The sequence below is a fragment of the Xenopus laevis genome, chromosome 1L, assembly GCF_017654675.1.
Source record: "Xenopus laevis strain J_2021 chromosome 1L, Xenopus_laevis_v10.1, whole genome shotgun sequence".
Classification (NCBI taxonomy): domain Eukaryota; kingdom Metazoa; phylum Chordata; class Amphibia; order Anura; family Pipidae; genus Xenopus; species Xenopus laevis.
In genome coordinates, this window is record NC_054371.1 from 20,266,418 (window position 1) to 20,370,011 (window position 103,594).

The window sequence follows — 103,594 nt, forward strand, 5'->3', positions numbered from 1 at the left end:
ATCCCTTTCTACATCATACTGAATGTTCATTTAAAGGTGAACAACCCCTTTAAAGAGATAATGCCACCAGAAATGTTACCTTTTTTACAAATACCATAAAGTTGACTTTACATGCTTCTTATTATTTTGCCCTAAAGTATTTGCCCAATGCTTTTACATTACCTGTCTGATGGCCCATGTCCCTGTATGAGGGGGCTGCCATATTTGTGCAAATTTGTGGCTAGGGTTGCCACCTGGCAGGTGTTTTACAGGCCTGGCCAGTTAAAATGATGGTTGAAACCAATGTTATTAATAGGGAGAAGAGATAAATATATAGGAAGGTCAGTGATCCCAATGTTATTAATAGGGAATAAAGATAAATATATAGGAAAGCCGGGTTTTGCAGAAAAGGTGGCAACCCTACTGGCAACAAGGAAACAAATGAGAATGTTTTTATTCCCTGGCACAAGTTAGAGCAGCAATAGACTAAAATAAATGGCGTTTCTGGTTAAACATTAGGCATACCTCCCAACATTTTGGAAGTAAAAAGAGGGACAAAAAATAATTTTCCGCACGTAGCGCAGCAATTTTTTGACCACACCCCTTTCTGTGGCCACACCCCCTAATTACCATGTTTGTTTTACAAAATTTGGCAGGTTATGAAAGTTTGAAAATATTTCTCCTTATCTAAACTGTGTTTTTGTGTCTCAAAATTGTTACAAATTATCTTATTTGCACCTGTGGCTGTTCTGGGCTCTCTGCTAAAAGCCAATTAAGTGAGAAACTTTGTTTCTTTTTCTGGCTGTTCAGTGCAGAGAAAAGAGGGACTTTCTAGTACAAATGAGGGACTGCGAGTTGAGCTGTCAAAAGAGGGACTGTCCCTCCGAAAAAGGGACAGTTGGGAGGTATGTATTAGGGAGGGGTAGAGACTCTGATGGTCAGGGTGGTATGACTGACACACAACAAGAAAAAGAAATATGATTCTATTAAAACTGGTTTAAAGTTTTATTCCTCAAGCCTATAGGTTAGATAGAAGTGTATCAGGGACAAGCTGTAGCGAGCAGAGACCCCCTTGCACCACATGTCTATTGCAAGTTACTACTCTAGCTCCTACTGCTGGTCTCCCAGCAACCACACGCCACCTCTTTCCCCCACACAGCGGATACGTACCGCGTCACGGAGCTTTTATAGGTTCAGAGTGACGTCACATTCTCGCGCGATGAGATTTCGGTGCCTGTATCAGCTGTCCGCCGGAAGCCGAGGTGCTGGACCTGTAAACTACTACCCGGGACTGCTGACTGCCATATGAAAAGCGGAAGTGTCGGGCGGTAGGCTTGAGAGTTTATTTAACTCCGGTCCTCGCAGCAGGTGACTGGCAGCATAGCGTGCTTTACGTTACAGCTCAGTTACATTATTAGGATCCTATATATAAAACTGTGCGCTGTATGGCTCGCTGGTCCACCGGAGCTTACACTCTAATCAGTATGAGGAGATACAGGCTCCTGTTTGTGCCACAGATTCCCTATGGGAGTAATGCCCTCCTGGAAGCGTTGGGGCACCACCGACTGATTAGAACACAGACATTTATAAACACTGGGCACATTTACTACTGGGCAGCAACCCATGGCAACCAATCATCTTATTTCAGCCATTTGCAGGTCATCTGATTGGTTGCTATGGGTTACTGCCCAGTAGTAAATTTGCCCAGTGTTTATAAATAACCTCCTGAGTATATATTTACTGAGCAATATTCCCTGTTCTCATATACAGCTGCAGAGGGGAGTGGGGTGTGTTACACACATGTTGGTGCATCTGGCGCAGGATATTACTGCCCACACTGGGCCCACCCTTGTAGCAGCCCAAAGCTTGGTGACACTTTTATGTTTATGAGATGATTATTATTATAATAAATGAGGCCCACCCTGTGCTGCAACCCCTCTCCCCCCATCATGTACTTTTGTCACGTGCCTTGTTTTCTCTTTTTGCTGCCACGATCTGGGTCGGGGGCAGCACCCAGGGTTTCAGGTGGAGCTGGTCTCGGTTGGTGGGGCCCACCCTGGTGCTCAGTGATGTCATTTCTGTCATGTGACTTACTGAACTGTATATTTTTGGGGGGGTCTTTGTTTTTTTAGACAAACAGGGCAAACATGGAAACTGAAGCTTCTCCATGTTTTGTCGTTGCGAGGCAGATAATTAGATACCAGTGTACAGATAATGAACTCTTGTTAACTAAACCGGCACAACAAAGGGGGTTATTTGCTGGTAATCTAATTATCTACGTTCCAAGGACCAAATATGGAGTAGATTTTGTTCACCTTGTTTGCCCTGCTTAGCTCAAGAAATAACAAAAAAGACAGATTTTTTATGATTAGGCAAAATATATGTTTTTAGCACAATCTCTATTCATTGCATTTTAAATAAGGAAGTGTACTGCCCTTTTAAATGCTAAATTTGTCATAAAATGCTAACTTTTACCTAATCATTTCCATTTAGACGGGGCATCATCCAATAGAGATGGATCAGAAACTGTCAGAATTAGTAGAAACTCTTACAACCTCTGGAGAACCACAGCTTAATCCGCAACAACTCAAAGAGCTGAAAAGAATCTGCAGGTATGAAATGTCTTATTCTGATATAGAATAGACTGCACATAGATATTCAGAGTCACCAGGGACCAGTCTCCACCTTCACAAAATGTATCTTTTATAATAGCTTGTTATCTCATATTTAAGCGGTGGTTCACCTTTAACTAGGGATGCACTGAATCCAGGATTCGGTTCGGGATTCGGCCTTTTACAGCAGGATTCGACCGAATCGTTTTGCCCGGCTGAACCGTATCCGAATCCTACTTTGCAAATGCAATTTAGGGGCGGGAGGGAAATCACATGACTTTTTGTCACAAAACAAGGAAGTAAAAAATGTTTTCCCCTTCCCACCCCTAATTTGCATTTGGATTTGTTTAGGTATTCGGCCGAATCTTTCGCGAAGGATTCGGGGGTTCGGCCGAATCCAAAATTGTGTATTCGACGTTTAAAAGTTATAGAATTCTAATTCTAAACAACTTTTCAATTGGCCTTCATTATTTTTTTTTATAGTATTTGAATTATTATGACTCTTTGCAGCTTTCAAAAAGGAGTCACTGACCCCATCTAAATAACAAATGCTCTGTAAGGCTGCAAATGTATTATTATTGCTTCTTTTTATTACTCATCTGTTTATTCAGGCCTCTCCTATTTATATTACAGCATGGTTGCTAGTGTATTTTGGACCTTAACAACCAGATTGCAAACTGGAGTGCACTTAAATAAAAAGCTAAATAACCGAAAAACCACAAATAATAAAAAAAATGAAAACCAATTGCAAATTGTATGACTATCACTCTACGTCATACTAAATTTAATTTAAAAGTGAACAACCCCTTTATCTATGAACTTTCCATGCTGTGCCTGCCATAGGCCTTACAGGTTAATACACTGCTTAATACATTGCTCAATAAGTGGAACACTTAAACACCCAGGTTCTCCTGAAAAATAATGGTATCGTTTTCCTAGGTAAATTACCGCTCCCCGGGAGATAGCACAACATTTTCAAAAAACCTACCTGCCCTTATCACACTGCTCTGCCTGTCACTTAGGGCTGCCACCTCACCCCTTTAAACCAAAACACATATGGAATCAACAGCCTGCATGCGTAATTAGCAATTCATTTAGATGCATGATACATGGCTGCACATAAATCTGTTCAGTATGCAGCATGCATCTAAATGAATTGCTAATTAGTCATGCAGGCTGTGTATTTCATATGTGTTTGGTTTTAAAGGGGTGAGGTTGCAACCCTACTGTCACTGCAAGTTTCTAAGCAAGTCAGTGCTGGTTTTGTCGCAATTTTGTACATAACTAACATTATGCTTAATGCCAAAGATATTAAAAGATAAAAATATAGAAAAGCCGGTATTTATTCCCAGAAAAGGTTGCATCCCTTTGGCACTCCATTCAGTTATAGCCTAGGCAGAAAGAGAGTGCAAGAATTGGGAGAACAAGGTTGCGCCTTCCTTTTCTGCAGTATTTGTCTGCATGGCTGTGTGATTGTTTGTTGCAAGGCAGGGTTTTTATATGCTGCATCTGTTAACCTCTGCCATTACAATTGAGTAATCAACTAATGACCATTCAAATAATGTGACTGGTTACAGTTTACAAGCAACCAATGAATTACTAGTAGGAGGGCAGTATCAACATCCAATAGGAAACAAGTAAGGGCAAAGCCTGGTCATGATGATGTCATCATATAGGAAGATCTTGGTTTGTCAGGTTCAAAATAGGCCACACATTTTCCCATGACAGTATCCCTTTAAGATTATTTGCCCGATTTAGCCATTTTCTCGTGAGGCCAAATTAGACAGGTCTGATTGTTGGCTCAGTGGGCCTGAGTGGGCGAGAACTGCATCAACACTCCAATGGGATCCTTGTCTGATTGGATCTCAGACCTGCTTGAAAGATATCCGCATTATTTTCAGGCGACTCCCATACGTGGGCCAATAATCTGCTGACTTGGTCTAGCGTTGGCATATTTTATTGACAGGCATAATCTATCAAATTTAAATAATCTGGTTTACACAGTTAAAAAAACATTAAAAATAAATCAAACTTTTGTGAAGGCTAACATTAAGCTTTCTGAATGTTAAAATTTTGGGAAAGTTTATTACAGAACAGGTATTGCTCTTTAATTTTTTCCCATTTTTTTCCCCCAAGGTCTTCGGATGAACATATTAACCACGTGTACCACCTGCTGATGACCCAGCTAAATGAGGAGCACGCCGAGATCCGCCTGTCTGCGCTTCAGATAGTCAGCGAGCTCTTCACCCGCTCGCATCTGTTCCGAACGTTGCTGATCTCAAACTTTCAGGAATTTTTAGAGCTCACCATCGAAACTGACCATGAGCAGCCGCTTCCTCCTCCAAAAGAGGTGGCTCAGAAAATGAAGATTTTGGCAATAAGAACCGTACAGGAATGGCATGAGAAATTTGGGGACGCTTACAAGAAACTCGCCTTGGGCTACAATTTTCTAAAGCAGAACAAAAAGGTGATTTGTTGCAGTTTTTGCTTTTAAATTAAACGTATGCGTTAGTATTGGCTGATCTCCATGTTTACTGGCAGACTTTAATCAAATTTGAAGCAAAAGAATGAGGGTGCTCCTGAATATAAATATGAATTGCTCACCAAGTAAATCAGGTGCACCAGCCCCAAAGGCCCAGCATCAGGTAGCGGCAAACCAGTATATGTAAAAAAGAACAGGGATAACCGGTGCCAAAAAATAAAGTAAAAAAACAGTATTTATTAGTTGAAGTTAAAAATTGCACATCTCCTTAGACCCTACGCGTTTTGTACCCTAGGGACAGTTAATCATGGGCTGAGATTCCATCCACAGGAAATGAGCTTTTAAGAAAATCACAAACAATCAAAAACATTTAAAGAGAAAAAAATGAAAGAAGTTCTTAAAGGGGTTGTTCTCCTTTGGATTAACCTTAGGTATGATGTAGAGAGAGATATTCTGAGATAATTTGCAATTGATCTTCATTTTTTAGTATTTGTGGTTTTTGAGTTATTCAGCTTTTTATTCAGCAGCTCTCCAGTTTGCAATGTCAGCAGTTTTGTTGCTAGGTTCTAAATTCCCCTAGCAACCATGCATTGCTTTGAATAAGACACTGGTATGTGAATAGGAGAGGGGTTGAATAGAAAGCTGAGTAATAAAAAGTAACAATAGCAATAATTGTTTTGCTCTTATAGGTCGGGTCAGAAAATCTGGAAAGAGTCAGAAGAAAAAGGCAAAAAATTAAAAAACTATACAAATTAAATAATGAAAACCAATTCAAAAGTTACCGCTTTACAACATACTAAAAGTTAATTTGAAGCTGAACCACCCTTTTAAAGAGACACTGGGGCTCATTTATCAACACTGGGCAAATTTGCCGGTGTTGATAAATGACCCCCACTGTCTTATACATGTCTTAAAGGAACCCAGTCGATATATAAAACAAGTGTAATAGGAATATACTGGGAAAAAAATAAAAACATTTTTTAAAAACAATAAGCAAAGCACAAACATGACTGATTATAGTGAGAATATGCACAAAATATACAGATAGAATTTTAAACATAATTGATCAATAATAACATCAAACATGAAAGTCTGAGTTCATGCCCATGATTTTCAAGTTGAAAATCCCAAAAAAAACCCTAGTTTGGAAAGGATTCTAGACAGATCACCTCCTCTGTTACCAAGACTAACTCTTTCAATGCCCTGTATACTAAAATAACCAAGATCAGTCCAGACTTTAATAAAACCACTGTGATATACATATTAGATTACACCCATGCAAAATATCAAGTGTTGTCACTAATGAAACGATTTTCTTTTGCATTTTTTAAAAGATTGACTTTCAGGATGTGAGATCTCGAACCCTGGCAGAGAGAATGAGGGAAGAGGAGAAACAGAAACGTCTAGAAAATATTTATAAAGAGAAAGTCAAGAGGGCGACATCAGAAATGGAAGGTAATATAAAACAGGGCTCTTATTGTTAAAGCAGAAATACTAACTTTGTAAAAGCTTCTTTTTACATCAAGGGGGATATTGGCTTAAAGGAGAACTAAAGCCTAACTAAAGAAGTGGCTAGAAATGTTGTACATTATGTTTTTGGCTTCTGTACCAGCCCAAGGCAACCACAGCCCTTTAGCAGTAAAGATCTGTGTCTCCAAAGATGCCCCAGTAGCTCCCCATCTTCTTTTCTGCTGATTCACTGCACATGCTCTGTGCTGCTGTCACTTACTGAGCTTAGGGACCCACTCACAATATACAGTACACATAGAATAGAAATGTCACAATATAAGGCTGATTAGTAATTAATACAGATAATTACTACATGGCAGAACAGAAACCAGTGCAATTAGCATCAGAATTTAATAATCAGCAAACCTGTAGCATCAGCTTATATTACAGGGGAAGCTCATTTTCTGCTGGATAATTAGTGACGACCCCTAAGCTTAGCTTCTCAACAGCCAATCAGAGCCCACTGAGCATGTGAGTGTCACAGACACTTTCCAAGATGGTGACCCCCTGTGACAAGTTTGAAGTCCTGGATCATTGCTGCTATTGACAAGCTGAAACTTTAGCCTTGTGCAATAAATTCTGTATATAAAATATGGCATTTTCAGCCACATTCATTTTTAGGGTTTACTTCTCCTTTAAAGGGGAAGTTCACGTTTAAACTAACTTTTATTGTGCTATAGAGTGTCCTCCTAGCCCTTTACAGTTTTCAGATGGGGGTCACTGACCCCGGCAGCCAAAAAACCAGCACTCTGAGGTTAAAATGTTATTGTTATTGTTAATTTTTATAATTCTTCTTTCTATTCAGGCCTCTCCTATTCATATTCCCGTATCTCATTCAATCCACTTCTATTCTATTTAGCTTTTTGTTCAGAAGCTCTCCAGTTTGGAAATTTAGCAGCTGTTTGGTTGCTAGGACCAAATTTACCCTAGCAACAAGATAGCTGAATTTCCAAAGTGGAGAGCTGCTGAACAAAAAGCTAAATAATTTAAACAAAAAAAAAATAAAAGTACAATTTAAAGGGGGAAACAAACATTCTGTACTAGCCTACAATGGCATGGTGTTAAGCTGTGCTACCTTTCAGTGCTGGGCCTCCTAGGTTCGATTCCAGCCAGAACACAATATATTCTCCCCGTCCTTAGTGGGTTATCGCTGTGTAGTCCAGTTTTTTCTCAAAACTTACAGGCTGCTAATAAAATTGAACATAGTGTGTTAATGTGATGTGGACCTTAGATTGTAAGCTCCACTAGGGCAGGGACGGATGAGAATGATGGATATCTATGTAAAGCCTTGTTGAATATGTTGGTGCAGGTCTAGAAGGAAATGCAGTACAGACCAGAGTACTGTGGGTGCATAATGACAAAAACACAGGTCACAAGTGGAGGTGGGAGTTGAGCATGAAGCAAATGGTTAATGGGCAAATATTTTCTCATTAACAGTATTTTGTGTGGATGTACCTTAAAAGGAAAGTAGTGTTCCTGCTTATACCATTCCCCTTCTATAATGCCACCTTTCTGTAACTACAGTTACATTCTGTTTATAGGTCAACCTTAGTGATGAGCGAATTTTAATCACAGTCATGGATTTGCGGCGAAATTCCACAGTTCGACCTGCACATTTTTTCGCGAAACTGCAGCAAAAATTCGCTGTGGAAAAACGCCCATAAGAAAAAACGTCCATTGACTTTAATGCATTAGGACAAAAAAGTCGCCATAAGAAAAACACCCATTGGCTTTAATGCATTAGGACAAAAATGTCGCCATAAGAAAAAACTCCCATTGACTTCAATGCATTTCTCGATTTTTTTGGCAACATTCGCTCATCACTAGTCATCCTGTTTGTGATTAATTCAGCCTCTGTTTTCAGCAGTTGGTGTAAATAAGGGTGCAGTGTAGGAGCTATTCTGATCGACCTCATAAAACACTAACTTTTCTTATTGTTATTAACAGACATGTTGGAAGAGATCCAGTCCAGTCTGACAGAGATGGAGAACTGCTTTAAGCTTTTGCTTCCAGATCCCAAGGAGTTTTCAGTGTTCACAGAGATGGACTTTGCCTCAGACATGAGGACTAAACCCTCTAGCCAATCACCTGTTAATGATAAATCCAGCAGCCAATCACCTGCTCATTCTATGTCCACCAGCCAAATGCCTCTTGATAATGATGATGAGCAGCCATGTTGTAGCAAGAACCTGCCACCACTCTTGTCCTCCTGTAGTAGTTCAGCCAGTGGATCTGAGAGAAATTTTGGGGAAGACACAAAGGAATCAGATAAAAGTGCAAGGAAATCGGACACAGATGACTCTGATGGAGATTATGAAGAAGGCAGGGAGTCTTTTCTCCGACACCATGGCCTTGGGTCTCATGCATATTCCCTTAGTCTTGAAATATCCACAGGTAACTGTTCATCGCTTATCTAAACCTTTATGTTTTTGTAGTGTTCTCCGTAAAATGCAATATTATATATATATATATATATAATACACAAAAGCCATGAATTTCCTGTAAATTATATCCTTATAAACGGTGAGTTATGATGTCATCAGTTATAAACGTTGAGTTCTGATGTCATTTCTGTCACGACTCACTGAAACTTGTGTATTATAATAAATAAAGTACCCCCAGTTGCAAAATATAAGGATATTAGAAGTTACCTCGGAGTTCCATGACCTGTCACACACACACGACCTGTTATCCAAAAAGCTCGGAACCTGGGGGTTTTCAGATAACCAATCTTTCTGTAATTTGGATCTTCATACCTTCAGTCAACTAAAAAATCATGTAAACATTAAATAAACTAGTGATACACTGATTCCAGGATTCGGTTCAGGATTCGGCCTTTTACAGCAGGATTTAGATTCAGCCGAATCCTTCTGCCCGGCCGAACCGAATCGGAATCCTAATTTGCATATGGTGGCGAGGGAAATCACGTGACTTTGGTCACAAAACAAGGAAGTAAAAAATGTTTACCCCTTCCCACCCATAATTTGCATAGGCAAATTCGGATTTGGCTCAGTATTCGACCAAATCTTATGCAAAGGATTCGGGGGTTCCGCCGAATCCAAAAGAGTGGATTTGATGCATCCTTAAATAAAGCCAATAGGCTGGTTTTGCTTCCAATAAGGATTAATTATATATTCGTTGGGATCAAGTACAAGCTACTGTTTTATTATTACACAGAAAAAGGAAATCATTTTTAATAATTTGGATTATTTGGATAAAATGGAGTCTGTGAGAGACGGCCTTTCCCTAATTTGGAGCTTTCTGGAAAACCGGTAGATCTTACAGTTTATGCTCAGATACTAATAGGAGGGTGTTAAATAGAGGCATTTCATATTTGTGGGGTGGGGTGGGGTGGATTAGAATGAAGTTGATACTGTGCTAGTGCTTCAAGATGTGAGAGTCTACATTACTTACTCTAAAGTTACAGAGTTTGAGGTGACATCAATTCTATATTTTTGGGTTAAAGGTTCTTCTATAGGAATCATGCATTTCATAGGTGCCCTGGCATACACAAGGTTAGAGGAAAGAAAGTGTGAGGAATAGAGTAGACATTCCTAAACATATAAAGGCTTCCATATAACCATGCAAGTGCAGAACACTAAAATGCATACCCATAAAGCTATTAATCAAGGTATCACCAGAATGGGGGACCTGATGTCCATCCCCATGCCCTGGCTACACCATTAAACGTGGAAGAGAACGGGGGAATGTGGGGAGAGCAGTGACATGTAGGAAGTGCTGAATGGAAAGTAAAATAATTGCCTAGGCATAGAGGAGGGGCAGACAAAATTTGATTGACAGCTGAGATGTTTAAATGAGTTTACAACAGCTATGAATGCTTTAATAAAAAATAGAAATTGGATTTCATGTTTAATTTGAAAAGGACTTTTATTATACAGATTTTTGTGTCTGGGTGACAGGTCCACTTTAATGGGAAGCCACAGTAGATATTTTAACATTAGAAGAGTTTTTGGTTACAAGTTATTATTCGGACACATACTAAATTTGGAAAATGCTGTTAATGTCTGGAAAACGTTAATAAAGACATTAATCAGAATATAAATATAAATTCAAAGGCTAGGGTAGTTGGCTATGCAAATGTTTAAAAAAAATGTGTGCTCTTCTTAAGATAATATCCAACTAATTAATGTCTTTTAGATCTGAAGGTAAATGAAAATGAGAATAACAGAGATGTATTAAATAACCTAATGGATGCACATAAACTGCTGAAAAATAAGTACTGGCCGGCTGTGCAGTCTTGGATACAGGTATGTCCCTGGGTTCCTACTTTTTTAACTATGTTTAGCCAATGATTCAACCAGCAGTAGTTTTGCCATGAGGAAAGGCGAGACCCTTGCTTCAGGTAGGCACTATATCGCAAGTGGCAAATAGCTGCTCGTTGTTTTATAAACGGGAAATTCTGCCCTATTAGGCTGGAACTTCACTGTGCGTGTCTTTCCGATCCGACGCGATGAGAGGAAACGCAGGCGTCACGTCAGATGCGCCGAATCTTTATGTAAGTAATACAAATATCTCATCTGCAAACTGAATCCGACACGACTGTTGGATAAAGACACAACGTTCACATCTGAAAGCCGTGTCATGTCAGATGCAATTAGTTTGTAGATGCAACATTTGTATTACTTGCATTAGATTCGACGCATCCGACGCAGTATCAGACTGGGACACCAGGTGCCCACCCAAAAACCTTAGACCAGGGGCCCATCAAAAAACCTAAGCCCAGGGGCCAACTCTCAGTACTATTATTCTTCCTCTCCTCACTCAACCTCTATTCTCCTAGTCTCTTTTCTTTACATACTATAATCTATTATTCCATCTATTTAGCCTCTTTTTCTCATAGAAAAAGGGAATGGCTATGAAATAGACCAAAAGTTTAGCAGCATGAGGGCCCACTGACACCTGGGCCCACCGGGACTTTTCCTGGTATCCCAGTGGGTCAGTCCGACACTGATCCGACGTGACATGCTACTCTTTTATCCCCTCTTTGCTATGGCAATAATAAGAATCTGTGTGTCTGTATAAAGAAGCTGCGTCTGTTACTGAGGGAGGAGTAACTTGTGCCTGTCTCTGTTACATGGTGTGTCAGCAGTTCTATGTAGGATATATCTGTGGCCCTACCTGTGTTACTTACATCACTGTGCTTTATTATTGCCACGCAGCTTCTCACCAAGGCCGGGGCCAATGGCGACAGCCTTAAATGTGCAATAGATCTGAAAAAGGAAATCGAATCTGCCATGAAAAAGTACAAGGAGATGAACGTTGAGTGCAACAGCAGAGAGCGCAAAGTGGTAAGTGGCCCCCCTCTGAGACTTGGCTAAATAAGCCACTCGTCTCTGTAGAGATAAGTCTAAACTCAGAATTAACTCCTTCTCTGACAATTCTGTTTTCTCATTCCAAAGTATGGAATAAATACATTGCCTAGCAACGCGTGAGAAGAGGAAAACATTTTTTATTTCCTTGTTTTGTGACAAAAAGCCACACGATTTCCCTCCCGGACCCTAATTTGCATATTCTTGGATACGGGTATGCAAATTAGGGGCGGGGAGGGGAAACTTGTCACAAACAAGGAAATAAAAAATGTTTTCCCCTTCTCATCCATAATTTGCATATGCAAATTAGGATTCCGTTCTGCCGGGCAGAAGGATTCGGCCGAATCCTGGATTCGGCCGAATCCTGGATTCTGTGCATCCCTACTCCTAACTAATGGCCCTTTCCAGGTCTTTCTACAGCAGAGAATGGTTGTTAAAAACATATGATGGGTGTATTCTCTGCTGTTGGATATTTGTTTGAAAGGGAAGTCTATGAAAGCAGCTGAATTGTCTTTTTTTTTTCTGCCAGAAAACACATTAGAATAAGCCCCGTGGCCATAGGGTTTACTCTGAGAAATATAAATAATACCATGTGTGTATTTTATTTTGAAAACTGTCCGTGCTCTTTGATTTTATTAGCTTTTTTTTTGTATATGAAATGATTTGCTGTAATGGTGTAAATAATTGAAACACATGGGAGAGTCCTCATGATTTGATTAAGATTAAGAATTTGGTGTAAGCACCATAGGACAGTGGATCCTTTATCTGAAAGGCTCTGTTTTTCCCATTGGTAACACCAGGGAATTAGAAGGATTAAAGGGGTTGCTCACATTTAAATTAACTGTTAGTATGATGTAGAGAGTGATATTTTGAGACAATTTGCATTTGGTTTTCATTTTTTATTATTAGTGTTTTTTTATTTATTTAGCTTTTTATTCTGCAGCTCTCCAGTTTCGCAATTGCAGCAATCTGGTTGCTAGGGTGCAAATTACCCTAGCAACCACGCATTGATTTGAAAAAGAGACTGGAATATTTATAGGAGAGGCCTGAATAGAAAGATGAGTAATAAAAAGTAGCAATAACAGTAAATTTGTACACTATTCAGGATTGGATTACTGTATGCCTCAAAAACCACAGATTATTGAGGGGAAATATAAAAACAGAAAGAAATATAGTGTAGTCATTTTTAAAAATGTTAGTTACACCCTCAGTGCTCTCTTTATATTTCAATTTACGTGTATCAACTTAAAAGTGTTTTTCATTGGTGAGAAAATATCAAATGCACATATGGAAATATGTTTAGTGAAAAAATAAAAAATAAAGATGAAAAAAAATAAGAAATAAAATAAGAAATAAAATTCTAACTTAGTAAAACCCACACTTTAAATCACAGTGAATTCTACAGTGCCGCAGATGGCATATAGTTGTAGTAAAGTGGAAATTAAACTTTTAGGCGCACAATAATCCTGGTGGTATATTATACTCGCAAGACATGAGAGTTAATGCAGACATTGAATATAATAAGCGGTCCACTCCGCTTGCGATCTTCTTTTATCCTTAAGACGTTCTCTGTAAAACCGCATGTAAAATCAATGTAAAAGCCTCCGTATATTGCTGCCGGTTCCTCAACGTCCTTTACAATCCACTGCGCATGTTCGCAGCGCGCTTCTGCAAATCTCAAAACACGGTTAACGCGTTTCGCCTACTGTCTTCTTCCTAGCTCGATCCAATCCTGAATAGTGTCTTTTATACGGGCAGAGGAGAGCCCTAGTGATTGCTAGACTGGGAATACAATAGTCTGGAGATTCAAACCTGTAATTTGCATTTGTTTTTTAGATGGGGTCAGTGACCCCCATTTCAAAGGTGGAATCAGAAGAAAAAAGCAAACAATTAAAAAACCACAATGAAGACAAATTGAAAAGTTGCCAGAACTGGCCATTCTATAATATACAAAAAATAAATCACCCTTATAACATAAAATCTGATTTTACAGTGGTTCTATAAACTGTCGTGGTAATTTTGTTTTTTGGCCACTAGAGGGAGTGCACAGCACATGCAGCTTCTGCACTGATCGCAGGTTATATCCTAACAGACAGACTTTCTCCAGTTGTGATGCTGTGACCTCTAAATGTGAGACAAGTGCAACAGCAAATTTGTGTTTATCTTGTATGGAAAAAGAATATTATTATACAGGTATGGGACCTGGTATCCAGAATGCTCAGGGCCTGGGCTTTCTGTAAATTGAATCATTGTACTTTATCTACTAAAAATTCCAACATTAAATAAACCCAGTAGGATTGTTTTGGCTCCAATAAGGATTCATAAATAAAATTATATCTTAGTCGGGATCAAGCACAAGCTACTGTTTTATTATTACAGAGAAAAAGGAAATCATTTTTAAACATTTTATATGTTTGTTTAGATTGGAGTCTATGGGAGACGGCCTTCCTGTAATTTGGGGCTTTTCTGGATAACGTGTTAATGGATAACAGATTCCATACCTTAAATCCATTTACAACGATTAAAGAGGTTGTTCACCTTTAAAATCACTTTTAGTATGATGTAGAGAGTGATATTCTGAGACAGTTTGCAATTGGTTTTTGTTTTTTATTATTTGTGGTTTTTGAGTTATTTTGCGTTTTAGTCAGCAGCTCTCCAGTTTGCAGTTTCAGCAATATGGTTGCTAGGGTCCAAATTAACCTAGCAACATGCACTGATTTGAATAAGAGAATGGAATATGAATAGACGTGGGCCCAAATAGAAAGATGAGAAATAAAAAGTAGCAACAGCAATACATTTGTAGCCTTACACAGCTTTTGTTTTGTAGATGGGGGTCAGTGACCTTCCAGTCGGAAAGAGTCACAGAATAAGAAGGCAAATCATTCAAAAACTATAAAAAAATAAAGACCAATTGAAAAGTTGCTTAGAATTGGTCATTCGATAACGACTAAAAAAAAACTGTTAGCGTGTCAAGATACCGCTATAACATAGATGCCCAGACTGCAAAACCTCCCCCCGGTCCACATACGAATGAAGTTTTCCCACACATTTACACAGGTGCACCCTAATTTATTATAATTGAACCCCTAATTTAATATAATTTCAGATAAATAACAGATACGGCCTCAGCAGCAAAGCTTTTTTGTTATATTGCTAAAGCCGTTCCAAGCACAACATTTATTGCTCTGTAAATAATAACATTTAATCGCTTACAAATTATTTTCTCACCCGGCAATTAAAACATTTTGGCGTAGAGTTTACAACGCTGCATTTGAAATCCTTCTTCCCTGCAAACAAGAGGGAAAGAATAGAGATGGTAGATCCAGCAGCTGCAGGGGTCCCCAAATATATATACATATATGTACTGTATATGTAACAGCTGCCCCAAGATGTAGGGAGTCCTAGAAAGATATCGCTGTAAGGCCCAGTAACCACTAGCTATGCAACTCCCTGCAAATGTCACATGTTAGAGTCCTACAGGGGGTCAGTTCCCAGTGGGTACCTGTGGGTTGCCTGCAAAAAAGTGGGTAACCTGCGGGTTGTGGGTAGAACTTTCGGGGTGCGGGTATAGATGCGGATCCGCAGTTCTGAGGGTCTTCTCAATAGCGAGTTTTACTACTTTATGTATGTTTTAAAATCGTTTTATTCTGACCACGCCTACTTCTAATGATGTCACTTCCGATTTACAATGACAACACCTCCTGTTTCTTGATGGTCAGCGGGTCAAGCCAGGTAGCGGGTCGAATCGGGTAAGAATGCGGGGTGCGGGTCCGGTTCGGGTTTTAAAAATTGGTTCTGCACAGTACTCTATCACGTCTCCTGCGTGCAGCCATCTTTTATGGTTTGTCTGTACGTAGCTCCACCCAGTTTATTGTATTTGGTGAAACTTTGGGTAATGTGTATTCCATACCTTCCAGTGACGATTTCCATATCACAAAAGGGGTGTGGCTTGCTGGAAAATAAGTGGTGTTGGAATAGATTGTGGACAAGCCTAGGGTTGTACTGGAGGCAGGCCCCAGATTGGCAATCTGTGAGTTCTGGCAAATGCCAGAAGGGTTGTTGTAAGGTGCCATAGATGGGCTGGTGGGGGACTGGTTATGCCTCTATGTACTTGAAATAGGGATGCACCTAATCCACTATTTTAGATTCAGCCGAACCCCCGAATCCTTTGCGAAAGATTCTGTCACGTTCGGCACCCTATATCCAGAACCCAAGCTAAGCTCCCTGGTCTCGGCTCTCACTTCTGCCTTTAACCGCCGCCTTTCACCTCGGGAGGAGCCCTCGGCTAATCAGATGGCGCCAGGTTTTAATTGAGAGAGGAGCTAAGCTTAACGGTTCTGGACGAGCAAACGGGCACGATCGTCTCACCAGGATACTGGAATGGAAGAATACCACAGGAGGGCAGGCCAGACAACACCGCGTGGAATAGGCAGGTCGGGTCAGCACAAGCAGATAGAATGGTCAGACAGGCCGGAATCAGGATTGGAGAGCGTAGAATAGTCGGTGGACAGGCAAAAGGTCAGAATTGGAGAGTTTGGAGTTAAACAGGCAGGCTATGGTCAGGGTTGAAGATATCAGAGAAGTCAATACTGAATCCTAATTTGTATATGCAAATTAGGGGTGAGAAGGGGAAAACATTTTTTGCCTCCTTGTTTTGTGATAAAAAGTCACGCAATTTCCCTCCCCACCCCTAATTTGCATATGCAAATTAGGATGTGGGTCGGCTGTGCAGAAGGATTCGTCCAAATCCTGCTGAAAAAGGCCGAACCGAATCCTGGATTCCGTGCACCGCTAACTTGAAATGCCAGGGCCTATTTTAAATCCCAATAGCACACTGACTGAAGTGAAAAAAAAATTGAATTCATTGATTATTTAGCCCATGTACTAGGGCCGTTATTTTATTATTACATGGGCTAAATAACAAATTCACTTATTTTTCACTTCAGTCAGTGTGTTATTGGTTCTTCTCTACATTGAATGTAAGACTTATGGGCAGGTGAGGGTCATCCATATGGTTGTATACCAAAAGGGTTGAGCACTCCAAAAGCCCTACCATACAAACCAAAGTTGTTTTAAAAATAAATGAATTAGAGCTAACTTCTCAACACTGAACATTTATTTTTTCTGTATTTTCATCTTTTGTCATCTCTCGCCCTTTAACTGGGTACTTGCCCAGTGCATTTATGCATGTGAGTATGAGCTGCCATATTGCACGGCACAGCTAAAAGCTCTTTGTAGAAAGCTATACTGTAGTCTGTCCATATTGTCTGACATGCAATATAATATACAGGGGTCATTTATGACTGCAAGTGCACTGGCAGGGCCATTGTTGCCTGAAAAAATCCAATTCAATGAAGATATAAGTGTTGGCATGCACTTCAGAATAGTTGCGTTCCACCCTCTCACCTTCTGTTCTGAATTTCACCCAATTGCACCTATTAAGCTACAAGGCATTCCCCTATACACACCCTTCTAATTGATGGGGCCTATTTTCTCTTTAAAGGGATACTGTCATGGGAAAAAAAAAAAATTTTCTTTTCAAAACGCATCAGCTCCAGCAGAATTTTTTACTGAAATCCATTTTTTAAAAGAGCAAACAGATTTTTTATATTTAATTTTGAAATCTGACATGGGGCTAGACACATCGTCAGTTTCCCAGCTGCCCCCAGTCATGTGACTTGTGCTCTGATAAACTTCACTCACTCTTTACTGCTGTACTGGAAGTTGGACTGATATCACCCCCTCCCTTTCCACCCCAGCAGCCAAACAAAAAAACAATGGGAAGGTAACAAGATAGCAGCTCCCTAACACAAGATAACAGCTACCTGGCAGATCTAAGAACAACACGAAATAGTAAAATCCAGGTCCCACTGAGACACATTCAGTTACATTGAGTAGGAGAAACAACAGCCTGCCAGAAAGCAGTTCCATCCTAAAGTGCTGGCTCTTTCTGAAAGCACATGACCAGGCAAAATGACCTGATATGCACCTACACACCAATATTACAACTAAAATACACTTGCTGGTTCAGGAATGACATTTTATATTGTAGAGTGAATTATTTGCAGTGTAAACAGTGTCATTTAGAAATAAAAACGACATCATAAAAATCATGACAGAATCCCTTTAAGACTGCGGCAAACATCCTGCGAGGATTCTCCTTTAAGAAGGCGCCCACAGGCCGTGGCTGATGCACATGAGATATTGGCATGGCAGAATAATTTGTAAGGCCTTCCCGTGGAGGGGATTAGCATATAAATAGCAGATGCAATGGTGACCATCACAGCTGAGTACATTTAATTTTTACTTTATAAGACGGAATGGGTTTTTAAATGCACAGCCATCAAGCCGGCTGAAAGACAAATGAAGTTTAGAGTTCACGTGCCTGCCCCACCGCCTTCCACTGCCTTTCCTTATTTATTTGCAGCAAAGCAGAGGGAGCGGGATGGACATAAAGATGTTTTGTTGTTGTGGATAGAGCTGGAGATAGCGGAGGAAATTAATTGGGAAGTGTATTTAATAGTAGGAGTTTGCAGCAGCAGCAGCAGCTCCACTTTATCTCATCTAGTTCCGCCGACCGTTCCTGCAAGAATAATTAGTTCAAATCACTTTCTCCAGCGCAGTCAGCTGATGAGATTCTATGTTTTTATGCTTTTTTATGGCCCTGTTTAATTGCCAGTCCCCCAGTCGTTTTTTTAATTTCGCTTAACAAAGTGCACGATCAGTGTCCAAAATGGTTAAATTTATAATTTTTCTAAGCTTGTTTATATGGCGGCTCCACCGCGCTCGTCGCATGAGCCTCACCACCGCACTCCGCCGGGGCTTCTAATTACCATTCTTATATTGGGGATAATCACGCCAATAATAACACTTATTTACTGTGTCAGTGATATTAGCGGCTTGGGGCAATAAAATACGCAAATGCCTTTTCTCCTTTATTGTCTCGTAATATTTACAGTTTTTTTTTTATTTCTCTGTCCAGCTTAAATTTTTTGAGCGTCCGTTTACAGCCTTTAATGTGCAACTTTATTACTGGCTGCGTCTATAGCCGTATGTATAGGATCAATATCATTTGGATCCAAAGGGGAACTATGGCCAAAATTAAAATTTAATATAAGCTTCATCATACTGAAATAAGAAACTTTCTAAATACAGGTATGGGACCTGTAATCTAGAATGCTCGGGACCTGGGGTTTTCCAGATAACGGATCTTTCCCTAATTTGGATCTTCATATCTTAAGTCTACTAAAAAATTATGTAAATATTAAATAAAGCCAATAGGCTGGTTTTGCTTCCAATAAGGATTAATTATTAAGACATGGTAAAAGATTGTTGTAATGCAAAATCTTTAAAATGTTAATACAAGTACGGGACCTGTTATCCAAAATGCTTGGGACCTGGAGTTTTCCAGATATTTCTGTAGTTTGGATCTTCATACCTTAAGTCTACTAAAGAATTATGTAAATATTAAATAAACCCAATAGGCTGTTTTTTGTTTCCAATAAGGATTAAATATATCTTAGTTGGGATCAAGTACAAGTTACTGTTTTATTATTACAGAGAAAAAGGAAATTATTTTTAAAGACATGGATTATTTAAAGGAATTGTTCAGTGTAAAAATAAAAACTGGGTAAATAGTAGGGATGCACCGAATCCAGGATTTTTTCAGCAGGATTCGGATTCGGCCTAATCCTTCTGCCCAGCCGAACCAAATCCGAATCCTAATTTGCATATGCAAATTAGGGGCAGGGAGGGAAATCTCGTGACTACTTGTCACAAAACAAGGAAGTAACAAAATGTTTTCCCATTCCCACCCCTAATTAGCATATGCAAATTAGGTTTCAGATTCGGTTCAGTATTCAGCCGAATCTTTCGCGAAGGATTCGGGTGTTCGGCCGAATCCAAAATAGTGTATTCGGTGCATACCTAGTAAATAGATAGGCTATGCAAAATAAAAAATGTTTCTAATATAGTTAGTTGGCCAAAAATGTAATGTATAAAGGCTGGAGTGACTGGATGTCTAACATAATAGCCAGAACACTACTTCCTGCTTTTCAGCTCTCTTGGTTTACGCTGACTGGTTACCCTGGTTACCAGGCAGTAACCAATCAGAGACTTGAGGGGGGGCCACATGGGTCATATCTGTTGCTTTTGAATCTGAGCTGAATGCTGAGGATCAATTGCAAACTCACTGAACAGTTATGTTCCATGTGGCCCCCCTTCAAGTTGCTGACTAACTCAGAGTTAGAGAGCTGAAAAGCAGGAAGTAGTGTTACATTACTAACTATATTAGAATTTTTTTTTATTTTGCACAGCCTATCTATTTACCCAGTTTTTATTTTCACACTGAACTGTTCCTTTAATTATAATAAAGTCTATAAGAGACAGCCTTTCTGTAATTCGGAACTTTCTGTATAGCGGGTTTCCGGGTAATGGATTCCATACCTGTGCAATCAATTAAATATTCTGTAGTGTTTCTAAAATAATCAAGTTTATGTTCACTATCCCTCCCGCATCTGTTTCTCTTCATTCTGTCTTCATGCAGCAGTTGGGGGTCAGATATTCATTGAAATACTCACAAGACAAGGAAGTAAAAAAAAGTTTTCACCGTCCCACCCCTAATTTGCATATGCAAATTAGAATTCGGATCAGTATTTGGCCAAATCTTTCGCAAAGGGTTCGGTAATTCGGCCGAATCCAAAACAGTGGATTCGGTGCATCCCTAATTTTTAATTGATTATACCTAGAACGTTTCTTATTTCATTATGATGAAGCTTATATTACATTTTCGTTTTCTCAATAGTTTCCCCTTAAAGTCGGCTAAAAATCACTGAAACATTAAATAAACTCAATAGGATTGTTTTGCCACCAATATGGATTGATGCAGCTTAGTTACCATCAAGTCCAATCTACTGTTTTATTATTAAAGGAAATCATTTTTAACAATGATTTGCTTAAAAAGGACTTTATGGGAGATGGGGATAAGGGATCCCTTACCTTGCTTTTTCCATGGTTTATTACTTACTGGGACACCCACCCTTAGGCAGAGAAAACTTTTTTTTTTTTAATTTGAATATAAATAAGAATATATGAATGGATTTAAAACTGATTATTTTCTTTCTTTTCCAAGCACACGTGTTTTTTTTTTTTTCTTCGCAAGCGAAACACGAGTGTGAAGCAGTTTGTAAGTAAGTGTCTAGACACTCTGTCGCTCAGCATTCTTGTTAGTAAATTCCCTTTCTCATGGAAGTGCTGCTTGTTAGCAAGTGAATGGGTGCAGAACGCTCCCTGTCTGGCTCAGCCATTCTATGATAATCTCACGTTTACGCCGATGCCCATCATGGATTCTGCGTGTGCTTATTTATCATCCTGCCATGTAGCGACTCAGTCGAAAAGGAATGTTCTGGGCAAGCCCACAACAGGCACAAGATGTAGTGGGGTTGAACGCTTGTTCGGAAAAAGTTTTGTCTTTTAATTTAAGCTGACAGCGGTGGGGGCCTGAGTAAGTAAAAGAATTTGTCTGAACCCAAAATTTCTAAAAACCACCAAGCGATCGCCCTGTGTAACAGTCGGCAGATGTGAGAGCTGTTTGGGCAAAGCAATGCACCAATGTACTTTTCATAATGAAGAATTATGAATGAAGAATGATGAAGATTTTATAATGAAAGAAGGGAGAATAAAGTCGGGCATACTCTTGTTGGGTGAGGAGATCAAACTATTGATCTTTACCTGGGATTAGAGTCCTGCAGCGTGTCGGATACCCGGTTACCCGCAAAAGCCTGCGGTACACTGCGGGTTGCAGCTAGAAGTTTCAGGAGCGGTTATAGAGGCGGGTCAGCGGTTCTCCAGGTTTGCGGGTCTTTTTTTCTGATCACCCTTACTTCTACTGATGTCAATTCCGGTTTACAATCACAGCACTTCCTGTTTTACTCCTTATTTTCTGATCACGCCTACTTCTAATGATGTAATTTCCGGTTTACAATGACAACACTTCCTGTTTCTTGATGGTCAGTGGGTTGCGGATGGGGTTAAGGATAAGGTACTTGCGGTTCGGGTAGCAGGTTCAAGTGGGTAAGTATGCGGGTTGCTGGTCCGGTTGCGGGTCACGGGTCGGGCTCAGGTTTAACAAATTAGTTCTGCATAGGACTCTACCTGGGATCTTAATAAAGGCTCTAAAGAGATCCATCAGGAGAGGATTGAATCATTGCACCATTGTAGTCCTTGCCTGATGGGAAATTCTTACCTGCCTAATAGATATTTATAAGGCAGGCAAGTCAAGCAAGCAGCTTTTATTGGCATCTGAATTGCCGTCTCCTGAACCCACAAATGTAGACTTTGCAGAATTCGGTCTATGGTAGATAAAGTAGAGTTAGATATCTGCACAACTGGACAGTTAAGCTGGCCATAGATGTTGAGATTTTTAAAAGATCAGATCCTGATCGTGAGACCACAATTTTCTTAGAACGATCGTTCGAATCCCACTAACCGCACGATAATTTCGAAGGATTGGTCGAGCTTCCCTAAAATCGGTCGTTCGTCAAGAAGAATCATCGCGTCTATGGGGAGCTTAAGCAGGACGTGCTGCAGAAAGACTAGGGATGCACTAAATCCACTGTTTTAGGATTCGGTTGAATACCGAACTGAACCCTAATTTGCATATGCAAATTAGAGATGGGAAGGGAAAAAGAGAGCCGCATTCACCGTTTTTGCCATTTCTGCAGTGATCTTACTGGCTTGTCCGGTGTTAATGGAGTGATCATTAGCCATGCATTCTATTGTGGAATGGCCATTTCTGCAGTGATCTTACTGGCTTGTCTGGTGTTTATGCCTTATATCCATTTTATGTAGTGATTATACTGATACGTCTGGGGTTAATATGCTCTTAGGGCTGCGGCTACAAAGTGGGCATGGTCAAAACATTCATTTTGGCCAGGCACAAGGATTCGGCCTAATCCTGGATTCAGTGCATCCCTAAAAAGACACTGCATCTCAACATTGGACATGGGCACATTTTAATACTCCATCTGTGTAATAGAAATTGTACGATTTAAATGTATAATTATTTCCTCTAGCATTACCTTCACAAACCTGTACAAATATGCAGCTTGATGTTTTCTTCTTGTACAAGCCCCACACATTGTTCTATTACAGGTATAGGACCTGTTATCCAGAATACTCGGGGCCTGGGGTATTCCAGATAATGGATCTCTACATAATTTGGATCTTCATACCTTAAGTCTACTAAAAAACCATGTAAATATTAAATAAACCCAATAGGCTGGTTTTGCTTCCAATAAGGATTAATTATATCTTAGTTGGGATCAAGTACAAGCTACTGTTTTATTATTACACAGAAAAGGGAAATCATTTTAAAAAACAATTGGATTATTGGGATAAAATGGAGTCTATGGGAGATGTCCTTTCCATAATTCGGAGCTTTCTGGATAAAGGGTTTCCGGGTAATGGATCCTATACTTGTACCATCACCTTGTCATAGCCCTCTGAGTGGATCAGGGAAATTAGGAGTGTCACCTGTTCTAATAAAGGTCATGGCTACTTCCAAGTGGTTATTAATGGGAAACCCCATACAGAGAAATAGGAGCAGTAGGGCCAGCCCATACCTCCCAACAGTCCTGCTTTTCATGGGACAGTCTCAATTTTCAAAGCACAGGGGTTCCAGATTGTAGTTTGAATTTCCTACATTGCCCAGCTCGTCTTTAGTTTTTCTTGGTCAACTCTCTGCTCCCTGCAACTCGTGGGGGAAAAAAAAAACCAAGACAGAGGTTTGTCCACTGTGGAATGACCATTTCTGCAGTGATCTCACTGGCTTGTCTGGTGTTAATGGAGTGCTTCTAGGCCATGCATTCTATTGTGGAATGGCCATTTCTGCAGTGATCTTACTGGCTTGTCTTGTTTTAATATGCCTTATATACATTTTATGTAGTGATTATACTGACACATCTGGGGTTAATATGCTCTTAGTGGTGTGACTACAAAGTGAGCATGGTCAAAACATTTTTGTGCCTGAGCACAGAGAGAAATGCCGGCATAGTGTAGTCTTCTGTACAATGTATCATCCCGCAGCAATAAACCCTTACATTTGCTTATAGCCTATTCGGAGATTTGCCATAAAACTATGCCGACATAACAACAATGTTATTGAATCCTAAGCCTCTGTTAGAGTAACTAAGCCCTGTGTATTGATACAATCTGGTTGTACGGTATAAATCTATTGTGGTACTGGCACACGCAGCAGTTCTGGGGCATTTCATCTCCCCGCTAATTAGTTGGTTTATAGTCCCTACAGTCGGGGGCACATTTGCATCTGATTGGGGGGATTTGGGGCAACAAAACACCCTGAATCACAGCATGTACCCCCAGTTCTGTGCCTCAGAGGTCAGCTCCAAGGTGCACGGCTTGTGTTTGTGGATTTGCATTCCCTCCTTGAAGCATTAAAGGTACGTAGACTAATCATAATGTTTTTTATGAAAATGACCCCCATATTCAAAGCCTGGCACTATATGTTATGCATTGTAGCTCCCAACTCACATCTACCTTTTTAGGAAATTAAAACCCATAAATTCAGTTTAGTGTTTGATATGCACCGCTGTCGCCCGCAGCCATAACGCCCCCTAAAACCTTGGGTTGCTTTTCACCTTTCATAAATTCCCGGGGAGATTTTTCTTATACAAAAAATAATTTTCAGCTCCGCGGCTCATTGTTATTCAAACTTGATTGATGGTCGTCATTTACCCGGCGAGGAAGTTAAGTGCCGCTGTCATTTCCAAGACTATAATTGGGACGTTTCACAGGTCAGCGATAGTGGCAGGGTTTCCCTTTTGATTAGTGTTAGACTGATAACAAAAATTACAGTTTCCCGTGATTGATGGGCCCCATAGTGTCTAAATGCAGCGGTCATGCATTGTACCTAAACAAAATGAATTTGCATCTGATTATCAGCCTCAGCGTTGATCTTCTGCTTCTTCCTATTAAAGGAGACAAAGATATGAGAGAACCCAACCTTTCAGTCAATCGCTATAAACGTACGTATGTGTCCGCGTTTATTTTCCGTCAAATATCTAAAATAAGACATGTTGTATACATTGTACAACTACACAAACTGCCTGATAATATTCCCTTTACTTGCAAGGGCTACAGTTGTAGAAAGGCAAGATGCCGTCACATTCGGATGAGTGTGGCACGATAGTTATCAGTACTAGTGATGTGCGGGTCGGCCCCAAACCCGCGGGAAGGGCAGGGTTGGGCCGGCTCCTGCACTTAATCTTTGGGTCATGGGAGGGTCCAGGAAGAGCTCTTCTACTGTTCTCCCCATCCACGACCTAGGACTGCCGTCTTCCAGCCCCTAAATTTAGAGACTAGCACTGCCCCCACCCCTTTCATGACGTCAATATGGGGTGGGCACAAGCTATAAATAGAGGGGAAACCGCGGGCCCAGTGTGGATTGGGAGAGGGCGGGTTATGGGTGGGTCGGGAATTTCTTGACCGGCACATCACTAATCAGTACCACTTTGTTCTTAAATGACTGCTAAAGGACTGCAGATTGTTGGAGCCTGAGGTGTGGCACATGGGTAACCCAGGCACAGGTTATAAGGTCTTTGCATTCAGCGAGTCTTAGCGTGGCCGTTGCGGAGCTCTCCCAAACACGTATCCCCCTGTGATTGCTGCTCTCGCAAGATCCGGTCCCTTCTCTACCTCTGAGTAAGTGCCAAGATCACAGGCACGAAACGCGTTAAGTTTGCACCCCACTGCTGTAACTTGAATATGTGTGCTTGAATAAAAGCCGATTTTGATATTACAACATCTCCTTTGCCTGGATCAGCGCTCAGATGCAGGGTAAATGCTTTACAGGTTATAAGGTGTTGGAGAGTCCACCGCTCAGTGGTGGGATAAACCATCACCCTTGGCAGCCCATCCTCTTGCTCCCCCCGGCATGCGCCGATGACTGGTGTGGGGGAAGAGGTTCGCGTTGAAGGGACAGGGACCCAGACTAGGGCTAGGTACAGAGTCGGACTGGGGGCACACTGGGCCTGCAGCCTTAGGGGTCCCCACACCATCCCCCGGGCCACCTAGCCACAACCCCCTCCAGAACTCCCATTAGCCCCTGCACGCCTGCGTGGTTTTCTACGCATTGAGAACTGGGATCAGGGAGGAAGGTAAGTGGCAGTACAGGGAGTGGGTGTGGGCTGGCGAGCCCACCGGGTTTTATCCTGATGTCCCGCTGGCCCAGTCCAACCCTGGCTAGGCAACAGATATGTGCGCGGCACCACTCCATGGCTGCACCCTAGATAAATGCTTCCTCTGCCAACCCCTACTTCTGGCCCTGGCTATGGCGGTAATTCCAAAAATACCCAAAATCTCCCTATTTGACACACAAATCTTTGAAAGGTGTACATTATAAGATATGATGTATTTCTGTAAAATAAAATATGCTCCAAATCAAGGATTCAGTTTGGTACTCAACCAGGATTCTGCCTTTTTCAGTACGATTCGGATTTGGCCGAATCCTTACATTCATGTGACTTTTCGTCACACAAACAAGGAAGTAAAAAATGTTTTAACCGCCAAATTAGAATTCGGCCTAATCTTTCACAAAGTATTCGAGGGTTTAGTCGAATCCCAAAATAGTGTGCAGTAGAACCTCAATTTTACATCACCCTATTTTAAGTTTTCCCGCATTTTACATTATTTAGTGGTCCCACCTATATATTATGCATAATACATGTCCATGATTTTACATTTTCCTGGATTTTACACCATTTTTGTCTGGTCCACTGAAAAATGGAAAATGGGGGTTCTACTGTATTTAGTGCAGCCCTGTTACCTGGTTTCCTGACCTGTAGACTCTCGTGCCTTTATATGGCCATGGAGCTCCTGGTTGTCTTTCAATGTCCTTAATAATCTTCGACAAAGAATTTAGCAAAATCCTGAGTTTGGAACCCTAATTTTAATATGTTAATATTAGCAAAAATGAATCACGGAAAACGGACTGTCTTGTGTTCTAAAGTCACACAAGTTTAGGATTCAGAACCATTTCTGCCAAGCACTTGGATTCGGATGATATGAGATTTGTTGCATCCCTATATTTTACAATGAGCAATGCTTATTGATGTCATCAGTTTAAATCTCAGCTTAGTGACATCACCTGTGTCACATGATTTTGTGTATTAGATCTATTGTATTGTCTGTTTAATAATGTTCCGAAAATCAAATATACCAAAGTCCCAGACCAAGTTCAGTAACGTGTAGGTTCTCTCCAACGCAAAATAAAGTGTTACCGATCGTACCTCAAAAGGAAATGGGGAAACGAAAATATATATATATAGTGCAGCGTTCTTTTTGAACAGATTCACACTTCAGTGCACATGCATACGCACATTATCAGTGCTGCAATATCCACCCAAAATCTAATGTGCAAGTGAATACATTTCAAACATACTTTTACTATAAGTACAATGTGTTCCTAAAAAAGAAATAAAAAAGGAAATACCCACACACCAACTGGCAGTGTGTCTGGTGGTTGAATATACTCACAAACGTTTATATCATATTTTGCTTGTAAATTATGTTGTTGTTCCCAAGATTCCTCCTTTCGACAATAAAGAATAGCATGTGCGGAAGCGTTTTACGATTCTTTAATAGTAAAAAATATTAAACGCACAATGTTCCCTTTATAAAACGAGTTTTAAAACCAAAACCTCTTTTTGAAGTGTGGCTGAGATGTCCGCTGCGTTCCTCAGTCCTTACTGCGCATGTCTGTGTTGCTTTCATCACCGCTGACGCGTTTTGCCGAATAGGCTTCTTCTTTGAGTGATTTGATGGTGTAAAAGTATATTTGAATTTTATTCACTTGCACATTAGATTTTGGGTGGATCTTACAGCACTGATAATGTGTGGATGCATTTGCACTGAAGTGTGAATCTGTTCAAAAAGAACGCTACACTAGATAGATAGATAGATAGATAGATATATTGTTTCCCCATTTCCTTTTGAGGTACGATCGGTAACACTTTTTGGAACTTTAATAATGTTACGTTGTTAGAAGCAATTTTACACTTCCTTGGCCTACAAATGAGTCCATGGCCTGTGGCCTTTATTTCATCATGGAACATCTAACCGACCCAGGAACCTTTATTTTAGAAAAGGGCAGAGGTACCCAAACACGGGGACCAGCCTGAATGGCAGTTTGAAGAAATGATGAGACAAATTGTTATTTGCTGTTTTGGATACTGTAGTGTGTTTATAGAGGGAAGAGATGTCTCTGATAAAATTGACCATAGCAATGACTGTAAAAAATGGCATAATATCTTTGTATTTACAGTTGGGAAGTTTGTTTTATGTGTGTCTGTTGTGTGCAGATGACAGCTAGTGATGATGATGATGATGAAGATGAGTTTGAAGAGGTGCCTGAGAAGGAAGGTTACGAGCCTCACATTCCAGACCACCTTCGGGAAGAGTACGGTGAGTTTGCCCAGCTGTGAAAAGCTTTATCCCTGCATGTTACTGCGGCAGTAAAGTAAATAAACAGCCATTATGAAGTAATAAAGTGATCAGTGGTGTGGGTAATCTCTCTGACTGCTGCGAGGAAGTCATTACAGAGATAGGGAAGCAGCGATTGGCCCTAGATAAACAAATACTTTGTAGGAGAAGAAGAGACGCCTGCTGCCGGCTTATTTCATTCAGTCGTGTAGCCTCGTAGTTTAGAGCCTGCCGCTGTTATGTCGACTACAAAGGAATATTTATAAAAGGGTATTTATTTTCCCCCCGGATGAAAAATATACAGCTTTAAATGCCTTTTGTATTAAATGGGTTTTTGGTGCGCTGTGATCACAGTAAATCTGTTTAATTAAATCCAGTTCTACGGTGAGATGACACCCACACAATTACTTTCTATAGGAGGTCTCGGGGGATATACAAAAGAATAAAACATTATTACGAGGCACCCTACGATAACTGGGAAAAGGAGAAAGCGAGGGGGAAAGAGCGGCACTTTTATAAAAGGAAATAGCATAATATAAGGTAGCCAGAAGGTGATATCTGCATATAGCCGCCCTGCATTATTATTTCATGGAATTGTAACTGGAAAGAATATTTATTTGTACCTCTTGTTGAAGGGTTGCTTGGTTTTAAATTGGTTAATGTTCTTTGTTTGAACTAATCTACTGTATTTGCACACTTGGGCCACGTGTCAGTGTTTAGTGTTCAGGAACCAGAACAAAAGACGTTTTTGTTCATTCAGCCAAAATGCCCTGTGATAAAAGCTGATTGGCTGACTATAGTTGCCCACCTTTGTGTTCATGTTGGCAAGTTCCCTTGAAATTCATTTTGCAAGGTGAGAGAACAGAGAACTGGCAATTGCTTAAAACTTTTTTTTTTGTGTTTAATTGTCCTCAGGATTTCTGTGTCCACCTTACAGGCTGAGCTATATAGGACCAACTTAAAGTCTGAGCTATGTAGGACCACCTTACAGACTGAGCTATGTAGGACCATCTTACAGACTGAGCTATATAGGACCATCTTACAGACTGAGCTATGTAGGACCACCTTATAGGCTGATTTATATAGGACATCCTTACAGACTGAACTATGTGGACCACCTTACAGACTGAGCTATGTAGGACCACCTTATAGGCTGATTTATATAGGACCACCTTACAGACTGAGCTTTGTAGGACTTTTTTTTGTGTTTAATTGTCCTCAGGATTTCTGTGTCCACCTGACAGGCTGAGCTATATAGGACCAACTTACAGTCTGAGCTATGTAGGACCACCTTACAGACTGAGCTATGTAGGACCATCTTACAGACTGAGCTATATTGGACCATCTTACAGACTGAGCTATATAGGACCAACTTACAGACTGAGCTATATAGGACCACTTTATAGGCTGATTTATATAGGACATCCTTACAGACTGAGCTATGTAGGAGCACCTTACAGACTGAGCTATGTAGGACCACCTTATAGGCTGATTTATATAGGACCACCTTACAGACTGAGCTTTGTAGGACTTTCTGCTAAGCTCTATAGAGATTGTAGATCTTCCTAGGTCAAGCTGTATAGGGTGTCTTATCTATGCATGCCCATGTGCCGATGATATAGTTTGGTCCCGTATTTGGTGTGTGTATGTTGGCTGGACAATCCCGGCTGAAATCTTTGTACCGTGAATATTGGTTGACTCAGGGGTTTGAAAATTTGATCGGCCAGTGCATGGTGCATCGGTGGATGAGTAAGTTAAGAGGAGCCACAGCTCTTGTTTAGTTTTTACCGTTATGATGATTTGGTGATTGGGCTGCCTGGTTCCTCAAAGTAACTAATAGCATGTGCCTAGCAGTCATTCCTACCTGAGGTGAGATCATTGGCTGATCACTGTTCTGCCGCTTGTAACATACTTTCTCAGTCACTTACTTCCAAGTTTCTTTTCTCATAGAAAAAAAAAAACAAATTTACATGGATTCAGGCCTGGATTTGGCAATCTGTCTGTTCTGGCAAATGCCAGAGGGGCTGCTTTAAGATGCCATAGAAAGTCATTATTTAGTGGGCTGGTGGGGGACTGTTTGGACCTCTGTGTACCTGAAATGCCAGGGCCCATTTTGACTCCAAGTCCAGACCTGCATGGATTCCTTGTAAATGGTGGAGTAGGGTGAAAAGTGTGGGTTTGGGGGATATTTATTTCTAAATTACACTGTTTTCACTGCAAATAATTCACTCTACAATATAAAATTTCATTCCTGAACAAGTGTATTTTTTTAGTTGTAATATTGGTGTGTAGGTGCATCTCAAGTCAATTTGCCTGGTCATGTGATTTTAGAAAGAACCAGCACTTTAGGATGGAACTGCTTTCTGGCAGGCTGTTGTTTCTCCTACTCGATGTAACTGAATGTGTCTCAGTGGGACATGGATTTTACTATTGAGTGCTGTTCTTAGATCTACCAGGCAGCTGTTATCTTGTGTTAGGGAGCTGCTATCTAGTTACTTTCCCATTGTTCTGTTGTTAGGCTGCTGGGGGGAAGGGTAGGGGGTGATATCACTCCAGTACACCAGTAAAGAGTGATTTAAATTTATCAGAGCACAGGTCACATGACTGGGGGCAGCTGGGAAAACTGACAATATGTCGAGCCCCATGTCAGATTTCAACATTAAATATAAAAAAATCTGTTTGCTCTTTTGAGAAACGGATTTCAATGCAGAATTCTGCTGGAGCAGCACTATTAGTTGATGTGTTTTGAAGAAAAAAAAAAATCCCATGACAGTATCCCTTACGATATCCCTATGATATTGTTGAAATGTCTAGATGACAGGAATTTAAACTGTATGCTTTCAGGGCCCCCCTTGTGGGACATTTGATCAGATCCTTTTATCTCATAGCAAATATTGACTCATATGTAAAAATATAGTTGCAGCAATCACTACCAAGGATGAGCATTCACCTTCATATTCATCTTTGTCAACCTTTAGACTCCCCTTTACTTTGGGCAAGAGTTAGGGAAGCAAATTCCCAGGCGCCCCTTTCAGTCTTACATAGCCCATATTTCATTGTCTTGTTCTTATTGCATCACCTTCCCCACCACTCGTGTGCACGGCTCTTGGAGAACTCCTCAAGCTGCGGATGTTTGACTTGCACTCTAGAGATTAAATCAGACGAGTGGATTAAACACATCGCAAGATAAAGTACAGTATGAAAGGTTGTGATCTATAGAAATGGAAATATGAAACTGTAGGCACAGCACTTCCCTCTGTTACAGATAGTGTTTGAGTGACAAACCTGAACAGACGTTATCTTTATAATGGACCTTTGACTGCTTAATTCTACATTAGATCCACATAACATCGGCTGCAATAGAAATGACTTGCTTATTTAGTATGACCAGGTATGAAGGGCTACTTAAATTCTTTAATGCAGCTGTGCCTGCTCCAAATGATGTTAATCTTTTTTAAAAATAGTTATCGTAATCAAAAGCTGCCCATTCACATACTGTTTTTATGATTCCGATGAGTATCCACGTACAACAAATACTGGTTGGTTCATCTGTTGATGCATTATGTTGGCCAGTGCATTGGCAGATGGTGGAGATGCAGGTCTCTTAAACCTCCATCTGAATGGGCCGTTGGCCTAAGAAAAGAGAACAAATTAAAGGTGGCCATACTTGTATCCATCCATTAGTCACATGCAATAGTCAGTTGGATACCGTACAACAAGGGTCCCCAATCGCCTGGCCGCAGCCAGTCTTCAACTGGGCCGCCGAGCCTAGGGGACAATTAACGTGGTGCACCCGAATTGAATTGGACGCCATGACTCCTCCCGAAACCCATCCCCCTGACTCCCTCCCCTGGACCACTGATCCCCCGGCCAAAAAAGGTTGGGGACCCCTGCCGTACAAGAACGGCGAATGTGTGACTACGTCTGCATTAGTGATGGGAGAGCCGGCCCAAAACCCATGGGACCTGTGGGTTGACGGGTTCGGCCCAGCTGCTGCATCAAGCCTCCAGGGCGGGTTCCGGGTTGAGCAGTCCCTCCGCTCTCCCCGCCCCTGACTTAACACTTCTGTGTCCATTTATAGTCGTGCTCTTGCCCCAGACCTTTCGTGACATCAGTGCGGGGTGGGCCCTATAACTGTAATGATCTACTGTAGTTATTTAAAGATGTTCGCAGGAGCTTGCCATCTTGGATCTTGTTATGCCATATTTTGAGTGTCAATGACACTGCACATGCTTGGTGTTCTCTGAGCTGCTAGTGAGAAGCCAAGTTTAGGAGTCAAGAAAACTTTGTTAGGGACTAACAATGCTATAGTGATGTGAACAGTGAGTTTCAGATGGGATCTGTGAGCACTGCGGTTGGAATATGCTGTTATAATACATAAGAGCCATGCATATCCTGTAAATGATATCCTTAAAGGGATACTGTCATGGGAAAAAACAATATTTTCAAAATGAATTGGTTAATAGTGCTGTTCCAGCAGAATTTTGAGCTGAAATCCATTTCTCAAAAGAGCAAACAGTTTTTTTATATTCAGTTTTGAAATCTGACATGGGGCTAGACATTTTGTCAATTTCCCAGCTGCCCCAAGTCATGTGACTTGTGCTCTGATAAACTTCAATCACTCTTTACTGCTGTACTGCAAGTTGGAGTGATATCACCCCCTCCCTTTACCCCCCCCAGCACCCAAACAAAAGAACAATGGGAAGGTAACCAGATAACAGCTCCCTAACACAAGATAACAGCTGCCTGGTAGATCTAAGAACAACACTCAATAGTAAAAACCCATGTCCCACTGAGACACATTCAGTTACATTGAGAAGGAAGAACAGCAGCCTGCCAGAAAGCATTTCTCTCCTAAAGTGAAGGCACAAGTCACATGACTGGGGGCAGCTGGGAAATTAACAATATGTCTAGCCCCATGTCAGATTTCAAAATTGAATATAGAAAAATCTGTTTGCTCTTTTGAGAAATGGATTTCAGTGCAGAATTCTGCTGGAATAGCACTATTAACTGATGTGTTTTGAAAAAACATGTTTTCCCGATGACAGGATCCCTTTAAAAAACGCAGCCTAGTGATGTCATTGGTTATAATCGGAGCTTAGTGATGTTGTTTATGTCACATGACTCACTGAAATGTGTGTATTATAATAAATAAAGTAGCCCCTGCTGCAAAATATGAAGATACTAGAAGTCACCTCTGAGTTCCATGACCTGTATAAAAACACTTGGCTGGACTCCTTGTTAAATAATATCCTTATATTTTACAAGCTGGGGTCCTTTATTCACTATATAAATACAGCTAAATCTCAGCCATAGTAAGGACAGGACTTCTGCTCCCCATACAAATGCAATATTGACTAAAGTAAATCTCTTTTCCAATCATTATTAAGCAGAAGATATTTTCCAAGCTCCAATATAAACATTTTTCATTTTAGCGATTCTAGCGAGCCTTTAAACTATCCATTGCACTTTCCTCTTTTTAGTATTTAATGCTGGGTATAAGCAGTACCATTTGATAAACCTCCCGTTACCATTAATTGAAAAGTGAACTAAAATCCAGCGTTAATCAGCGAGAGCGGAGAGGTGCGCACATTCGTTTTTGTACAATACAGGGCCTGAGAAGTGATTATTTTAGCCATGTAATTAGAGGGGTATAAAACATGATTAAAACAAACAAGTAATTGGATTTTGAAGAAGCGAAGTTACGGAGGCACTGATTAAGGATGTTGTTTACACAGCCCCAGCGACTAATAGACTCATAAATTCATCACTTGAAAGTATTTTACTGAACCCCCCACATATCTTCGACCATCGTCTGAGCACCACTGGGCATTGGAATTATTATATTCTGTACAAGCAAGGGCTGCCTTCATCCTTGAACCACGTTTTATTCAACTGAAAATGTGAATGTTCTCAGCTACGGATTCCATATTTGTAACTGCATTTCTCATGGATGAGAGGCAGAGAAGCATCTCAGAACACACAGTACTTACCTGTGGAAGGTCTCATCTTGGCTGAGGTATTCTCTACCAAAATAAAGACCTTTTGTATGAAAAACAGAAATGTGTCAGTGCATTATACTCTTCTAAACATAGAAGGATTGTGCTTAAAAATGTAGTGTTTCAGGCTGATTTTTTAAATATTTCTGTAAAAACCCTACTAGTCCCGCCCATCAGTTCCAGTTGTTGCTGCCTCCTTTCCCAGGCTGCGCAGGGAAGCCGGCGGCACTCAGCACACTACACTGTAGAATAGAAACCAATAAGCAGCTAGGCTGACTGATAGGGAACTGAAGCCTGTATTTGCTTGTGTGATTGCAGGGCTGTGATTGGCTGTCCCCCTCCTACTGTACTTTTTGCAGAACCGTTAGGACACACCCACCCTTCATTTGAAAAACTGACAGGGACAGTAGCAGATCTATAGGGAGCTCCAATAAAGGGGCTCTTTTTAAAGCAAATATCAATTTTTAGTCTAATGTGAGATCAGCACCATATATGATTCATAACTGCCTACAAGTCTGTTTTTTTTTTTTAGTTATCTTATATGTCTCCTTTAAGGCTACAGTTGAATTAGGGCATGGTCTGTCTAAATCATAGGAATATCAGCAGGCAAGATCCAGTTGCCAACTGTTTGGCCCATGTATTGGCCTCATGATGTGTCTTTATAGACCCTCCATTGAGATCTTATCTTTGGCCCAGGGGGCCATATGATCAGATCAACCTGTGGGTGGCCCAACCTTGCCAGACGACTGTATCTATTCAGGCATGACCAGCCTAAAGTTATTACCCCCCCCCCCGCGCATTTGAGCACAACTATACAGAAGCACCATTGCCTCATTGTGTAAATCTGCCACATGTAAAAACACAATTAATGCCGAACCGATGAGAACTCATAACAAAGTTAAGAAATAATTACTCCAAAATAGTTTTACAATATGTCATTTGGGGGGTTATTTATCTAAGGTTGAATTTTAGAGTTTTTTTATACCTCGAATGGTTTCTAATTTAAGAAAAAACACAATTCTGCGAGTTCGAGTTGAGAAACCCGTAAACTCGTATTGATCAAATTGTCGATTGGAATCGATAGAATTGATCGAATTTTTGGGAAAAAAAACTCAAACATCATGCAGGCGATTAACAACTTCAAATTGTTCAAAGGACCTCTGCCATTGACTCCTACATGACCTCGACAGGTTTTAGATGGTGTATTTTCGCTATTTCCCGTGTCAGGTTATAATAAATCTCGAAAAATGTCTGGGTTTTTTTTTTTCTTTTCAAAAACCAGTAAATAACCTTGAAAAATTAGAATTTTCATGGAAAACACAACTCAAACCTTAATAAATAACCCCCTTGATGTAAAGAGGATACATTTGGTAACTTTGAAATGCAGAGAAGTTAAGGTGGCCATAGACAAAACAATTACGATCTTTTTTGGAAAAGATGTTTCCAAGAAAGATCGTTCATTTCAATACACACGTGTAGAGCTGAATCGTCAGATATACAGATAGAAACAATAGAATTCTACCTCTATCTGACGATTCAGCACTAACAATGGCCGATGTTTGGGTGCCTTTAAAGGCACCCAATCAAAATTTTCTGTCCAGCCCGATCGACCGATATCCAAGTCTTCTGCCGATATTGGTCGGCTCTTTTCCCACCATACACGCACCGAATATATCACGAAATTTTGTTTTGTACAATATTATAGGTGCGTCTATGCCCACCTTTAGAGTGATAGCTAGCTGGACTTTTTGAAGGGAAATTTAAGAATGAGAGTATCATTCTCAAGTCTGAATTAGTAGCATGCTTCAGACTAATTAGAAGAGTGTAGTATTAGACACCATTCTCTACATAAAGAGTAAATCTGTTACGGCTGCCTAATGGACTGCTTGGATGCTGCACATAGGCACCTCCAGATTCCAGAAGAGATGTGTTTTTCATTCCGGAGCAGGAAACCTGCAAACCTAGATTAAGCATCTGATCTGTAAAAACTAATTAGAGCAAATAGACTTGAGGTGTAATATTCCTTTTTTGCCTCTCCGTGTCACGGTATAATGGTGGAGAAGACATATTTAGAATTTAGCGTAAGCTTACACAGCTGGTAAGAATAAGCCCGCTCCATAGTCTCCTTTTATCTCCTTTCACTTCATTTTCACGGAGGAGCTTTTATCTCCCATTTTAATCCCACCATTTCTGTCAGGACATAATCTCTTTCTCAAATTTACATTTTAATTACCAGGCCAGCTGTTGTGGCTAAAATCAATAATGTCAGCATTCAGTGGCCTATCTTCCCCGGCCGAGAGCCCTGCCTCTCTATTTCCCTGCATCGATTGATTCCCTCAACGCTCTCCGTTTTATTGCTTCCAGCAAATAGGTGCCATTTGGTCATTTAAGGCATTAAAGACAAGAAATCCCTTTGACCGTGTTATGATTAACGTTGAACATTAAAAATAATCTCTTTATAGAATTTACTCATTACTTGGTATCCTTCCTCAGGACCCAAACGCACCCCTAGCACGCCCAAGTAATGATGGAAATACTAGCACAAAGAAGTCTAGGGATTTTTTGTTGTTCTTTCTCTTATTTTTGTGTGTGGTGCAAGCTTTCTGTCCCACAGTGGGGTGATCTTCACGAAACAAGTAGTGACGCATAGCAACCAATCATAGTTTTACTTGCATCAAGCCAATAGCACGTCATGTTTCGGCATCGGTGAATGTCAGTGGAGAAACGCTATTTAGATCGAAACCACTTGTCAGCACTTATGGCAGACAATGATAGGCAAAAAAATTAGAATTTTCAGACTCAAAACCTTCAACAGGCAGAAAAAATTGGATTCTGTTCATCTAAATGGCACAGCAAGGAATCGGGTGTTTCTTCATTGGCTGAGAAATGATAAGCTCCCCAATGGCATCTGTCTAAACACGGTTAAAGTAGTAAAATAACTCCCATTCACAAATTTTGATATTAAATTATTATTAAAGGGGTGGTTCACTTTTAAGTTAACTTTTGTTTAACGTAAAGGACCAATTCAATTGGTCTTCATTATTTTTTTTTAGTTTTTGAATTATTTGCCTTTTTCCGTCTGACTCTTTCCAGCTTTGAAATGAGGGTCACTGACCCATCTATAAATCAAATGGTCTGTAAAGCTACTGATGTATTGTTATTGGTACTTTTTATAATCTACATCATACTAAAAGTTAAACAACCCCTTTATATAAAATAACAAAAGCCTCACTTCAGTTTGTCAGATATTCTTCAGATTAGTGATCCGGCATTATGAATGCAATTTTGCTCATTACAAACGTCAAATTTAGAAAAGTGGATTTAAATAGGTGGAAAAACATTTTGGCATAGGCTGGCATAAAAATTAAGCTGGTGTTTAGATGTTAATTGAAGTTTTTTTTAAAGTTTTTTGGTATAAACAAAGAATTTACATTCGTTTTCTTTAAAGGGATACTGTCATGGGAAAAATGTTTTTTTTTTTTTTCAAAATGAATCAGTTAATAGTGCTGCTCCAGCAGAATTCTGCACTGAAATCCATTTCTCAAAAGAGTAAACAGATTTTTTTATATTCAATTTTGAAATCTGACATGGGGCTAGACATATTGTCAATTTCCCAGCTGCCCCAAGTCATGTGACTTGTGCTCTGATAAACTTCAATCACTCTTTACTGCTGTACTGCAAGTTGGAGTGATATCTACCCCTCCCTTTTCTCCCCCAGCAGCCAAACAAAAGAACAATGGGAAAGTAACCAGATAACAGCTCCCTAACACAAGATAACAACTGCCTGGTAGATCTAAGAACAACACTCAATAGTAAAAACCCATGTCTCACTAAGACACATTCAGTTACATTGAGAAGGAAAAACAGCAGCCTGCCAGAAAGCATTTCTCTCCTAAAGTGCAGGCACAAGTCACATGACCAGGGGCAGCTGGGAAATTGACAATATGTCTAGCCCCATGTCAGATTTGAAAATTGAATATAAAAAAAATCTGTTTGCTCTTTTGAGAAATGGATTTCAGTGCAGAATTCTGCTGGATCAGCACTATTAACGGATTCATTTTGAAAAAAAAAATTTCCCATGACAGTATCCCTTTAATGATGATACTGGTGAGGTCAAGGTGTAATCATCCACAGAGCAGTGGCAGTGGCAGGGTTGCCATCTTTTCTAGAAAAAATATATTTGTATTTTTTTTTCCATATTAATAATATTGGCATCAAGCAATATTTTTGCCAGTGGGGTGGAAACCCTAGTGGCAATGGATTTCAAAGGTTTTTGGAAAGATTTACAAAGGAGCTAAGTCTCAATCTTGCACGGGGCCTCCAAAGTCTTTTTCATTGGCTCTAACGTCATGTGAAATGAGCCTTTTCTGACCTTCTTCTAACAGAGCATCAACTAAAAATACTTGTTCATGTTCTTGGGAATACAGGGATATGGGAGATAGCTCATAGTACAAGTTGATCCAGGGACTGGTCCCATTGCATCTTGGAGTCAGGAAGGAATTTTTCCCCCTCTGAGGCAAATTGGAGAGACTTCAGATGGGTTTTTTTTTTTTTGCCTTCCTCTGGATCAAGTAGCAGTTAGGCAGATTAAAATGGAGTTAAAAGGTTGAACTTGATGGACTTTTGTCTTTTTTTCAACCTAACTTACTATACTAGTGATGGGTTTATCTGCTGTAAGTAGCCACCATGAAGTAAAGTCTCTTCTCTTTATTAACAGGACTAGAGCCGTCGACTTCTAAACGGCCCATGAAGAAAACAGAAGTAAAAAAACCTCAAGTTCCTCCACTCAGGAAGAGGAATGACAACGAGTTGGACCCCACTTGTGCCACTGCCACACTCAAAACCATAAAAGAAAAAACTGCAAAAGCCTTACCTGAAAGCTCCAGGTACAGTTTGAGTTTCGTATTGTTTCTTCTTTAGAGCACAAATTAACATTTTGCCTCAAAAAGAATTCAATATAATATTTGCTGCTTTTTATACGTCTGTTTGGTCTTCCAAACAAAAACATTATTTTGTGTCTTAAAGGAGGAGGAAATTCTTCTTGCATTTGCCTAAAACCCCGGACCGGTGCTCCTATCAGCAGAAAACTGCACCGGCCCGAAGTTATATCAGTGAGCACCATGGAGCGATCTTCTTCAGACTTCTTCTTCTTTCTTCAAATTTCCCGGGGCAGACGCATGCCTAGTTGAACCAAATAGGCGACTTTTTAGCTAAAGTTCGGCTTTTCACTCTACTGTTCATGCGCAGCCGTGCGAAGAAAGAGGAAGCCGGAAGAAGACTGCTCCGTGTTCTCACTGGAATAACCCAGTTTTCTGCTGATAGGAGCACCGGCCTGGGGTTTCAGGTAAGTAAATGCAATCACTTGGGGATGCCTAATTTTTGTCACCCCCAAGTGCAAGAAGACTTTCCTTCTCCTTTAAAATACAGTTCTAAATGTGTTTATTGAAAGCAATCGCCTATAGACTCATTCTCTTCCCTTTTCTGCAGGGATTCGGGAGAGCCCAACAGTAAGTGCCCCAAACAGGAGACAGACTTATCCCAAGCACCTGCCGTACCTTTTGGCTTGGATCTGCATTACTGGGGCGAGGAACAGCCCACAGCTGGCAAAATACTTAAGTGAGTAAAATGTTTTTCTTGCTAATAAGAGGGATTAGAGACATGAGCAGCATAACCGTTCCCAGCTCTTGCATCAGTGGAAAGCTGGGAAGTGTTACCCTCTATGAACTTTGCACTTAGTTCAGCTGAGAACATGTCTGACTCAGGCAAGGGGACTGGATTTGGGGTCCAGATGTCTAGATTTTATAGTTCCCCTTTAATAGTGGCAAGGAAAAGACAAGGTCACATCAATAATCACCGCTGCTATTAATTCTTATGAACTCTTGGTGGACAAAGATTATTTTGAGTCCTGGGAGGGACTTGAGAAATGTTATCCTGCTGCCACAAATGCAGATATTCAAGGATGAATGTCTTGTGCACAGTTAAGCTCTCATAATTAATTTCATGGACATTCCAGGCTTATTTCCATTTAAAACAAGACTCTTGCAGTGCTCTTACATTGAAACCATGGATCAGCCCCAGCTGTAATGGTATTAAATAGTATTAGTATTAAACAGTAAATGAAATGTAAATAATAGTATCCCTGTGCAGCCGCTCAGTATGAATGGATCTAGGTAGTGATTGGGTGGCCCACAGCAATATCCACTTATGCAAAGTCTTTTATTTGTCATTCCTTTCTCATGATCTGAACCTGTCGCAGACTTAACCCCGCAATGGTATGAAATCTTTTCAGCCGTTATGTGTAAATCGTTTCCTCAACACCATTCATATCCTTTCCAAGTGTGTTTGTATTCTCCAATCCTATAAAATGCTATTAATGCACACGGAGAGGCCAGTTAGCTAATTATAGGGCTTATCAAATCATTTGTTCACCAGAACTTATTTAGGGCTGCAAATGTCAAAGCCTGGGAATTCTTGAGCAGGTGAGGTATTTGTGACTATGGCTTCCAGTAATCAGAGAGCAAATTATCACTGGTAGGTTGTTATTATCATTATTATTAATAACATGTATTTATAAAGCGCCAGCAGCACTGTATAATAAATGCATTTATATATTGCACTAGGGATGCACCAAATCCACTATTTGGGATTCGGCCGAATCCTTCATGAAAGATTCAGCCGAATACTGAACCGAACCCGAATCCTATTTTGCATATGCAAATTAGAGGCAGGAAATGAAAAAGAATGTTTTACTTCCTTGTTTTAAAACGAAAAGTGACGTGATTTCCCTTCCCACACCTAATTTACATATTAGGATTCAGTTCGGCCAGACGCAAGGATTCGGCCGAATCTGAATCCTACTGGAAAAGGCCGAATCCTGGATCCTGATGCATCCCTAAATTGAACATACAGAATTACAAGAGGGGAAGAGGGCCCTGTCCAAAAGAGCTTACACTCTAAAAGAAGAGGGGGTTGGGATCAGTGCACAGTAATAGAGATGTGTCGGTAATTGTCATCTTTAACAGATTATTTACAGGAATCTTTAAAGTTTGATAACGAAGAATACTCAAATGTAGGGATGCACCGAATCCACTATTTTGGATTCGGCCGAACCCCCAAATACTTAGAAAGATTTGGCCGAATACCGAACCGAATCCAAATCCTAATTTGCATATGCAAATTAGGGGTGGGAAGGGGAAACGTTTTTTATTTCTTTGTTTAGTGATAAAAGTCACACACTTTCCCTCCCCGCCCCTAATATGCATATGCAAATTAGGATTCGGATTCGGTTCGGCTGGGTAGAAGTATTCGGTCAAATCTGAATCCTGCTGAAAAAGGCCGAATCCTGGATACGGTGCATCCCTACTCAAATGTCTAATTTGTGTTTTTATAATTTGCATCCATGCATCCTAGGGAAAAAAGAGGCTTTTCAGGTTCAACCGAAAACATATAACTATATACACATGGACTCCACATAGGGAAGATTGCCCTAGTGGGACATAGGGGTCCCCAACGTTTTTAACCAATGAGCCACATTCAAATATAAAGAGAGTTGGGGAGCAACACAAGCGTGAAACATATTCCTGGGTGGTGCAAAATAAGGGCTGTGATTGGCTATTGGTAGCCCCTATGTGGAGTAGCAGACTACAGGAGACTCTTATTTTTAGTGTACCTGGTTATTATTCAACTTGAGTTTGCCTTCAAACCAAAAATTAAAAAATAAGCTCCTGCTTTGAGGCCACTGGAAGCAACATCTAAGGGGTTGGTGAGAAACATGTTGCTCATGAGCCACTGGTTGGGGATCACTGTCTAGTGCCTGCACATCGGGCCCCACAGAGCAGCAGTTGTCGCAGGTAAGGTAGGGCAAGATGGCAACAGTAACATAAGTTGGCAACTGCAGCACAAGATAGTGACCATTGCACAATCGTTTTTGGAATAGACAGAAAATTCAAATAGGAAGAGACCCACTACATGTGAAGTAGTAGCCCAAGTGTTTATAATTTAAAAACACTTTATTAGCACATACATTAGCCTAACAGGTTTTGTGCCTGAATATGCACTTATTCATAGGCTTTTTTTTTATAAACATTTGGACTACTGCTTTTTTTTTCTGTCTGTTCCAAAAACCATTGGTAACCCTTCAACTGGGGGTTTTCCCTGTGAAGAGGCCACCTGATAACTTTTTTCTTCTTTATTCTGATCTATGATTTTTGTTCAAAGAACAAGAGCCAAACACCATTGTTTATTTGTTGGCCATTGCGCAACATAACACTTTGTATCCGTGTTGCCCATCCTGCAGCCCAGCAGCTGTTGCTAAAGTCCCAATGCAGCTTGAAATGCCTGATATATGTAATTCCCTCTTTGGATAGGACTCCAGCCCACCTGCATTGCTCACACATTCCTCCCCAGCATCAAAGAAACCCCTATCTCCCTTGGCCTGAGATTATACATTATTTCTAGACTTGTAATGAGATAATCATATTAGAGGAGGTTCCTGCTGGGAACAGAACCCAACAACAGTGGATTCTTATGTAAGCCTGAAACTGCACCTTCATAAAAGCAGAGGAAAATGCCCATACGCCTCTCTTTACATAAAAGCAAAGCCAATGTAAAACGAAGGTATGGTGGGCCTTTAATCTAGCGCCAATGGACAGAAAGCCTCCGTCACTTGCCTGGAAGTTGTCCGAAGTCGAGCGTTTTAATTTACAGCCGAGTTATTCAAGTCACAGGTGAAATCAAAAGCATATTTCATGGCCTGTCTGCCTCTTGCTGTACTGCATTGCTTTTATGCTCTGCCATAAAACAGAGGGCATACCTCTGAACCACACAGCTTATTACTAGAGATATGCCAAACTAACGAAAGATAATTTACTTCCACACAGTCATAGGGCGACCACTTTATGGCTCTGGGAGATGCACAAACTATAAAAGTGTTTCTCCCGCTTTTATGTACTAGTTAAGTGCTCCCAAACGCACGGAAATCAGCAAAATAGCCCTTTTCTCTTACAAAAACCCCGGTCTGCTCGTTTTTTAATTCAGTCCTTTGATTTTCAAGACGCCACTGATATTGTGTATTATGTATGGTGTGTAAGTCACTGACCTGGGCCCCCAGCATCACAAGGGCCCCTTGAGGGGAAAATTAATAATTGATATAAGAAAAACCAGGAATGTCCATCGCGATCCTTCAGCCTTTGCTTTGAGGAAGATGCCGGGAACTCTAGCACAACAAAACCTTACAGGGTATTATATCTGGGATTGTGATTTCTTCTCTTCTGTAAATGATAAGGATATTAGAAGTCACTGAGGGGTTGTTCTGTGACCATATAAAGGCACAAGGCTGCAGGCTGAGTTATACAGGGAACTCTGAGTATCACTCATGTATTTTAAGGGATAATGTACCTCCTACTGTAAATGATAAGGATATTAGAAGTCACCGAGGGGTTGTTCTGTGACCATATAAAGGCACAAGGCTGCAGGCTGAGTTATACAGGGAACTCTGAGTATCACTCATGTATTATAAGGGATAATGTACCCCCTACTGTAAATGATAAGGATATTAGAAGTCACTGAGGGGTTGTTCTGTGACCATATAAAGGCACAAGGCTGCAGGCTGAGTTATACAGGGAACTCTGAGTATCACTCATGTATTATAAGGGATAATGTACCCCCTACTGTAAATGATAAGGATATTAGAAGTCACTGAGGGGTTATGTGACCATATAAAGGCACAAGGCTGCAGGCTGAGTTATACAGGGAACTCTGAGTATCACTCATGTATTATAAGGGATAATGTATCCCCTACTGTAAATGATAAGGATATTAGAAATCACTGAGGGGTTCTGTGACCATATAAAGGCACAAGGCTGCAGGCTGAGTTATACAGGGAACTCTGAGTATCACTCATGTATTATAAGGGATAATGTACCCCCTACTGTAAATGATAAGGATATTAGAAGTCACTGAGGGCTCTGTAACCATATAAAGATACACAGCTGCAGGCTGAGTTATACAGGGAACTCTGGGTATCACTCATGTATTATAAGGGATAATGTACCCCCTACTGTGAATGATAAGGATATTAGAAGTCACTGAGGGGTTGTTCTGTGACCATATAAAGACACAAGGCTACAGGCTGAGTTATACAAGGAACTCTGAGTATCACTCCTGTATTATAAGGGATAATGTACCCCCTACTGTAAATTATAAGGATATTAGAAGTCACTGAGGGGTTCTGTGACCATATAAAGACACAAGGCTGCAGGCAGTGTTATACAGGGAACTCTTGAGTATTACTGGTTTATTATAAGGGATAATGGACCCCCTACTGTAAATGATAAGGATATTAGAAGTCACTGAGGGGTTCTGTGACCATATAAAGACACAAGGCTGCAGGCTGAGTTATACAGGGAACTCTGAGTATCACTCATGTATTATAAGGGATAATGTACCCCCTACTGTAAATGATAAGGATATTAGAAGTCACTGAGGGCTCTGTAACCATATAAAGATACACAACTGCAGGCTGAGTTATACAGGGAACTCTGAGTATTACTGGTTTATTATAAGAGATAATGTGCCCCCTACTGTAAATGATAAGGATATTAGAAGTCACTGAGGGGTTGTTCTGTGACCATATAAAGGCACAAGGCTGCAGGCTGAGTTATACAGGGAACTCTGAGTATCACTCATGTATTATAAGGGATAATGGACCCCCTACTGTAAATAAGGATATTAGAAGTCACCGAGGGGTTGTTCTGTGACCATATAAAGGCACAAGGCTGCAGGCTGAGTTCTATATGTTATTCAGAGCACACTGGGTAGCACTTGTTTTAAAATGTACAGGTCATGGACGACCAAAGGGACTTATAACTTTATTATTTTTACATGAGTATCTTCTAGAACTTACTGCTGCGGTCCTGCTGTTGTTCTGTATGGTATGAGTTTGCTTCATGTCTCTCCAACATATATTGATCAAGGGCTTAACTGTTTTGTTGTGCCTTATACTCCTCTCCAGCACAGTAAGGTTATCTCAGAGAGGACTGTATTGACCCCTCACTTGTGTCGTGTAATTGCTTTCTGGCCAAGAGAAAGTTTTAGCTAAGATTAGGTCAGGTAAGGGCAGGGAAGACTTGATGGAACCATTCTGGGTTTTATCACTACCAAACTGTAGCAAGGGTAGAATTCTGTATCTTAAAAATGATTGCAAAGAAAGTATGTTGGTTTTCCAACCTTCCATCATTTAAGCACAGTAATCAATATTAGCTGTGAGGTTATGATATATAACATGAACATTAAGTGTCTGTGCCGTCTCAACATTTAGGGTCAGGTCTCAGCACCGGTTCTGGGCATCCAGTGAAGTGGACGAAGAGGTGGAAAGCAAGGAATTCGAAGCCATGTTGAAAACTCGTTACATAACAATCGCTGGGAAGTTTGAGCCCGTGAAACACAAGTGCTTTGCCCCAATGCCTAATGGGAGCCTGTGTGAGAGGCAGGACAGATACAAGGTACGTACGTATAATATGGCTGCTTCCATTATGAAAGTCTATAATAAGCCGGCAATTGACCATTTGATCCTTGTTGTTGCCATTACCAACCCAGTGCCCATTCCATGGGAAGATCATTCCACGGGACGCGATTGGAGTGCCTATAAATGCAGAGGATCGAGCCAGAGAAGCCAAGCAGAAGTTTGAGATGCAGGCACAGGAACAAGGTTTGTTACTGTTCATTATGGTACCTTAAAGGGATTCTGTCTTGATTTTTATGATGTAAGTTTTTATTTCTAAATTACACTGTTTACACAATATAAAATTTCATTCCTGAACCAGCAAGTGTATTTTTTAGTTAATATTGGTGTGTAGGTGCCTCTCAGGTCATTTTGCCTGGTCATGTGATTTCAGAAAGAGCCAGCACTTTAGGATGGAACTGCTTTCTGGCAGGCTGTTGTTTTTCCTACTCAATGTAACTGAATGTGTCTCAATGGGACCTGGATTTTACTATTGAGTGCTGTTCTTAGATCTACCAGGCAGCTGTTATCTTGTGTTAGGGAGCTGCTATCTGGTTACCTTCCCATTGTTCTGTTGTTTGGCTGCTGGGGAGGAAAGGGAGGGGGTGATATCACTCCAACTTGCAGTAAAGAGTGACTAAGTTTATCAGAGCAAAAGTCACATGAATGGGGGCAGCAGGGAAACTGACAATATGTCTAGCCCCATGTCAGATTTCGAAATTAAATGTAAAAAAAATCTTTTTATTTTTTTGAGAAATGGATTTCAGTGCAGAATTCTGCTGGAGCAGCACTATTAACTAATGTGTTTTGGGGAAAAAAAAATTTCCCCATCACGGTATCCCTTTAAGTGGTCTTGTCATGTTAATTAATTGGAAAGAACTGAACTGAAGGAAGACTGGGTTTTCTCTTATATTCTATTACTCACACGACTGTTATGAGTAATTACATTTCACATGGAGACTTGCATTCTACCAGTGTCGGACTAGGGTGTCCAGAGCCCACCGGGGTTGCCACCTCAGTCTCAAGCTCCTCTGAGCAACAAAGCCAACACCACCAACCCTCCCACCCCAACACACACACTGGTAACTTTGACTGTTATTGGGGATGGCAATGCCCACAGTTCCCCAGAAGTGGGCCTGAGTCAACTGGGCCCACTGGGTTTTTTCTCTGTGTCCCACTGGCCCATTCTGGTCATGCATGTTGCTACTCCTGTTGGAAATTGGATCTCATATCCTTGGATTTACAGACATACTTAATGTGCCCATATACTGGCAGATATTGTTTTGCAATATGGCCTTTTTGACTGTCAGAACAAAAGCAGTCACCTTTACTAACTGTCATCTGCTGTGAGTAATTCAATTAATTCAAGAAGAAAATCCATTCACTCACAATCATCTGTCTGGGTTATTTATCAAAGGTCAAGTTTAAAATTTACGTAAATTTTACTCTAATAAATTCAAATCTACTCACAACTCGAATGGCAGGTTATTTATGAAAAAACTCGAACATCTAATCTTCGATCAAATAGTCCCAACTCGAAAACTCGAATCGAGTTTTCCTCTGAAAAAAAAAAAACTTGAATGTCAGAAAGGCAATTTACATATTAAAATGGTTCAACGGCCCCCTGCCATTGACTTGTACATGAACTCGGCGGGTTTTCCATGGTTGAGGTGGGATAAATCTCACGTTCAAATTAACATTCAAGTTGGTGCTTTTAAATTTAAATTTGTGAGTTTTGACACACAAAAACTTTTTAAATATTGAATTTGAATTTACTATTTGTACCTTAATAAATCTACCCCTTAGATAAAATCATCTATCATTTGCCAACAATTAAAAGTAATTTTGAAGTTATATCATTTTAGCTGTAGGCCGGCGAGTCTAAGATAAGATTGTAGTTTTCTGCTTCCTTTGTCGAGTTGCTCCTTGACATTAAGTTGCTCCGACCTCCTAATCTGCTCTGTTCAGCATTTCCATTTGCCCATAGTCTAAAGCAAGGCCGGAGCCAGTGTTATGTGCAGGCACCTTGGGGCATTGAATGTTTCAGCCTGTAGTAACTTGTTACTGCTCAGGGATGAGGACAATTCAGGAGAGGCAGGTCCCTGGGCAGCCGCTTGTGAAATAGCATCTTTTTAATAACTGCAGCATTGATTCTCACCTGCCTTCCAACAGTTGGCAATTTTCTTTTCCCGGCCGCTAAACTCTCAGACAATAAAGGAAAAGCTTTAGAGTCTCGGCAGCACCAAAAAGCTTCTCCCGCTCAGATTTCTATTGATTTCTCTCAAAGGCTTTTCAATTGCTCCTTCATTTTACTCCAAGTCACACTGCTCTAATAGATTGTGTGTTTTCATTCTGTGGGCTAAGCCATTGATTCATTTCTTCAGGTTCCTAAACTGTTACGCCTTTTATTATTGCCGAGTAAGCTCTTTATTGGGTGGGCTTTAGCGACTCATCAGTTCTGTACATTGGGATTCCGCCCAGGGATTCTGCCATGCATTGTGTCCATTACTCGCTCGAGTTTAGGAGTCCAGTAGACTTCATGCCCCCATCTTTATATATTTCTACACAGTTCTCTTAAAATATCACATACCATGCTATTTATAACACCAAGATGTAACGACTTGTGTTCTTAGGCAGGGGTCCCCAACCTTTTTTTACCCAAAAGCCACATTCAAATGTAAAAAGAGTTGGGGAGCAACACAAGCATGAAAAAGGTTCCTGTTGGTGCCAAATAAGGGCTGTGGTTGGCTGTTTGGTAGCCCCTATGTGGACTGGAAGCCTACGGGAGGCTCTGTTGGGCAGTACAGCTGGTTTTAATGCAACCAAAACTTGTCTCCAAGTCGGAAATTAAAAAATAAGCAGCTGCTTTGAGGCCACTGGGAGCAACATCCATGGGGTTGGTGAGCAACTTGTTGCTCGCGAGCTACGGGGTTGGGGATACCTGTTCTAAGGTATCTTATAGAAGTTCAGACTATTTTGAATATGAGCACAAAGGCGCATTCTCCACCAAAGACAGAATTGCTCAACTGCCTCCCATGAAAATGAGGGGATCCTCCCTTTCCCATTTAGAGGATGTTTGTTAAACCCAAATAACACATTCTAAAATTTTGTGATGTTTTGAGCCAGTTTTCCATGCCAACTTAAATAGGGGCAGGAGAATGTCTGAAAGTGACTTAGTTTGAGTGCTAACACGTCCGGCTTGTTCTGACATTGGTTAATCAGTTGACCATGTATGTATATGGGCTTACGTTATAGACTACCAGAATAAATAGTTATATAGATATATATATATATTGATTCTTTCAGACTGGAGGGACCCGGAGTTGATGAGAGAGATCGAGCAGGCTACAGGGGTGGATCTTGGCTCATCCAAGTGTCCCGGCAAAGGCAAAGGCGCAAAGAGAAAGTCAAAGAAAAAGTACCCAAACCTGACAGATCTGAAGCAGAAAGCCAACACTTCCCGATCACGACTTGAGAAGAGAGTGTTCAACTCGTAAGATCCTTTATGATTTTTCTGTATCTACGGTCTTGGTGTTAATTGTAACAAAAACTGAAATAATCTGAGGCCAAAAACCATGGATTTATTAATGTGAGAATCTTTACTTACCAAGTGATTTCCAGGCAACGCTTCTCTGGTGTCCATAGAAGGTCTCATTTCTCCATGATGGATTTATTCTGCTAAAAATTTTGCATTTACAGTAAATGTTTGCAGTCTGCTAGCAAGTCATTTTGTTTGTTTTGTTTTAAAGTGGGTCCATGTGATGCTCCATAATCTGATTTTTCTTTGGAAGGTGTTGATACCCATGAAATTAAATAAAATAGCAGCAAAACATTTCACCTCTTCCCAAATATTTATAGAGGGTGTTTTGTGGGCAGCCACACATAGACCCATTTGGCTGACCAAAGGGTTCGGGTAATGTCCAATTTGGTTGTCACAAAAATAAGTGAATCTGTTAGTTTAGCCAATGCTTCCTAGACTGTAGGGACGGCCCACCTGGGAGGACTTGGATCAGCAGTGGAGGCTCGAAGACCAAATAGAGTGAAATTGGTGGAAAATGCTCCCCTAGATACCAGTGTGATCTAGGTAGAAGGTCAATTAAGGTGATATTTGGAGTGAACGCTGTCCTAGATATTTTTTGAACTGAGGCTGCGTGTCTTCTTCACCAATGTTTTTGTATATATGTCATTATGTGAATGAGGTGAACAAAGATTTTTACTCCAAGAGGGCTTGACCTGAAAATAGTTTACAAACACTGGTATAGACAGAAGTAACGAGGAGCTATGAACTCCTAGTGCCCCATTCGCATGTTCAGGAGATGAGATTTTGAGTTTCGACATCCAGTGGGATTTCCAGGGTAGTGTTTCAAAAGTGCCTCATCCCAAGGATCTGTACATTCTCATATGGTTGGGCAAAAAGCCTTAAACCATAATCCCAGTTTTGCTATTTGTAGTTCAGCTGGCTATACAGTGCTCGACCCTTCAAGGTATCCAACCAGATACTTCATGAGGTTTGGCCATATGCTACTGTTGCAGTCATGGTACATCAAGAGATTTCATTTCAATTTGGATAGATCAAGTGTGATTGCAGGATGTTCGTCCAAAATGGACCCCCTAACTGGCATTTATATCCAGCCAAACTGCCCTCCCAAACCTGGGCACGTATGGGCAACTTTTTGCTTATTGTAAGCACCACTAAAGTTTTTGAGACTAGCTCATTGGGTGCAGCAGAGAGGACCTTGGTGAGGGCTATTTGTCTTGTAAGGTCAATGTTAAATATAATGACGGAGCTGGAGTGTGATCATTAACCCAAGCCTTCCATTTGTTTGCTCCTCTTATTAAAACCTTGTTGGACTGCGACTATTTGTATTGCCGTATTTAATTTAATCAACATGTCTCATTTGTTCTGCCTCATCAGGGCAACGTTAGGAGGCGCGTCCGGTAATTAATGATACCGCCCTTTTAAGCATATCCATGACTTGACTTCAGCACAGCCCCGTGCATGTTCGGATTTTTGGCTAACGCTTTTTTTTTTTTTTTCTCTCCCCCCCCCCCTTACAGAGGATCAGTGAAACGCGTGATAAGTGCAATGAACCGAGCGGATAAGAGCCGACATGAGAAGTTTGCAAACCAGTTTAATTATGCATTAAATTAAAAAAGCAAGACAAACATAAAGCATCCCGGCAGCCGCTCCATGGAACACTACTTTTAAGGACCTTTCAAGAAAAATTGTTGTACTATAAGTACATTTTTCCTAATGATAATTTCTTAACTTATTTGCATAATTTGTTATGCTCTGTGTGTGTGTGTCTATCTAGCCTCCATAATGTGCTCAGAGCTGGGCTTGGACAAGAAAGGGCCCTAGTCAGTAAAGAATGTTGGGGCCCTGGATCAGGGAGATCCAGATAAGGGACCACAACTCCAAATGAGCAGATCTTTGCCTAACCAGATGCAACCAATCAGCCCCTGGATCAAATCAGGAGCGACCCATCCAACAAGGACCATATACACATCTCACTGGGGCAATCATTCAACATCATTTCTCCAGCCTCCCTCATCAATATCTGACTGTGCCCCTATGAACTCACCCCAAAACACACAGGAAAGTCATTGGCTCCCGGTGAAACTGACCATAATGTGGGGAATTAGATTGTGAGCTCCAATAGTCCAAGGACTGATGTGAACCAGCAATATTTTGGTGTTTTGTACATAAACCATAAATATAAATTCCATATCTTTGTGTATAAAAAAATATATAATTTTTGTCCCACATGTTGTGACTTCCTCCCACAACTCCCCTTCAGCCAGTTGAGTAACACATTCGTATTATTGATATGCTTGTTTATATAAATGAGTCTAAACTTGGGGAGGCACATTTATCAAAGTTCAAATTCATGTGGGTTCATTTGCATTAGAATCGAATTTGAATAACTCCCTAGTCAAATCTGCCAGTTTTGACTATAAAAAAAACTCGAAATTTTGAATTTTCAATTCAACCCTTGATAAATCTGCCCCTTGGTGTTCTTTGGGTTTATTCATGGACCTTCTGGGTAGAGTCCTGCATGGAACCAATTTCTAAGACCCGCAGCCCACGACCTGAACGCAACCAGCATATTTAGCCACTTTCATACGCGACCCGGACCTGCAACCGCCTTATCCACAACCCGCTGACCACCATCAAACAGGAAGTGATGTCATCAAGAGAGGGCAGGGACAGAAACAAGTTTCGTAAAACTTTAAAAGGAGTAAAATATAGACAATATTACATAAGATAAGACATTTAGATGAGACCTGCAGGTATACCCGAACCTGAAAATCCTCCCCTCATTCCTCAGGGTACCTGATCTTTATGCATGTGCCCGACCTGCTGCAGGACTCTACTTCTGGGTGTTCTGTTCATATTTAGGGTGACATCACTAGTGGCCACATTCTTTTATTCACTTCATTCTTCTCAGGAAAAGTTTTGCCACCAATTGTTTCCATCTCCTCTGTTTTCATATGATGATGTTCCTTCCTCTGGGGTTACGTAGCTTCTGTCATTACTATAAATACACAGATCCCCAACCCCTTGGATGTTGCTCTCAGTGGCCTCACAGCAGGAGCTTATTTTTAAATTCCAGAGTTGGAGGCAAATTTTGGTTGTATAAGAACCAGCTGTACTGCCAAACAGAGTCTCCTATAGGCTGACTGTTCACATAGGGACTACCAATAGCCAATCACAGCCCTTACTTATCACAATTTTTGCATATTTATATTGCTCCCCAATTCTTTTTACCTTTGAATGTTGTTCATGGGTAAAAAAAAGGTTGGGACCCCTGCTATAAAGTTAAAGGCCCAGAAGCCGGATACCTGGGGCCAAATACATACAGTTAGGTACATAAATATTTGGACAGAGACTTTTTTTTCTAATTTTGGTTCTGTACATTACCACAATCATGGATAAACACTAGTGTCCCAGTGCCACTGGCAGCCATGCACACCCAAGTCATCACACTGCCTCCCAAATGTTTTATACAGAACTGTGCTATGCTTTGGATCATCAGCTGTTCCACGCCTTCTCCAGACTTTTTTCTTGCCATCATTCTGGTAGAGGTTGATCTTGGTTTCATCTGTCCAAAGAATGTTCATCCAGAACTTTGCTGGATTTTTTAGATGTTTTTTTTTTATCAAAGTCCAATCCAGCCTTTCTATTCTTGATGCTTATGAGTAACTTGCACCTTGCAGTGCTCCCTCTGTGTTTACTTTCATGCAGTCTTCTCTTTATGGTAGACTTGGATATGGATACTCCTACTCTATGGATACCTCCTGGAGAGTGTTGTTCACTTGTTTGGCTGTTGTGAAGGGGCTTCTCTTCTCACCATGGAAATGATTCTGAGATCATCCACCACTGTTGTCTTCCGTGGACGTCCAGGTCTCTTTGCGTTGCTGAGTTCACCAGTGATTTCTTTCTTTCTCAGGATGTACCAAACCATATATTTTGCCACTAATAATATTGTAGCAATTTCTAAGGAGATGGCTTGTTTCACCTGCATGGAGAGCTCCTTTGACCACATGTTGTCTGTTCCACATACAACCCCCCCCCCCCCCTTAAATCCACTCCAGGGCTTTTCTCTGCTTCATTGATAATGACATAACAAAGGAATTGCCCTCACCTGCCCATGAAATAGCCTTTGAGTCAATGGTCCAATTACTTTTGAGCCCCTGAAATGAAGTGATTGTGTTAAAAAAAGGCTTTAGTTCCTCACATGTTTATGCCATCTTTTTCTTCAACCCACTGAATTAAAGCTGAAAGTCTGCAGTTCAACTGCATCTGAGTTGTTTCATTTAAAATTCATTGTGGTAATTTATAGAACCAAAATTAGAAAAAAAAAGTTGTCTGTCCAAATATTTATGGACCTAACTGTATACGGCCAACTCTTTGCTGTTCCTCCTCAACTCCCCCCCCATGTGCCCTTGCACATGTTAATGGCCTATTTCCTTGTTTCCAATGTTTGTGCAACCTTGTTTATAATATATTATCTCTGTTTTTATCACTGAATTACACTGTGTACATTGCAAATCATTCATTCTTCCATTTAAAATGTTATTCTCGAACCAATAAATGTATTTTTAACAACTCACATGACTGAGGGCACCTGGGAAACTAGCAGCATGTCTAGCCCCATGTCAGATTTCATAAAACATCTGTTTGCTCTTTTGAGAAAGTTCAGCGCAGGATTCTCCTGGAGGAGCGCTATTAACTGATGCGTTTTTCTTTCTTTTTTTTAAAAAAAAAACAAAACAACTTTTCCTGTGACAGAATCCCTTCAATTAAAGCACAAAGCTTTCATCTGAAATATTTGCTGCCTGTATCTGCCATTTTTGTACATTTTAATAACTTTTTAATGTAAAATAAATTTTATGTCAAATTTCTTAGAAAGTTAAACTTGTCTTTTTTTTTTTAATCAGTCATGTTGTCCCTTAATGCTAGGGATGCACCAGGATTCTGTTCGGGATTCGGCCTTTTTCAGCAGGATTCGGATTCAGCCGAATCCCCGTCGAACCAAATCCTGATTTGCATATGTAAATTAGAGGTGGGGTAGAAAGTCACGTGACTTGTCGTAAAACAAGGAAGTTAAAAATGTTTTCCCCTTTCCACCCCTAATTTACATATGCAAATTAGGATTCGGTTCGGCATTCGGACGAATCTTTTGCAAAGGATTCGGGGGTTCGGCCGAATCCAAAAAAGTGGATTCGGTGCATCCCTACTTAATGCACATGACAGGAAGTTGTCACACTGTGATGTCATTGGGACACACAAAGAATAGACCTGTTAGTGCCAAAGTCTCAGGGACAGGGAACCCAACTCCAAAAATTGGAATAAGCTGCTAATATAGACAAGTTTGTTTGGTTTTATATGTTATTCAAGGGGATTCTGGGAGTTGTAGTTGCACAAGACACAATTTGGTCATCCCTGATGTATTAAAATGTTATTTATTTCTATTTCTTCCCCATCTTATTTTATTTGCATGCACTTCCAGTGGCAGTTTAAAGGCATGGTTCACCTTTTAGTATGTTATAGAATGGGCAATTCTAAGCAACTTTTCAATTGGTCTTCATTATTTACTTTTTATATATATATATTTTTTTAACTATTTGCCTTTTTCTTCTCACTCATTCGAGCTTTGATATAGGGCAGGGGTCCCCAACCTTTTTCACTCGTGAGCAACATTCAGATGTAAAAAGAGTTGGGGAGCAACACAAGCATGAAAAATCTTCCTGGGTGGTGCCAATAAGAGATGTGATTGGCTATTGGTAGCCCCTATGTGGACTGGCAGCCTATTGGAGTCTCTGTTTGGCAGTGCATCTGGTTTTTATGCAACCAAATCTTGTCTCCAAGCCTGGAATTCAAAAATAAGCTCCTGCTTTGAGGCCACTGGGAGCAACATCCAAGAGGTTGGAGAGCAACATGTTACTCACAAGCTACTGGTTGGGGATCACTGATATAGGGTTTAGTTAAAAAACCAAATGCTCTGTAAAGCTTCACATTTATTGTTATTGATACTTTTTATTACTCATCTTTCTATTCAGTCCCTCTCCTATTCATATTCCAGTCTCTTATTCAAATCAAGGCATGGTTGCTAGGGGAATTTGGACCCTAGCAACCATATTGATGAAATTGCAAACTGGAGAGCTGCTGAATAAAAAGCTAAATAACTCAAAAGTCACAAATAATAAAAAATGAAAACCAATTGCAAATTGTCTCAGAATATCACTCTCTACATCATACTAGGTTAATTTAAAGGAGAACCAAACCCTTTATATTAAAATCCCCTTCCCTACATAGACCCCCCTCCCCCAGCCTAGGTGTTACCCTGGGTAAATGCCCCTAACTCTTTACTTACCCCCTGGTGCAGATTCAGGGCATCAGAGTTCACGGGCGCCATCTTCTTCTCTTCGGTAATCTTCGGGTCTTCTTCCGGCGCATCGGCAATTTCCGTGACTTTTGTCGCATGCGAAGTTGTTACAAAACCACCAGACTGCTCCAACTGTGCCTGCGCCGATACGGCACTTACTTTGCGATGATTATCGAAGAGAAGAAGATGTCGCCTGTGAACTCCGATGCGCTGAATATGCATGAGGGGTAAGTAAAAGTTAGGGGCAGGGAGGGGTGTCTGTGGGGTAGTGGATTTTAACATAAAGGGGTTGGTTGTCCTATAAAAGTGAACAATCCCTGTAAGAAAGTGAATATTACTGAAGTCTCTCTGTGTCTCTCCATAGCATTGAGAGTATTTGTCGTTATTACAGTTCTGCACAAACCAAGAGCGACATTATCAGAGTCTTTCACATAACCAAGTGGGCCCCTTACCTCTGGCCTCTCCTTCTTTCAGAGCCTCCTCAGCAATTTCACTTGCCAGTTTCCCACAGTCCTGCACCAGCCTCACGTCTCTGCCCTGGCCATTCACTCCCTCTCCAGCCCAGTCTCCCAGTGCTCCTCCCCCCCTTTGCTCACAGGGTACTGCACACACTGGGGTAGTCTTAACATGGCCGGTAGTCTCAGCACTGCCGGTATCTCTCCTCCTCACCTTCCACTGCAGCCTCCATGTGCACCTCCCCCGACCCACACAGGTGTTGCAGGTTCCCAGGTGAGTCAGGTGTGGGTCATATACAGACTGTATTCACTTGTCAAGCCCAGGGCTACCAACCAGCACCTGAGCACCACAGAAATGGTCTCTGCATCTCTCTCATTTCTCATCTCCATGAGGGATCTTTCTGCAGGATTGCTGCTTACAATATGTATCAGATAGGATCTGTGCTAGTGATGTGTGGGTTAACTTGAGACCTGTGGTGACCCGCAGATTGACTACCAGTTGGTTGGGTTGGCAATGAAATTTGGCCAATGATTGTGGGTTAAGGTTGAGTGTAGTTCTGGGGAAGTTCACTGCTCTACTGCTCCCCAAGAGTCTTGGAACCAGAGGTGCACACTTGAGTCCTGCAGCGGGTCGGGTACCCACCAAAACCTGCGGTACCCTGCTGGTTCAGGGTAGAAGTTCCGGGTTCGGGTATAGACGCGGGTCGGCGGGTCTTCTCAATAGTGACTTTTACTCCTTTTCACTTCCGGTTTACGACAGCACTTCCTGATTTTTGATGGTCAGCAGGTCGCGGGTCCGGGTTGCAGATAAGGTACTTGTGGGTCCAATCGGGTAAGAATGCGGATTGCAGGTTGCGGGTGCAGGTCGGATACGGGTTCCAAAAAATGGACCCGCGCAGGACTCTAGAGCACACATAAGTAGGGTAAAGAGCTAGTAGATGCTGGGAGCGGGTTACAGTCGGCTGCTACAGAATGTTCTGTTATACAGATAGCTAAAATCTCAGCTGCCATAAAGCCGGACAGGACTGCTGCTTACAATGGGGATCAGATAGGATCTGTGCAGCCACTGGGACAGAATGTTCTGTTATACAGATAGCTAGAATCTCAGCTGCCATAAAGCAGGACAGGACTGCTGCTTACAATGGGAATCAGATAGGATCTGTGCAGCCACTGGGACAGAATGCTCTGTTATACAGATAGCTAGAATCTCAGCTGCCATAAAGCAGGGCAGGACTGCTGCTTACAATGGGGATAATTTTTTCATAGTAATAATTACAAATCTGCAAATACATTAAGGTTAATAGTTATTTATAAGACAGAGCTTGGCACCAGTATTGGTCTCTCTAATTGTAACGGAGAAAACATATTCCCTTCATTTATTTTCAAAACAGTCAATTTTGGGCATAAATAAGGCTTAAAAGGGCCTTGAATTTAAAACCAAAATAATAAATAGGATGTGCCTGAATATGTTTCATTTATTAAAATAAATCCATTAGGATTCATTGAGAATTAGATTAGGGACATTAAGTGCCCAGATTTTCCCAATTGCTTTGGAACATTTTTCCTGCGATCCCTAATTTGCATAATTACAGGGTAATGTTTGTGCGGCACAGACCATTGGCTTCATTTATTCACTCGGCCATTAGTGAGTTTCACTTCTACCCGACGACTGGAAAATATTTATGTAAACCCAGAAATCAATTTGTATGTGTCACCCCCCGACGGAATATGTGCAGGGACGACATTCACTGGGATCTCTAATCTCACGCTCAGTGCGGGGAGACGTAAAGAAAAAGTGGGTGCTGGGTGCACAGAAAAGAACTGAGGGTCGCCAGGGCTCGGAAGAGAGAAGCATTAGTAGTATCATTTCATTTGTTCACTTGTTCTGACTCTTGAAGCAATGTAGCAGGGGTCAGTTCTCCTCCAGGTGTGTTAATTACCTGGTTTCTTCTAAATGGTTTTACAAGTCAGAACCGCTAGTGCAGAGAATATGAACAGCTAGACAAATACTGTTTTTTTTATAGCAATAACTGTAAAACAACTGCAAATATATTTGTATTCCACCACAGTTTATATTGATCCTTTCCTTTCTCTCCCTGGCTGTTAACAGTTGTGCTGAGCCAGAGAAATACATTTAAATACAAGGCGCCATCTTCTGGTTAGAGGTGGAAGTGCAATGGATTGGTGACCGGGATACTGTAGCAAATGCCAGGGGGCTGCTGTATGCTGACAATTAGTGATGAGCGAATTTATTCGCCAGCCATGGATTTGTGGCGAAATTCCAAATTTCGGCAGGTGCGAAATTTTTCACGAAAAAATGTCCATCAGAAAAAACGCCCATTGACTTTAGGTTGTGACACAAGGGCAGATTCGGGGAGAATTAGTCGCCTGGCGGCTATTCGACTCTTCTTCTGGGTGACAATCTCCCCGGACTGCCTTTGCGTGTCTTCCCGTCCACTATAATGAAAAGTCGCCTGCGCTAAAGCACACGCGGCACTTCGTTTTCCGAAGTCGCTCGATGTTGCCTCACAAGAAAGCATTAGGACAAAAAAGTCGCCAAAATTAAAACTTCCATTGACTTTATTAAGGGAGCTAGCACACGGGCAGATTCAGGGAGATTTAGTCGTCTGCAGGCCCGGATTTGTGGAAAGGCCACCAAGGCCCCGTCCTAGGGCGGCAGGATTTTAGGGGGCGGGGCATGCTGCCCAACTACACCCACATCCAGGGCCATGAGACAAGGTGAGACTTTTGCCTCAGGCGGCAGCGAGCGGCCAGTTACAATGTGCGGCAAAAAGCCGCCTCTTTTAACTTTAAGAGCCGAACTTCCGGGTCTTATCGGGAAATTTTACCGGGAAATTCGGCTCCGCTAGTGCAGACAGCCATTGCACTTGCTGCACTAGCGATACTGCTCCCTTAGACCCGCTCCGACGTTAATTTTTAAGCGCTGAGCGGGAGAGGAGGGGGCGGCATCTGGGCTTCTTCCTCAGGCGGCAGCAGCCTCAAAATCGGCGATGCCCACATCCGTTCAAAAACACTGGGGATGCGCTGGAGATGATTTTTTAAATTCCCCGTGCGCCAATCCCCATTGCTTTGGTCCCGATGATGAAAATTTGCAGGAATAAAGGGGAGGGGACAGGGCGACGAACTGCAGTGGGCCTAGGGGCGCCCACTATGTAAATCCAGCCCTAGTCGCCTGGCGACTAATCGCCTCTTCTGCAGGGCGACAATCTCCCCAAACTGCCTTCCCCCTGCCTTCCGCCTGCTATAATGTGAAAATGCCACTGCCAATGTACTTGCAGCGCTTCGATTTCCGAAGTCGCCTGAAGTTGCCTCATGAGGAAACTTCGGGCGACTTTGAAAAACGAATCGCTCTGAGTGCCATCCTGCCAGTGAGGGGAGATTAGTCACCGCAAAGAAGAGGAGATTTGACGTCGGGCGACTAATCTCCCCGAATCTGCCTGTGTGCCCTGACCCTAATGCATTAGGACAAAAAGTCTCAGTTTTGCAAATTTTTCTGCGAAGCAAAACAGGAGAGATTCACTACTGCCGATTAGGAATGGGCGAATTTGACCCGTTTTCGTTTCGGCAAAAATTCGCCACAGCCAAAATGTCGCGGACGCCTTTTAAAGTCTGTGGGCATCACAAAAAAATTGTCGATCGTCGAAATTTTTTTCATGCACGTTTTTTTTAATGACGCACGACGCCATAGAAGTCGAAAAAATGTGGCCATCCCTACTGCCGATGCTTTATATTAGGCCAGTGGGGGGCTGTTTGAGGCTTTGAGTAGAATAGTTAGAAGTGCCAGGGCCTATTATGGATCTCAGTCGGGAAGATGTCATTTCCCTGCCAGAAATCATAACTTTCTCTCGCTTCAAGTGTCGGCCGCCGCAGTGAGCTTGTCACAAACGCTCAGCCAGAGAAGCAACGAGAGGAAAGAGCTAATGGGATTAGAGAGATATCATTTCATATTGTCATGTGCGGCTCTCAGCTGCCCACCCAATCCCTGACGCTTGTCTCCGGGGGTGCTTAGAAGGGGAGCTGAACCCCCAAAATGTCTAATCTCCCATCAACAGCTGAAGGTGGGGTGTAAGGGCTTCACATGCATTTAAATCTAATCTACTGCAGTTTGGGGTTTACCACCCACTGAATTTTCTCTTTGCTAAAAGCACAATATTGAAATGCCTGATATTGGCACCTCTATGCCCATGTGACTGTAATGGGAACAATCTGACTCTTCTGCTTTATCATGAAAAAAAGGAGCAGAAATGTACCTGAAACTGCTTGAATTATGGGCTCTTCCCTCTTCCAGCAATGACACACAATAGCGCATGACCCTCGATTGCACAAGCAGGAGAAGGTGATTACCATGATAGTCATATGGAAGGGGCTAATCCTAATATTTTGCAGTCTCCTCCTGAGCTGGAAATTCACAGGTGGCACAGCAGTCACTATAGTGTCGTGTATCTGTCCTTTAAGGGCCAATGATAAATGATCACCTCGAAATATTGGATTACATCTAAATGTTGCTACTGGTGGTGGCAATAAAAATACTGTATCACTGGTGTAACAATGTTACTATACCAGGGAGGAAACAATGGCCCCTAGTTACTATAACAGTGAGGTAACAATGGCCCCTAGTTACTATATCAGTGAGGTAACAATGGCCCCTAGTTACTATATCAGTGAGGTAACAATGACCCAAATTACTGTATCAGTAAGGTAACAATGGCCCCTAGTTACTATATCAGTTAGGTAACAATGGCCCCAAATTACTATATCAGTGAGGTAACAATGGCCCCTAGTTACTATATCAGTTAGGTAACAATGGCCCCAAATTACTATATCAGTGAGGTTACAATGACCCCTAGTTACTATATCAGTGAGGTTACAATGGCCCCTAGTTACTATATCAGTGAGGTAAAAATTGCCCCTAGTTACTATATCAGTGATGTAACAATGGGCCCTAGTTACTAAAAATACTGTATCACTGGTGTAACAATGTTACTATACCAGGGAGGAAACAATGCCCCCTAGTTACTATATCAGTGAGGTAACAATGGTCCCTAGTTACTATATCAGTGAGGTAAAGATGGCCCCTAGTTACTACATCAGTGATGTAATAATGGCCCCTAGTTACTACATCAGTGAGGTTACAATGACCCCTAGTTACTATATCAGTGAGGTTACAATGACCCCTAGTTACTATATCAGTGAGGTAAAAATTGCCCCTAGTTACTATATCAGTGATGTAACAATGGGCCCTAGTTACTATATCAGTGAGGTAACAATGGCCCCTAGTTACTATATCAGTGATGTAACAATGGGCCCTAGTTACTAAATCAGTGAGGTAACAATGGTCCCTAGTTACTATATCAGTGAGGTAACAATGGCCCCTAGTTACTATATCAGTGATGTAACAATGGGCCCTAGTTACTAAATCAGTGAGGTAACAATGGCCCCTAGTTACTATATCAGTGAGGTAACAATGGTCCCTAGTTACTATATCAGTGAAGGAAGAAGAATGCTAACCCTATGCTACTGTATCACTGATGATAGTGCAAGTGTGTTATTGTATAAGCAAATTGACAAAGTCATGTGAGCTACACTGTCCAATAATAAGTAGATCAATCCATCTGTCATCTCTATCAATGTGATATAATCATCGTTTATTTAAATAGCTCCAGCAAGTTACACAGCATCTATCATCTGTTTGTCTGTCCATTTGACTATGTCTGTGTTTCTGTCTGGCTGTCTATTATCTATCTATTTATCATCTATCTTATTGTATTTCGCTATCAATCTGTCTGTCTATATCTATATAGTTATCTGTCTGTTTTTATACCTATTATCTATCTATTTATTTATCTATTGACTGTCTATATCTCTATCTATCTATCTATCTATCTATCATCTATCTATCTATCTATCTATCTATCTATCTATCTATCTATCTATTATCTATCCATCTATCTATCTATCTATCTATCTATCTATCTATCTATCTATCTATCTATCTATCTATCATCTATCTATCTTTTATCTATTCCTCCTCTGTATATCTGTCTATCTATTCAATGTATCAGTAATGTATCTATTCACCCATTTTATCCATTATCTGTATCTATCTACGTATCTCTCTCTCTGTCTATCTTTTGTTCTATCTATTCATCTATCTATATAGCAATTACGACATTTACATTCTGTAAATATATAGTGAATAAAGTACCCCCTCTTGTAAAATATAAGGATATTATAAGTTACAGAGGAGTTTCATGACCAAATAAAAGGACGAGGCCGAAGGCTGAGTGTTTTTTACAGGTCATGAAACTCCGAGGTAACTTCTAATATCCTTATAATTTGCAACTGGGGGTACTTTATTTATTATAATACACAAATTTCAGTGAGTCATGTGACAGAAATGACATCACTAAGCTCCAGTAATAACTGATGACATCAGAACTCACCGTTTATAACTGATGACATCACTACTCACCGTTTATAAGGATATAATTTACAGGATATTCATGGCTTTTGTGTATTATAATAGGATTAAGCAGGTAGCGGAATGTTTCCATGATAAATAGTCGGTGTATTTATTCTCTGCCTAAAGAAGCTGCTAAATGGGGTCGCACTCGTATCTCATTTTCAGTCGGCAGAATAGTTCCGTTTTATATTCAGATCTGAACTCAATCGATTACGATTATTATTTTTGTTTATTGGTTGTGATTCGGACAGTTTACTATACATTTCCTCATTTCAATGTCTAGAGCTTGCAGTCGTTCTGGATATAGATCTGCCTCCTTCGCACAAGCGAGCGCCCCCTTTTACATCTACAATTGCACAAACGCACGCGCTACATTTACACGTGGGATTTTTTTTTTTTTTTAAGAAACGACAGAAAACAAATGATACCGATGTTTTTATGTTTTGTAATTTTTTAAAACCATTTATTGGTCATTTTTAACGATTTTTTCTAGCAAAGTTCTTCATGTATTTACACCCTATGGCCATACGGTAATTACAAAGAGAAACGTAATCATCAGTAATATATACACCGAGATACAAATAAACACAAAAAGAAAGGAATAGAAATAAGAAGCCATAGGGGAACGGGCTGATAAAACCCTTCTGTTAACCCCCTCACTCCTTGAACGATCTCCATCTGGATACGGGAGGGTTAAAGGGATTGAGTCGCACGAATAAATAATCCATAATAATCGTGATACCACGAGCGAAAGATCCATTGTTTTTGTTTGTTTTTTTTCAACAATGTACAATAAAATCAGTCTCTAAATAAATATTCACCCTGAGAATAAAATGGGAGCTTTTCATTTCTCATATTAACAATGTAGGGGTACAGGGGGCACGGGGGATCCCAAAATTGTGCATCGCTTCCTCAGTCAATTACAGAAAGAACCACAAATTATTCGCAAGCCGGTGCCCCTTATTTTGCGTCGTTGGAACGAATCGTGACGGTGAAGTGTTTCTCTGCGTCATTTTCTGCGATATATCGCGGCAGTCGCTGCTTTGCACATACATTATGTACATATACGTTTAGCAGTTCGTTTGGCATTATATATATACATACTGTATATATATGTGTGTGTGTGTGTGTATATATATATAGAGACTTGTATCTGTGGGTGTTGGGGTTCATCAATATTCTAAGAGGCACAAACCCCAAAATTGTGTGTGCGGAGTGGGGTGCAGGATTTTCCTGCTTGACAGTAACTTATACGTTTATTTATCTGCCGATTGTGGCACAAAGTGCTCCCTGCTTTCATTTAACCCCCGGATGTATCCGTTGTGAGTCACTTCACAGACTCTGGAGCTGAATGGGTTAAACGGAATGTAGCCACACTGATCAGTGGGTGGGTGAATGTAACTCTGGGTCCATGGTTCTACCTTTACACTGACTGCAGGGCTCTAGGTTTGGCGGGGGGATCACCAGTTACCCAGGCACATAAAGCGGGTTCAGCTATTGGCCGCAGATCCACTTCACATAGGTTTGAAGTCAGTATACCCGAGCTGTACTGAGTTTGAACCCCAATCAAAGAGCAGTTCCCCTGCAGCCCTGAAGAAGGTCGATGCGCGTAACGTTTCCACCTAATGGTCCATTGTGCCGCGGCAACTCTCAGTCTCTGTACATTGGTCTCAGTTTGTGACCGGTTATAAGTGAGGGGCATAGAATGCTGGGGCCCCATAGGGCTGGGAACTCAACACAAAGGGGGACAGTACCGCGGCCGGACCTGGTAGGAAGGGCAATTGGGCAGTGCACATTAAGCCGCCAGGTCCATGGCCGGGGTAGCCGGGGTGACCATGCATGGTTAATGGGTTTCCCATGGGGGGCGAGTGGCTAAGAGGGCTGAGACCCCCTCCCATCACAGGGCCCCCAGATCCACCTCCATGTCCAGAGCCGCCAGTGGGAGCACTAGTGTCGGCCCCAGGGTTCTGTTTCTTCCATTTAGTGCGCCGGTTCTGGAACCAGATTTTGACTTGGGTCTCGGTGAGGCTGAGGGACAGCGCCAGGTTGAGTCTCTCGCACACGGACAGGTACCGGGTCGACTTGAATTTGTTCTCTAGCGCCACCAGCTGTTCGTAGGTGAAAGCGGTGCGGGCCCTCCTGGGCTTCCCCGACTTAGCGTCTGAACCCGTTCGCTTTCTTTTGGGTTTCCCGTGCTGGTTCTGCTGCTGTTGGTTCTTTCCATTGGATTGTTGGTTGGACCCAGCAGGGGCCACACTAGTGAGGGCATCTTCACCTTGACCATTGCCTCCCCCTAGATCCCTCTCTGCAAGACCTGAAGGGGTAGAATTGCTACTCTCCTCACTGCACATCTCTTCGTCTTCATCCTCATCTTCCTCTTCCTCCAGGTCACTTCCTGGGCTGGGACTGAAGTCCTGGTTCTGACAGTCCTCTGCTGCTGAGTGGTGGTACACACTTTCTTCCTCTGCAAAAGAGAAAAAGACAATCGGGTCAGCTGGGACCTAAACTTGAGAAGAACTAGTCAGTAGGAACCAAAACCCAAGAATCACTAATCAATGTGAACCTAAACCTGAGAAGAACTAGTGAGTAGGAACCTAAACCTGAGAAAACTAGTCAGTGGGAACCTGAACTTGAGAAGAACTAGTGAGTAGGAACCTAAACATGAGAAGAACTATTGAGTAGGAATCTAAACCTGAGAAGAACTAGTAAGTAGGAATCTGAACCTGAGAAGAACAAGTGAGTAGGAAACTAAACCTGAGAAGAACTAGTGAGTAAGAACCTAAACCTGAGAAGAACTAGTGAGTAAGAACCTAAACCTGAGAAGAACTAGTGAGTAGGAACCTAAACCTGAGAAGAACTAGTGAGTAGGAATCTGAACCTGAGAAGAACTAGTGAGTAGGAATCTGAACCTGAGAAGAACTAGTGAGTAGGAATCTGAACCTGAGAAGAACTAGTGAGTACTTTGGGGAGCAAATGAGACTGGGCTTGAGGCCCCTGGACCACTGATTGGCTTGCTTTCAGCAGAAATGTTACTGGTCTCTCTCTGGGGAGCCTGGGAATTGTAGTTGCACTTTGTGTATTTGGGGATCTATTTCAGCATGTGCATATACATTCAGCATGACATGACTACAGGGAAGGATCAGTAACACTCACAGATGGTTTAGGTGTCGCTGGGCACCTGTTGTGTGACTATTAGATGATTGTAGCTATGAGTCGGCCTGTAAGTAACACATCAGTAATACATCAGCCTCTCAGATTAAGTCATGTTGTCCCTGTGTTTCCAGCCCAAATAATCAGCACTGGGCACTGCCGCTGAATCCTGTATATTATTATTATTATTATTGTTATAATTAAGATGTATTATATCACATACTGTACATTCTGATGTGTGATCCCCCCTAACAGTACCCCAGTATTCATCTGTTCTGTCTCTTCTGACAGTTTGATTAAAAACCCAGTACATGACACCTGTGAGCTTCTGACTGCTTCCTACACTTCATTCCTCTCAGTCTCCCAGGGGGAGTCTCCGTTTTCCAGATTTACTTACTGAGGGTCTCTGAGACTCTGCAAGCCCCATACTGTATATAAATGCACTTTATACTCTGCTGGTATCAGCTTCATCTGTTATTACTACTATTACCTGTGCTTTGCCTTCAATCATTCAGTTATACCATGTGACACAGACTTATCCCAGTCCAATTCACAAACATGGTCTCATCTCTCTGGCCCAGTGGAACCTACAGCAGAACCAGAGCCACAAGCAAAACCCATTCCTGAACTTCTACTTGTAGCATATTAAATACTCCCAAGGGAATATTTACCCCCCACACACACACATATATATATATATATATATATATATATATATATATATATATATATATATATATATATATATATATAGCTATGGGATCCATTATCCGGAGCCTGTTATCCAGAAAGCTCTGAATTACGGAAAGGCCGCCTCCCATAGACTCTTTTATAATAAAATAATCCACATGGGACCTTATATCAAGGGTGCTCGGGACCTGGCGTTTTCTGGATAAAGGATCTTTCTGTAATTTGGATATATATATATATATATTAGAACCCCCATTTTATGTTTTTCAGGGGACTATCAAAAAATGGTGTAAAATCCAGGAAAATGTAAAATCAGGGAAATGTATTCTGCATAATATATAGGTGAGACTATAAATGAGGGAAAACTGTAAATCAGGGGATGTAAAATTGAGGTTCCACTATATATATATATATATATATATATATATATATATATATATATATATATATATATATATATATATACAGTATACTCTATTTCTATAGATCCCATCTATATAACCTATGCACCACCAACTCACATATATTTATATATATATATATATATATACCTGTATATACCTGTGTGTATATATATATATATATATATATATATATATATATATATATATATATATATATATATATATATATATATATATATATATATATATACTGTATATATATATATCTATATCTATATATCTATATATGTGAGTTGGTGGTGCATAGGTTATATAGAAGGGATCTATAGAACTAGAGTAAATAGGTTATACAGTGGGGTTCTATAGAGTTGGGGTATCTAGGTTATATAGAAGGGATCTATTCAGTGTATAGATTGTAGAAGGGAAGTATATTATTAGGAATATCGGTTATATAGAAGGGATCTATAGAATTCAAGTAAATATATTCTTTATAGGATATATCCTTTATAAATCTCTTCTCATAAAGACAATCTAAATGCCTTTAATATATTGTGCTTTTGATTATACAGTCCCAGGTAATATTGGATTGAGAATTGGATCAGAATGGATATTTCTATTGTATAAAAAGGTACTAGAAAAAGGAATCACCAGAAACTGCACATTTTTTGTTTTTTTTTATGTATTTTTAAAGTTAATTAAACCATCAATTTTATTTCTTACACATTATTTATTATATGTTACATCAGACGACTTGCCACTGGGCTTTATATGAACCAGTTATTAAGTAGGAAATGTTTAAAGAGGAAACCCCCAAAACTGTTTTTATAATACATAAAATAAATGTAAATTCTAAGTCACCTTCCAGCCTACCTTCATTAAAATGTCTGGCTTTTTGAAACAATGTAGCAGATCAATTCTCCTCCAGCCTTATTTATCCGCTGGCTTCTGCTACATCATTTCAGGAGTCGGAACCATCAGTGCAGAGTATATAAACAGCCGGCTTTCATTTGTAATTCCATTTGCCAATCATTTTAAAATCACTGGTGTTTTTTTTTTTTTTTAATGAAGGTACATTGGGAAGTTGCTTAAATGTATTATTTTTATGCAAAAAAAACAAACTATTTTGGGGTATCAAGTGCAGGAATGTTGTTCCATTTATTTGTATCAGGGAATATAGTTTATGTACCAGCTCCTTTGTATTTAACAGTCCCATAAATAAAAATGTAAATGATAATAAATAACGCAAAGTCTATTTTCTATATGATAATATTGATAATATTGCGCCCTGGACTCTGCTGGGCAATGGGAGGGACTCATTCTGATGAAATACAATATTTATAGCGTCTTCTCTTTTAATACAAGTTCCCTTAATAACTGACTTATATTTAATATATATGTATAGTCACACTAAATTCTCTATAAATAAACCAATCCCAACCATGATTCGCTTTCAGAATTATTTTGGAATTATTTGCCTTTCACTGTTTTTAATAACAATTATATTTGTCCAAATATCTGGATTTCTGTAGAATAAATGAAGACGGTGCAGAATTCATTCATTCCTCTTTTTATAAATCATTTCATAGATATCATATAAAATATAGGAGTGTGTAGAATATGCAGAAATATTATATATGTTGGATATAAAGAGCAGAGATACATCTGTATATACGAAGGTTGGGAATATGTAGATCGTCGCAGAGAAAAGTTTCGATATTTTGCACCGAAATAAAAAGCAATCTCCTTCCCGAGCCCAATCAATAGTCTCCCCTAATATGTTTAATAGGTTTTAATCGGGTAATTATCCGAATTTTGACCCTATAATTTAGACGTTAGGAGAAGGTTTGCAAGCTGCCTGCGAGAGATACGCGCGATTCGATAATAGGATATCGACCAGGCAGTGCGACAAGCCGCACAGGGGAGAATCCCACATTATCCAGCCCCTCTTTACTCGCCTAAGCACATTTTGCCTTAAATGTAATCGAACGAATTTAATTGTTTTTCCAGAGATAACCAGCGTTTTGTCACAATTAGTCTGATTTGTCCTAAAAAGAAAAAAAAAAAAAAAAAAAAAAGAAGCCGAGGGGAGAGAGAAAATTGAATCGGTCGCCCCAAGCAACAGCAGCACCGAGGGGAGAGGTGTCTGCTCTGAAATTCGTTTAACCCTTTGCTGCCGAGGGGGTCTGCCAGGGTGCAATTGTGCCGACGGGTGTCTATTTATTATTATTATTATTATTGTTTTACACACAAAGTCTCTGTTCTGCTTCATCCCAACGGAGATTGTTGGTTATGGTTAGAATATTCCCAGTGACAAGGAATTCCCTGTAATGTACATGTAACAACCTCACCAATCACATCAATACAGAGATATATATAATTGCACTTTATTAAAGGGCAAGTCAACCCCTAAATACAATTTTGCCTATTAAAAGAAATCCTAATTCTAAGCAGCTTTCCAATGTATATTTATTAAAACATTTCAGTGCTTTTAAAGTTATTTGCAAAGACAACTGCTATTAACTCCTGGTTGATACTTTTTTTTAACAATGTTGCAAAAGTTTTAGTTCCCCAGCAAATACAGGTCCGTAGCCTTGTCTTACGTTGGATCAACAGTCTGAGCCACCAGGGCAGAGAATTAGAAAGGACAAATGCTGCTTTCAACGGCAATACATACACAAATAACTTAAAAAAAATAGGACATTTGTAATGAATGGATATTGTAAAAATTGCTTAGAATTCTGATTTCTTTTATTGGGCATTTTTGTCTATTTTGGGAGTTGACTTGCCCTTTAAACTGCCAATAGGACCCAATATAAAGGTAAAAAACAATATATATAGTCACCGCCTTCTTCCTCTAAATGAACTGGCAGTTAAATCGGTGTTGGAGTTGATTCGTATCAGTCTCTTTTGAACTGCAACTGTCTGACCAAACCCACAAAGTCTAGGGAAACAAAGTCGCAACAAATTGCGCTTATTTATTAAAGAGGTGGTTCACCTTTAAATGATATTTTAGTATGTTATAAAATGGCTAACTCAAAAGCCACAAATAATAAAAAATGAAAACCAATTGCAAATTGTCTCAGAATTTCACTCTCTACATCAAACTAAAAGTTAAAGTAAAGTTGAACGACCCCTTTAAAGGAAATGTAACCCCGACAATGAATGCAGGTTTCCAATGAGAAAGTTATGCGCATAAATGACAATTGGAAGCAGTGAAGTCTCCCAGAATTTAACCCTTTTGCAGGCAGTTGGCTTTTGCTACAAATGTCAGAATCAGTAGTGCAGAGAACAGAAAGGGTCAGACACGCTGCTTTCATTAAAAATCACAATGACAAAAATTATTTTAAAATCCTGAGAAACTAATGTACATTGGATAGCTGCTTAAAATGACTACAATTTCTGTCCCAGGGCAAAATGAATTTTTTTTTTGGTTTACATCCCCTTGAATTAAACTGTCAAGTGTCAACTACTGCACTTACATTGCCAACTTTATGTCCCTCAGCGCAGTAGTTTGCGCCTCTATCTAATGTCTCTGCCTCTCCACCTAATCGTGTATATTTACAGGCTGTGGTCTCTACACATCATCTATATACCCAGGTCTCCCTACCTGCACTGTTACATGTGTGAGTGTTGGGTGGGCGCAGACTCTGGAACTTACTGATAACTTCAGTGGACTTTTTGCAGGAGTCATATTCTTCCAGGAAAGCCTTCTGACCAGTGGCAATGTCGTGCTCCTCTGCCTTGTCCTCTGCCCTCAGGATATAATCACTGGGGGGCTTGTATGTTCCACTGCAGTGTTTCTGTTTGCTGTTGAACTTGTTAGGGTCCAAGATGTCCAGCACCGAAAATGAAGTGGTTCTGTGCACTGCAGACGCTGCAGCTCCCAAGCTCTCGGGCCCAGCAGGTGCATTGCTGTTCTGGTGCTCCCCTTGTCTGTCTCTTGGGCACCCATAGACGGGCAGATCGCTGGCAGACAGTCTCTGTTCCCCGTGGTTGTCCATAATCTCACCGTGAAGGCTGCAGGTCACTGCTTCCACCACCACCGCTGTCTGGGCACCTCCAATTGGCATCTCCACCTGGACCTTCTCTCTGGTGGCATTCATTGTTTTACAACCACCCCTTCTGTCCAGGACAAGGCACCTAAACTACTGAACACCAACAACGAGACAACAGCATAGCAGGAAGAATCTGACAGCTGGTGTGGCAGGTTGGCAGTTTGGTCTGGCAGTTGGTGGTGCTTACAAAATGCTGCAGGTCAGTAGATGATAGTGAAGCAACAAACTTGTTCTCTCTCTCCTTTGCTCCTGCCTTCACTTCCAAAAAGACATCTCTCCTCACCCCTGCCTGGGTGCTAAAATGAGTGCAGTTGGCTGCAAATGATGCTATTAACCCTCAGAGCTGTGGCATCACCATTGGCTCAGAGATTAAGTAGCACAGTGTGTGTGTGTGTGTGTGAGTCAGACCCAGCAGTGATGCTCCACTCCCAGCTCCCCTCTGTCCATGTGGGCAGCTTCTAAATAGCCTTATTTGGGCAAGTGGGAGGTGATGAGCTTTTTCTTTTAAATAATTGCGGGATCAATAGTCGGAACTTACACAGAAGAGCAAGAGATCAGATAGGCTAAAGCTTAGTTAGATCCTGCCAAATGGCTTCAACTTTCTAGGGAAGCTTTTATATATATATATATATATATATATATATATATATATATATATATATATATATATATATATATATATGTATAAATAATATATGATCCTGTGACATCTCTATTTGGGGGATATTATTATAATTCATAAGGAAATATTGTGGGTGGGAGCTGCACATTTTTCATAAGAGAAAGAGAGGGGGAGAAGGTAATCCATTGATCACAGGGTGCACATAAATATCCCCCATATCTGCTGGCTCTACTGTAAGGGAACATCTCGCATCCCATAGCGCAGCTTTATTCTGCACACTAAATGGCAACACATGCCCATGTTCTTCCATCAGCGGCACACACTGGCTCCATGGATGACATTCCCACTATTTATATAAGAAACCTTCGAGAAATAAAATTAGGATCTTTATTTTTTTAATGCCCTTTTCTGTTCTATTTATTAAGACTGATGCTGACACCTCCAACGACAGGGCTGGCTGCGCAATTATCCCCATCAATGATCCTATGGCAGGAGAAAAGTTGGGAGGAATAATGAGGGAGACAATCAGCTGGGGTTTTGGGAAAGGGTGGGACGACATTAGCCCATGAGAGGGGGGGCTGGCACCCAGGGGAGTTGAGGCAGTGGCACAAAAAATCTAATTGTGGCTCTGATTGTAATCTGCGCATTTGTTTGCGCTTTATCTGCAAATTATAAATCACTTACAAAGAGGAGGGAATATGTTTTATGTCTGAGTAATTACACTCTGTTTATGGTTGCAAAACACACACACAATATTTATTTTATATATATATATATATACCCACAGTGCCTCGCCTCTCTGTATCTTAAATTATTATTTCCTATTTCCTAATTTTTGTATTGTATCCATGAATTTACTAATGGCGTCACATGCAGAAAAACAGAGTTTTGTGATGGAGCCGCCATGTATTCCCCACTGTAACAAATTTTGCCTAATGAAGAAAAAAAATAGAATTTTAAGCAAATTTCCAATATCCAGCTGTAAAGACGCATTTCTGCTACAGGAGACAGAACCAGCAGTGAAGAAAAGGGACAAATGGACACCAGTTTTAATAGACACGTTACTGTTACAAATAACCAATGAACAATTTTAATGACTGTATATTGGAAATTTGCGTAAATTTCTTTTTTATACTGCACTGTGTTGTTTTTTGGGTTTGTGTCCCTAATAATAATAATAATAATAATAATTAATAATAATTGAACATGATTTAGTTGGTCAGGTGTTGATTATTCCCTTTGCTGGGGGGTGTTCCTGAAATTCGTTTAAAATAAAATTTTATTTCATTGTGCAATATGCTGTTTTTTGGGTTTGTGTTGCTAATAATAATAATAATATTATTATTTATAATAATAATAATAATAATTGAACATGATTTAGTTGGCCAGGTGGGTATTATTCCCTTTGCTGAGGGGTGCTTCTGAGATTTGCTTAACATTTAATTTTCTTTCGTAATGCAATATGCTGTTTTTTGGGTTTGTGTTCCTAATAATAATAATAATAATAATAATAATAATAATAATAATTATTATTCCCTTTACTGCTCCTGAAATGATTGGTTGTATAGGAGTCGTGCAGTGTGTAATGTGACCCACAGAACAAGCCATAGGGACAGTAATTATAGGGGTATAATAAATAAATGCACATGAATAGAGCTTGCCTAATGACAGGTAAATGATATATGTGTGTGTGTATGTATATACAGTATATATATATATATATATATATATATATATATATATATATATATATATACAGCTATGGCTATATATCAGAGGAATCATGTTAATTATTATATATTAAAGATACACACATTTATAGAAGCAAAATCAAACTCTTTGTAGTGAGAAATGAATTAAGATTGTAAGCTCCATGGAGCAGCTCCATCTTTACCCCCTGTGTTGGTGAATATCTGCATGTTTTGTGTATACACCCATTATGTGGAAAGCTCTGCGGACTATGCCAGTGCTTTGTAAATACGTGTTAATAATAAAAAACTGATTTTCTCTGATTTAAGAGCAGGTTTAAATGTAACTAGTTATAATGAAACAATATTAGAAGAAGAGGAGAAGGAGGAACATAATAAGTAGGAGGAAGGGGAGCCAGTGAAACAGAGAGAGAGGGGTGATGACTTATTTGATATTAAAGGGTAAGTTTCCCCATCGAGGAATTTCAGCCCCAGTGAAAGTTCTGGGAGGTTGGGATGGAGAAATGAATGTGTCTCTGGGAGGCAGGAGATATAAAGATGTTCTATGGCTCCTAATCACAATTGATTGTCAATTAAAGACTCATTTGTGCAATCTCAGTCCATCTGCCATCTCTGGTTATCTCCTAACTAGAAACTTAACCGTGAGTATTTGGCCTGAGATGAGTTCTGACAGCTTAATATCTCTCTTAGCCCCGGCTCATGACTATTCCCCCTGCTTACAGCCCAGCCATTCCCACCTCATTCCGGCCCCTGATAAATATACATTTCGTTTTCTGCCTATTGATTGATAAGAACTGAGTCTGGAACATGAGAAATCAGGATGCCTGGGAGATATGATATCACAGTGGGGGATGTTACAGGGTGGCGCCAACAGGGGGCGATCGAGTTAATGAAGCAAAGAACCTTATACATCCCTATTCATATGGCAGAACCCTCAAATACTCAGCATTCAGTTAAATTCAGATATACTTATTGTCTAATTTCAGGGCAGCCATGCAGTAGGCACCTAAACGAGTTGTTAATGAGTCCCAGTGGATATGGGGGTAGGTCACAACCCTTTAAGCACATTAAATTGACAACACCTGAGCCTTGTACATTTTGTACTGTGTCAGACTAAGAAATCATGCCATTGGGTGTGGTGGTGGGTAAGTAAGCATGGTATAACTGATGCTCAGCGCTGTACATTACAGTCATGCAGCTTGTGACATCATCGCCTCTAGATGAGGTCACAATGCTGCAAGGGCATGGGTGCTGTTGTGCTGATATAGTTGCTATCTAGCCCCATTTTGGACAAGACACATATTAATTAGCAATAGATGCCAGCTGCACTGTTTGTGTGCAGTATTTCACTATGAAGATATATAGGGAATAAAGTGCCCCCTCTTGTAAAATATAAGGATACTAGACATTAAGCCCCGTTAAATTAATGGGCGCTAGAACATATGTAGTCAAACATTTATAAAAACAGAATTGTTCTAGTCTAAAAAAAATTCGCAAGAGACGGTCCGTGGGGCAGTAGCGCAATCCCACGGGCACAGGGACTGGACGCAGAGACACTTCAACTTTATTATATAGGATTATAAATTACCGAGGAGTTTCATGACCATATAAAAGTACGAGGCCGAAGGCCAAGTCATGGAACTCCGAGGTAACTTCTAATATCCTCATATTTTACAACTGGGGGTACTTTATTAATTATAATACACAAGTTTCAGTGAGTCATGTGACAGAAATGACATCAGAACTCACCGTTTATAACTGATGACATCAGAACTGACAGTTTATAAGGATATAATTTACAAGATATTCATAGCTTTTGTGTATTATATACATATAATACACAAGAACCATGAATATCCTGTAAATGATATCCTTATAAATGGTGCTTAATGATGTCATCGGCTGTAATGGGAGCTTAGTGATGTCATTTCTGTCACAGGACTCACTGAAACTTGTGTATTATAATAAATAAAGTACCCCCAGTTGCAAAATATGAGGATATTAGAAGTTACCTCGGAGTTCCATGACTTGGCCTTCAGCCTCGTGTTTTTATATGGTCATGAAACTCCTCTGTAATTTATAATATCCTTATATTTTACAAGAGGGGTACTTCATTCACTATATATATCTAACTGTCATTGAACTGGAGCTCATGTCATTCCACTGATCGAGGAAGGCTGTCTGAGGGATTCTGGGAGTTGTAGTTTAACAACAGCAGGAGGTCAATAGGTTGCAGCCTGATCCCTGATTGGTGTGATTTAATAACCCTATTACTTGGGGCTCTTGCCAGAATTAAAAATGTCCCCTTTTCTTCAGCCTTTGACAAAATCCTATAGAATCAGTTGAATGAGAGTATTTCTAAACACTAGGGATCATGGGAATACTTACCAAGCTGTCTGTGTTTCTTTTGTGTCTATGGGGGGGGGGGGGGTTTAGTTCTTTGATGTAAATGAGGTTAAGGTTCAAGTGTTTTTGAGACCTTGTAGAATCCTCAGCGACACGCTCCTCCATTGTTCTGTACAGAGATCTCATTTCCTGGGATTTAATCCCTATAATGTGCCTTTTATTCTCATTACACAGTCTCATCACAGGCTCTTGCTAACTGTTTGCTTAGGTGCATCACACTGGGACCTTTGACTTTATCACCCAACGAGAGGGAAAGCCCTGCTGTAATCACTGTGTTTGCAGTTGTTGCACTACAACTCCCAGAATTCTTACTGAATAATGATGGGCAAACTTATTTGCCAGTCGCCAATTCACGGCGAATTCACGCAATTCGCCGCCGGCGAATACATTCGCGAAAATTTGCCAGCGAATGTGTGCCGGTGTCCAACAAAACAGACACCGGCGTCAAAAATGATACGCCAGCGCCTTCTCGCGAATTTTTCGCCATTTCGCAGGAAATTCGCCAATTTTTTGGGCGAAGCAAAACTCTGCAGATTCGCCCATCACTATTGCTGAAATGAGATTCCATAGCAGCTAAGGGTCTTGAGACAAGAAGGGGAAGGTTATTTTACTGGTCGAGAATATACACCTTTAATCCCCAAGGTCCTATTGAGGATAAATTTCAATGAAAAAAATAATAGATAGAAGGTGGATTACGAAACCAGTAAATTAAAATGTACAATTTATTAGTTATACAAAATCTCTAAAACACTGGCCGGCCAGGAAACACAATGAATAAATTGGGAATAAATACACATAAAAACCATTTTAGATTCAATCCAGGCGGATAATCACTTTTCCTGTAAGGAAAAAATCAAGTAACTGTTCCTTGGTTGTAGCGTATGATTGTAATTTGAAAAAAAAAAACAGGAAAAAAGTTGTGAGTTGTAGTTCAACAAGATGAAAAAGTTATTTCAATTGGGGTTGTGACCAAAATTTCTTTCTCCCAATATGGTGAAGCAATGAGATATGCAGAGTTTTTACTGAGTGAATAACAGGCAGATCGATGAATGATCAAATGTAGAGAACAGATTTTCTAGGGAATATTTTGGGGCGTCTCCCGCTCCCTCCTCCTTGTCAGCAGTAGAAGCCCCCCACAATAGATTGGAATGGTCTCACCAGATTCTAGGTTGACCCCATCTTAAAACAAATTCATAGTTATTGCTACTTTTTATTACTCATCCGTCTATTCTGGCCTCTCCTATTCATATTCCAGTCTCTTATTCAAATCAGGGGTACATTGGACCCTAGCAACTGCATTGCTGACTGTGCAAACTGCAGAGCTGCTAAATAAAAAACTAAATAACTCCAAAAACCACAAATAATAAAAAATGAAAACCAATTGCAAATTGCCTTAGAATATCACTCTCTGGGGCAAATTCAAAACATGCCGAAGTGCCTAACGCTGGCGCGAATTCGCCAGCGTTCGGCATTTTCGTTAATCGCCGATTCACTAACGGACGCTGGCATAACTTCGCTAGTGTTACTTCGCACCCTTACGCCTGGCGAATTTGCGCAACGGACGTAACTACGCAAATTCACTAACGCACGCATTTTTCTGAACGCTACCTTTTACGCCAGACTTCCTTGGCCACCTCAGACCAGGCAAAGTGCAATAGAGTAGATAGGGATTGCTTCAAAAAAAGTGAAAAATCTTTCTAAGTCCCAAAAAATGCTGCCATTTTTTCATTTTTTATGGGTGATAGGCTGAAAAAGATCGAAAATTTTTTTGGGGCTCCCCTCCTTCCCCCCTACATTTCCTAACTCATGGCACCTTTACTATACAGTGGGCACATGTGTAGGGCAAAATAAAAATTTTATTTGCTGTTGTGAAGGTTTCCCAGGCTTGTGTAGTTCTGCTACGAATACTTCCATTGTAAATTCAATTTGGCGCCGTATGCAAATTAACCATCACTAGCGTAACTTCGCTTTGCTTGGCGAATTAACGCTAGTGCAACTTTGCAACCTTACGCTTCCCCTGAGTGCAACTCCGTTTTTAGTGAATTTGCGTAGCACTGGCGAAAATACACCTGGCGAAGTGCGGCGAAACGGACGCTGGCGCAACTACGAAGCTTAGTGAATTTGCCCCTCTGTGTCATACTGGATGTTAATTTAAAGCTGAACAACCCCTTTCATAATTCAGAGTGGACTGCCCTGGGTGGGGAAGTGTAATGAAACATTCACTCTCCTCCCACTGTGACTCTACAGAACCCACTTGTTTTCCAAGGTTCCTGGTAACAGAACTGCCCCATATGAAGAACAGAGAATAAATCCAGATCTAAACTTGGGATACTGGCCTGTTGTGCATAAAACTTGGGTCTTGGGTATGACACTTGGGTCTTGGGTATGACACTTGGGTCTTGGGTATGACACTTGGGTCTTGGGTATGACACTTGGGTCTTGGATATGACACTTGGGTCTTGGGTATGACACTTGTGCATTAGTTCAAAAATTGAATATGAGATGCGAGTATCACTTTAACAACCCCAAGCAGGACTCATAGAGACAAATTTAGGAGAATACAGCGTAGAATTGCCCACGACTTTATTTTAATAGCACATAACCATTTCCCAATCACAGCAGCGTTAAAACCTGGATTCGACCTTGGTTGCTGCACAATCGATACAATGAGATCCTACACCTTAAAAAAGACGTTCATGCAATTTGTTACAGATGCTACAGGGCAGAATATTATTGACGGCTATTGATGACCTTAATTCAATGAGTTGGATTTACCGGGGCTCTGTCTGCGTCACTCTATCTTTGTTTAGATTTCCCTTCATGAAAACAAGAAAGAAAATTCCTGCTTCTCAGTATATGATCTCACCAGTTTAAATGAGGGGTCTGGGTGCACATGTCTCAGACCTACAGATCAAGGTGGAGATGTTCAACCAGCGGCACTCACACATCCCACCACAGGCAAAGGAAAGGAACCGCAAATTTTATTTTAGGCAAGGAGTGAACCAACACACAGCCTTACCGTGTGATCCTCTTCTGTCTTCTTCTTTCTTCAGATTTCGGGGGGCAGACACATGCGCAGTTGAATGAAATAGCCGACTTTTTAGTTAAAGTTCGGCTTTTCGCTCTAATGCGCATTTGCTGCCGCGCAAAGAAAGAAGAAGCCGGGAGAGGATCGGTCCGTGGTGCTCACTGGTATAACCCTGGGCCGGTGCAGTTTTCTGCTGATAGGAGCACCGGCCCGGGGTTTCACGTAAGTAAATACAATCACTTGGGGGTGCGTAACATTTGGCACCCCCAAGTACAAACAGCCTTTCCTTCTCCTTTAACTAGATATTACTGGGCCCCACAGCAAATAATTTTTCAAGCCCCAAAATATCTAGCGGTTGACATGCTTTACCAATATTTATTAAGATTGCACATGAATTAGGGCCCCCTGCTGCTTCCTCAGTAGTTACGCCCCTGGGCATGTTTAAGGGGCCCATTCACCAAGCTCAAGTGAAGGAATAGAGGAAAATAGAGGAAAACTAGTTTCGAATGTTTTTTTTGGCTACTTCGACCATCGAATTGGCTACTTCGACCTTCGACTACGACCTTCGACTTCGATTCGAACGTTTTGAAGTAAAAATCATTCGACTATTCAACTATTCGATAATCGAAGTACTGTCTCTTTAAAAATTTCTTCGACCCCCTAGTTCGCCACCTAAAACCTACCGAGGCCAATGTTAGCCTATGGGGAAGGTCCCCATAGGCTTGCTAACACTTTTCTGATCAAAGGAATATCCTTCGATCGATGGATTAAAATCCTTTGAATCTTTCAATCGAACAAATTGCGCAAAATCCTTCGACTTCGATATTCGAAGTCGAAGGATTTTAATTCGGCAGTTAATTAACCCTCGATATTCGGCCCTAGGTAAATGTGCCCCTAAGTGTCGTTCCACAAGGTGCCTGGCATGTATCAGTGGCAAAGACATTTACATCCTCAGTGACCAATAAGAGCTACAATATTAAATAATATGAAAAATGTGATTTACCTGCTAACATCCCGTAAATGTATGGGTTGTCACTAATTATCCAGCAGAAAATGAGCTTCCCTGGCTGTAATATAAGCTGATGCTACAGGTTTGCTGATTATTAAATGCTGATGCTAATTGCACTGGTTTCTGTGCTGCCATGTAGTAATTATCTGTATTAATTACTAATCAGCCTTATATTGTGACATTTCTATTCTATGTGTACTGTATATTGTGAGTGGGTCCCTAAGCTCAGTAAGTGACAGCAGCACAGAGCATGTGCAGTGAATCAGCAGAAAAGAAGATGGGGAGCTACTGGGGCATCTTTGGAGAAACAGATCTTTACTGCTAAAGGGCTGTGGTTGCAGGTTCAGAAGAAGAAGGCAAATTATTCAAAAACTATAAAAAAGAAAAAATGAGAGCTAATTAAAAAGTTGCTGAGAATGAGCCATTCTATAACATACTAAAAGGAATCTTAAAGGTGAACCACCCCTTTAGGGCAGAGACACAGAATATTCCTCGCCAGCTCGCCAGCTAGAATGTAAATCGCCGGTGGGATGGCACTCGGAGCACTTCATTTTCCGAAGTCGCCTGAAGTTTCCTTGTGAAGCAACTTCAGAAAACTAAGCGATCCGAGTGCCATCCCAGTTGGGATTTAGATTCTAGCCGGTGGGAAGGCTTTTAGGGAAGATTAGTCGGCCAAAGAAGAGGTGATTTGTCGCCGGGCGACTCTATCTCCTCAAATCTTCGCGCGTGTGTCTCTGCCGTTAAGTTTCCATGAAGGGTTACTAACGGAGCTTGCAGTTTCACTCTTGCCTATACCCCCATTGTTTCAGACTGGCACTAGGTTTTCTTATCAATTAAAGAGCAGGGGGCATCACTCTAAATTCTAATAATCTTTATAGAGAGACAAACAGACAGTTAAACAACAGAGGTCATCAGATCCACTAGATAACTGTAAGAGGTTTTGGAGGCCACCATAAGAGTATAACACTGGTACATGAGTGAGCCAAGCTTCATGGTCAGATACATTTGTGCCAAACTCACTTGAGCCCTAAAATGGAAATGTCTTACTCTTACGGAGCAAAAAGTAGAGAATCTCCCAGTATGCAGTGGCCCTAGCCCAGAGAATGAATAGGCATCTCTAGGGTAGAAGATAGTGAGAGAGCTTTGGGTAGACCACTTTATGATGTAGATCTAGAATGGAAATCTTTTGGTAGCCCCATGATGTCAAGTGATATGTAGGATCAGATAATCACGTAGGTGTATAGAAGGCAAGGTAGTGCTTTAATTTCACTGGAACACAAGACGGTGAGAAATACTCAGTGTTAGTGAGAGTTAAGTTCTTGTTGTTGATGTTGTAGCAATACCATAGAGAGGTCAGTGCCCTTGTGGAACTCACCAGTAGAAGAATGCAAGAGCTAGAGTCATGGGTAGAGATGAACCCCCTGAAATCTCCCAGACATTCCTACGGGTAAGGTCACACTGGGAGATTTGGTCGCCCGGCGACCAAATTCGCCCATCACTAATTAACATACTAATCAATTAGATCTTTTGGCAAATAAACAAAATCATTTCAGTGATATTTTTCAAGAAGTTGCCTTCAGAGTTATTTATTAACTCGAATTGAGAAGATAGTATCAGAAAGAACTATTATTGCTAAAGCTGAATTTCTTTTTATAAAAATGCAAATTTGGAAAATTTGGATGAAATATGCAATATTCAAACAATTTATCCAATTCAAGGGTTTATAAATCTGACCTTAAATATGTCTGAGATACCTGTAATGCAGTGCAATGAAGTGCAATGAAGTGCAATGAAAAATAATAAAAAGTTTGATATACAGGTATGGGACCTGTTATCCAGAATGCTCAGAACCTGGGGTTTTCCAGATAAGGGGTCTTTTCTAATGATGGGCGAATAAATTTGCCTGGTGTGAATCTCCACATCTCGCCACCAGCGAATACATTTGCGAAACTGCGGCGAAAATTTACCAGCGTCAAAAAAAATTTGGACGCGTATCGCTCGCGTCAAAACTGTCATGCATCAACATTATTCAAACGCCCACTGACTTTAATGCGGGTGTCGAAATTGACGCGAATTGACACGGTGAATTTTTCACCGTCTTGTGAATTTTGCCCATAACTGGTCTTTTCTTAACTTGGATTCCCATACTTTTAGGGGGTTCTTTATCAAAATCCTAATTTATCTCATTATTTTCTGAAACATACTCCGACCAAATCCGCACGAGTTATATCCCCTTATTTATCAATACATTTTCCCGAAAAATTCCAGTGCGGGAAAAAACTCGTAAAAAATGTGGAAAATCGTACGAAAATTCGAATAGTATGATTTTTTTTTGGAATTTCTGCCCGAAAACTCACAGATCAGGATATCTTCTCCCATTGTCTTATATACAACCTCGACACGTCTGAGATGCCACATTTTCGGATTCAGACTTTTTCCATCCTCAGGGTATAAAAAATCACGAAAGAATCACGTTTTTTTCACAAATTTTTTAAGTTTTTTGCATTCGGACTTAATAATAACCCCCTTAGTCTACTATAAAATCATGTAAACATTAAATAAACCCAATAAGCTGGTTTTGCTTCCAATAAGGATTAATTATATCTTAGTTTTGATCAAGTACAAGGTACTGTTTTATTATTACACAGAAAAGGGAAATCACTTTTAAAAATTTGAATTATTTGATTAAAATGGAGTCTATGGAGACGGTCTTCCCATAATTCGAAGCTTTCTGGATAACGGGTTTCCAGATAACTTGTATTATAATTTATCAGTGTTTTAATTAATGGGGACCTCTCGCAGTTTCATTCCAACGAACAAATAATGTTTATTACAACTGCATGTTCTTGATTACGCGTGAAATTTTAGTTTTATTTCCATGTTCTATAATTTACGCCTTTCACCGTAATGGAAACACTGATATGGCTGGTGGGTTTATATTTATGGATGTGGTTTTTTTCCCTCTATTGATCCTGAATTCATTAGAGACGAATCACTGGACGTATATACACTGCCACAGCCTTCTAATGTGTTGTTTGGAGAGGACAAACTTCCCCGCTGCCGTTTATCTCTGCTAAGCCTAAACAAAGCTGTCATGCAGAGGAACGTTTTATAACGGTTCTCCAGGAGCCTGGGAATTAATTAACTTCTCTGAAGAGGGTTAAACAGTTAAAAAAAAGAGATAATGAGAAGGATATGGCTCTTTTCCTCCCCAAACAATGGCTCTTCCCTTTATTGGAAGATTTCCATTCCCATGAGCATCAAGGTTTGTGTCGTATTGAGCTTAATGGATCTTAGCACAACTCTTATTATCTAATTAATATTATCACAGATGATTCCCAGGTTCCAGTTTATGGATGAAACCCTCAGGGAAATGGTGAAACTGCAAGAAGACATCTACAAATATTCAAATTGTAGGGGCAGATTTATCAAGGGTCGAATTTCGAAGTGGAAAATACTTTGAAATTCGACCATCGAAAAGAATCCTCCGACATTCGAATCCGAAGTCATAGGACTTTATTCATCGTGTGAATGTATTCCGATCGTAGTACAATGGTACTCCAATTGTACTTCGAATCGTACAATTCGAACGTTTTTATCGTACGATTTTCCTTCGAAACCCAAAAACTTAGAAATATGCTTTGGCAGGTCCCCATAGGCTAACATAGCACTTCAGCAGGTTTAAGTATTGAAATCGAAGTTTTTTTAAACACAGTAAAGACAGTACTTCGATTATCGAATGGTCGAATATTCTAACGTTTTTTACTTCGAATCGAAGTCCGAGTAAATTCGAAGTCGTAGTATCCCATTCTAAGCTCGAAGTATCCAAAAAAATTACCCGAACTTTTTGTACTTCGAATATTCACTCGAACCTTAGTAAATCTGCCCCGCAATGTACTGTATATACCGGTATGGGACCTTTTATCCGGAATGCTTGGGACCTGGGGTTTTCTGGATAAAGGTGGCCATACACGATAAGATCGCCAAATGAGCGGATCTTAACCTAATATGCCCACCAAAGGCAGCGCGATATCGGGTTTATCCGATCATTCGGCTCTAGGGCTAAGCGATCGGATTACAATGAAGGAAATGGGCGCTGGCGAGATGAGGCTAATTAATACGGTCCTCGATCACCAAGGAAAATCAAACCTGCCCGATATATGGCCTTACATCAATCAGGCAGTCCTGCAGACGGTCGGGTACCCGCAAATACCTACGGGTTGCGGGTAGAAGTTCCAGGTACAGGTATAGACGCGCGTCGGCTGTTCTGCAGGTTTCGCTGGCCGGGCCACGGGTCTTCTCAGTATCGATTTTTACTCTTTTTCTGATCACGCCTACTTCCGATGATGTCACTTCCTGTTTACAATGACAGCACTTCCTGATTCTTGATGGTTAGCGGGTCCGGGTTGCGGATAAGGTACTTGCGGTCGGATAGCAGGTCCAGGCGGGTAAGAATGCGGGTTGTGGGTTCGGTTTGCGGATTGCAGGTTGCAGGTAAGGGTCGGTTCCAAAAAATGGACCCGCGCAGAACACGGGCAGAAAAGCTGACAAATTGGTCTAAAGTTTCTAAAGCCTGTGTATGGCCACCCTAAGGATCTTTCTGGAATTTGGATCTCAATACCTTAAATCTACTAAAAAAATAATTTGAACATTTATTAAACCTAATAGGGTTGTTTTGCATCCAATAAGGATTTCTTATATCTTTAAGTCAAGGACAATGTACTTTTATTACAAAGGAAAAGGAAATAGTTTTAAAAATTTTTAAATATTTGATTATAATGTAGTCCATGGGAGACTTCCTTTCCTTAATTCTGAACTTTACTGGGTTTCCAGATAATGGATCCAATACCTGTTTATTGTTATTTGTTATTATATTTAGATCTGCATAGAAAAATACCAGCATTTAGGCGAATGCGTTCAATTCTATGCTGGATTGTTGTGTGCACAAATCTACTGGTACAGGTATGAGATGCGTTATCCGGAAACCCGTTATCCAGAAAGCTCCGAATTAAGGAAAGGCCGTCTCCCATAGACTCCATTTTATCCAAATAATCCAAATTTTTAAAAATGATTTCCTTTTTCTCTGTAATAATAAAACAGTAGCTTGTACTTGATCCCAACTAAGATATAATTAATCCTTATTGGAGACAAAACCAGCCTATTGGGTTTATTTAATATTTACATGATTTTCTAGTAGACTAAAGGTATGGAGATCCAAATTATGGAAAAATCCATTATCCGGAAAGCCTCAGATCCCGAGCTCTCTGGATAACAGGTCCCATACCTGTACCAGAGTAACCCAAACATGCTGTTATTATCAAGACTGACGTCAAAATCTGTTGTAGAAATATAATGGATATTCCATACACCCCTGTTAGATACTCAACTGGTTTTTCCAGGGGGTAGAAGAGTAGAAATACTAGTATGGTCTCTGGAATATACTGGGAAGGGGATGAGTCAAATCCATTGTATTGGAACTTGTTACACAAAAAAGAGGCTTTAGTCCAAATTGTGTGGTTGGAGGCCACAGTAAAGACACAATTTGGGCAGGGGAGCACATGAGTAATGGGTCAGTCATTCATAAGCTGATTTACAAAAATTCAGATTTCCTTTTTTTTTCACAAATTATATTTTTCTCTAAAAAAATCCAGTTTCTTTGAAATTTCTGTAAACCTCTAAAAATTCAAGATTTATTAAATGTAAAATGCTATAATACTCTAATACAAAATTGTGCCATGTCGTCGAGGTCCCGTAGAAGTCAATGGGAGCTGGGCTGATCCTATCCTAATTTTTAAAGGTATTAGAGATAATCGTATTTTTTTTCAGATCATTCAGCATTTTTTTTCCATTCATACAGTCTATTCCGATTATTTAATAACGTTCATGGCATTCGTGATTTTAGAGAAATAGAGTTTAATTGTGGTTTCAAAAAGCTCTAATGCTGCTAAAATTTAGACCTTTAGTAAATGGGACTTTAGGATTAGTTGCCCACGGTACACAAGATAGGGAGGTCTAGTTACTGAGAAGTCAGTAGCTGCACCAAGAACTATTACTATTACTATTAGTGGTTGGTGCCAGCTTAGGAAGCCAAACGTGTAGACTGGTGGTGGAGGAGTTCTGTGGTTGTTAGCTCGGGAGCTACTGTAAGTAGAACTATCTTTAGTTATGGTGGGACAGAAAAGGATTTGTGAGCCTATAATAAATTAAAAAGTAGGATTATCCAAGCAATGGAACTTCAGTTGTTATTAAACTAAAACTGCTACAGTTAGATAGGGTTGCAGGTTGGGCAACATTAATATACAGTTCTTCTGCCACCATCTTGCCCTACTGGTTCCACCTTGTTCTACTGATGCCTCCTTGCTCTGCTATACCTAGGGGCACATTTCCTAGGGTCGAATATCGAGGGTTAATTAACCCTCGATATTCGACCTTTGAAGTAAAATCCTTCGACTTCGAATATCGAAGTCGAAGGATTCACCGCTATTCCTACGATCGAACGATCGAAGGAATAATCGTTTGATTCGAATCGAACGATTCGAAGGATTTTAATCCATCGATCGAAGGATATTCCTTCGATCAGGAAATTGTTAGGAAGCCTATGGGGAAGGTCCATTGGCCTCGGTAGGTTTTAGGTGGCGAACTAAGAGGTCGAAGAATTTTTTAAAGAGACAGTACTTCGACTATCGAATGGTCGAATAGTAGAACGATTTTAGTTTGAATCGTTCGATTCGAAGTCGAAGGTCGTAGGCGAAGGTCAAAGTATTATTCGATGGTCGAAGTAGCCATATTCGACCATTCGAAATTCGAACTTTTTTTCCTCTATTCCTTCACTCAAACTAAGTAAATGGGCCCCTACTGTCTCATATGAGGCCCCACTTTATGCCAATAGGCAAGTCATACACTTAAGACAAAGAGAGCCCTTTGCCTAAAGAAATAGTAACACCAAAAAATGTAAGTTTTTAAAAGAAAGACTTTATAATGTAGTGTTGCCCTGCACAAGTAAAACTGGTTTGCTTCAGAAACTCTACTATAGTTTATATAAACAAGCTGCTGTGTAGCCATGGGGGCAGCCATTCAATCACAGGATACACAGTAGGTAACAGATAAGTACTACTATAGTTTATATAAACAAGCTGCTGTGTAGCCATGGGGGCAGCCATTCAAGCACATGATACACAGTAGATAACAGATAAGTACTACTATAGTTTATATAAACAAGCTGCTGTGTAGCCATGGGGGCAGCCATTCAAGCACATGATACACAGTAGATAACAGATAAGTACTACTATAGTTTATATAAACAAGCTGCTGTGTAGCCATGGGGGCAGCTATTCAAGCACAGGATACACAGTAGATAACAGATACGTACTACTATAGTTTATATAAACAAGCTGATGTGTAGCCATGGGGGCAGCCATTCAAGCACAAGATACACAGTAGATAACAGGTAAGTACTACTATAGTTTATATAAACAAGCTGCTGTGTAGCCATGGGGGCTGCCATTCAAGCACAGGATACACAGTAGATAACAGATAAGTACTACTATAGTTTATATAAACAAGCTGCTGTGTAGCCATAGGGGCCAACATTCAAGCACAGGATACACAGTAGATAACAGATAAGTACTACTATAGTTTATATAAACAAGCTGCTGTGTAGCCATGGGGGCAGCCATTCAAGCACAGGATACACAGTAGATAACAGATAAGTACTACTATAGTTTATATAAACAAGCTGCTGTGTAGCCATGGGGGCAGCCATTCAAGCACAGGATACACAGTAGATAACAGATAAGTACTACTATAGTTTATATAAACAAGCTGCTGTGTAGCCATGGGGGAAGCCATTCAAGCACAGGATACACAGTAGATAACAGAGAAGTACTACTATAGTTTATATAAACAAGCTGCTGTGTAGCCATGGGGGCAGCCATTCAAGCACAGGATACACAGTAGATAACAGATAAGTACTAATATAGTTTATATAAACAAGCTGATGTGTAGCCATGGGGGCAGCCATTCAAGCACAGGATACACAGTAGATAACAGATAAGTACTAATATAGTTTATATAAACAAGCTGCTGTGTAGCCATGGGGGCAGCCATTCAAGCACAGGATACACAGTAGATAACAGATAAGTTCTGATGAATCCCATTGTATACTACAGAGCATATCTGTTATCTGCTGTGTATCCTGTGCCTTTTCTCCCTTTTCAGTTTGAATGGCTGCCCCCATGGCTACACAGCAACTAGATGCATCTTACATGTGTTTACCTAGGCAGCCATTGTTTGTCATGCTGGCTGACCGCAAGTTTCCGTTTGACCCCCCTCAATTGCCTTCCTGTGGTGTTATAATCTCCTAATACGAAGCCAATCGCTCATGTTATAAATAAACCCAATATGATTGTTTTTACACTAATAAGGATTAATTATATTTTAGTTGGGATCAAGTAGAGGTATGAGACCTGTTATCCAGAATGCTCGGGACCTGGGGTTTTATGGATAATGGATCTTTCCGTAATTTGGATCTTCATACCGTAAATCTACTAGAAAATCATATAAACATTAAATAAACCCAATAGGCTGGTTTTGCCTCCAATAAGGATTAATTATATCTTAGTTGGGATCAAGTACAAGCTACTGTTATTACAGAGAAAAAAGGAGATCATTTTTTAAATGTGAATTATTTGATTAAAATGGAGTCCATGAGAGATGGCCTTCCTGTAATCCAGAGCTTTCTGGATAACAGATCCCATACTTTTCATAACATCCTGCACAAAGAGACTCTAAATCTATGTCAGCGCTGGTATATGCCTGTACTAACCCTATTTCTGCAGGGAAATTAATTTATTTGAGGCTCTGGAAAAATGCAGTCCTGCTTGTATATCTTTGAGCTGACACCTCTGTATTGTCTTTGCTGTCTATTTAAGGGTAAATAAACAGATTCATATTAAAACATGATGATGTGCTGGTCCATCTTAGAAGTCTCTCTCTCTATATATGTATGTATCACTGTATTTATATTTTAATTCAGCCTTTTTTTTTTATTTTATTCAATTCTACAAAGTGATGTAATGGTTTGGTACCTATATAGACTGGTTATATATATATATATATATACTGTACACATTCTGCATTAATAAATAGAGTGGTCTCCTGGGATGAAGAAGAGAAGAAAGCCCTTTCCCTTTCTATATGGAGAGCTGGTGTTGTTGGGATGAGATGTTGCATGGTGTTTGTCCAGCGCAGCACGGAGAGAATCAATTAACACTATCAGCCAAAAACATCTACTCTGCAAGCAGAAAACCTCGGTAATTTGAGTCTTAATTAGAAAAGGGAGAAACTAAAGGATTTTCATAAAAAAAAGAAAAAAAAAACCCCCAGAAAGAAATCTCCATTATGGCAAAGCAGATAAAGCTCATTTGTACAGCCCTTTGTTAGATAATTCCAAGGTGATATTCCCTCAAAAGATAAACCTAAGAGGGTCTGTTGTGGCTTCTCCTCCACCTATATAATATGGAGGAGCAAATAGGAGCCTTCAAGGGGAAATGTATCCTCAGGCTTCTTAAAAATCCCTTAATCCTTAAACTGTGTTAAAACTGAAATGGAAATAATAATACAAAAAGTCGAATCCAAAAGCCTTACAAGCGTGCCCCTCTCTTTCTCCCCGCGCCTCCTATTTATTTTCCTGTGAAACACGGGGAGAAGGATGAAGGAGCCGCTGTGAGCTCAGCAGACGGTTTAACGATTTCAAATGAGCTCTGACTCCGGTGAAAATCTGACAATTACCCGTCAGGATGGCAGCTGATGGTCAAAATTACCAGAAATCAATATTCTCACCGGGTGTCCCAGGCTGATAAGACCCACCAAGACAATGTTGACTATTAAAGTCGACAGCTTGAGATATTACACTATTAGTTATGCTATTTTTAATAATCTATAATATTTGGGCTATAATTAATTAATTATACGGGTCAGATAGTATCTCGGGCTGGAATGAGGTCTGAAGGGTCTATTAAGGTTGGGTAATGTGAAAGGAGAAATCTAATCTCGAGAACAGAAGCCAAGAAGCCCAAGTGTATGAGTGACCTGAGCAATGTTCTTATACACACACACATATATATATATATATATATATATATATCATACACGGATACATCTGCACTGTGCTCACTCAAACAATATCCAGACATATCACACACTGCAGATACACAGATAAATACTTACATATGCAAAGCATTTATATTTCCATAATGGTTATGAATAAACTTGATTGGTCAGATATTGCTGCAATCTGGCCCCATGCACACACAGCAATTTCTTCTGATCAATATATATATTCATACAGGCATAGGATCAGTTATCCATGAACCTATTATCCAGAAAGCTCTGAATTACAGGAAGGCCATCTGCTATAGACTCAATTTTAATGAAACGATTAAAATAAAAATAAAAATAAATGCTTTTTCTCTGTAATAATAAAACAGTAGCTTGTACTTGATCCCAACTAAGATATAATTAATCATTATTGGAAGCAAAACCAGCCTGTTGGGTTTACTTAATATTTACATGATTTTCTAGTAGACTTAAGACATGAAGATCCTAATTACAGAAAGACCCCTTATACGGAAAACCCCATGTCCCGTACCTGTACACATGTGTATGCGTGTGGTCCTTTACGGTTATGGTATCTTGATCGCATGAAGTATGGAGACATTTCTGTGCCATGTGAAATATGTGACATCACTAATGTTTGTGATGAGATGTCTGATGATGTCACCAAGCACTCACTATAAGAAAATCTTAAGGTTATTTATCTGGCGTTTTATCATTTAAAAAAAAACCCTCACATATTATGATATTTGAGGGTGATTCACCAACAAGAAGTGCAAAGTGCAATTACAGAGCCATATTGTTTTTAACCATAATTGCAGTGTTTCTGTCATAATTTCAGTGTCATTGCATACACATTCTGATTTTGGTCTGTTTTGAAGCAAATCAGATGCAAGTTGCGTCTAGCGTTTTCTGGGTAAAGGGCATGGGGGGTTGCGTCACTTCTGAAGTGCATGTTCAAACTGGGGAAAAAATGGTGGACCCTGGTGACTCAGCAGCCCCCCTGCCCAGAACGCAGCCTCTCTCCACCCCGATCCCATAGCGGCAAAGGAGGAGGAGGTAAGCAGGACGAGCAGGAGGGGCCTAGGTTGGACGCTGGGCATCTGGAAGAGGACCCTTCAGGTGCAGTCCCGGAGGGCCATGGATGGACCAGTACGATCCTGGTTCTGTACAGGCCCAGATTCCTGTCTTCAGTGCCCCAAGGCCACTTTGCGCAGCAGGGTCCTAGTGCACGCAAACATTGCGCCACAGGGTCCTATCGCCCACCAACTTCTTTGTGCACGCATGCGCCGGATCATCATGATTAGCGATCTTTAGAATTCGGCTGGACAGCATGCCACCCCTACATTCTTTCTGCCCTAGGCCTGGGCCTTTGTGGCCTTGCCACAAATCCAGGCCTGGTTCTCTAGCCAATATAATGGGCACAAGTAGGGTTGCTACCTGCCCAGTATTTCACCGGCCTAGCCGGTAAAATAACAGCCAAGGCCGGTATTACAAATTTATCAGTAATGTAGCTGCCACTAAATTTGTGATCACCAGTCAAACTGCTCCCCGCCTGCCTCCAAAACACAAAGAGGCCACCCCTTTCTTCACTTCCAATACTTACCAATTCCTCCCTCCACAACTCAGGTCCACCCCTCGACAACATGACCCTGTGACATCACCAGTGTCGGACTGGCCCGGCGGGACACCGGGAAAAAACCCGGTGGGCCCCGACCCTCGTGGGCCCCCACCGGGCCAGACCCCTTCTACATATAAAAATTATGGGGGAAAAAAGTTTTCGGCGATGCCCATGCGCACCGCCGCCTGCGCATGCGCACCGAGAAGCGCCGCTCGCGCATGCGCATGGCGGCGTTTGAGCGGTGCAAATGCACAGTCGTGCCGAACTCTGTGCGGCGCAGTAGGGGGGCGGGGGGCCCTGGACCAGCAGTCCCGGTGGGCCCCGGGCCCCCCAGTCCGAGGCTGGACATCACTGACCCACCCATTGACATCACAATCCTCCACCTCATGGAATCACCCCCAACCCTGGCCGGTAAAGTTTTCTCAAAAAAGTGGCAATCCTAGGCGCAAGTCTGGTGGGAACCCTGGAGCTAAGGCCACGCTGTACCTGGCGGTAACTCCAGTGTTCCCATAGGGTCAGTGGGCCTCATTTATAAACTCTGGGCAAATCTGTACCTGGGCAATAACCCATAGTGACCAATCAGGGATTAGCTTGCTTCAGCCATCTGTAGGTTGAAAACTGAAAGCAATCATCTGATTGGTTGCCATGGGTTACTGCCCTGGTGCAAATTTGTCCAGTGTTTATAAATTACCCCCTCAATAGGGGGAAGAGGAAGGATAAATGGAATAGGCCATTACGACATTGAAGTGCAGGAGCATTTTTAGATGCAAGTACCTTAATGAATTGTGTACATTTTAGAACATTTTACATTTAACGATTGTTAATAGTAGTGGTGAGCAAATCTGTCCTTTTTTCGCAAACTGCAGAAAAATTTGCAAAACTTTTTTCTTGTGAATAATTTGTCGTGTGACAATTTTATTTTGCGTTAGAGTCTAAGGGGGTGTAAACTTAATTTGGTTACTGTCTCTTTAAATCACAATTTACTCTTGGCAATCAGGGAACTTCAACTAGGACAAATAAAACACACAGTTTGCAAATGAAACAGATATAAACTTTATATAAAACAATAGTGAAAGAACTTGGCGACACATGGGACACTACCTAACTCACTATTAGGTACCTGACTGCTTCCCCAACACAGTCCTTTTTATTATCAAAGTCTGAAATTGACAGAAATTGCTGAATCGGCACCAGAAGACACAAAAACCCGGAAGATGGCTGCCATGAACTGAAATCCCTGAATCTGCACTGAGGGGTAAGTAAAAAGTTAGGGGCATTCACAGCAGCTAGGCTGGGGGGGGAGGGGGGTCTATGTAGGGTAGGGGGGTAGGGTTTTTTTTTAATAAGGGGTTTACTTCTCCTTTAATAAAAAGTACCATCTTTAGTTTATTTTTACTACTAGTTGCAAGCACAGGCACAACTAATAATAAATCTGAACAGATAATATCTGGGTGCTTTGTATCCCACATTAAAATGAATAAACCCTATATTTATGTGTATGTCCTTATATAGACAGTGGGACGGCTCAGATCCCTTTGGTTGATACGGAAGGATAAAATGAACTACGTGTTTGTTGAGGGCACACGGTGTTGGACTGGGACACCAGGGGTCCACCCAAAAACCATAGACCAGGGGTCCACTCTCAGTACTATTATTCTTAATCTCCTCACCCAACCTCTATTCTCCTAGTCTCTTTTCTTTACATACTATAATCTATTATTTCATCTATTTAGCCTCTTTGTTCTCATAGAAATAGGGAATGGCCATGAAATAGGCCAAATGTTTAGCAGCATGAGGGACCACTGACACCTGGGCCCACCGGGAGTTTTCCTGGTATCCCGACAGTCCCACACTGAGCGCTCATGTTTTTTGCAAGTCTTTTTGTTGCACAAAGTGAAACGAGCCGCTGGCGATTTTTTGGATGCAGGTTTGCGAGAGTTTTCACCACCAGCGAAACACTGAAGTCCGTAGCAAATCTGTACATGCAGAAACTTTTCGCTCATCACTAACCATTAGACGTCTCTGTAGGTCAGTTGCCTTTTAGGAGGATCACTTAACCCCCGTTATTTGTCGCAATATTCTATAGAATTTTCAGCAGTTTATGTAATCTCTTGCATGTTAGTGGCAGATTGAGCCAAAGTAAATAGTATGTTAATTAATTACATTTAATTCATTTAATTAAAGTAGGTGAAAGTAGGTGAGTTGCTGACCTGCACCCAAAGGCTTATATATAGGCCACGATATTCAGAGGTGACCTTTTATAACAAACATTTCCAGCTATTTACCTGTAGTAGAACTGCAGGCAGGGCATCTAACATCCTTATACATATTCTTTGGCATTTATTACTTTTTTAGACCATACTGGTGTAAAATGTGTAAGATGTGTAATTTGTGCTGTCAGAAGATGAATGGTATGGCAGGTATTCACATAGTAAGTGGCAGAGAGTCTTATTAATAGTGTTCGGTTCATGAGAAACAACCTCACCAAGAGAAAGTGTTTGCATCTACGTTGGTGCATGTTAGGGCATGTAAAGGCATAAGAATAAAATCCCATTCTTACTTTCTTTAATGAAAAAGAAACCTATCTCCAATATACTTTAATTAAAAAATGTGTACGGTTTTTATAAGAAACCTGACTGTATGCAGTGAAATTCTCCCTTCATTTACTGCTGTGGATAGGAATTGTCAGACGGTCCCTAACTGCTGAGCAGGGAAACAATCATACTTATGAACAGCAGGGGGAGCCCCCGCCTTACTTCCCAGCCATGCAGAACTCAAGCAGCTTTGTTTATGATGATCCCTAAGCAGCCCAGACCACACTGAGCATGTGCACAGTCTTAGTCTTGCAAAGATGTATAACAAAATTACAAGATGGTGACCCCCTGTGGCCAACTTTGAAAGCATAAATTATTTGTTTGATTAGGTTTGTGGTGCAGTAAGTTCATATTTATATTTAGTATACAAAATACAGCATTTCTAGCCTTATTCTATTTTAGACTTTACATGCCCTTTAAGGGGTGATATGATCAGGGGCGATCCTGGCCCCTCCGCCACCTGAGGCAGCTTGGAGTTGCTGCCACCCCCTCCTCCCTGGTGCTCTCACCTTTTTGGAGAGGGCTAGGAAGCTAGCGTGGAGAGCATAATTGCGCTCTCTGGACGAGAAGAGCCAAATTTCCAGTTGGCTCTAAAAGTACCCTGGTACCTAGTGGGGTGCTGCCGCCTGAGGCGAGTTACTCAACTTGCCTCATTAGCTGAGCACCCCTGGATATGATAACTATGTATAAATGTATAAGGGAATCATATGATAATCTCTCTAATGCTTTATTTACCAGTAGGTCTTTCCAGCTGACACGAGGTCACCCATTCCGATTAGAAGAAAAGAGGTTCGGTCTAAATATTGGGAAGGGGTTTGTTACAGTGAGAGCTGTGAAGATGTGGAATTGTCTCCCTGAATCAGTGGTACAGGCTGATACATTAGATAGGTATAAGAAGGGGTTGGGTGGTGTTTAGCAAGTGAGGGAATACAGGGATATGGGAGATAGCTCATAGTACAAGTTGATCCAGGGACTGGTCCCATTGCCATTTTGGAATCTGGAAGGAATTATCCTCCTCTGAGGCAAATTGGAGAGGCTTCAAATGGAGTTTTTTTGCCTTCCTCTGGATCAACTGGCAGTTACGCAGGTTAAAATAAAATAAAGCTTGAACTTGATGGACGTGTGTCTTTTTTCAACCGAACTTACTATGTTACTTACTATGTTACTATGTATTGAAATTGTATATGAATTAGAGCCTCATGGGGCCCCTTTACCTCCTGGGCCCCCCTGCAGCTGCAGACTCTGCTTCCTCTCTAATTACACCACTACCTGCCTTAATCAAGCAGTAAATATCATGCAAGTGACTAACACCCTATCCAGGCTCTGCCCCTCCCCTTGTAGGTGCAATGTCCAAATGTAGGCAATTCACTATCCAGGACAAACATTTTCTCTAGTTTGTGTCGGATGCAATGATGCAATTACAGAATTCTGGGGAGCAATTTTTTAAGCAATTGAGATTTTGTTTGAATTCATTTAGTAAATGGGCCCTATAGATTTTATGTGATGCATTCTGCTTGCGGCACCGATGTCTTACAGCCATGGCATATTGGGAATAAAGCATTGGATTATGGAGGAAAAAGGTCCAAAAGTATATTATAGTGGTGTAAATTCTCACTTTGTGGTCTTCTTTGTATTTTTATAACACCGGACTGTTTGCTTCATGGTAACCATCATGCCCCTGAAAGGTCAAATATTTGCCGTCTTTATCTTTTTTCCAATGATAGATGCTATTCTAATTGTAATTGATTTCATTTCTCTTTAAATCAATATGCGCCACAAATGGGAATCCTCTTGCCCGAGTTAGTGCTTTCCTTGTAGCCCATGCCTCTGTCACATTTAATTTAAGAAATCCAAATGGGGACATGGTTTAAGGATTAGATCACATTGGGGGGGGGAGGTGTTACCTTCAAGCAAATCTTTAAAGTCAAAGAAGACATAAGGGTCCATTAGAGGCTCAATAATAGAGATACAGAACCTAGAGATATAGAGGCTTAGGAGGCTTCTGTCAATGTGGAATATTAAGGCCAACGGGATATTTTTACTGAAACATTTTAACTTGGGTTTAACTTGATGAACCTTTGATGGACCATTTTTTCAACCCAAATTTAATATTTCCAGTCATGAGATTTTTAGTTATACCACTGCCATCTGGTGAGAGAGGTCTCCTTTTGTGCTTTTCAGTCAATAACACCTGCTTAATCTCTAGTCTCGCTGGCAAGGGAAAGTCACCAATCTGCCCATCTCTTCCCCGATCAGCCAAAACCAGGCCCTTTGGGTGGAATTCCAGCCCCTTTTGTTGGAAGTCCAGCCCCTTTGGGTGGAATTCCAGCCCCTTTTGTTGGAAGTCCAGCCCCTTTTGGTGGAAGTCCAGCCCCTTTTGGTGGAAGCCCAGCCCCTTTTGGTGGAAGGCCAGCCCCTTTTGGTGGAAGTCCAGCCCCTTTTATGGAAGTCCAACCCTTTTGGTGAAAGTCCAACCCCTTTTGGTTGAAGTCCAGCCCATTTTGGTGGAAGTCCAACCCAATTTGGTGGAAGCCCAGTCCCTTTTGGTGGAAGTCCAACCCTTTTGGTGGAAGTCCAGCCCCTTTTGGTGGAAGTCCAGCCCCTTTTGGTGGAAGTCCAACCCTTTTGGTGAAAGTCCAGCCCATTTTGGTGGAAGTCCAACCCATTTTGGTGGAAGCCCAGTCCCTTTTGGTGGAAGCCCAGTCCCTTTTGGTGGAAGTCCAGCCTCTTTTTTGCAGTCCAGTCCCCTGCCTCTACTGGTTTCATTACAGACGTAACCCCCCCTGATGGTAGTTCTGGGTTCTCTGCTACAGCCAAGACTTTTCATGGGGTCAGACACTTCCTTTAGGTGCATTTATAAATGTAAGGCCCCCAAGTACAAAAAGGGACACCAGGACAAAGCCCAGGGGGTCAGGGCAGGCAGTGGTCAAATGAAAACAGGAAATAATCAGTCAACAATGAGTCATCAGTAATGTGTGACACTTTTTCTTTTAATAAAAAAAATCAGAAATGGAGGAACTGAATGACCTATGGGAGACTTAAAGAACGTATATTTACATTTATCAACAATTGACTATTATCCTGCCATCAGAGTGGCCCTTCAGTAATTTCCCAGACAGAAAATGACCATTCACCCCTAATATCCTTGATCCTTGATCAATTACATGGGCCCAATTTAAGCAATTTGGCCTCCCCATGGGGAGAGGGTCAGTTGCACAGTTTGAGAACTTTGATCTGAAGCTAATTGGGCATTTAATGTTATCGCTATATTGGTTTGGGGGGAGGGGGCTCCTCTCAAATATTTACCTTACCGTAGGATTGGATTTATATAATACTTAAATTATCTGCCAGAGATATTTTGTTCACTTTATTTTAATTTTTGTACCACTTTACTCTGAGTCCCTAAATAACCAGGGTGCATTATGGTCTATTTGTTTGTATATTGTATTCTGGTATTGCATTTTGATTGGAAGGCTTTTCCTCTGCCACAACAGAGGTGTTTATACCAATTTTCCCATCTAATCTGTTCACTTGTGTGTATGTGTACAACACCTCATTTCCACACTATAATGGTATTAGCACAAGAGCACATTATATGGTGTAGGATTTAGGAGTATTAAAGGAGAGGGAAAGCTACAGAGGCATTTTAATGCCAATAGATTAGCTGCAATAGTGCAAGCTAGAATACTATATTTATTCTGTAGAATGTTTTACCATACCTGAGTAAAAAGCTCTAAAAATACCATCAGATAGCAGCTGCAGTATTAGCTTGGTGTGACATCACTTCCTGCCTGAGTCTCTCCCTGTTCACTCATAGCTCTGGGCTGAGATTACAGCAGAGAAGAGGAGGGGAAGAGGAACAAACTGAGCATGCTCAAGCCCTAGCCCAGGAGGTTTAAGCTGAAAACAGGAAGTCTGATACAGAAGCCCATGAGTACACAATAGAAGGAAAGAAATTCTGTGTTTCTTTTGACAGAGGACTCAGAGCAGCATTACTTTGAGGGTTTACTGGTATATTTATATAGACCTTTCTGATAAAGCTTACTTAGTTTTAACCTTTCCTTCTTCTTTAAAGCCTAAGAAAGAATCTGTCTAGAAATTCTGTATTTTACATACCTGTATTAAACTTATTGAACCAGCCCAGAGGTTCAGCAGCCCTATAACAGTAATAACCCAGGCCTTCAAAGTTGTTGCCAGGAGTTCCCCATCTTCTGATCTTGTTAGGCCATTGTGTGAGTGTCAGTGACACTGCACGTGCTCAGTGAGCTCTGGGCTGCTGTTGGGAATATAAACTTCATAAACATATTAGTAGAAAGTTAGGTTACATCTGGCATAGATGCTAATGCTACAGGGCTCATGGGGAGCTACTGGGGCATCTTCAGAGATATATATCTTCACTGCTAAAGAGCTGTGTGGGCCTTTGGCTGGTACAGAACCCCAAAATCATGAAGTATTTGAGTACAGTACCTTAATAGTTAACCATCGTTACCAGAGAGAGAGAAAAAAAAGTAATGGTTAAAAAAAATAAAAAGAAGAGAAAATACAGAAGAATAAGCTCAATAAACAGTGGTTTTATTGCAGATGGAAGAAATAAAGCAGCGGTAAGGGGGGGGGCTGAGGCCCTTTTTTATTGTAGCACTGAATTCACTTCTTTCATTTAAGCGCCTGTCACGTTAGTGAAAAATACAGACCACTCAATGTGTGTACAGAGCCAGCCCCTCGGCCCATTCCTCACGAGAAATAACCCGCCGCAGCCCTTGCTGCTCCCAGTTCCCACCTGCTGGAATTTAGCAAAGGAACAGACAATGATCATTATTTACTAACAAGGGAGTTTAACATGATAAAAGTCTAAATCAGCAGTTTTCTTTTTCCAACTCTTGTCAGACTACAACTCCCAGAATTCCATGTACGGCCTCTCTAGTATCCCTCCTCCTTTTGCTGCAAGGAATACCCGACACTGGAATATCATCTCCCTGGGAACAGTTTTCTGGAGATCTGTTCTTTTCACCCAAAAAGCCATGATTTTCTGTGGTCCAGAACTGCTAGGCCTGACTCACTACGGACACCTAGGAAGTCAGTTTCCAGCATATTTCCCCAAGGGAAAGTGGGTAGAAACCTGGCTTTAAAGTGGTGGTTCACCTTTAGGTTAACTTTTAGTATGTTATAGAATGCGCAATAGTGATGAGCGAATCTGTCCCACGAAACTGTGAAAAAATTTGTGAACGCATTGAAGTAAAAAGGCGTCAAAAAATAGTTTTCTGCACATGTTTTGTCTTGCCGATAATTTTTATTGCCAAATTTCATGGCGGATTTTTGCAGCAGTCTCGTGAAAAAATGTGCAGATGGTGAAATGTGTAATTTCGCCGGGAATCCATGCCTGGCAAAAAAATTCGCTCATCGCTAATGGCCAATAGTGATGGGCGAATTTCGCACGTTTTGCTTTGCCGAAAAATTTGGGAATTTCCCATGAAACTCACAAAATGGCGAAAAATTTGTGAAAATTGACGCCTGCATCAATTTTGGACGAGCGTCTGAAAAGTCACTCGCATCAATTAATACTGTTGACATGCGACGATTTTGACGCGATCGATTTTCAGACACGCATCCACAATTTTTTGAAGAAGCCGAATTATTAATTATTTGCCTTTCACTTAAAGGGGGGGGTCACTGACTCCATCTAAAAAGTAAATTCTCTGTAAAGTTACACATTTAGGGGCAGATTTATCCAGGGTCAAATTGGAAAATCAAATATTCAATATATAATTTTAGCGTAATTCGACTAGGGAATAGTCCAAATTCGTTTCGAGTTTTTCAAAAAGATCTAATTCGAATTTAGAAATTTATCATGTACTGTCTCTTTAAGAATTATTTGCCATCTAAAACCTGCTGGATTGCTGTTTTAGCCTATGGGGGACGTCCTACAATCAATTTGGAGTAGTTTAGTGGACTTTTGATAATCTAATTTTTTTTTTGGAGAAAAAAACTCAAATCAAATGTGATCGAATTTGATTCGTATTCGATTCGAGTTTGCGGGTCAATCCTATTCACCGGAAATTAAAACATTTTTTTTCGAATTTCGAGTTTATGGGAGTTTTTAAAAACTCCCATAAACTCGATCATCAACCCTTATTGTTATTGTTACTTTTTATTCCTCATATTTTTATTCTGGCCTCTCCTATTCATATTCCAGTCTCTTATTCAAATCAATGTGTGGTTGCTAGGGTAATTTGGACCCTAGCATCCAGATTTGCTGAAAAATTGGAGAGTTGCTGAATAAAAAGCCGAATAACTCAAAAACCACAAATAATAAAAAATAAAAACCAATTACAAATTGTCTCAGAATATCGCTCTCTATGTCATACTAAAAGTTCATTTAAAGGTGAACAGCCCTTTATATATATTATATGATTGTTCTGATCATATACCTAGTACTCAACTCCACTGACTTGCATTGGGGGTAACAAGCACATTCTGATACAGCTCTGACTGTCGGCATAATACATTGTGGACTTAGTAGTCAGAACCAGTTCAGGACCCACACTTTTCTCCAACGCAAACCAGTTAGGAATATCATGGTGGTCTGGCTAAGTGACATCATCCTGACATCATCCTGGGCAGTCCAATCAGAACAAACTGAAAACTACCAAAGTGCTTGTAGTATAATGATTGAACAGATGGGATTATTCTTGGGTCAGATGTGACCTGAAACCACGTCTGTGAATGAGGCCAGACCATCTGCAAAGAAAAGAAAAAGAGGAAATAAAATTACACAATACCCAGAGTCCTGTTTTGTACCTTCATCTTGTCATAAAACATCAGAATTTAGAATGTAAAAAAAGAGGTAAAAATCTAAAAACTCTGATATTTGACCCAATAAATAAAAGTAGAAAGCAATTTTTTTTTTTTTGGTGCCGTTAGGTTTTAATAAATAGTTACCGGCGCACGTTAAGAGTCGTTATTAATTAAGTCTGCCTCCATTCCGGGGCCTAATTAACAATTAGCACAAACATAATTACAGCACGCTGACATTTAACTCCTAACATTGTTTTAGTAATTTTCAGAAATTGCTCTCGGAGGCATTCTGTCATATTTAAATAATGGCGATACTTTGTCATGTAAATTACATGGATTCTGCATTGCATTTTTGCCTTGCGCCGGCCTGGATACTGCGAGCGGGGGCTTCCTTTTTGCTTAACGAATGACTATCTGTCCTAGTTAGGGTTAAATAAACAACATGATTAAAAGACCAGTAGCATAAATTTTTTTTAAAAAAAAATTTGTTTCTAAACAAAGAAAAAAACCCACCAAGACACATTTAACTTTAAATTCGCAAAGTCTTTATTAAGAAATAACTTACCGATACTCTGCTTGCGCTCCTCTTCAGAAACGGCGACAGGGCGACATTTTAGGAGATAGCCAGGGAGAAGAAATCGAGCGCCGCACGATGGATCGTGGCCTGGCACTGTTTGGGTTCATAGTGTCTGTTCAATAAAATGTTAATCTTCTAAGGCTTGTTCACCTTTGAGTTAAATTTGAGTATGATGCCTAGAGTAGTGATGGGCGAATTTGCTCCATTTCGCTTAGCCGAAAAATGCGAGAATTTCCAGCAAATTTCGCAAAATGGTGAAAAATTAGCACAACGCGAATTTTGACACCCGTGTTAATTCTGGAGTCATTGGCAATGGCAGTCTGAATATTGTGGGCGCACAACGAATTCTGGTGCGCGTCTGCTAAATGCGGAAATTTACGCCTGCCTAATTTATTTGCCCATCACTAGTCAAGAATGATATTCTGAGACAATTTGCAATCGGTTTTCATTTTTTATTATTTGTGACTTTTGAGTTATTTAGCTTTTTTTATATAGCTTTTTATTCAGCAGCATTTTCAGCAACCTGGTTGCTAGGCTCCAAATTACCCTAGCAACCATGCATTGATTTGAATAAGAGACTGGAATGTGAATAGGAGAGGCCTGAATAAAAAAAGTAATAAAAAGTAGCAACAATACATTTGTAGCCTTACAGAGCATTTGTTTTTAGATGGAGTCGGTGACCCCCTATTGAAAGCTGTAAAGAATCAGAAGAATAATAAAATAATAAAAAAAATCTATAAATAATGACGACGAATTGAAAAGTTGCTTAGAATTGACCATTCTATAACATACTAAAAATGAGTGTAAAAGTGAACTACCACTTTAACAGAATAGAGAAAATCTCTTGTCAGTTCTATTAGGGTCACGTAGGGGCCCAGAAAAGCCCAAGCTTAAGTGGCCAGGGCTGGGTTTCATGCAGATCTGGCTTTGGAAACAGAAAGAGGGACAAAATGTATTGGACCACGCCCATTTTTGTGGCCACCCCTCCTAATTACCATGTTCATTTTACAAAATTTGTCATGTTATGAAAGTTTGAACACATTTCTGTGGTTTTTATGTATTATTACAGTTTTGCTAATGAAGGTGCATTGCCCTTTAAGCTGCAAGTCACACTTTCCCCAAGAGACCTGATTATCTTAAATTGTTACAGTTGTTTCTTTGCTTCTCTTAAATTGTTACAAAAGTACACCTGCCACTTATTCTGGGCTCTCTGCCAAAAGCCAATTAAGTTTTAGAAACGTTGTATCTTTTTCTGACTGTTCAGTGCAGGAGACCAAAGACAAAGTCGGGACATTTCAGTAACAATCCAGGACTGCGAGGTGAGCTGTCAAAATCGGGATTGTCCCGTGAAAAAAGTTGGATGTATAATACTCAGGTTGCTAAAATACTCCCACGTTTGCTGCATCTCCAGCCCCAATGCAGCGGCCGAGCCTGTTAGGAAAACAGAATCACACTGTTCTTGTTCAGAGGCCCCACCAGCAGGGTATTCCTCACTGTAAATGGGACTAAATCTTTTTTAGGGAGCCAATTACACGGGTAAGTTGTTAAAACAATATTTACGAGGATTCTCTTAATACACTTGCTGACTCACGCCGGGCTCTTTCTCCGAGCAGAGAATAAATACTATATTGTTCTCTCGTACCTAATTGCCAACACAAGCCGGCTGCGGGATGTAAAGTCAAGCGCAAGAGGAATGAATATGGTTCTGGGAAATGGGAGTTTGTTTAAAAAACTTCCCACTGCGGCACGTTCCAGGGCTCATTTACTAACACAAGCACCAATCACACAAATGTGCCCCAGATTACATCTATATGTGCTGCACTGGCGCCAGGCTTTTCTCTGAATAAGATGCAACGTACTGGGCACCTTCATTAAAGGGAGTCCTGGAATTAGTTCTTACTTTAAAAAGATGCTTCTTCTATGCGTGTGCTGCAACTTCCAAAATATCCTCATATCAGGGCCGACCATCAGGGGGGCACAGGGGATTCTGCTGTTTCGGGGCTGGGCCTGAAGGGGGGCCTGGGAGTGCTGCACTTTTCAAAAAAGCCACCCCCCCTTGACAGCGCCGATGGCGTGCCACCCTT

At 40.7% G+C, this 103,594-nt stretch overlaps 2 protein-coding genes across 3 annotated transcripts; one reads left to right on the forward strand and one right to left on the reverse strand.

The window, feature by feature from the left end:
* The first annotated feature begins 1,190 nt into the window (after positions 1–1,190).
* uvssa.L (UV stimulated scaffold protein A L homeolog) lies at positions 1,191–51,671 on the forward strand. 2 transcript variants are annotated; one of them, XM_018227904.2, is made up of 14 exons: positions 1,191–1,347; positions 2,473–2,591; positions 4,728–5,058; positions 6,408–6,528; positions 8,530–8,976; positions 10,741–10,850; positions 11,763–11,891; positions 28,289–28,391; positions 39,126–39,294; positions 39,896–40,024; positions 45,726–45,909; positions 46,004–46,115; positions 49,215–49,401; positions 50,967–51,671. In XM_018227904.2, exons 2-14 carry the CDS (start codon positions 2,494–2,496, stop codon positions 51,058–51,060), a joined length of 2,214 nt encoding a protein of 737 aa, XP_018083393.1. In that variant the 5' UTR covers positions 1,191–1,347; positions 2,473–2,493; the 3' UTR covers positions 51,061–51,671. The 2 variants fall into 2 exon arrangements, with proteins under 2 accessions (XP_018083393.1, XP_018083400.1); XM_018227911.2 differs by having other exon boundaries at positions 1,199–1,307.
* An 11,544-nt stretch (positions 51,672–63,215) lies between these two features.
* On the reverse strand, positions 63,216–71,401 carry nkx1-1.L (nkx1-1 L homeolog). Its single transcript, XM_018227920.2, has 2 exons — positions 70,643–71,401; positions 63,216–65,204 (listed from the first exon to the last, which is right to left on the reverse strand). The coding sequence occupies exons 1-2, from the start codon at positions 71,085–71,087 to the stop codon at positions 64,426–64,428; spliced, it is 1,224 nt and encodes a 407-aa protein (XP_018083409.1). The 5' UTR covers positions 71,088–71,401; the 3' UTR covers positions 63,216–64,425.
* Positions 71,402–103,594: the final 32,193 nt, after the last annotated feature.

Coding starts and splice junctions, on each gene's coding strand:
- uvssa.L (XM_018227904.2), top strand. CDS start 2,494: ATGGATCAGAAACTGTCAGAATTAGTAGAAACTCTTACAACCTCTGGA. Junction 5,059..6,407: donor TTCTAAAGCAGAACAAAAAG/GTGATTTGTTGC, acceptor ATTTTTTAAAAG/ATTGACTTTCAGGATGTGAG. Junction 8,977..10,740: donor TAGTCTTGAAATATCCACAG/GTAACTGTTCAT, acceptor AATGTCTTTTAG/ATCTGAAGGTAAATGAAAAT.
- nkx1-1.L (XM_018227920.2), bottom strand. CDS start 71,087: ATGAATGCCACCAGAGAGAAGGTCCAGGTGGAGATGCCAATTGGAGGT. Junction 65,205..70,642: donor AAAGTCCACTGAAGTTATCA/GTAAGTTCCAGA, acceptor TCTCTTTTGCAG/AGGAAGAAAGTGTGTACCAC.